The sequence below is a fragment of the Trematomus bernacchii genome, unplaced genomic scaffold (assembly GCF_902827165.1).
Source record: "Trematomus bernacchii unplaced genomic scaffold, fTreBer1.1, whole genome shotgun sequence".
Lineage (NCBI taxonomy): Eukaryota > Metazoa > Chordata > Actinopteri > Perciformes > Nototheniidae > Trematomus > Trematomus bernacchii.
Window position 1 is genome coordinate 9,866,423 of NW_022987973.1, and position 103,172 is coordinate 9,969,594.

The window sequence follows — 103,172 nt, forward strand, 5'->3', positions numbered from 1 at the left end:
ATTTTACAAACAAATGTTGTGTGTGTGTGTGTGTGTGTGTGTGTGTGTGTGTGTGTGTGTGTGTGTGTGTGTGTGTGTGTGTGTGTGTGTGTGTGTGTGTGTGTGTGTGTGTGTGTGTGTGTGTGTGTGTGTGTGTTGCTCCCTTATTCACTGCAGGTGGGCCTACTGTTATGGGAAAGCTTTCACTCACTGTTCCAGAAAAGTGACACATAAATAATTGTTCAATAGTGAGGAACACAGCCCCTCGTGCATTATCCCGGGCTCTACAGACTGTGTATGGTTCTTATAATAAAGCAAGTACTCTTGCTAAAACTTTGGATACAATCCCTGTAAAAATCAAAGGAGATCAGATCATTCTTTTGGCAAAAGCATGAACTGCACTCTAAACACGCCAATAGAAATATAAAACACACTATATTCCATCTTTATTTACAGCTGTTGCAGACTCCCAGTAAATGGAAATAAAACTTTGGGCACACAAAGCATTTCAGAGTCATGCTGTGCTCCCTTGTGCTTCCTGCTGAATATATTTTCACCATAAAAGGATTTATCTATTAATGACCTTTCAGTTTCGGTGCCTGGTGTTGAACAAAAAAATCACATCAGAAAGAGCCTGCAAACAAGCAGCATTATTGAAATGCATTGTCACTCAATACGAAAATCTGAGTTAAAGCTGTAGCATTATGACATTACACAATCATTACCTAGCATCAGCTCACTGCTAAGAATAGCCCAAACAGACTTGTAATGTTTCAGCAGGTTGAACATGCGGCGAAGTAATCATTAAGTCTGGTTCACTGCCATACATCATGCTGTTGACATGCAGAAAAAGACTTCATAGTAATTTGATATTTGTTTGGCTTTATTAGATGAAACATAAACTGTTGTAAAATCATTCTAACTTTTCCCCTTTGGGACAGTCAGTTTACAGCTGAGTGTAAGCCAAGTTTTCAGAGCATGAATTTGCTCAAGTACGAACACCTTTCAGCCTGACAGACTTTATTTGAAATCCAATCATATGAATGGAGCAGATTTCTCTTCCTCTCTCTCTTTTTCTTGATTCCCCTCACACATGGCTTGGGTGTGTTCATGTGTCCAGCATGTGTGCATGACTGTATATGTTTGTGTGTGTGTTGCTGTGTTTAAACTATAGTTTCTAGCTGTGAGTGTGTAAATGTCTCTACCGGATGCTAATAAGCATGTCAGTGAGCAACCTGAAGAGCAACAAACATTAACTGACCAGACACAAAAAACAGAAAAGAAACCTGCACACATGGAGCAGAAGATAAATGTGTGCTGTGTTATTTTGTTAATCCATTTGAAAATAACACATTTGTATCATGATTTGGAAAATGTTTCAAAGAGGTTTTATATTTATTATAATTATATTAGATCTCAATTCACTGTTAATAAATTGCTGTATGTGTGAGCATTACATCTTGGAGAATATTTGAGGAAATTAAGTGAGATACATTGATTTCACTCTTTCTTATGCATGTAAAAGCATTTCCCAAAACCAGTTAAATGTATGATTCCCAATCTGGCATGAAATTGAGTCATTCTTTTGTGATTGGACTAATTGAAGCATATGTAATATTATTTATCGAAAATATATGTGGACTAAAGGGAATTTACATTGTTGGGAAATCATCACTTCAAATGATATGGCCTGACATGATATGACAAATTAACATTCCTGTGTGTGCATAGTTCGTATTGTATCCTTAATATTAATCTCTGTCTTAAACTGTGTTCATTCATTTTACTGACACAACGTTTAAAAACCAACACAAACAAAAAGTTGCATTTATCAATATACATTTTTTTATTGAATTAAATAATATTGTATTGAAAATAATTGGATTTTTAAGTTGTTTCTCAAACACATGTTTAACAAAGGACATTATGTCTTGTTTAATCCTGCATTCAGAATTACACATACATCCTTGTGTTTTTTGAATATGAGACAATTGTATTCCAATATTGTCTTGTTAAAATTAGACAGCCAATACCTTGATAATTGTGTCAAGGTACGTCTAATTAATCTAATCATAAAATACTATATGCACATTTCTAGTAATCGAAGGTACTGTAACATTGGCGAAACTAGAAAGGCCTTTAAATAGATACTGCCATTATAATTATCGACAGGTTTGTTCTGTTAGTATATTAATTATGTTAATCTTTCGAAAACGGATTGTAACTTAATAGAAAACGGATAATAAAACAAATACTTAAAATACATCTGTGGAAAATAATAAGACTGCACTAAAATACACATAATGTAGCCTACTGTAAGAGTAACATTACTTTATACTATTTCAGTCCAATTTTATTGTGGTTTATCATTACAAATGGTATGTTCTATCACTGGAAATGTGAAACGAAGTCATTGAGTCTTTACAATTAAATGCTTTTGGATCAAAATGTTAATGTTGATGGAATCAATAATTAGGATGCAAATTACTGTATAATTCCTTTCAAGTGATACAAAAAATACATTAAAAAGCTTTAACAAACATAATCACCGTTTTATACAGAAGCCACAGAGCTTGAACACAACCGGCTGAGTGATTTGCCCTTGATGAACCATTGCAAATGAAGCGTAAAATCGTGCCCTCTCCGCCCTAGTGCCATCACTCATGGGCTATATTCATATCCAAATTACATTAATGTCATGGGTTAAGCCCCCCGCCCCTATTTTGCCAACTTTTTTTCTTTTTCTTCAGCTATTAAGCGACCTAACTCGTTCATGTCATCGGCACAATCACGAGAGGTCTTGAAGCCAGGATATCTGGGTCCCATCCTCTGAGGAAAGAGGGGTTTGTGTAACTCTGCTAAAATCTTAGGGGGAGTTTGGAGTGTTTGGTCAACGACAGTGGTTCCTGGAAAAGATCTGAATCGTTTTATAACCAAACCCAGCTGCGGTGTGTGCTGCAGTGTATGTGTGTGTGTGTGTGTGTGTGTGTATGTTCATCTGTATGAGGTAGAGGGAGAGGAGGGGGTGTCTGCGCTTCCCTTTCCAAGAGAGAGAGAGAGAGAGAGAGAGAGAGAGAGAGAGAGAGAGAGAGAGAGAGAGAGAGAGAGAGAGAGGGAGAGAGGGAGAGAGAGAGAGAGAGAGAGAGAGAGAGAGAGAGAGAAGTTTGGTATTTTTCTTCCCTTCAGTGTTTTTAAGCATGAACGCCGAGACCTGCGTTTCATACAGCGATATGACATCCATGGATTCATATTATATCCCCTCTGCAGTGCAAGGTAGGGATCTCCAGACGGATCACTTTAGGACATTCCCAGCCTCTGACACCAAATACAGCCCCACTGCCTTCCTGCCCAACAAAGGTCAGGCTTACGGAGAAAAGTCCCGGAGCCCCTTCCAGCAGGAGTGCCAGTCATTGGATGCCGCCGCAGCTGGGCAAGGCACTTTCAGCAAATACCACCTCTTCATGCAGAGGTCTTCTTGCAAGACACCCCCCGAGGAGGACAAACTGCACCAGGACAGCGGACACAACGGAGCGCTCATCTCCGGCTATGGTGAGTTCAAAAATACACAAGATGTGACTGAGTTACTTCCACTTCCCCTTGTCACTTATTATGTAGCAGAAAGTTGTTTTTATAACGTAGGATGCTTTCTCGAGGCAGTCTGGTGTCTGATAATACCTCTAACCTTTCATCAGCGTTATATGGCTCATCGTTGATCCACTTGTTTCCACTAGAATCCACAGATAGCCTGAAGTGGTTTGGACGTTTGGATTGAATTAATGGCAACCGACAGGACTGCGATGTGTCTGATAGGCTACCGTGTCCGATATTTACCTTCTGAGTGATATTATCACACAAACAAATATATTTAAAATGGCTTGGTGCTTCTAAAAATGCATCTTCTTCCTGTCTACTGTAAGATGCGTAAAATGCAGCTGCAAACCTTCCTCTCGAGCAGCAGTGCACCGGACAGCTAAGCTCGTAACGTCATGACCAGCAGTTATGTGCGTAACACAGTTAAGAAGAGGCATACTCTTCTCGACTATCAAATTGTCCCTTTGGCCATCAAAATTAAATTAGGGCGCATATAATGCGATAATCTACATTACAATCCTTAATATTGGAGCTCAGTCGCACAATTGAATTAACAGGTTTTCAGATGGCACAAATAGTGAGCCTTAAACTGATAATATTTTCATTTCATTGCTCTGCCTGATTGGCTCCAATTATAGTTAATTGCTCGGAGACGCTACTGTAATGGGTGAATGATGAGGGTGTAAATAAAACTTTGACCCTCGTTAGGCAAGCGGCCACTTTGAAGTAGCGTTTACCTACAATAATACAATTTCCCCCTAACTGGATTCACACATAAAACCATAATGAAAACTGTAGTGTTAAGCTTTGACATGCGTAAGGGAGCTTCATTTTGTTAAATTACATCGTGGAAAACTGAATTCAGCTGGTTTAACCTTAACTGATTACCTGCCTAACGCACTCTCTCTCTCTCTCTCTCGCTCACACACACACACACACACACACACACACACACACACACACACACACACACACACACACACACAACACACACACACACACACACACACACACACACACACACACACACACACACACACACACACACACACACACACACACACACACACACACACACACACACACACACACACACACACACACACACACACACACACACACACACACAATTATTGGTTTGATATGATTTAAGACAATAAGTCGACTCCACTCTATTGTAAATCCAATTAATGTGTTGAGTTTTGGCCCTCAAAAAATCAGGGGTATAATCACGAGAATAACAATCAAACAAACAGAAGCGGGTCTCCAAAAATGACTGAATATGTTGTGTGTAAGAGCTAAGAAAAAGGGGAACAAATCTCATCATCATGGCTATGGTTTATTTAGGTAAGAGATCTAAATTGACGGTTTATAAAAATCCTTCAAAGCGGATTTATGCATCGTGAACGAAAACCTTTTTTTTTACTTGTTTGAAAACAAATGCTCTAAACGTGTATAGTTGTGAGATTATGACAATACATGGTCTTGAATAAAGTCACAAAGGCTGAGATTTATTTTCCATCTATCTCTCAGTCTGTATAATGAGTATTAACACGTGTTCCGGTTCATCTAAAAATAATCCATACATATTGTTGTACCTATACGGGAAATAATTGATATCGTCAGAACTAAATACTGACATGATGAGGAATATTGTGCTGTCGGAACCCCTGTTTAATCCCTAGATAAAACTACTTAAAAACTAACTGATGGTAGGCCTGTACGTCAAAAAAACAGCGAGTAAAAATAATGTATTAAAAAATAAATAATTACATTTATTAATAATAATAATAATAATAATAATAATGATAATAATATTAGTAAAATATGTACATGTTTTACGCATGAACCCATTGCCCATTTTTTATTGATTTGAATCGAATCGCCTGTCCATCAGAGTTACACTGAAATGTTTATTGGAAGCACTTTAAGGATGTTTTGACAGTTTCTGGAAATCCGCCTGCAGAAAAAAGCCTTTCCAGCTGCAGAGATCAAACTTTTCTAAAGCTCCGGTCTTTAATTGGCTGTTTTTATTACCTATTGAACTTGACATAGATCCGGTAAATCAACACCAACTATAAATGTTATATTATGTTTTGAATAAACCACAGTTATTGGCCGAATGATAAACTGTTAGGCCTATTAGTCCACATAGACAGTTAACGAATTCTCTTTAAATATCCACCAATCTTCTCCAATATCTACTATTTTAGGATTTCTTTGAATAAAACATCGCTATTCGCGGAGAGAGTTGGTCGTGTTTGCATTTCAGCAGTGAACACGAAGGGGCGAGATTATAACATGTCATTTATATTGTGCGTTTTTTCCATCGGGCTTTTACATAAATATATCAATGCAGGTTGTCAGTTAAATGCAATTTACTTTCCTTTATCGATTCTTTTGGATCTTTTGTTCTTTTTTTCTAGTTGTCAGGTCTGCTTACAATATTGGCACTCTCCTTTAATCAACACGGAGAAGTAAATATAACGACCGGAATCATAGAAGGGAAGACAGGAAAAAACATCCCGGCGCTTAGAGAAGAAGAGCTCTGGCATTAACGTAACTCAGATGTCAAACTCCTCTGTTTGCCTTTATTTCCCTGCTCATAGTCACTTGGCACTCGTATATCTCCTTTAACTCTACATGCTTGCTACAGGAACGTTTTATATTTGTATAATTATTTTTACATCACCTATCTCATAATTGTTTAGGTGAAACGTATGCGCAGATAGAGTCTTTTAAAATGACCATATGCCCCTCGTGACAGTTTTCCTTATGATCATCCCAGACTGAAGGTTCTAGTTAACTCACCTTTTTATTGACTTCTGACTGGACATAAATTGAAGGCAGAAGTAAAATATGCTGAAAATACTAGCAGAGGAAAAGACTGGTAAATGATTCCTGACGTGTTCATCGAAAAATGTTGGCATATTTTACTTCCCGAGTCATTTCTTTAATCAAACCTGTAATTAACAGATATGGCAGGCTAGATTCAAGTTGTCAAAAAAACGGCTTTGTTTTATAATTTCTGTCTTGATCTGTTTACTCGAAGGTGAGGTGATGACTGCTCTCTGAAGCTGTAACTGCGTATTGGAAACAGTCATATTTGTCTGTCATATAAACATTTAGAGTCACTACCAAAACAGTCATATGGTTTCTTCATCTCTCCACATTTTTGATCATGTGTTGATACATGAATTCTACAAGGCAGTTTTTTGGACAGCATCAGATTGAAATACATTTTAAGTCTAAAGATTTAAATAGTGTTTAAAGTGTTCGCCATATAACTATTTGCTACAGTGATGGAAGAAGTGTTCAGGCTGTTTAATTTAGCAATACATCAATATAAAAAATATTTATCAAAAGTAAAAGTCTTGAATGTAACATTTTATGTAAGGGAAAGTACACAAATATACCAGCAAAATGTACTTGAAGCATCGGAAATCAATGTGGAGAGTTAAAGTGCAAACATGCCTATTGGCATTTGCAGCATTTTCATGTTAGACTATATCTTCGTAGTTAAGAGCACCACCATTAAAATAAAAAATATGTCTATAATAAATTGATCTGGAGGCTCACTTGTTACTTGTTGTAACAGCTATCAAATGAATGCAGAAAAGTGAAAAAAGTGCAATATATCTCTGTAATAATAAGTATTGAATGATGGACATTCTAAAGTAAATCTTTCAAAAGTATACTTAAGTGAAAGAAATGTTTCTGGGTGTCAAAAAAGTAATGTTGGCCACCAAACAATGAAATATTTACTTTATCAACATAAAGATAGTCAAACCGGACTTCTTGACTGTCGAATAAGGCCCTAAGGATGATTTACTCGGTCACTTCATAGTCTTTAAAGCAGCCACCTTAGTCTTTGTGATCCTCCAGAGACAACACGCTTCCTCTTTTGATGTTTCCGTGTCTTCCCTCAGTGTCTGCGGGTGCTGACCTTTAGCTCGGCTTTCCTGCCCTCATCTGTTTGGAGAGCAGGGCGAGTTTCCCTGCACGCACACAGCAGAGAAAATCCATTTGAAACCCCCTTTTTGAGACTCTCTGGTGTCAACGACAAGCACATTGAAACATTTGGAGTCCAGTTTTACATAGCAGACATTTAACTGCACCATTAAGAGAAAGGATGTTACTTTGTTGTTGCTCAAGTGTTGAATTGTAGGCCTAATTATGGGGGGATCATGCCTTTTAGCTTGTGACTTTGCACGATAATGACACACATAACACACTGCTGGTGTAATTCAAAGACATACAAGGCTGCAGTTTATTCTTGCTTTTACCATAATTTATTTCCTGGGCAAAGCGAGAATTTGATGCAATTGTACTGACCGAGAGCAACCATTTCAGCCCCTCGTAATGGCCGTCTGTGTAGATTGGTTGGAGCAGGGAGTAATGGGAACCAGCCATGCAGCCCAGACAACTGAGGCACACTTCAGCAAGTCAATGACATGAGTGAAGGTGACAAGGACTCAGGATCATTTTACCATTTAGCTTAAAGTTTGGCGGTGCAATTCACATTAGGCTCAGTTTGCATGGCCGAGTGAGAGCAGCAGGGCAGAAAGGCTCGTAGTCCAGGACTTCCTCTTTGTCACCACTTCATGTAAACTGAACGCTGAAACAGAACCAACCGTGGAGGACGGCACATCTGAGATTTTGTTTTAATCTGTTGCATGTCGGTTCAATAAGGTGACTTTTTTCGCCTCACTTCACATTTATTTACTATATATGGTCCATGTAAGGCCAAACACTTTTCGTAAATGTTCAGCAGTAAAGGACAACCTTTTAAAGTTAATACTTTTAAGGTTTTAAGGTATTTCTTCCTTGTGTGCAGTCATGGAGCTTCACCAATATCTTATCATGTCTAAGTTGTAAAGTATTTGAAACTCTGATGGCTTTTGAAAAGTAACTTGCTTGACCACAGGATTTTAAACATATATTTTAACTACAAACACACATAAATGAAGTAAAAAACGATTTATTTCAGGAGCAGCTATTGTGCTTTTTATTTTGTATAATAATTACTGACAATCCATGATATTTTTACAGTTTAAATGCTCAGGAATCTCTACAAAGTTTACTTCAATATGTTATGTTTTACAATTAATTGTTTGTTTTCCGTATTTTCATAGTTTAATACTGGACAGTTACACCTTCAATTGTTGAATGGCACATTGTTAGGATTGACATCTTTAGTTTTCTTTGGAAGTTGGATCTTTGGTATAGGAAAAAGTGATTGTGCATGTTGTTGAGTTGTTGGTTTCTTAGCAAAGTAACTTTCCTTTTATGCCCTTGCACGCAAAAAAACACTCAGAAGGAATGTTCTGTTTCGATCAGAGAACAAAAACTTATGATGAAGGAAATTCTGTTTTGCTCCAAACTCTGAGAGAAAGGTATAGGAGGGAGAGAGAGTCCGAGGGGGAGAGAGAGTCCGAGGGGGAGAGAGCGGGGGAGACAAAGTGTGCGTGAGAGGTGATTTATCAGTCTTTGGCTTTATGGATCTTTTTTTTCACAGTCTATGAATTTTTCACAGCCTGCTGAGAGGATCATTGCTCTGCTCGGTCAGTGGAATTGAATTTCAAAGTGAATGGCTACCTAAAGAAAATGTATTGTTGAAAAAAAAAAAACGAAAACGTAATGTTTGCCGAGGTTCTGTCTGTGAGTCACATTGACCGTTTCCAAATCACAGCAGTGGCGTGTGTGTGTGTGTGTGTGTGTGTGTGTGTGTGTGTGTGTGTGTGTGTGTGTGTGTGTGTGTGTGTGTGTGTGTGTGTGTTTATTTTACCAAAATGTGTTGATGAATGCACCTGACACCACACCAACAAGTATAGTGCCAAGCTATTCATAGTCGTGTTATTTGTACTTCTAAAAGTGACAAGGTTGGATTTCAATAACAAGCGGTCAGAAACTTTGACATCATCTTCAGTGGAGCTGGAAGAAGTTTTATCCTTCACTTAAATCGGCTGTAGCAGCTATTTTTATAATAACAATGTATGAATGTGTTAACACTGTGACAATGTGATCGTAGTGATGAACCTACAGCGAATTATCATCTTAATCTGCGGCTCCCCTGGGCTTTACAGAGCTTTATAGTGAGTTTTTAGCTCATTGTGTATCTGTCCAAAACGTTACTGCTTTGCTTCACTGTCTTCACTCTCATAGTGTTGCTTTCTATCAGATTAGCATAAAGTAGCAGAAAATCACAGTTGGCCAATATCTGCTGATAGTGGGGTATTTAGCAGCAGTTATTTCTCTCAGGAATTGGTGGAGACCAAAAACAGAGCCAAAAGGCAGGACTCTCATTCATCAGAAGGCCAAGATACAATTTCACATCAATGACAATGTTTGTCCTGTAACTGCCGGATGTGTAAATAAGCAACTGGTTGCAGGGGCATGTGACCATGAATTGGCATGGCCCACCCCTAAAATCTAGGGTAGAACTTCCTTTTTCAGTCTGGTGCCACTCTGTTGTGTTATAGTTTGAAGATCTGTTTATATGTTACATGTTTTAAAAGTGTCTGTATATACTTTATGCTACAACATAAATTGGTACCCACTCGAGCTAACACAATCAAAAATGTTTGTAACAAATATATCAACTATAAAAGGTATAATATGTGTGGTCCCAAGAGGCTAAAACAATCAGTCATTGCAGGTTAAAATAAAAATGAATTCTACAATATTTAACTCATGTTTATCAGTTTAATATATCAAAATTGACCAGTCTTGCAAGTTTAACTAGGAACGTAATGCATCTGTCTGGTGAATTTAGTTAAAACTAATATTTTCCTCTGAAATGCTTTGGATTTTAAACCCCCAAAGGGATTAATCAAATATCCTTTCTTCTTCATACTCTCCTTGTCTTGATTTCCCAGTCCACACACAACATTGAGTATCAGTGTCTCAGCCAGCCAAGTAAGACTTTAGAGTTATCCTCGTTGAAATCTTCATATTAAATCACAATCCATATTATAAATCAGTAAAACAAACCCCAGAAACGTGTACAAACAAGTACTATGCTCATGCATGTCCTTTCGTGTGTTTTCAACATTTAGCTAGACAAAATTTCCTTTTCCATTTATTTTCTCTGCGCTGTATCGGGCTTCCCTTTATTTCAGATATTTATTTTTGAGTGAGACCAACATGTTGTTAATCTCTCCCAGTCGCTGTGTGGAGTGTAATTTATTGTGTTTCCTCTTAACACCATGAGCTGACCCCAGCCATCCCCGTCAATAAAGATGCAGTGAAGGTGCCCTGTCGCTTTACAGCCAGTTAAATTACACTTTGATGTTGCCCCCTTATTTTCAACTGTGACTTAATAGCTGTCTGCTGTCTGACTCATACGAACGTCATTTTGGTGCTGATGTTCACATGGGAAGTTCCTCACCATGTTAAACAATGTTAAAATACACTTAATTTGACTTTTAAATATGTTTTTCTGAAGTGTTTCTGTGAATTTACTTTCTGCTGAACATGCTCTGTGCCCAGCAGACAAAGCTGCAGACTCTCCTCTCTTTCTACAATCAATCATCAAAGTTTATTTATATAGCCCAATATCACAACTTTTACATTTGTCTTACATTTTCTTCACTAAAACACAATCATTTTAACATATTGTTGTCCACTGCAGAGAAAAAAGGCCTTCTGCTGCAGCTCCAAAACGTATTGTTGGCATATTTATCTGAAAATAAATTTCATTTGGTTGGTTTGTCGTGTTATTTGGGACACATAAAGACAATACATGCAGAAGTGCAGGTGTAAACTTTTGTCCAATAAAGGAAAAAGCTATTTGTACTCATGGACAATGAGATTTTGCTTTTGACGCAGAGTATGTTTTTCATAGTCACTCTGTCCACAGAGATGATATCCTGACAATAAGACTCTCCTAGCTCTTCGTACATATGGTGTTCCCTACAGGAGGGCCCACTGCTGTTCACCTTAGGAACTGATGGTGATCCTCACAGCTACGGCAGATCGTATGGATAACAAGCTAGAGATTGTCACAATATCCCACTCCTGCCAAAAAAACATCAGTGACATGCGATGTAAACAATGGTCTTTGATCAGAGCGAGGCCTCATGATTCCAAACAGCCTGACAGCTCTTGCCTTGTGGGGACCGTGGGTGCCGGCCAGGGAAATATGATGAAATAACTAGAGAGTATTTATGCTGGGATAAAACACATTTGATCGCTTCAAGCCTAACAGGATGTGTTAGTCACGGACAGCGAGGCAATGTTGCGACCGTTAGACCCCCTGCAAGCAGTCTAACACAAAAACATCTTCAGCTCGAGTCCGTTTCTGTAACATCTGCAAACAACTCAGAAACAAGAGCCACGGTTCTCAGAGCTGAAATAGAATTCAGACTGTAACTCAGGTTTTGCTCTCTTTTTGCAAGAATAAGACAAAATCAAATCATTTGCTCAAATGTATTTAACGATAGGCTTTTGCATGCTCAGCTCTCCCACAACCACAAACAGGTCTACACAAGAAAGAAATGCAGAATGACGTGAATAGAAATAAAAAGCTATATTTGGTCTCCTTTTGTTACATGCACATACATGTATTTGTAGTTGTATCTTTATCAACATTATTTGGTACTATAACTCGTGAAATATCTTGTCAAAATGTATTGTGTTGACAAAAAGATGCACTTTAAATATAAACGTTTGCGCATGTGTCTGTGAGGAGAGTCTTTCACACGATATCTATTTACCTCACCTCGCAACACATGACCCAACATGGCTCTGAGTTGCAGATCACTGGGTGTGTGTTTTTGTGTGCGTGTGTATATTTGTGAGATCTTCTGTGCTGACTGAGTGCTGAGAAGTGCACTCAGAGCTCACATGACCGCACACACCTCCTGGTTCTAACCTGACAAATGTTTGGACGAGCAGATGAGCAGAGTCGCCTCGATCCTGAAAATAACTTCACCTCAGTTGGTATAAAAGGAACAGAAAACTGCAGGGCTGTGAGTTGCCACTAGACTGAGCCAGAGAGAGAGGGCTCGTAGGCCTCATTACAGCCTGAAAATAAAGACTTTCAAGCATCACATCCTCTTCAATTTGAATATGTATTAATCCAAAGATGTATAAACTGGTTAGTTCAGTAAAGGGCAGCAGCAGGGCGAAAGGAGCTGCCAGCTTCTACAAAAACACTGGCAGAGACACTGCTGTGGAAATTTATGATCAGAGAGCTGCCTGAGGTTTTACAGTTAATCCGCAGATGTGAAGAAAGCAAGTGTGTTTGTGTCAGAGAGAGACAGAGAGAGTACAAAGACAGAGCTGTCTCTTCTTTCGTGGTTAGAAAAGGCTCCCCGACAAATTAATTGCGACAGTCTTGCTGCCAGGTGACTTTGCAGCCACATAGTAGACCTTAACCAAATGCAGGACATAGTGAAAGTGTGCATGTGCGTGTGTGTGTGTGTGTGTGTGTGTGTGCGTGCGTGCGTGCGTGCGTGCGTGCGTGCGTGCGTGCGTGCGTGCGTGCGTGCGTGCGTGCGTGCGTGTGTGTGTGGTTAAAAAAAATGCAATTTTCTGTAATTCTCGCATTATGGGCGCGGGTGTCAGTTCCCCGTCACATCCCAGAATGATCTACGAACTACAACTGGAGACTGTAAGCAGCCAGTGATCCAGGCCATCCATTACACAGGCAGAACCAGAAAAACAAGTCGACACACACACTCAGCATCGCGAGCCAGATTTCACAACTGTCACCGAATTTCCTCACAAAGAGCGAGAGATTCCTTTGTCCCACCCCATCAGACTCCATGAATTATTATGCTGATCCTACAAATAAATCACAAGTATTGAATACACTGCCAGAGGCAAGAATATTACCAGGGAGTAGAATAAAGGGATCGATACAAATGTTTTAAATCTATCAAAAGCATTCAATATGGAAAGTAATTACAGAACGGTGAAAAAGGCCCACAGTGTAAATCCTCTTTCCCTGCTTATGTCACTCATGTTTTCACATTTGATGAATCAAAAGCATTTTTATTTTAAAAACTCTATTTCCCAGAAGGTTTTTAGTCACACATTTTGGCTTATGGACAGACAGTACTGAAAAAAGCCAGTTTCAATATTTTTTACACCAAAAGGAGGGAATTGTGGATCTTTGAGGTCGGAATATTAAAAGCTTTCCTTGCATACTTTTATTGTTTTATTAATTTGAAGAATCCCCACACCTGGCTTAAATCAGGTAACGCTGCATTGCAGACTACATCTTAAAGAATAGCAGCATAACATAAAGCATTGCATGCACATCTTTGTGTACATGTTTTGACTCATCATTTCAATCCTGATCAAATATCAACAAGAAACATATATTAACAGTGTTCCTTACCTTCCTGTCATTGCAGGTAAAGACAGTTCCGGCCTGACAGACTCTGACTTGGCTCCGGACTCAGACCCTCCTGGAATGGACACCAGCTACTTGTCTCCGAAGGATCAGGGCGGGAAGCCGGCCTCCGATCGGCCTCCAGGCACAGAGTTAAGCCCTATGGACAAAGGAGATGGGGCCGAAAGCAACAAGGGCAAGAAAAGGCGAAACCGCACAACCTTTACAAGCTACCAACTGGAAGAGCTGGAGAAGGTTTTCCAGAAGACGCACTATCCTGATGTTTACGCCCGGGAGCAGCTGGCACTGAGGACGGACCTGACTGAGGCCAGAGTGCAGGTAAAGCAGGACACTCAACAACATGACATGTATAAGCTATAAGCAACCTAAACATCAACTAACAAACAGAATTGTATAAAAGACTGAGGGTCATTTAAAAAACAAACAATTTGCAAAAACATGCTGTCATATCAATGAGTGAAGAGCTCTTTGTTACAGCAGAACAGGGGATGTTTTAAGAACACATCCTCATGGACCCTTCAACATCTGCAGCTCTGCCGAGATAACGTCACTCTCAGAACAACATGAGAGATATATCTGGTCATGTGGGAGTCGAGGGGAGAGAGAGTGGGGGAGTGGGAGCTAACAGAGGCCAGGGGGCCCATGGGGCTGAGGTTGGAGCTGCCTGGGCCTCATATGTGCAGTTTTAGGAGAGCTTTGCAGACTTTTATCAGCATACGATGAGACTGCTGTATGTGGATGCGAGCGTATCAATGGCCTTTTTATTTGTACCTGAGCTGTTTTGGTTTTCTGTATTTGTGACTTCAGTTTAGCCAGTCTTAGTCGAGCATCAGGCATACATCCTCTCAGTTTGAAAACCGTTGAGTGACCTTCTGGCCTGATTTACATACAATCTGGTCATGACTGCTGTAATGCCAGAGAACGAGACCTCCAGCATTTCTGAGTGGTGTATGTGTATGTCTATGTGTGCATGTGTACGTGTGCACCACAGACTACCAAAGCCCCTGGATTTGCTGTGTTTTTCTTTCATTAACATCCCGTTCAGACAAGAATGTGTCCCTGCTGTGGTGTCCCGGGTAGGTGTGAAACCCTTCCTGTGAGCTTTGAGTTAGCGACTGATATTTTGAGTCATATCAAATATTTTTAGGTAATTTTAAGGCACGATCGTTTTTGATTAAACTCATGCAAGGGATTTATATTTTCACTACATTTCTGTTGTATGCCAGTTCAATATTTAGGGGATGAGATAAGAGCACGATTAAAAGCAATCTTTTACATGACAAGCTGGAACAGTGACCAGAAAAGCTTTGCAGTGAAACACAGGAAGTCTGTGCAGCCGCAGGGTTATAACTCAACCCTGAGGCTCTGTAGGTATGCCGCTCTGCTCTGAGGCTCACACTATCACAGACCTGCCTGCTTCAGATGGATGCAGCTTTACAGCCCTTGGCTCTCCCAGCGGCCCTCTTAAACACTCAAGTTAAAAAAGATAAAAGACACAAGATGCCTAGTCAGTCAGAGAACAGGGCTCTGTACTCAAGGCATTCACATGCAAAAAGACTCACAGATCATGAATTCTGTGTCTGGAGTAAAGGAAACGTTAAACTTTTTTTTTTTTTTTACTGCTGCTCAAAAGTTAACCTTAACTTTTAAAATGTACAAGCATTTTTATTTAAATAATAAAAAAAATAGCTAAAGCACGTGAGGGCAATATTACACCTCATTGTCTGAAGGTTCTCACGCAAAAAAACAAGGGACGTTCACTGGAAGAACGTTAGGGTCTGGAGTTGTTTGCTTTTTCAGTCTTTGGGTTTCAAAGGGAGAAAAGTAAGATCAGATCAGAGTCATATTCACTACAGATACACGGGAAGGTCAGGGGTCAGGGGTCGGGGTTTCAACAACATCACATTTCTCAGACTCTCCATTCAGTTAGCCCAGAGATAGAGAGCTGAGATGGCATCTGACATGTGGAGTCCACCGGCAAACACAGGTGTCCAAATGAGATTCAAGACACAAAGAGTTAACAGTGGACAAAATGGCATTAAAACTAGAATTATCACGTCTGTCACTTTATATATACATCAAAACGTTTCTTAAACTATGAAGGGTAAGGAATCACGACATAAACTATCCATTATTTGTACAAGTCCGGCTGCCAAAACCATTTGTCAGATTAATGAGTTTGATTAATTGATCGTAAACATAATAGAAATGGAGTCATATTGTCATAATCAATTCATCACTTCAGTCATTTTACTAGAAAATAATCAGAATACACCCTTGTTTCAGTTTCTTAATTAATAGCTAAATATTTACATTATTAGACGTTAAACAATTACTCAAAGAATACTTATTCAAACTGTTAACACGTTTATTTTTCTCTTTTTTCCATCACTCCACTGGTGTCCTGCACTCACCTTTAACTGACATGGGAAATAAGAAATTATGTGGTAGTGTTCTGGGGGAAAAGAACAAACTTAGATTTAATGAACAGCAACACCGGTCAGAGGTGTTTCCATGATAGTATTAGTGCTTTGGGGGTGTTGGGAAAGCGAAGCCAGGCTCAGCCTTGGATTTCTTTTTACTTTGGTATGGAAGCTGACATGAGTGACAGCAGAGGCGGGTTATCAATCCTCTGAGCCGCTCTCTCACTTCAAAGTGTTTTCAGCCCCATACAGCTCTCCTGCTGGGGCCAGTTTGGCATTTCTCTGCTCTCTCTCTCTCTGGGGCTGAAACATAAATAAAGCCTCATTGAAAGTCTACCAGCTACTTAAGCTGTCATAGTCTTTACCAATTACTGTCACAACGCTGTGGGTGCAACACAAAAATATGTTCTCTCTGTTTAATAGCCAGCAGACTCGGCATTAAGCATACAGTGAGCAGAGGAGAGCTGTAGAGATACCTTACAAAAGCATCTTATTGTATAATTATCATAAATCAATATTTATTAGAGAAACACAGTGATCTTGTGTAGGGTCTTCGGTCCTGAGAGTAGAGGAAGATGTATGAAATCATCAAGGAGGGAAGGATTACGACCTCTAGTCTGTGTGCTTCTTTAATTTAGGAGCAGAAACATCTCAAAGCCAGGAGCTTTCGGCCTCAGGAAATTAAAATTGAAAATGCAAACAAACCCCAGTTACTATCGCATCTCACTTTTCAATTCCCATATTTCCTCATTAGATTTGTCAGCGACGAGAGGATAATATGAAGAAGAGAAATCCTATAAGGAACAGGTCACACAGGGAGAGTTATTTGTTGCAAAAACTCCGCAAGGTCAGGAAGGAAGAAAAAAGCAGAAAGAGTAAGAGTTGTATAACATACCTTTACATTTTGACATTTGAAGAAAAGCATGTCAGGTTAAAGCCCATCAGTATTTAGATCAGTCTGATGGTCATTTAAACACAATAATGCTTACAATAAACAAAAGCGTCAGCTTTAGATGTCAAATATGATGATAGGAAACATGAGTCATGAGAAAAAGCCCTGCTCTTGTCAGACAACAAATAAGCAAAGTTGATAGGCACTAGGTCTGTTTACATTTGTTTAGAGGTCCTCAGTAAAGTGAAGGTTGCAGCACAATGTTTATAAAGGTTATTTCCCCCCTTTCTTTTCTTTCACAGTTTTCAGCCTAAACAGACTAACATCTATATTTCCATCTCTAAATTTAGCAGCATAAGTTCACAGTTTGATGTGCTAAAATCCTGTCTGATTTTCAACCATTCAGTTTCCTGCAGTGCTGCATGGTATCGTGTTTAAGGGAAACGTCGATTTTTATCTATGGGAGAGTATTTCCTTAAGACTCAGGGGAAACTTCCTGTCGAAGCATATAGCTTTACGGTTACTACACTCCATCTTGCTTTCTTTGAATTCAAAACTCGCTTTACCCATTGCAAAGACTGAATCTTTTTCTAGAGCAAAGTAAAGACGCCTTGTTCTTCAAGATACTTTTTTTTGACAAACCTGCAAGTGAGGTGACATTCAGACGTTTTCTCTCTGCAGGTGTGGTTTCAGAACCGAAGGGCGAAGTGGAGGAAAAGAGAGCGTTTTGGTCAGATGCAGCAGGTCCGAACACATTTCTCAACAGCTTACGAGCTTCCTCTTCTGACGCGTCCTGAGAACTATGCACAGGTACAGAAAGAATAAACACTTCACTTTTTCTCTACCCACACATACTTTCACATTGGATTGTACTGCAGTTTTGAACATTTTACGTTGATTCCTGTTGTATTCAATAAAACATTTTTGAATTTTGAGCAGTAAACTTGTATAACACAAGACAAAGTGAATAGCCTGAACAACCAATATAGTGTGTTTAGTTATGTAATTTTTGAACAATGTTCATATCCATATTTCAGATTCAGAACCCCTCTTGGATCGGTGGCAGCAGCGCAGCATCTCCCGTGCCGGGCTGCGTTGTGCCCTGCGACTCTGTGAACGCCTGTATGACCCCCCACCCCCACTCTGCCAGCGGGATGTCTGATTTTCTGGGCATGCAGAGTCCCGGAGGTCATGTGGGACAGGGTCACATGGGCAGCCTGTTTGGAGGGCATCCTGGCATGGCTTCAGGCATCAACACGTACGATCTGAACATGGACCCTGACCGCAAGTCCTCCAGTATCGCCGCTCTGCGCATGAAGGCCAAAGAGCACAGTGCAGCCATATCCTGGGCCACATGATGTGTATACCTGCTGGATGGGGTGACCTAGTGGACCCTCAAGAGTCTATTCAATCCCAGCATGGGGTGAGGGGACACGATAATCAAAAACTCAAAAGGCAACAGTGACTACCTTCATAAATGTTGCAATAAAATAATTATTGAAGTACTTGGATGGGTGGAGATTACTCCTAGAGAGAACATCAAGAGATTTGGTAATATAAGTGGGGGGGGGGGGCATGGCTGTGCAGGTGAGCTTGGTGGAGATCCTGGTGGAGAGATGCTCTACTGTATAACAGGAGTGGCAATGTAGTTCAGATGATCAGATGCCGAACATGTTAGAAATAACAACTTCAAACAAATCCATGCACTTATTTGCTAAAATACAGGAGAGTGTGTACAGGGCTTTCAGTATCAGCGTAGTTCTCTGTTCAGGTGCTGTTTTATTCTTATCTTATTATTTAAATGTTGAGTGTTATTATTGATTTTTGTTTGCCTTCAGTTATTTTGTTACTGTTTTTTTTTTGACAAAAAGTTCAGCAAGCATCTCTGGAAGCTAAACTGAAAATATAAAATAGTTGTTTTATGTAATTACAAGGCTTTTTTATTATCAGCAAAAGCACATGCAGAAGTGTGTTACTTCAGTAACACTGAGGCTGTGGTAGTGCTCATATCAAGCATATCTGTCACAGCATACGGCTTTTCAGATTCAAAGAAAACATTTCAGTTGCTAAAAAAGCTACAAGGGGCTCCACCCTCCAGCATTTAAAAGTCAAACAGAGGAAATGTGGTTTGTTTTAGTGTGATCAGGGTGAGAGATCCACCTGCCGCACTGACTCATCCTGCTGATGGCGGAGAGAGGAAGGGATGGAGGAGGAAGTGGTGAGTGGGAGCAGGAGAGGGACACAGCAGGCCTGCTGCTCTCAGGGCTGAAGAGCCTGGGAGCGCCAGCCTCCAAACAGAGCCGCTCTGTTTCAGGAGGACAGACTCCAAGTGGACATGACTGTACCCCTTTGCATTTAGTCTCAGGAGTTTAGAGGAGAGAAGTGCCTACTAGTCAGTCATTCTGCCAGAAATAACAGCGAAACCAGCAGCAGCTACCTTTGAAACAGAGGAGACTGGTGGAGATACAGAGTGTGTTGACACTTTTAACATTGAAAGGATGTCAGTGTTTAACAGCCTTTTCTAGACTTTAACACGTCTGTGTTTGACTGTCATGGCACACTGGTAAATATTGATAAAGCAGCTCTGCCGTAAGCGTTAATGTATTTCTTTCCCTTTTTCTGTCATTATATCTGTCAAATCAAAACAAAGTCCTGCTTCTGACACCATGACATCCAAATTTTCCACAAAAAAGCATGTATTTGTTCAACATACTGCTAAATGATTTAAGATGACAGTATTACATTTTAGTGAGACAACAGTAAGACTCAAGGGGATCAGGTAGCATCCTGGTGTAGAATGCTACACCAGGAACCAGTGCAGTCAAACACTGGCTGACTGCATAAAGATATATCAAATTGACCTTCATTGATCCCTGTAGGGAAATTCATTGGGATGTGAGCACTCTTCTTAAAGGCAACATGGGCCGGACAGCTGGGGCTAATCAAAAACATATTTTAGAGTTCCCGAAGACACAAAAACAGTCATGAGATAGTGTGCAATATTTTGGCGCTTTATCTGAGCAGGATCTCTTTTAGTAAACCACTAACATGTCACCGTAAGGAGTCCTGGTCCCTGTCTCCACTCTGGTCACAGCCATTACTCCCCGTTTACTTCTATCTAGGCTTAGAACAATATGTCTGTGTTTGTTTGTGTTCTCCGTGGGGAGAAAAGAGGGGGCGAATCAGCGATGAGCTCTGAGCGCACATCATACCCATATCCTCAAATCATGCAAATATTCAAATAGTTGACCTTGCTTTCCCCCTGGTAACGGCCTCTTCTAGTGACAGAAATAGCTGATGATGTATGCCAATGAGGTTATGCTTGTTCTTCCTTTGTTAGCAGGGCCTGATTTAGGCGGAACAAAGGGTTATAAGCAAACCTGATACTGTGTAGTGCCCCTTCAGGCTGAGCAACCATCGCTAATTCTCTAAACTGAACCACATTCCCTGCCCTTCTGGGCATGTAAGAGAAGTGGGGTTCAGGCTCTAACCTGTCATCAGAGCAGATCACCCCAGAGTCCTCCAAATTACATCCAGTTCTACTCTCCGACCCAAATCCAAGGCATATGCATAATCCTGTCTTTAGCGTACATATCTCTGACTTAAACTGAGAGGGTCTCCTTGCAATTGTGGACATGGGGCCCCCTGTCTCTAGCTGTGGGGTTGGACGGAGGGCGAGCCGCGAGGGCGTCTGCTGTGTTCCGGTGTTCTGGGAAAAGGACAGTGCACACAGCTGCGCTCAGGGGGTAAATGCAAAACAAACATGCCTCACACATGCTTCCCCCTCAGCTGTCATGGCTCTGCTTTCAAAGACCCCCCCCCCCCTCCTCCTCCTCCTCCTCAATACACACTGCTCTGGCTCTCTCCCTTTGCTAACAGTCCACTGCCTCAAAGCTGCAGCCCCCGATTCGCAGGGTCCGAGGCACAGCCGCACGGCCAGCCCAGGAAGGCTTTTTAATTAACACTGAGCCATGTGGAGGCTGTGGACTGCAGGATTGTGTGTCAGGACAGACAGGCCCGTCTGTCTTCTGGTTTAATGCAGACTGTCGCTCTGCAAAGTGCACAGACATACTGGCATTCAGTAGCTCAGGTTTACACAATACATACTCACTCTCTTCTGTGTATTGAAATGCATTGTTTTTGGACTGAAACGTCTCCCATGATGTCATCCTCCACCATGAACCTCAGACACCCTCAACCTACTGGTCCTGCAAACACACAGGGACAGTTAATGCAAGAATACAAAACAGCCCTCTCCGTCATGAATGCTGCATAACTAAATCCCTGAGTGATGAAGTCATCGTTCACTTTTTGTCATTTTCTAATACTACTGAAGTCAGACAATCAGTATAGGAGTAAATATTTTTAAAATATGCGTGCTGTTGTGTGCATGTACATTTTCGTGCATGCAAAATGGATTGAAGTGTTGTAAGACTCGTGGAAAGGTTACTAATTAGTTATGTTTTATTTTGTGAGAGTTCAATGCCTATTTGAGTGTATCACTTTTTTTATTTGGTGGTAAAATTGTATTTCCAGAGTTGTGTTTAAACAGTCTTTCGATATGTATTTCTTCTGAGTTTAAAATGTGTTATTTTTTTCAAGTTCATGCGGCTTTAAGCTGTCTTTTGAAATATGTGTATGAATTTACTCCTGCTTGTGTTGTTTTGTGTGTGATTAAAGTACAATAAGTTATTGCACTCCTATTCAGAGTCAACCTTTGTGACGCAATGTAATCAAATGGAGAACATGCTTTTCATATAGAGGACAGAAGGTAATGGTGGTTTCCTCCAGCTGTTAACACACTAATACAACTCTTCTCCAGTGTTTAGAGATCGATCAAGTCTCTCTCGGTATAAAGAAAAGCCTTTCAAGTCATCAGTTAAAGATACTGGTAAGCCACAACTTGGGAATAAGTTGCCTGTTATTAAGAAAAACAACATATTCGCAGTATTGCATTGCAGCACCCTGCCAAAATATTGTGTCACCCTTTAGTCATTCTGAAATCCCCATGCATTTCAAACCCTTTGAAGAGACCCGAGTGCTGAAATGAGATCGCGCAACTCGTCAGAGTATCACACTAATTGAAGTTGACAAAAATACGAACTGCGCCCTTTTGAACTGCTGACATTGAACAGGGAGGATTAGGCTGCGTATATTAACAACAGGTGACGGGCTGAGGGAACAGAGGATCTTCCGTGTGACGGAGGATCGGCTCTGCACGGTCACAGATGGGAGTACAGACGCACATGAAAAGGAAGGAATACGTTTGACTTCATTGTCTTCCCAGAAATAGATGGAAAAATGTTAAGCAAAACCGAGAGACGTAGTAGTGTAGACTTTACTAATCATGTATTACAAAGTCATAGATGAACCATTTTGAACAATTTCACTGACCTTATGAAAATGATATTAATAAAAAAGGTAAATAAAACAATCACAAGGCAATGTTTTCAAGGTTAAAGCCTAAATACTACTACTGATGAAAAGGACACAAATATAAAAACACACAGAATATAATGGAAAAATAAAAACAAAGCATTGCCGGTAATACATTTTGAAAAGTGTGGATTTGGAAATGTTCAACTATTCACTATACATTACGTGTCTTCAAATGCAAACAACAAGTACACCTATACTTATGCAGCGTTCATATGCATAACTCATGAAGCCCATGAAATTACTTAGTGGCTCCTTCAATTAGCACCACTGCGTTTTTGTATATATATATATGTATGTATATATAAATAAAACGAAAGGCTTGCACAGGCAATAAAACAATACAATTCAAGATGTTCCAGTAGCTCTGCATCAGTGTTTTTAAATCAGCAGTTACTCACTCTAAATATTAGATTTATTGTACCAGCTTTGTCTATAGTTGTATATGGTGTGTTACATTCAATTAACTGTTAAAGAAACCCTACATTGATATGTCGTTGAATCATTTACTATATATCATGTTCATTTAAAATTGTTTCCTTTTAATACAGGACAGCAAAAAATAATAAGGTCCATGTTATCTTTTGAAAAGAAGAAGAAAATATCCAAGTTGGAGCATCATTAATTATAACTATGATACAGCTCTGGTGCAAAATAAACATATATACACTGTACACACTGATTCCAGAGCAGCTGGAGCCAAAAGTCCAAAACAGTAACAGTGAGGGGCCGAAAGCCTACAGTCGGACTGTCCATCAAACATCAGACTCAAGGTGACCCTCCATGTAACATTAGTCTATGCACTTGTATTACTAAATGTTTAAAAAATACTTTGAAGCCAAATAAACAAATCATTGTCATCCGCATCCCCGTATTACAGTGTCCTAACTTCATGTTCTGTTCAGTTCTGCCTTTAAAAATCAATTCAAAAATCAAAGTAAAAGTGTCTTTGACTGAGGGGTGACACTTTGATCTGAATATTGATGTTTGGATATAAAAGTTGGTGACACATGTTGAAGTGTTGACGTGCCGGTCAGAGGCTGCCGATGTTGGGGAAGCTCTTGAGCTTCTCGGGGAAGTCGTCTTTGTAGAGCACCGGGTCCGCTCGGTGTTCCACCACCTTCAGAGGCATGGTGCCAAAGACTGATGCAAACTTGTTGATGCACTCAGATCTACGGACGGAAACACAACTCATTTACTTTAAAAGAAGGCGAACATGTATTTAGTTAGCAGCTATGGATTAGTCAGGTTAGCAAATTATTAAAATGGATGGATGGAGTTAAATCTGTCTTTCCTTTAAAATTCCTTTCATTTTAAGGTGCCCATCTTCCTCAAATACTTTTAATCTTTTTTATTTATTTATTTATATATATATATACATATATATATATATATATATATATACATATATATATTTGTTTAAATATTGTCATTTATCTTAGGTGTTTATTTAAGCACAGCTCACAGAACTTGCCTATGTACAAAATGTGTTTGACTTCAAATAAATAATTGCATCTGTTTATTAATAATTGGAGAAAAGTTCAATAATGAAGCCGTTCCTGTATTTCATTGTTCAATTCTGCGGTTATTATTAATATAATTTTAAAGGAGCAGAAAAACATAATTCAGGTTGTTGTGTTTCCTGCTACAAAAAGACATGGCAGCGTCACGGTTCTGTCACATGACCAAAATGCAAGTTAAAGAAAGATGCATAATACATTTTAATACGAATTAAATGTGATTTAAAATATTTAGAAAGAAACAATGAAACGCTCATGCACACATTGGACGGTTAAAACACAATCAATAAACAAAGATTTTACTGAGCTTATTTAATCAACAATGACTTCCAAACAAAGTGCCATACCTCTCCACCATGTGCGTCTGATCCAGGGACAGTCCATCAATGGCAGTACACTCGGGGCACTTGAACTTCTTCCTGGGGGTCACCTAAACAGAAGCAGAACAAAGTCACATCAATAATGAACTTTAACGGTTTGTCAAAAATGAGCAGCCCAGACACGTATTAACAAAGTCTGTAACATCCTTCAAGAACTGTTGTTAAGCACAACAACTGAACTCTCATCAGTGGAGTTGGAGAGAGATGTGATGTATGGCTTTCCTCTGTCTGACCTCCATCACATCTACACCCCAGACACATGCCTGCACCAAACGCTCTGGACCTGTGAATGGATGTGTGTGTAGAAGAAAGCGAAAGACATCGAGACAGGAAGACAGAATGGGTTGGTAGGAGAGGGTGGGTGGAATCTGATGGAGATATGGTGGGAGGATGGAGCGTGGGTGCGGGCGAAGGGAAGTGAGCAGCTTGTGATTTGATGGCAGGGTGTGCGTGAGCCCCGGTGAGCTTAGAAAAACATACTCAGAGGGGGAGTGCCAGTGAGTGACACCCAGATAAGGGAGGTTAAGGCTGGGCTTTAGCTCGGGCCCCTGCACCTGGGCACAGTGAGTGTGATGGGGAGGGGGAGAGGCAGGGAAGTCAGAGGGTGAGAGCTGATCAAACCCAGATATGCTGGTGCGCTCTGTCAGGCTTCAGGCTTCAGCCCCCCTGAAAGCACCCGGGCCCAGACCCAGGAACCTACCTTGATGGGGGCTTTGCCCGTGATGTTAGCCACCAGGAAGTTCATGGCAATATCCTCACAGTTCATGTGAGCGTCCACCCAGTTCTTGATGTCTCCCGGCATCTTGTATGTGTACAAATAGTTGAAATACTGGAATGGAAACAGATTCACTATTACTAGGTGTCATAACGATATACAGCAGACTCATTATTTACAATAGTGCAGACACTGTTTGACACGGTGACCCAAGAGTTTGTAGGAGGAACCCATGCACTAGAATCTGCTTTGAACTTAAGTGAGCATTTGAGCTTTAAAGTAGAAATGAGATAACCTTGCTCTACCTATGACATGCTGCTCTTCCATCATTGTAATCTTCTTTTTCTAAAATCCTACACATACCCAAAACAGAAGTCCAGAGGGTATTCTCAAATCCTTTCAGTAAACTTAATTTACAATTCGATTTACACATACAATTGAACATTTCCTTTTCAAAACGTGCTCTGTGTGCATCATTACTAATCTAAATGGCTAACATCCATGAGAAGCTTCAAGGGAAATGTGTGTGTGAAGAGGCAGAGCTCAAGCAGCTAACACTTCTTCATGTCAGGCCTTTGCCAGGTCACCTTGTGGTAGAAGGCAGCTCCAGTTAGCACCATGGAGACCTCGTTGGTCCACTCCGACTCGTACTTCCACTTCCCCATTTCATGGTCCCATAGGTGCAGCCGGCCTGGGTAACCCACCAGCCTGTCTGGGAACTCCCTCCACACCTGGAGATGGACAGGAAACAGATTGTCAAACACAACATGAATGAGTAAGTTCTAAAGAGAGTTTAAGAAACAAAAATGCAGTTTAAAATGATCTCTGAAAACCTTTATCTGAACAAAATAAATCCCATATGGTGGTCAAATTAACACTTCCTTTTTGGATTGAAGTGGCTTTTTGATTGGCTGAACGTCTCAGGCTGCCAGTTGGATTATCTGGGCAGACAGACAGCTCCTCTATGCTGCCTGTAATTCTCTGTAATTATCCTTAAACTGAGCACAATTTTATTAAATGGCTTCTAAATGGATTCAGGTGAGTGTGCTGCACTAAGTGGGGCCCGGCAGGTATGTGGGCATGGAAAGCATCAGCTCTAGACCTGTCATCATTCTTCACACATCAAACACATCCAGCAGGCAGTCCAATCCCAAACCATTGGAGAACCAGACTGTAATCTCCTTGAATTACTTTAAACTCTGGGCTCAGCTTTAAATGGTTCCTTGCAATATGTTTTGGAGAAAAGATGGGAAAGTGTGGTCAAGGTTTTTTTTAAAAAGGGGTTATTTTTCTCACCTCATAGCCAAACTGCAGTTCATCAGATGTCAGCATGATGATGTCATCATCAATCGCCAGCACGGCTTCTGTCTCGATCTCGTCGTAGGGGAAGAAGCGATTACTCAGCTTGTTTTCTTTGGTTCGCACAACTTTGAGAGGAACGCCGATCTTTGGCCAAAGAGACTCTGCCAGGAGGAAAACAATAAGAACAACGGTACTCACTGTTTCATATACAGATGGAGATAAGACCGAGAAAAACATAAAACACTTCAATCAATACATTCGTTAATACATGTCAAATGTATTTGTTTGTTAAAAATAATAGTTGCAACAATATATATATATATATTAAACATTTATATAAACAGTATATGACACTTAAATACATTTTTAAGAGCTGAACAACATTTTTAAAACATGGCTACTGTCAGTGTCTGGAGATGGGTGAGGAGTTGTGATGTCATTAACCACTGACAGAGATATTTGAAATCCTGCCAGTGGAAAAAAGTGATCTGGGAATTTTACTTCACTCACTGACTCGTATCGCTACGCTAACCTCAAGCACGTGCAAATCCAACCACACTACAATTCTTCATGAGGCAGATTAAAAAAAAAAGTTCTTTCAGGGGAGCGTTTCAAAGATCTTGGGCAGCGTCCATGGCACGGACTACGGCCCAGACGGATCACAGAGAATGTGTCCCCTCATTAATGGGCTAACTGGGGCCTGGCAGACTATGAGAAGAGCTCCAGGTTCTCATAACCACGTCTGAGGTCTCCTGTCAGAAGCTATTGTCAGGAAAAGTGCTATGTTAAACACTCCGTTTATTCTTTCCCTCTGTCACCATTACTGTGATCCCTTCTTTAAGTTGGAAAGAGACAGACCAAGTGAAGGATTTATAGGCTATTATCTGAATTTCAAAACTTCAGCCCTGTGAATTAATTTTAAACATACTCATGTCTTATAATGGTCTTCTAGCACTGAAAAGTTATAGTTATGAGCATTCGTACATGTTTATAGTCTGACCCATCAATGGCCCCTCGTTAATTCCATCGGGTCACAAAGCTCCAGCCAGGCGCCGCTGATGCCTCTAATGAAAAGGCAACTCACAGCCACCAGGGAGCACTTCAAAGTCACCTCATTACTTCATTACATTATCCAACTCTACAGCAGCAGATTTAATTCCTGGTCTAGAGCAGTCTGAGCTACGCAGTCAGTGAACGAAAGCAGGATTAACTGTTTTATACTTAATAGCCTTATTAAAAAGGAAAAATAATTACAGCGCAAGGTGCAATAAATAACAACTAATAAGAGCCTGCTATGAAACATCTATGATGGATTATACCTCAAGGTGAACAGTAATGAAAGACATAAATAAAAAGTGTATACACACACTATATCTTTTGGAAAGCTTAATGAACTTTTGGGGTTTTTGATGAGCGTTGGTCGCACTCACCCTCAGGAGGACTCTTGTTCTGGTTATTCCACACAACCAGCAGTTTAGCCAAGCTGGGCACCTTGGAGATTTCTGTGATGACACGGAAAAGACTCTCCACACGATCGTAGGTCAGCACCACTGCTGTGAAGCCAGGGGCCCTCGGGGGGATAAGTGGCAAGAACAGAGGGCTGTTCACGCTGGACCACTTCTACACAAGACAGGAAACAAAGAACAACACGCCGTTAGGGCCACACAAACATATTTTTTATTCAAATGTTGTTATTTCCATGAAGAGCTACTGTAGAGGCAGCTTCGTGTCTTGAGTGTGAACCCTGTCTGTCATGTTTTCCATGATTTAATGCACTATAATGGGGCTTTACTGGAAGGTGAGGTCACCTGCAGTCATTTCCAGGTTATGTTTTTTATTCTGGAGCAAGAATCATCCAACAACGTCTCTTAGCACCTCACAGAGGCAGAGCCCAGGATGCCAAAGGGTTCAGTCACATTGCCAAGTAAACCAAACTGAAAAAATAGCAGTGCAGAGGTACAAGGAAAACTAGGAAGGAGTTTGCAAACAACACAGGTTGGCTCCACTGCTGTGTCAACTGCTCTTGTGAGATATTATGACGAGCCTTTGACGAGTAAGATTGCGTGGGATAGAGAGGAGGAAGGGGGGGGAAATGAGAACGGCAAGAGGTGGCCGTCTATCACCAATGTGGAACTTGGCTTTTCTTTCATTGCTCCCCTTTAAAACAGCTTGTAAACCCTGGAAGCCACACCGACTCCAGCTCAGATCAAGTGACACTGTCAAATGAACGAAGCAACGGGAACATTTTGTGTTCTTAATACTTTAAACAATTGCAGTAATTTGGATAACAGTCACACCAAATGAGGGACGACAAGTGTTTTGTGGGAAAACAATAACTTGTGTGAGTGGTATACAAAGGTTGTTTTCTTAAGTTAAATAAAAAGACAATTTTTTATTTACAACCATGTGCTTACACCAAATGAAGGAGCACCATGGTTCACTCTTGATCAAATTCATCAAAGGCACAGAAAATGTTCCACCCTGGTTACAGTGACACCCAGTCTGAAGAGGGCACATAGAGCTTATCTTAGACAGTACATCTGTGGGTCTCTTGAAGTACTTATATAACATTTTTTTTTTTTTTTTGAATAGTCTGCAATTGAAATGGAAACTGAGCAATCTGGTGCCACTAAATGTTTTTAAAGCTCGGTTGGATGCTACTCAATCGGATGCTGTTGGTACCTGTTCATGTGGATAGTTATGTAAATTGTAATCCCTGTAATGATGCTGTATGATGTCCTTTTTGTTGTTCTGTTTATGTTTTTACTTTTTATGTTTCATGTGGAACCTACTGAGCAGGTCTCCCTTGAAAAAGAGATCAGGTCTGGGCTCAGGTGGCCACACAGTGATTCTGTGGCTCCTTCTACAGCACCAACAACAGTCTGTCAGCAGAACTACAGCCACTGCTATTACACAACATCAGTCACTCCTCCACCAATAATAAAAATCACTTTACTGGCAAGTGGAAACTTCCTTGTGGTCATTCTCACATTGTCAAACAAGCAGAGGGGGAAATAATTAAAGTAACACATCTAGGCAGCACAGAAGCATTTAAACCGTATTAAAGAGGTTAGAGACCACTTAAGTCATTTGTCAAACTGGATAAATTAGATGAAAAGAAAGCCGCAGCTCCTTATGTCACCAACAGATCTCAAGGGGTGATGTGTTAAAAACGTGACATTTACATAAATAAAAAAAAGAAAGAAAAAGAAGAATTGTATCTGGCTATTGTAACTGCCTAATTGGTTCTACATTAATCTAAGGGTTACATGGATTTAAAGTGAAAATGAAGAACAACCAATATTCAAATAATTTGTATGTTTTTCCTATCTGTTTATCTGTAGAAACATTCCCAATAAAACATATAGATATCTTGTTGTTACATGATAAAACAAGTATTACTGATGTCTACAGATGCAGAGAAATGTAATCATTTAAATGTATGGCTGAAAGAAGCAATCAATAAAGTTGCAACACCAGATACAGTATTAGTAATTAGTATTAAGACTTGTTCTAAATCATTAGAGTTGAAAACTGCTGACTTTCAATGTAAAGGGTTATTTTAATTACTTACAGTAGTGGGGGAACAAAGTATGACTTTTCACCCCTGGGGGATAATATGTCTAGTACATATTAGAGAACATGGTTAATCAGTATCAGAATCAGAGTGTAAACACCCTCAAAATAAAGTTGAAAGTCAACACTTCATAGCCATTACTGAATTTCAAATCTAAATGTGAAGGAGAACAGAGTCCAAACAAAACTGTCCAAATATTTGCAGACTGTTCTCTGATCTTTAAACAAGACATTGATGGAATAAGGCTTTTCATAGCCCAGTGCCAATAACCTTTTTTAAAGACTCTGAGATGCCTCAATTCTTGAGCAAGTATGCACACTACTATACCTACAACTGCCAAACAAAAAGAAGCTTGTCCCTTATCCTGCACCCCCGCTCCCTCCAAAGGCACCAGCAATCCTGGGAAATGTGCTTTCAATTACCGGCCTAAAGACTACAGGAGGAGAGGCGGAAAAATGTCTGCCTGATTTATTTAGTGCTCTGTGGAAGTTCTTCTCACCATCCATTCACTGAATCCATCGAGAAAACACTTCATCTCCCATCTCAGGCAGGAACGGCTGAAGGTCTGTACCCTGACACAATTAACCTCCTCTGGGTCTGAACAAACCTCAAGACCTGAGTGATACTGATGGATCGGACTGGGGGTTGGACGCCCTGACAAAACATTTTGACATAAGTGGGCAATGTCAAGTGTAACTGCTGATTAACAAGCTACCTGCTCGGAGAGAAAACAGGCAGCCACGGTCAGCTCACGTAAGCCTTTGGCCTCAATGTCAGTGCAAAGAAAATAAATGACAAACATCGTAAACACCCATGGTATGTATGCTGCTTGTTTACCCCAACTTCTTTAATCTTAGCATTTGACTTCTTCTGGGATACTTGTAGAGACTTGACAGATGCAAAGACACTATTGTGCATCCACACGCTTGTTCTCGTGCACACGCCTGCACCCCACAGGCGGAGGAGGATGGAGGAGACTCTGGATCAGACCGGGCTGATTAACAACTCCTGAGAGATGCTCGCCCAGCCAAGCTGTCTGCAGCAAAAACTCCCACAACCACAGGGATGCTGAACACACACCATTCTTCACATCCAGCAGATTTTTTACAAACACATGAGTCAAACATGAAGGAACTTAGTTTTCACCACATCGGAGGCATCCTCCTAGCGCAGAACTGCTGACATAAACTGGCTGCCTCAGAGCGAGCTGGGTTTACACCAAAGTGTGACGCGCAGCATGTGTGGAGCTTCAGAAACACTGAAGGCACAGACTGTCACTCCGCTGCCACAGAGGCTTCGATTTACAAGGCACAGGAGAGAGGGGAAGCGTATGCGGCACAGTGAGCGTCTGTATGGGCTCAGCGACGTTGTGGAGTGGTTTCTTTCAAATGTGTGCAATAAAAAGACTTATAGGAATACAGCTGAGCGGCGCAGCACAGCAGAGCAAACACACTGTATTGATTACTAAGCTGTATGTCTGAGGACAACAGTCTTTAGGGTGTAGATATAGTTAAATATCACTCACTTCTAAAAGACAACTATGGAAAGGATAGGGGGGAGAAAAAAAGACTTGCTAGATGTCCTACAATTAGGAATTCTTGCAAAAAGCACAACATAAAGTTAAGTTACGTACCACCACAGGTGGATTGTTCCACTCCTCGTAGGTCCGTGCAGCATACGGGTAGATGCGGTCGTTGATGATCTGGAGCGTTGTCAGTCCGATCGACTTCATGGAGCTGAAGTAGGCCTGCCAGAACCAGTGTGCCTGTGAGCAAAAATAATGTTTTGATTAAATATAATAATGTATCCTTCTTCTATTAAGAGACATTCACTGTAAAGATGTAGACAATGAAACATAGGATATTGAATTGACCATTGAAAAAACATGTAATAAAAAATGACTGCATACAGGTGTAAGAAAACCATCTTATAAAAACAACCTCACTCCCTTCACCTCTGTCTAATGTGTAACGCATGCGATGCCGTTTGTTCTGTTTTTATGTTGTACTATGTTATTATTTTATGTGCTGCAGAACAGAATCCTGTTGTAAACCATCTTCAACTGAATAAATTCATAGTAATTAATATTTGTCTTTATAATTAATAGGTTCAATAAAACCCAGTTTGTTTCTAGATGAAGTCACTTCAATGGAATTATCAAAATACATTTTCTACTAAAAACCTTAACTTGAATAAGATAGTACTTCATAAAACAGTGGGAATGTTGATATTGCTTAAAGAAATGTTTATGTATTTTTATTCTCACTCTATGTGGAGTATAGTCACTACATGACAGAAGATAAAAACCAGTGTGAAGTCATAGCAGTAAAATCCAGATTTCTCCCCCTGGACGAGTCTTTAAAGAACATTTTGAAGCCTCTTGACCTTTACCAACTCTTCCTCTGAAGCTTTTTGACGGAGCCTGTTTTGCTTCAACAGATCTCTGATGTGAAAAGCAGACTTTAATGATAACTGAACTCTTAACCCATATCTTAATGTTATCGCATTGGCTGCTGGAATACCAAACTCCAGCTGCTCTAATTCACCTCTCACTTCATATGTATGTTTTTTTCAGACTTTCAAGATGATAAAGAATACCTGTACATTAATTATGTTCTATGGACATTTTGTTGGAGCTCTGGCTGTGTTTTATACCATCATATACTGACTTGATGTATCTCGAGAAGTACTACTGACCATGACATACGTGTCTACTCTCCTGCAGGCTCATATTCTAGTTAGAAACTTCAAGGGACAGTTCAGAGGTGAGAGAAGCCTATAAGAGTTAATGAAGCTTTAAACAGCACCGTCTCCTGCCAGGAGGCACCGTGCTACACTGACCCGACTCCACCCCACTGGCTCCTCAATGACCCACAGATCTGGAGTAGAGGGTGTTCATATTTGAGTTTTTGTGTGTAAACCACTGAGCTACACTTGTTTATCAACCAATTGTCATTCACCAACTTGTATTGTGGGCTAATGCGTGCCCCAGACGTAGTCCCTCGTGGCACGTGAACTTTTGACAATTGCCTAAATCATCCATGTATGAGTATAAGCACTGGAGTTGTATCATAACACAAAAACAGCCTTTATTTTTATAGAGGGGGTGAGGAGAATCAAAAAGGACTTTCTAATCTCAGGGGGGAATCCCAACGGCTCATAAATCAGCCGGTGATGAAAGTTTCCTTTCCGACCGGGGGGAGGCAGAACGCAAACTGTGCAGGCCCAAGGGCCCATACCACTACCCCCCACCCCCTTCCAGCGACTGCAGGAATTTTTATGAGCATGGAAGAAGAGACAGCGTTGCCAAAGTAGAAAAATAAAATCCTTTACACCATCTTTTATTTGCTGCACCTAGTCTACTCCTTGTTCCTGACGAATAAAGATATGTAGCAGTAAATATAGCAACTCGGATCAATTCAATTCATGAGCTCAGCAAAATGAATTTTAAAGATATGATGTATAATGTACACTGTAAATAAACCGCCAGCATATATTGAGAAATAAATAATGCAAACAATCCCAAGAGAGAGTCATATTCCTCTGTAGGTCAAGCCAAAAAAAGTCTGACGTAGCGTTTTGTTAAGAGCAAATCATATTCTAATTTCCTTCTAGTTTGCAGAGTTCCTTAGCAGCTCATTTAAATCAATAATAAAGAGGTCAACAAGATGATAAAACCGTTTATATTTCAGTAGCCTGCATCACTTTGTTGAATCTAGAGGAAGTTGTCAAGTGCCTGACAGATGATCCAACCTATGGAGCCGGTGTGGACACAACCAGGCGATCATTAGTGTTTTTTGATATAACCTAAAACAGCAGTGAAACAAAGTCTGCTTCAATGCTTACTGGGAATATTGTTTTTCTAAAGATTTATTAGCACTTTTAACTGTGATCAAAACATTTACACATACTTGCCCACACACACAACTTGTTAATAATAACAAAACTGGTCTTCCAGGTGTAAATCAGTCCAAGTTAGAAGGACTCAAAATATAATCTAACAGGACTTTGGGTCTAGACAACCACGACTGAAGACTACTGAAGCCCCATGGGTAACCTCGATTAAAGCCAACCCCCCTGACAATAGTTCAGTGGTTCAATGTAACAGACTAAACAAACTCTGAAGTACTGTAATTGAGTATAATTTTGAGGTACCTGTACTCTAATTTATATTTCTACTCCAGTATATTTCAGAGGCAATTGTTGTACCTTTTACCTTTTATACACATACTTATTGTTACTTAGATTAAGATGTAGGTAAGATTCAACAGCAAAGACGAATACATTAGTATGTATATTATTTTGAAAGATAAGGTAACCTTTACCAGCTGCAACTGTATAACTTACTGCTGCTTAATTAAAAGATCAGAATACTTCTTCCACCACTGCACTTATTTTTTTTTACTTTAAACAGTTGGCAGTGCAGAACAGAAGCATGTATACTGTATACAGATTATATTTTCAGAAGGCAGTTCTGAACTTATAACTTCTGCATTTGTGAAGGTAAAGAAAGGGAATATGAATTTAGTGCGAGGCGTCAGTAGACAGTCAAAGGACATCACATTTACATTTTTGATTAAGAAGTTTAAGGGGCTTTTATTACATTTTTACCGACCAAAAAGCCACTGACACCTGTCATCATCCTGTCTGACTTCTCAGTTACGTTTGAGATGAAAGATGTAAAAAGAAGAAAAGCAGACACCACATAAGGGACAGGGGGAAAGACCAACTTGACTTGTTCTATAAATCAGCTGCAGCCGGTGAAATGTTCAGCATGATGGAGGACTGGGAGTCTACTAAAAAGTTTGACCACGTCAAACACACCCAAAGAAAACCTGGTTCAAGCATAATACCAAGGCTGGATGAGGAGTAGGTTGAACTCCATCTTGAGCATTAACCCCTTCCTCCCGTCGTAACTGTATATTTTGATTTAATAAAAAAAGATTTACAAAGGTCTGTGTATGTGCCTTATTTTATGGGTATGACCGCAACAAGCCTCAGAAGTACACAAATGTGGGCTTTGCAGTCTAACTTGAGCTCTGGTAACACCTCACAGCTATTTGGTATTGCAGTGAGGTTTTAGGCTTTGTTGAGTAAGTTAAAGCAAAGAAAGCCTGGCTCTGTCAAACTTGCTAAGTGTATCCCCCTGTAAGAAGACATGACCTTAAGTGAACAATTGCACTTTCGGTTGAGGTGAGTATGCATTGTATATTCCTATTTTTATATTTGTAAGCACAAAAGTCCGACCACATGGGAACAAATAGACTGACAGAGGGTGAAAGAAAAGGCTGCTGAGCCCTCTGCTGGCAGCACTAATGAAATACATCAGCTCCAACACATTTGAAGATAATTAAAAAGCTGAACCTTTTGGAATTTCTCCTTAGGGATATTAGCACGCATCAAATATTTAGTTTTCGTCAAAGAATAGCATTTCAATTACCTAGTCTTTTATAGCAGGGAAGATGGAGAGTTTCTAGAGATAAAAGTACAACAGACCCTGATGGTCCCTTAAAACATGATATACTGTTTATATACAGTGCCTGTTAAGATGGACTGTACTAATGTGCCAAATCCATTTCGATACATTTCCTTTCAGTATTACATTCCGTTCCTGCCGTGGGCTTTGGGATTATTAAGGATGAGATTAAATGAAATAGATGGTAATAAATTAGAATGCGGCAACCACATTTTTTACTAGTTTTCTTTCTATAAAACACTGTTTCGAGAGAAAATGTTACACCACTATGTAAAGAGAATCTTTAACTTTTGTTGATATTTTGTAAAATTATACAAAGAAAATGTCTAAATTGAGAATCAACCTGCAACAGAGGAGTACTGTGACCAATGGATAACCATTTTAGATCAATGCTACCAAGTGAGCTGTGTGCTATACACAGCAGAACATCCCCCAGCAGACATCAAGTCATGTTTTTGAGTCTGTCCGCTGTAATCTAACCCCCAAGCCCGTCTATGAGCCCTTCAGTCTGAAACGTCTGTTTGGCCAGTATAATTAGTAAATGGACTAGAGTTGATACAAGGGAATGAGGAGCAGCTGAACTGCTGCACTTCTCTCAAAGCTGCTTTCACTTTTGTTTATTGTGGCTCAATGTAGATATCAAAAAGAAAAAGAGAGTGAGCCGTCTTCTGTTCATTTCACTCGAGCTAAAATCAACACACGTTAGACTTCTGAAAGCTTTCTAAAGTCTAGACTGAGCAAAAGAGGAAATTCTAACTTAGAAAAGGTAAGAGTGGTATCCAAACTTCTGTCTTTCGCTCATCACATTAAGTTTGTTTCGACTTCCCACACATGACATGCTAGAGCTTTAACTCTGCTGATAGCACCTCTGACTTCCACGTCAATCTGAGTTTTCAAACTAAATATAAGCCACTTTAAATCATTTTAGCTGAGAAATGTTTTCTTTTGAGTGCGTTATGAATGTTACCTGTCTTTGCATCTCTTCCACTTGTCTGTGAGGAATGCTCTTTAGGATGGTGTACATCTCTGATAGCTTCTCCTCTGGAATAACCACAGACGCCCTGAGGATAGACAGAATAATTAGATGGAAAATGGCAGACTGTAAAACCATTTACTTGTTTTTCAACTGTTACATCAACTTATGCTGACCTTTTCCAGTCAAGAACTTCAGAGAATGGCAGAATGTAGGAGTCAGCGAGAATGACAGGAACACAGCCAGCCTGCAACACATCACTGAGGGCAGCCTGACCCAAACGGGCCCCCCGCAAAACCACACAGAATGAGGACTCCTGTAGAGACACATTGGGATCTGTTAATGGGACATGTTGAATTGCACAAAAAGGGCAAAATAAAATCAAACCCTAGTGAACAATTTCACCTCTAGATCATTCTTTTCAATTCAAACAACATTTAGGAACTTTAACTGCATTTTGAACAGTTACCTTGTTCCAGTTTGAGTTCCTAGAGGTTAACTCCCAAAAAGTTCCTGTTACCAAGGTAAGTGTGTATTGGTTACAGGAATGAACAGGCTCCAGGAACTGCTGCACTTATTGTTGCCGAGTGGTAAAACACAAGTTGCTCAAACATCTATTCAACATCCATTTAGCCTTTCACTATCACTTGGTGGTGGTGGTATTAATATGAGTTATTGGGATGGGTATTTCTTGTAAAGAAATGTTTAAAAAAATCATGCCGCCAACTCCGCTTGTATTGGTGTTGTTCTTTGGGAAAGTATTGCATTTAACAAAGGTGGTCTTAAAACTACATCTTCAATATCAAATTGTATTCAATGCTGTTCCCCCTACCTGAAGGATCTGTGGGTAGTCGTACACTTGCCCCTTGTAACATCGTTTTCGTGCAGAGGCGGCCCCCTGGGAGAGGTTGCTACACTTGTCCAGGAGGAGCAGTGATTCTCCATTTTCTTCCTTCAAGCGCTCTAGTTCAGCGCGGTACTCTCGGTGGATGGCGGTTTGAGAGGAGAGAATAAAGTAGCGCCGTGGCCTGGGGGATGGAGACAGGAGATATAAAGAGGCAAATGGTTATAATACTCTATACCGTTGACTATATATTACTTCTCAATCAAGCCTAGACTAATGAGTGTTGCTAAACCGCAATTACTTTAATATACTCAGAAGACATCATTATTCCCTTGGAGCACTTTCCGTATAGAAGATGTTGAAGGATAACGTATTTGAGGTGACAGTAATCTGGTCATGATGTGCTACTCAAACAAGACAATGAGTGGTAATGTGTGCTCACCCTGGCTGTCTTTCAGGCAGCTCAACATCTGCAGAGAGGGGGCTGTAAACGGGGATGCTGACATCATAACCTTGTCTGTAGGTCCATGTAGAGAAACCTCCTCCAGCCAGCAACGCTCTGAAACCAAAGAGCCTGGATTGTAAGAATGCTTCAACACTCATGTTTCAACAGGTACCAACTCAAAAACAAAAACTCCTTAATTTGCTTCTGTTGCCATCACCAATGCAGATATAATATATAAAGTGATACCAAACAAGGCTCTGTGCCCTGGTTAATAGATCCCATGTAGTCCACTAGGTGATGAAAAGTATTTTGGAGTCTGTCCTTTTCTCATGCAAGGTGAATATAAAGTGGAAACACACCGTCAGTCACACACACCTGGTTCTAATGAGGCACCATGCCAAATGGACTCCAGCTGGATGAGCCCAGGAAATTCCTTACAGCTAAAAGGTAGTGTTCATTGTCTCAAGGCTGCATGTTCATAAACCCATCCTCAACCATCACTCTGGACTGTCTATTGGACATCTTGAGAAACAAAGGCTCTTCGCTGGTAAATACAACCAGATTTTAAACGTCTCCTCAAGGCCTCTTAAATATATCCTATCTCCAACTTGCTTGTATCATCTCCTTCTTCTTTATGAAATCATCATTCAGTGTGATTGACTGCTGTTACAATAGTAAATGCTACCTTTAATAATAATCAATTTTAGAAGAAACATTGATTTCATTCAACAGAATATACACAAACAAGATATTATTTATCTACAAATCTTGATATCTACAAGTGGTACGTTTCTGATCTTAAAAGCATGAATCTTGACAACATGCTATCCTCCTCCTTGGTGTTGTGAAAACGATGCATTATATTTGAATTTTAAGCTTTTTTCACGTCTGAATTGACTGTGATGGTATATCAGCTGATGACACTTTTTTTGTTTAAATGAATGCACCAAGCCTATCCTTTGATGGATGAGTGTTTTGTTCCACATATTTCCCTTTATATTATAATGAAGATATTATTTAATATTAAGATTGTGTCTCAGATGTATAGTAGTGGGTACCTGTCTCTGGGCACATCCAAGGCAGTATTGTAGTCTGGAGGGCCCCCGGGTAACATGTTGAAAAGTAGGTGATTCATCCCTTTGTCCCATCTACAAAAATAAAACAATACACAAGATTAGTGTTGGATTGATACATTAATTAACATAATATTTGATTTTTTAAAAAGGTTTTGTAATGGCAGTGGTTTCAGATAATCAAAGTTTTAAACAGTTATCAAATTGTGACATTTTTAAATTGTAAGACATGACTTAATACAACTGTTTGAAATGTTCTGAGGAAGGATTTTTAAATGTTTGCAAGAAAACAAAAAAGTTGATAAACATAATTCGGCTTTTGTGACATTTCAGCTTTAAAACCCATGACAAGAACACAGATATAGGACGATGAAGTTATTTTCAAACATTTACCTGGGTAGCATTGCCAGAGCCTGGGCAGTCTCTCTTATACGCAGAGAGTTCTGGTTCAGCACATCAACAGATGGGATGAAAAGACAAGCCCTGGTGACGTCGTCAGTGTAAAAGTCACTGTCTGAGATGGCACTGAGCAGGTCATTGTACTCTCGAGACAGTCCAGTGCTGCTGATGGGAACCCCCAATTCATCTACAAACTTCTGCAGAGGGTAGATGTACACCTACAAAAGCAGCCATTTAAACAATGAGTTATAATCTTAACACGGAGCAATGCAAAATATTGAAACGATACACCTATTTTGTCTGAGCTCAGTGATTTAAGGGTTGTTTTGAGAGTCAGTTACCTTGATTCTGTTTTTAGGATTGTAGCCACATCTGTACACATCAAAACAGGTGTGCATGCGACAGCTGAGGTCCCCCCTCTCAGGAATGGGATTGGAGAAAGGCAGGCGGATCAGAGGAGCGTCGTGGACACTGCGTTTATCCATGGTCCAGTCAGTTGCTGACTCAATGGAGTGGGGCCAGAACTGAAACATCCCGGTGGCAATGAGTCCGAGCAGCACCACAGAGAAGAGGGTGATGTAGTATATGCGGTGCTTGGTTTTCATCCGTGGGATGAGAGCAGGGCCCCGCGTGGTGTATTTCCCAGAGGCATACATGGCTGAACCTCCAACCAGCCACTGTTAAGACAAGAAATGGTAAATGACAGCTTCCGTATATACACAATGAAGAACAATCTACCCTGGTACAAAAAAAAAAAAGGTTAAACAATCGAACTCGAGTGAAAGACTAAACGGACGTTGTCCAAGTATTATTTAATAACACAGCATAGTTCAGGCAGACCTCTTTCATAATTTGGGGGGCGGCTCTTTATTACATTCATATTGGGAGGAGATTGGCTAAAAAGTAAGGAACGTTTTTGGAATACAAGTTGAATACTCCTTTTCGCATTGGCAGAAATCCCGGACAATGTCATGACCCAGGATGCATGTCTAATAGAGAAGGATGCGTGCAATAAATCCATCCCTCGGAAGTGGCTGCAGGCAAACCGGCCTTCAAAAGAATGAATGGATCGCAATTGTTAATGAGATACACCCTTCCGAAAAAAATACTTTTACGTAAGTTTAAGATGTGGTCAATAATGTACAGGAAAAATAAACGACATACTTTAACCTAAACCAAATGACTGGTAAAAACGTGTTTAAAAGAATGCAGTGCATATTTAACCCGTTATTAATCACGTGAATCAGATGTTTATATGATACTAATTTCAATGACTTAGCTGTCAACGACAAGACTAGTGAATCATAGCGTATATGTGTAAAATATAGGCAACCGCGGATGACATCAAGCCAAAATATTAACCATAACGCTGAGGAAACACACAAATTGTTCAGTTAGCATATGGTATATGTTTAAGGAACAGCAATGTTTGAATAACTGGAAAGCTTACACGGCTAACGTAGGTTAGCAGCAAGCTAAGATAAACCAGCTGTATACATATTTGGCCAAATTGTCTCACTAACGTCAGCTGGCATGATTCAACGTTAATAAAACGATCCGAAAAGAGTACAGTATGTTCCACTCACCGAAAAATGTAACAGAACGGGGTGTGACAGGTTGGTTCTTAATTCATGGCAACGATTATAAAACAGGCTACACTAGTAAATACTGTTAGTGCTAACCTACCATAGAGCTAACGCTACAGTAAATTGCTCAACGGTTTCCGGAAATCTGTCTTCTTCGCTGATATGTATGTTAGTGGCTCAGGAGGTAGACACTCTGCTTCTCTCTGGTGGGGGGTAGTGGTACAATCATTTACCCATGCACAATGATCAGCTGGACAATCTGCTTTCAAATTAAACATGTTTTACATGTTTAAACCCCCTCTACCATGACAAAAAACAATGTTAAATACCCAGGTTATTCTAAATTCAAAATAATTACTCTATAACAGGTCTATGGTGTGTCATTGGTGATATCAAACAGAAACCTCCAATCCACTGTCCCCAGTTCCAGTGCACACTCATAATACACTGCACCTACACTCAGGCTTAGATATAGCCCAAAATAACCATTACTCAAAATCTGTACTCAGTCAGCAGTCCTAATACTGAGGACATACTCTTTACATCAAACAAAGGATGGGTAGGCAAGTCTAGGTATTTTCCTCCATGTATCGATTGTATTGGATATAAAACATTGTTTTAAGTAATTTTTTGCCTAAATGTGCCTTCAACAGAAACTCAACAGAACATTGATTTATTTATTTATCTATTCATATTTTCAAGGTAAACTGTATCCGCTCAATTCGTAGCAGTGATGAAAAGGAGCGGACCCAAATAGCATGAGGCATCACATTCAATGTGTTTCTCATTTTAAATATGACAGTTATCACAATGCTGACTACATTTTACAAGTAAATACTGAAAGAGATATGACAGAACATCCTTGTTATTTTCATGGTTTGTAGTTTATTCCATTACAGGCAGGGCAGTGAGGGGGAGGGATTAAATACATTCTCATTGTGGGGCAGGAAAGGAGGGGAAGCAAACCAGGTAAACATGGACAAGACATAGTTGAATTATTCTTCTTTCAATATAGACCAATTTGTAAATCTGCCGATAGTTTGAATAAATAACTTTCAGATGAACATTTTTTTCTCTACACGTCAATACTGATATCTTTTAATATACTCATTATCTCCTTATTGTTATATAGTTGTTTTCTACATGACTCTATTGGAATTCATATTTTTTTTAAACATCTGCATACATAATTACACATAGAACATGGTGCTGTACACATCATGGTGGAAAGTATTATAGTGCTTTCTTTCAGCAGTGTTTTAGTGTATGACCGGCTGCAAGCAAAGTTTACTGACTGTAGGAAATTGCTGGTCCAACCTTGGTAAGAGTCTACTGGGACTGGCAGAATGATGCGAGTAGTGTCAGACTGTAAACTGTCTGAAACTGTGGGTAATCACTGCAAATCTTAATCCAAATAGAGAGATTGTGCAGATCATTATGGTGACTCCAGGCGTGATGGTGTTGCTGCGGAGGTGACTGTAAGTAGGCCGTCCCCCTGCAGCGTGTATCACTACTATGAAACATTTGTAAAAAGAGAATATTGTCACCATGCCATGGCAGGCTGTCAAATACTTTTCCACTCGGACAGAAAAAAAGCGATAATATATAACTCCTTACGTTTGGGGAAGTCTAAAAAGTTACCCACACTGTCCCAAAAAACTAAGATAAAAACCACTGACATCAAACCAATCTGTTGCAAGAGCAATAAGGATAATAATACCATCAAATATAGCAATAAAAGTGATAAAAACATTAACGGTAATAAATAATGCAAATTGTTAGCCACCTGTTACATCCAGAGTGATATGGAGGATCGAATGCCAAGTACAGTATTTAGCATTGGCAAACTGAATGTTGGAGGCCATTCATTTAGTCCAGCCTCAGGAGTGATGCAGATGAACCACATTAAAGAAAAACACCTTGACGTCGAGGATGACTGAGAGCACCTTGAGAACAAGAGAGATGATATCCTGTGATTGAAAAACACAGTTTGGTCCTGTATGGTAAACCACGCCTTTCATAAGCTTTTTTTTAATGTTTGAGTTGACATTTGTTTTCATTTCTGGTCATGTTTAGAGCTTATCTACTGTGATTTAATGATAAGATTTGTTCTATTTCAGGCATGCTACTCTGAAGTGCATAAAGCATGCAGACCCTGACCTGGGCACTTTGCTAAGAGCTCTGCAAAGAGTAAGGTACAGTAGTTATAAGACGACTAATATAAAGTTCATTATTGTTTCAAACCCAGGTTCACAGGCTATGTTTTCCAAATGAAAGCCATGGCAGTGTTAAGGTCAGGATGGCATATATTCTGTGGTGTTGCTTTGTAACAGTCTACATGGGAACCAACAGAATGGGAAGGAGATAATGAATTACTCTTAAGTTTAAATAAAGCAATATCCATATACATATACAAAACTACATCTCATAAATACATTTGGCAATATAATGTATTAACTTTTTGGCAAAGGGGGGTACAATTGAGCTGTTTGAAGTGTGCAAGAGTATCCAAATGTCAATCTAAGTGGCTTATTGACAATTTCTCTTTAAAAATAAATAAAATAAAAAGAACTTCATGCACAATAAAAATAACCAAAAGACTCAAAAACATCCATAAGCGTCTGTAATAACTTTGTCACAATCACAACATTTCTTAAGACACATGAATTCTCACCAATGTAACACACTTACTCTCTTTCTCAAAGTCAATGCTTTAAAAGACCTGAGGAACATTTTATAATGTCTTCTCACTTCTATTGATTTACGAATATGTCCATCTTCACATTCCTGATATGAAAAAAATAAAATGAAATAAAAGCTGATAAAGTTTCCGGAGCGGCTGAGGGTGCAGAAGGTTGCACAGTACATCAACCCAGGTGATGTGCCTATGATAACCTCTTCTACAGTGTTAGATTTTGAATCCCTGCTCAGTTAAGTATTCTCCCTTTGATTTGGTTATTTCGGGGAATGATGTAATGCTGACGCGTCCCTATGTGGGTGAGACAACATGTTTTGGAATGGCATTGTGAAGCTACAGTTATTTATATTCACCCAATAGCAGTACAGCCCCCTGGCATGCAGAGAGGTATCTTTTTTTCTTAGTCATTGCAATTGTGAGAAAATGCTATAAACACCTGAAAAATGGGAATAGTCTCTCAATTGTTTGAATTAGTCAGTCAAGTTCTGTCATAGGATCTCTAATGAGTGACTGCATTCCATCGCATGCTTGTACTGTGATATGTTTTACATTTTGGATGACTGCACCTCTCCATTTAGAGCAAAGGACATAGCACACTACACCATGGATGCTAGTGTGTTCTCTTCAGGAAGGTGGCAAGGGCTAGATGTTCGTAGGGAGTGCATGGCTGGCAGGACGCCCTCGCCTGGGGAAAGGTCGTTGAGCTCCTCAGACGACGAAAGAGGGAAGGAAGGGGACAGAGAGATGCCTGAGGAGGGGTCAGCAGATCCAGCAAAAGTGCGTGGGGGCTTGGGGACTAAGTTAGGCTCCATTGTTGCTCTGGCAAGAAGTTGTTTGTCATCCAACAGCTGTCCATCTACGAGACACTCCCCGTGCCCAAAGGAGCCCCGGCCAGACTCTGACTCCCCATCTGATAGCTCCAGAGGCGGGGAGCAGCTGCCGTCCAGTCTGAAAAGAGAGTCTAAGTACTGGGCGAACTCCAGCACCGCCTGGCTGGGGTTTCCATTGGACAGTTGGGGGGGAGGACTAGAAGCTGCCGGTCTGGATTCCGCACTAAACTGTTTATCTGCCGTCTCCCAATCTTCATTTTCTCTAGAGTCAATGTTTGGGCTGAGGGGAGCGTTAGGAGTGCTCCCTGGAGCGTAGACACCAGGCATCTGTTGGTGGTCCCCATCAGGAAGCATTTTTCGGTTGGTGTTAGGCTCCGTCTGAAAAGGCTGAGCCGCGACGCTCTGGTTTAGCAGAGCTGGGGAATCATGTCCACTGCTGCGGGGAGTAGCGGGGGACAGACGCATGGGGTACTCTGGGGTGGATCTGGAGTCCATTGGGGTAAAGAAAGGCCCGACCTGGCCCATGTGCTCTGGTGTGTCCGGACAGAGGCAGTCGGCAGCCAGGAGTTCAGTGCGGGAGCTGAGAGATGGGTTCTCCTCGGGGATCGGGGCATCCAAAGAGAACGGGAGGCCACACAGCATCGGTGAACCCCTAAGGGCAGCAGAGGAGCGTCGGGAATCCAGACTGTAGAGGGATTCGGCGTCTGAGAGACTCTCCATGAGAGCCAAAGGTGCTTTGCGGTCCCTCAGCTCCACTGTCAGGCGCTCCCGTGCTCCACGCAGCACTACAGGAACTGGGGGAGGAGGGCACTCAGCGAAACCATCCAGCGATATTTCAGACTGGGCACACGAACTAGAGGAGAGGAGAAAAGGGGTTGCAGAATAGTGACAGGAGAGGAGGGGAGAGGGGATCCAAAACACAAGACAGACATGGAAAAAGGGTCAAGACAACTTAAAGGCGGGAAAAAACGGGAAGTGTTAGTAACCACACGTATCTAGATTCTACAGATTAGGTGAACACTACCAAAACACTACATAAATGAAAGGAAGAACAGACAAAGGAGAGACTGGGAGTGTATTCTAGTGCTCTTATATTAGCATCTAATACAGAGTAGGTGCAATCATATTCAACCATCACAACCAGGAGTTAACAGTGACGTTGGACAGGGGTTATAGCAGAGAGGGCGAGGTGGGAACTGAATACTACCATACTGTAAGTTGCAACTGCTCTGTGGTCAGACAGCGTGCATGCGTGCATGAGAGAAGGGAGCACATTATGCAAAATTAATAGCATGCTTTGCTTACCGTAGCAATGTTTTTTGTCTGTTTTTTTTTTAACCAAACAAAACAGACAGAAGCGATGATTTTGAGAAAACAATAAAGTAGCAGTTAGTAGCAGTAGTAGTGTAAAGTATTGCCTAGAAAGTTAAAATAAAATTAGACATGTCCCCATGATTATTCCTGCAGTTTAATAAGAGTCTTTCTCCAGTATATCTTAACTTAAGAGGGGAAAATGATTATACAGATAGGAAAAAAAAGTACACCCACAGTGGTGCCTGCTGTACTAACCGAACACTACTGTTCCTCCGGTGGTGGGTTGTAAGCGTCGGCTGCTGAGTTTTTGATGTATCCACGAACATGCTCTCTGGGTTCAAGTCCACTTCTGTGGGGCTCACCATGATCTTTGCTGCTGAGAGCAAAGCAGTTTTCCCTTTGTTGTAGTTCTCCAGAACCTGTCACAAGAACAAAGGGTACACAGATACGTGACTTGAGAGATAAAGGTATGATGAGAGCAAGAGAGCAGGGAAGATACGCACTGACAATCAACATGAACAGAACAAAATTTGCTTACGAAAGGCCCAGTTCTAACTGAAAAGAACATATATCCCAAAAAAAAAGTGGATGCAGAGGAATCTGTTGAACTGACAACCGATAGAAATAAGTTACATTTTTTTATTTCTACTATATTTAAAAAATATATACATATTATCCACGGACCATTAACACTTTTGGTATCAACACACTCCCAAAAGCTGGTTGCAAAGTTAGTTATTCGGACCACACTCTGTAAGATTATCATGGTTTTCTATTGTCACAAGAAACACCTTTATCTATATTTAACTGCTGATATGATGCCATCTATTATTATGGTGTTAAAAAAGAAAAGTGTGGTTCTGATAAATGTGCAATCTAATGGTGAGCTTACACCTACTCCGACTGACATTAAACACCCACGATGGAGTCATAATGCCCGAGCAAAAACTACACAAGACTTTGTAACGATAAGGCGTAGTGAACCATAAGAGAAAAGTATAGGCAACTTCAAAACATTCTAAATAATATTTTCCACAAAATCTGACTCTGGTGTGTTAATTGTTAAAGTGTGAGGAAAACAAACACACAACGGCAAATCACATCAACACACAATTGCATGTATTTGGTTAACTTTAATGAGTTAAAACACTTGGCGTAAAAAACATGTGGAACACATGAGAACACAAAAACATACAAGTGATGGAACAATGGAACATAAAATGGCAAAACAAACTGAAAATGGATGTAAACAAAGACAACAAATCACAGGGAAGCATGCTCGTTAAGTTAAAAATGGCAACATAATGTTTGGGTTGTGTAGATGGTTATGGACCACAAATGAAAACATGACGATGTTACATGAGTGAGTGTGAGCAATGACACATAACAACATTGCTGTAAGTGATAAACTACAGCAAATATTTGGCACACACACATTCAAACACTTCACCTGCACTATAGGCACTATGACAACAAAACTAAAAGAAATCAAAGCATGAGACTGCAGAGCAGGAGAGAAGTTTATACTCGGAGTTTTAAATTATGTAATGTACTGCAACCCGTTCAGTCTTATATTCACATCACATATATAATTTATAAAAGCACATTTATACATAGTAATATGAAATGGATGGTTGAGAATACGATTCCTGTTGCCATTTTTTTATGTAAGGCCCCAAAAAGAGAAGTGAGAAGAAGAGCTGCAGCCCCTGAAAAACCCAGCCAATAAGGAAGAAAGAGCAGTTAATGTGGAAGAAATGAGGTTACCATGGAAACTTTGTGAATACAAAGGAAACTTGTTAACTGGAGGAAAAGGGTTGGCAAGTTCATGCACACAGCACTTGACCAAATGTACTGTAGCTGTGCAAGGAATGGAAATAATTGAAGGGTTGATGTGAGGAAACCTGGATTATGAATCTCATTAAATAGAAAAATATTGTACACATAGTTGTAAAAGACACATTTTAACTGTACGTTTTTAAGGTGTTACATATTATTGTATGGTAATATACTCCTTTGACCTGTGATGTATACCAGGGACTACTTATTGACAATATCACCCCAACACCTTGCTGTTGTGAACGCACATTTCTGGTTCCAACTTGCCAGTTGTTAACATTCTTTGAGGTTCTTCTCCACATTTCTACTTTCCTGGAACACCCTTTAACACAATACAGGGAACTTGCCTGGACTTGCAGCCTAACCCAGGAACCAGTTGTTATATTGTGGAAAGAGCAAAAGGAAGTCTATGTAGCAAGAGGAAACATGTTGCCAACTTTCCATCTTTTCTCAACTGTTAAAGCAGTTGAGCTGCTTTGCATCTGAGACTTTATTGCCTTCTCTTAGTGGAATAACTGGCAGGCTCTATACACCTCTTCTATGGTCACTTTTAAATGTAAGAGCCAGTCTTATAAGAAGGCTTTTCACCAAGGACTGTCACAATATTCTGAGCTTTAACATCAGGCAAACTCTTTCTCTTAATAAACCTCAAGAGCACATTAGTCTGGCCATTTAGTCACAGTATTAATAGCAAGACTGGCAGTTTCTAAGTCTTTTACGATGAATAATAAAACAGACACGACTACTTTGATAAATGTGTTGTGTATAGCGGCTAATGGAGGCCACGACTAATACTGAGTGTCTATACAACAGTATCAGAGGGAGTGTTTGGCATGTGTAAACTGCGGACTTCTGGTTTCTGCGAAGAGCCATGTGATATAACCATTTTAAGAGAAGGATCTTCTATCTGAGAACTGTTTGTCTCGTGAGGTGGCATTTCAGAAACGGGAGCAGCAATCATATCTGCATAAGGGTTAAAGTCGGATAGGATCGATTGGGTTTGAGGAGGAATGCTGGAATGCTCTTCTATAGAGAGCGCTCCTGAGTGAGAGTTGGAGGGACTGTTAGAGATTTGGGGGACAGACACCGAAACAGACTCCGAGGCAGAAGTACAGTCTGATAGAGAAAGAGGAGGAGGAGGAAGAAAAGACTCAGCATCGACAGTCACAGGGACAGCTTCAGTTTCTTTGAGGGACTCAGCGCAAGACGGGTCTTTGTGGTTAGAAGAGGACGAATTAGAGGGAACAGGACTTAAGTTTAGCGAGGTTTGCGAGGTTTTGAACGCAGTGGAAATGCAGCTGGGTTGATGCACTTCAGGCTCCTCTGGTTCACAGTTTTCCTGCTCAGACTGGGCACAAAATGGTTCCAGTACCTGCAGAAACACCAGAGGTATCATACTACAGACTACGCACGGCAGCAGACACAATATCATCCATTTAGAGATATACTGACAAAAGCCTGAGCCACAAAGTCCAATGAAAAACCAAGTAAGAAGAGAATCAGAAAGGAACAGACGTACAACTTCAGCAACAATAATAACAGTGAGACAGTCACATGCAAACATACACATTGATACCCTGTAATCAAAGCAGATGTTCAATGCCCTTGTATCTCACATTAAGAAAGACCACCATAGAGAACACCATAACACCAGGAGGGAGAAGTTCCCATGCTTTGAAACTAGAAGAAAACAAATGGTAAGTTAATGAAGGGCCACATGCACACATTTGACCATAGAGTCGGGTTCAATCTTCCAAAACCCTGATGAAGATTGGTATTCTGTCTTTGCAAAAGTGTGGTTTTTGAGTGAAAAGAATCACTACAACGTATTCAACAATTGTTTTTTTGATTGCAGCAATGTTCAATCATGAGATGGGTTGGTTTAAAGGCCAGGGAAGAATAACTGTATGTCCAAGCTTTCTGAAAGCATTCTAGTGAAGGTTTTACCAAACCTACAAAAAGGATCTATGTTGCATTTCTAAAATCAAAGTCCATTTTGGACTACCTACTCAATGAATCCAAATACTGTGATTGTTAAATGTCTGTTTCTCACACTGCTCTAGTCAAACTACAGCTTCAGCATGCACTTATCTTTGCTGTTGGTACACCATAAAGTGAACCCCATCAGCAAATATAATTGTAAAATTAGTTTATATATATATATATATATATATATATATATATATATATATATATATATATATATATATATATATATATATATATATATATATATATATATGGGATTTAAGAAAGAAGTTATATTTCTGTTGCTTGCCTGTAGTTTAAGGGAGAAAATGTAATTTTTAAAAGGGGTATCCCCTTAATTAACATGTGTTAGCATATACATGATTACATTTTTCACATGTATTTATCATCCAGCAACCCAGTGTGGAAAATCAGAACCAACATTATTTGTGTTAGTACACCACAATTTCAACTCCCCTGCCGAATCCATCTGCATGCACCCAGATAAAACAGACCTTGTTGAGCCCCTCCATCACCATGTGCGGCATGTGCTCATTGAGCATGGCTGGTGATATGATGACCTCATTGAAGGCCTTGTTGTCTCCCCACAGAGCTGAGTATGTTGGCTCCTCCTGGCCACAGCTAAAGAGCGGAAAGAGAGAGTCTGTCAATCATGATGAAGTGAACACACATGCAGATTTTGCAACAGTCTGCCTCACCATATGGGAGAAGCATAATCGAGGCTATGACACCAGTGAGTAGAACATTATGTGACAGACTTCAGAAAGTGAGCTCATCTTAGAAACAAGAACAGACTCCAAAGATGGGGCTAAAAGCTCACTTGCTGTATATGGCCAACTAATAATTATTTCCCAAAACAGTAAAGAGGGGACAAATAATTGTTCAGTATCTTCATTGCAGTGTTCTTTTAAAAACCATCAGACATAAAAAAAGGACACGAGGACGGCATCTCGCTGGCATCGTGAGATTAACCTGATCGAACCAATTCTGCCTCATGGTTTTGCGCCATCTTGTAAATGATGGTTAAAGATTTGAAGGCTATTTGCTTTTGTGTCTTCATCAGATACATACAGCATCATTGCATTAGCAGTAAACTACTACAGGCCAGAGATCAGATTGTGGCATCTCGATGGACTCTATTTGAGGTAATTGGCTTTCAGTGTTGGTCAGCAATGCAACCATAAGTTACCTTTGATTGTGTTATAGTAGCCACCATCACTGAGTGTTATCAAACATGACAACTGCAATGATCTCTTTTAAAAAGTTATTACCATCCCTTACACTTTTTAAGATGGAGAATCCATCTGTTAATATCCATCAGCTCATGAGATCCCTCTAAAGTATTCTGGCCCTGGATAAGAGACCGGCTGATGCAGCATGTTTGATACCTGTGTCTTACAGAATCAACATCAAAATGTCTTCATCTAAAGAGTTATATTTCCCACATAGTACAGAACTAATAACACCACGTACAAATAAAAAATGTAGTGATAGGAAGATTAAATAAAACATCACAGCCCAGCAGAGAGAGCAGATAGAAAGCCAGGGGAGTGCTGCGTGACACATTTTAAGCCCACACTGTCCCCAGTATGCAATGTACACCTTTTCCCACTGAGCTGCCAGCTCTTTTATTTCACAGGTCTGAAAAATATATTTAATTTGCTTTAAGGAGAGTGTGTCCACACCTCAGATATAAAACCATTTGTGTGGTGTGGCTAACAAATTAGATTTTGGACAAAGACAATTTAAATGTCAATACCGCGCAACTGAATCTCATACAGGTAGAAACAGTAGCAACATTTGTATGTACATATCATTAGTTTAAGCTACAGACAGCTTTCCAATCAGTTTCCTCACCATGCCTCTGGAGGATGGTTGTGCACCACATGGATGATCCTGCCGGGAGGGTAGAGGGGGGTGGAGGCTGAAAGGGCAATGCTGAGGTCACTGGGGTGGAGCCACAGGCGACTGCTGGGAGGCGCTGCTGGCTGAGACTGAGGATCTTCATCCTCCACTGGAAGCTCTGATTTCGGGATGCATTTGGTGCCTCCCGCAATGATCCTCCACTGAAGCAAAGAAAAACGGGTTATGCAACATAACATCTGAATCTAAATATATCTTCTGTACATTGGATGTGTTTCTGCAGCAGCCAGGGGTTAACTCAATGATGCTTTAATTACAGCAGAGATACTGAGACTGCAGTGTTGTGAGAGGCTGTGTGAAAGCCTGCAGTATATTTCAATCAGCCATGCAGAACTTGGAAACAACGTTATTATTCATTAGTATTTGAACTGTCGAGTTGTTTTCATTCAAATGTCCATAAAGCTGTCCCCAAATCTACTATTACTAAGTAGGGGTTACAAGTTAATACTACAACAGGTCTTTATATCCATGTTTCATCCTCTCTACAGGGTCAGAAGAAGTCACCTTAGGCTTGTTACTTTTCTGCAGGACTTCCAGAAGGTGGCGTCGGAAACCCTCCAGTTGTGACAGGCCCAGCCTATGAGAGAGCAGCAGCAGAATTGTTGTAAGCATGCAGCAAAGTGAAATTAAACACAGAATGTTGCACATAGTAGAAGAGATACCTTGGTACCAGGTCTTTTCCTAATACCACAGATGTGACGAACTCTTTTGAGTACTCCATGGCATCCTCACTGTGTAAATAAGAGAAAGAAACACTTTAATTATGTAAACAGGACATGTGGAGAGAGTAAAGCTGCCTTTACATGTACGATCACTTTCTATTTGCTCAGCACTATGTAGGGCGTAAAACTGAGGTTAAGGCAGCCAGGCGGTTTTGTCTCCATGGCAGCGTGTCCTATTTGCCTTTGTGGCTTCTGGCTGTCACACACAGCTGTTATCTCATTGGTGAGGCTTTGAAAGGTCAGCGGCAACTGAGGTCAGAGTTGAAATAATGTGACCCAAGGACAACGCTTCCACCTAGCAGGGCGGTGCCTCTCTCCCCGTAGGTAAACATTGGCACAGCCAGCGCATCATGTGAAGGCAGCTCTCTGTACACATTTTCAACTCGCACTAAAGAACATTTCTTTATAATAGTTTCTTCATAATATTATTTTCTGACAATATCCACACAAAGGCTCACTCCTGCAAGTGCATTTTAGTCTGGTTGATACAATACTGATAATGATGGACAGAAAATAAGCAAGAGAACATTATTATAACAAAATCACAACCGAAACCACAGATAAAAAAGAAACCCTGCGCGCAGAATAATGTGTCACACCATTAACAGGTGCATTTCTAAAATAAGGCATCGAAGTGTGATCTCACAGACTGAAAAGGACACGATTGATTGGGCCTGAAAAACAGGTTTACGTGGTACTGCTTTTAAAATAGGACAATTGAGAAAAAGTGTATAATTGATAAAACACAAGAAGACCATAAAAATGATTGCTAGGAAATATATGGCTCTTGATCGATGCACATGAAAGACATAGCTGACAACAAAACATGTTCACAGCCAGAAAGCACAATGTAACTGTGGTGAACAATAGCAGATGTTTGCCTTCATGGTTTAATAACTTCAAAAAGGTTTCCTGGTCTGATTATTTAAAGCTGTACCACTATAACTACACCTTCAGTACGTGGTCACAAAGCATGCGAGTCATTTCCGTACTGTAATGTTGTGACCCCTTGTGTCCTGTATGAAAGCTGCTAGATTTGTTGGGTTATATTCAATCTTTACTTTTATTGTGTCGGATGACTTTTCTTGTTTTGCTTCTTTTTATTGAGCAAATGGGAACATAACTGCACAACCCTGTTGTACAATGTCAATGCATTATCCTTACATTCTTGTATTCTGTGGTTTGACAGTAATGTATATTTGGACAGCTTTGGACCTAGGTTTCAGTAAACAAGTGGAGAGTGAATAACCTGTGATAGCAGACTGGTATGAAACATTATAAACATGGAATGTATGCATTCATTTGGCAAACAGGCTTTAAAAGACTTATTTCACAATGTAATCGAACAGAATGACCTGATTTTGTTTTGTATAGTCACTTGCACTTCCTACAAACACTCCGGGATGGGCTTACCTAAAAAGGCCACCAGGTGGAGAGTAAGAGTAGCAGTGCAGTGTGGGATACTGAGGTCTCAGCAGGAAGGAGAGGATAGCAGCAGTGCCTGCACCAAGAGAGTGCCCGACTATCACCAGCCCATAGTGCATGGTGCCCTTGTTCTGAGAGAGAAAGCCAGAGTCATTACACTCATAAAGCACTACAGTAGTGTTAACACATCCAGAGAACAGAGGCACAAAAGGTTAATTATTGAGCCGGCCATTCTTTATAGGGTATATTGGAGTCGTGTACCAAGTCTCTTCCAAAGGCTTGGGATAAGATCATTTCCTGCTCCAGTTTCTTCTTAATGTATTCTGCTGAGAAAACCATCCCCTGAGAGGGAAAAGAAAGAGATAGGGATTAAGTGGAGGAGAGGATGGAAAAAGACACAATTGTGGACAAAAAGTCTCCTTCAAAATGTATTATTAAAAGAGCCATAACAAGCAGTTATTTTGATTAACAACTCAAATGACCTTTGGATTCTGGGATGATGTTACGTGTTGGAAGTGCACAGATTGAGAACAGAGATACTTAAAGAGGAAACATCTCATGGTTTAAAGTAATGTATTGTAATACAGTAATCTCTGACCTTGTGGCCAAGCCAGGTCCCGTGCTGCTCCTCTACGGGCAAACGCTCAGAATCCCCCGTCAGATCCGTCAAGGCGTCCTGATACACACAATAGAAATTAATTCTACAAAAGACGGCATGAAGCAGAGAACACAGGTGGAGGTACTAAAAAAAAAATGGGGAATATCGACAGAGAAAGCAAAAATCTTACAAAAGTGCACACATTACACAAAAGACTTACAAACACCATTCACAAGATTCAAACTGGATTACTTTTGGTTATACTTTAATAAGTGTACCTGAGCAGCTGTAGCAAGAGTTATAAGACCATGAAGCATGAGTTTATGCCTTTATGTCAGCCTTACTTTAATCATTTTTGTCAAGTTCTTTTTTTGGCAACTGTGTTACTGTGTTAGAGGTGTGATGTTTGCCTTGAGCTCTACAGATTAAGTTTTATATATTCAAAAGCACATTTCAAATGCTTCTCTAATCTTTGTATTCTACTGTATTTGTGTTTTCTACGCGTACAGCCGCTACCCGCTTTGAATGGTTGAGAGCAGATCATCAGAAATCAACAGAAATAGTAGTAATTTTCCTCTTGAAAATATGTTTTGCCTTTTTTACAAGGCGGGCGTGAGTAATCTCTTTCCTGTAGGTTCAGTTCAGGTCTTACAGCACTACAGGAATGCTCAAACACTTGTAGAACAAAATGTCCTATACTTTTTACCACAAGTGGACAGTCACGTTTCTGCTTTTTTCGTAAAAGGTGTAGGAGTTTGAGAACGCTGCATTTAACTATGAGAATTCCACCTGCTCTGGAGGTGTTGCTGTGGTAAAGGGAACAAGTGCACTATTTCTTTTTAGATAGTTGAAGAGACATTATTGTAAAATCAAGAAAAGAAAGCTTAAACTAACCTTTGGAGACAGGGTTCCTCTGATACTGATTACAACTTTCTTTTTCGCATGGTCCACTGCCACAAAAAACGGTGTTTCGTAAACCTGTAAGGAAGATGCAGAGCGGACAGTAAACTGTGGTGACAAAGTGAGAGGAACAGACCAATTCTAGCTGGTTCCACTTTCATCCCAGCAAACAGAGCCCTTCCTAAGTCTCTCTCGTTAAACCTTTCCTAACTTGCCACGGCACCATACAGTCATATAAGTCACTTCATATGTCATTTCACAATGACATTTATAGATGGAAACTTAACAAGAGTTCACTGAGAAAGGTTCTGCTTTAGAAATCATCATCATGAGCATGACGTGCTAATGTGAATGCTGTGGAAATTCCACATAAAACTAAATTGAATAATTGAATATCCGATGAAATTAGGAAACTATTTTAACAACAATTTCTTTCTACTTCTGTAGGAATACGAGTGCCCATTTGGATTTGAAAGTGATGGGTCTTGACAAAAAAAGGTGAGGGAACCACTGTCTTTTCATATTAAGTAAACACATTTGGTTTGTGTTTACTTCGACCATCGTCTTATATAACGGAGGTAAAAATGCTTTCAAATGTTATTGTTAATAATTGCCAACAAACTTTTTTTGTATTTGCAACCGGCAAGCCAGCTATAATTAATTGGGTCTAGATACTTTAGAGGGGCCATTTTTAGATGGCTAAAAAACATTTTGCTGCTGCCCCCGTCCACTGCAGTAAAGTGCTTTGCTCTCTAGCTGGTACTCCCATTTGCTTCTCCAAACCAGGGGCCTAATATAACCCCACTTGATCAAAACTAAACTATCCCTTTAGAATGGGGATGCAGCAGCTTTACTAGATACAAATGTACCCAAAGGTGGTCAAGGAAACAACCATGGATGACATACCCATCACATATGTCCCCAATTTATATATTAGTCGGTGTGGTATCATTCTTTAGGATATGCGCAGGCATCTGTTATTACCAATACTGCATGTCACCGATATTGGTGGGTATTACCTACTGTAACCCATTTACCAGGATTTCAGATAGAAAAGGTATATGAAAAATGTTTGGTCCCTCTTCAACAAGGAAGGGATCATTTCAACATGGATCATAATTTGACAAATGAAATGTAACTCAGTATAACGTTATCTTGGCTTTGGACAATGCTGGTAAAAGACTGATATAAATGTTGAGGGCAGAAATGCAATCCTTAGGCCACCAAAGATGGCAGTCACCCCTCTTTGGCTGCACCTGAAGAATCTGTCCCTGACAATCACAAACAGCCTCTGCAGAGTCCAACCCTGTCCGAGAACACACTTGACTTACTGCCGGGGGGGTGGACACAGGCTCCACATATCTCAGCAACTCAACTGGAGAGTAAAGTGTTTCCAAAACATGTTCAAATGATAGCCAAAACTACAGATTAAAGCTGTTTTATGCAGAGCTTTGGCTTCGTGTGCGGGAGAGCTTAACCATGGTGTATCATAACGTACCAAAACAGTATATTTTGCAAAAAAAGTTGTATGCTTTAACATCAAAACAAAAACAAAAACAAATTGGACAAATACAAAATTAAATACAAATCCTGACACTGTTCCGCAGACATTCCTGCACACAACACATCCTTTGGCTAATTTAGGAAGTGAAACCCAACATCTCTGACTACTCTTTAGCCAACTGCCAGATTACTCACAGCATCGTGGCAGGATGTGTAGACAATCTGAACCTGCTTGAGGTCTCTGTCCAGGAAGTGTCTCCGTATGGCCAGGACATTACAACCGCAACAGTTGTCCTCCTCAACTGTCACAGCCTGAGTCATCCGCGAGCTGGACACTGACATACAGCTGGCATGAGAAGCAAAGATACGAAGAAAACAGGAGAACACATAAATACAAAAAGACAGATAACATTTTTTTTGTAAAGCAGTATTTGTGACAAGAAAATTGTAGTAAACTGATGAGGTTACAGAGTCATGATCTAGTATCATAGTGCAGGCCATATGGATAAGAGAATGTGATTCATTAGACACCGCTCGTGTCAGTGAGCGAGTCCAACTAGAGTGGCATTGTCTCTGTGGATTACTACTTGGCAAGTGTTGACGCATGTGAGATTGGATCCGTTTTGAAGAGGCTCAAGGGACACAGAAGCCAAATAGATCAAAACTGTGCGGGTGAATGTTTGAGAGCTTACGGGCAGGAGCTGGCAAGGCGGCACAGCCCACAGGCAGGCTTCCTCATTAAGTACATGGGCCAACCATATGCAGCCAGGGCGAAGAGCATGTAGTAACACACATCCTTGTACATGTTCATCTCGACCTGCAAGAGGGAGAGAGACAGGCGGGCAGACGGACACACACATGAGAACGACAGAGGGATGGCAGTAATATCATGGACATACTGAGATATTCAGACATAAATGCACAATAATTGCATAGAAATATACAGTACTGCAGGAAAGCTAAGGTTTTTAAAGACAGTTAACTATCAAAACAACTTGTGCCATTAGTTGAGGAGTACAACTATCTTGTTTGTTTAGTGTGAAATGAACACAAATTAAGCTAATAGCTAAGACACATATCTAGTTTTCTTGTGAAAATCAGGGTCCTTTCTTGTGAGTTCTTGTGAAAACTTTGTTAGCTAGGGAGCCCTCTCTTTGTGCATTGTTTTGCAATCTTTTACATGTCTTTAAGCAGGTAAATTCCTTTTTAAAAAAACACAGAAGAGCCTTTAAAAATGTGTTTAAATGCATTGTGTATTTGTATGAGGCAGTGTTTATTTGAAAACCTGAAGTTTAACAAGACTTCACACAAGTCAACCTTCACTGTCTCATTGTATTATTCAGATAGAAACTCACCGAGTTCTTAAGGTCCAGGTATCGAGTATTACGAGTGACAGGCATTCCAGATAAGAAGGCTAAAATGTCATTGTTGCCCTTGCGAGGTAAAAAAAAGGGTATGAAAGTTATTATTTTTACAAGCACAAAAATACAGACATTAATATAGTTGTATTGACAGCGATACCTGGTCCAGGATAGATGATCTCTTAGACCTCTGCCTCTGGCGGAGAAGAACCAGGCCAGCAATGATATCACTAGGCACAATGTCCAGGTCTCTGAAGAACTCTGCAAAAAGGCTGGCCACTTCTGAATACGCATCCTGGACATGAGAGCAGCAAACATCAGGAAAAGTTGGAAAAGCATAACAAAAAAAGAGAATTAAATTAAGTAGTTTCATTAAATCATGCAACCTTTAAATCAGTAATACTCAGGTTACAACTGTATGGCCTGCAGAGCATTTTCGAATCCACAATCAAAATAAACAGTGTTTCGCAATGGGATTGTTTTTATTAAACTTTTAACATAACAGGGTGCATTAAAAAAATGACCATGAAAAAAGACTGATGGAGCATGTTTAACAAAATAAGTTGCCCACGCATTTATGTCATTTCACAATAGGGGCCCCTGGGTAGACTGAGTTAATTATCATAGTTCATGGGCTTTGGACTTGATACGATACTTGTTGATAACTTTAGATACATACTTGGACATATATATTTATGCATGTAATGTAAGGCAGTATGGCTTGTATAGCTGAGGGATATTTTTGAATGCTTCACAGCGCACTAACCTGAGGGTTTGTCTGGTCCGGTGGGTTTGTACCAGCTCACTGAGGTCAGCATGTCTTTAGACATTGAACTGCTGGCTAAAAGCTCATGGCATTCTTTCAGAGTTTTTTACTTTCATGACTTTAAATCTGCAGTTCAGTCTAGACGCAGGGGTGTCAAACTCAAATACACAGTGGGCCAAAATTTAAAAAATCGGTACTCGTCGAGGGCCGGACTGGTTCAATGTTTATTGCAAAACGTATTGAAATGAACTTATTGCACATATTAAACCTGGAACTAACAACGCTTAAATTATTGCCTATAAAAACAACATTAAATAATCAGTTGCATTCATTTCTTATGGCTCTATCTGCAGCTTTTCCGGAGTCATTTCTTATGATTACATTTCTCCACAGGCCAACAACAGCTTCAAAAAAACAATTTCCCTCAAAGAAAAAACTCAACATGCCCTGTTGTCGCAAGAAAAAAAGTGCAGAAGGAAACATCCATTGAAACTCAGTTTGCTGCTCTGTGATGCTAGTTCAAGCCAGATACTTGGCATCTCATCTTGGGTGCAAGTTCATCAATGTTTGGGGTCAGGCTCTGAGCTGAGGAAATCCTCAGGATTGAGTGAAGGTGTGCGTGCAATATACCGGCGGGCCAGATCTAATAGTAATTCAAAATTATCCTGCGGGCCGAAATTAAATCCACCAAGGGCCTGATTTGGCCCCCGGGCCTTGAGTTTGACACGTGTGGTCTAGAGGATGGCAGTTAGTGGGCTTTATATGACTGCAGTGGTGCACACTTACTTATTTTTAGTCAGCTAGTAAATTGATTTAGCCTGAAATTAAATATATGACATTCATATTTTATAAGAAAAGCTTAATGTTGCCAGTGAGTAGCTGAGCAGTGATCGCCTTTATGCCACAATGTTGAATCATCCTGTCAGTGCTTATTTTAATGACTGGCTCACTGGACTTTATGCCTAACATATTTCTGGTTTTATTCCCATCTGATTTACTTTACCGGCGGAGAGGAAGCGGGTAAGTGTTGTGACTCACTGATTGTGTATCCTGTGCTCTGGTGCAGCACATGAAGAACTTCAGTCTCCTGCTCCAGCTGCTGGCTTGGCCTTCCTCTAGCCTGTGTCTAATGAAGAGAAAAGGGCAAGGAGGGCTGTCAAGACTTAGTGTGAGAAACAGGTAAGATGTGCACGCCTGGATGGATGCTGTGCTTTGGTTGAGTTTTGTGTAAAGGCAAAATATGAGACAAAAAGAGAAACAGAGGAGTAAGCGCCTGTTAATACCTGAGTGTGTACGTGGTGAGGTTGCGCTGACGCCGACGGGTGGCTTTAAGTTTGACAAAAGTCCGACCCGTGGGATCAAAGGTGCACATGAGGGTAATGCAGACACTGAATATCACGAGCCAGTTGCATGCAACGATTCCTGCAAAAGAACACAAAACATCATTCACATTCAAGCATAACAAACCCCTTTTAACTTACTTTACAAAGAAGCTCATTTATTTCTTCATGCACTCACCCAGAGCCAAGTTTTTGGCAGTGACGTCAGAGCAAGGTTGGTAATACTGGACAAGCCAAGCAATTCCCACCACAGCATATACGAGCTCCACCAACAGAATAGCTGGAGAGAAAGAGGGAGAGGGAATAATGATCAATATCTGCCAAATCAATATAAACAGTGTTTGGATCTTAATTTAGAACCACTAGTAATCTTCACAAGCAGTGTGTCTTACCTAGCCGTATATAGATGACGTACTGCACAGCTTCCCTGGGCTGTGTGTACAGAATGCTGCCTCTCATACTCAGCCACATGATGGCGCTCTCACAGATAAGGCAGCTGACCAGGATGCCCAGGTACCCTCGGCCATGGTCCACCAGCGTCAAAGAACACGACTGCTCTGAGCCGTACGGGAGGCCGAACAGAACCACGGACAAAACCACCAACCTGAGTATGAAATCAAAGGGTAAGCAAATAGATTTCCTCATGCAGAAATCCACTGATTGTCAAAATACATGTGCACATAACTATATATATACACAATCAATACAGTGACTCACCAGATGCAGTGCAATAGAAAGAGGAAGAGGGCGGGCAGCACCAGGTCATCACTGCCGACTGACCAGCGCCGCCGAAACATCACCATGCCAGGCATCACTTCCCTGTGGGGGGGCAGAGGGAAGAGGGACCACTTCAGGAACAATGGACATCATTTGCAACCTTGCTTCTTTGTCTAAAAAGTCATTATGCCTCAAGTCTCTTTTTTCAGTTCACCACAGGTATTTTTGAAAAGGTTTAACCTAATGTCCTACATACTGCACATCGTTATCTTATGATGAGATTAAAAATAACTGAAAAGGGAAAAAGAGACAATCCAATAAAGAATAAACCTCCCATTTAAACGGGGACGTCTCAACATGTTAGATCTTTCTCCAACCTCAACATCACGAATAGAGCAGGGACTGAGGAAAGGGGCTGCAGCTGGGATTAGAACGCAAATGGATTCATACAGAGGATAAGAGTAAAAGATAATGGGACACGGAAAAGATGAGACTAAGTGGGTGAAGGGATGCAGAGGAAATGCACCACTTAATGAACAAAAGAGATGAAAACTAGCTTGGATGTATGATGGTACCACACTGATGGTGCGCATGGGAAAAAGCTTTTTTTACGTCACTCGGTCCACTCTTTTGAGTTGGAAAAGCATTGTGAGTTCCCTCAAGTGGCATCTGGCCTAAACTGAAATGAACTGAAAGAGGTGGGGCGGAAATAGTAGTGAGAGAAGCAAACACAGAGAGGCTGATGCAGGCCCTCTGCTGCAGTGATTGGCTGATGCAGCTTTTATGGTGCCCCGCTCCTGGCTGCAGGTCTGCTCAAAGCTAAAGGACAGGGTTTCAGTTCTGCCCAAAAAGTATGCCATCCATTATGCCAAAGCACAACTTTGTTTTAAGATGTCTTGCTGGTCCCTATCCAGCACTCCTCTGCTTTTTAGTATTGTTACAGAACATTTTTTCACATTTGTAGTTATTGAGAAACTGGCAGCCCCCTTCTTGTTTCACCCTTAAATACCACAGTCATCACAGTTGTTAAAGTCGCACTGCTCACATTGTGCTTTCATGGAATAGCACACATGAGACCGTTACATCACTCCTAAAGGTAAATGTAGCATTAAATAAAACATTCTGTTTGAAATTGCTAAAACCCCACAGCAAAGAACCAGCACAGCAGTGAACAGCATTTCCACAATGGGTGTAACTGCAGAGGCAATTTGGTGGGATCATAAAATCAGCAAAAAGCAGGAGTTGCCAAATGTGGTTTGCTTTAGATCGGTCACAAAGAAACAGTGTTGTGCAATTGTGGAATTAGATGAACTCAGATAAGACTTACAAAGAGAAGTACGGGCACAACAACTTGGTTTGTGTTGCATCTAATTTCTTAATTTGGCATCTATTTGTGTGATACTTTTTTCCAAGTTTGTTCGCACTACTGTTTTCTGACATTATGAATCTTGTTCCTGCTGCAAGTATTGCACCACATTATTGAAAATGAACTGGAATGTATATAGTAAGGTTTTACTGTTTGCATGCCAGGTGGTGACAAGACGACATGCTTTTCATTCCTTTCCTGAGACCGAGTATGGCCAGTGAGTGACATGCTCTTTTAGAGGATGAGTAAAAATCCTGCTTAACAACAGTCGAATAAAAGCTGTCTGTCAGCAGAACAATAACCCAAGTGGTCCTTGTGCTTTCCGTTTCACAGTGTTTTATTATCCATGCCCTTATAATGATGATAAATGCACATATAATAGTCGCTTTCTGAAAGGACTTGCTTTTAAGAGAGATAACAAGTGGACTCATTGTCCTGCACCAACAGGATTAATGATTTTGAATGAGAAAGCATCTGCACTACCAATCACCATCACACCAAACTATTCCAACGCTCTATACCAAACCATGTTTTTCATGAATTCACTATACCTGCCGAGCACAAAGTCATGACCTAAAGGGAGCTTTGTAGTTTTACAGTTCTTTTAAAATGACAAGGAAGGGCATCTTCCAACATTTACTATACTTGCTTTATACTTTGCAATATCCTCTGAAGGACAAAATGAGGCAAAAATAAATAACATTCATAGAAACATGTGTGCTACCACCTACATAACTCTCAGTATACAGTAGGGATGCCGGCGATTATTCGATTTTTCGAATATTCGTTACAGTCTCCATACTCGAAAATTATTTTTAAAATTCGATTTTATTTATATATATTTTTATTATTTTTTATGTTTTTCTTTTTTTTCCTGGCATAGTTTCAACCAAAATATAGACTAATGCTAATAATAGTAATAGTATTAATAATTGTAAATGGCCATTGGTCACACCACCAGTTTGTTTTACTGTAAACTTGGAGGAAGCCAGCAGCGCAGACTGCTGCTGCCTGCTGCAGCCAAGCCCCCAGGAAGTGCGCCGGACTCAGATGAAAATATTCGTGCTGGCCAAACGGCGGTACTACACTTCCTTGTGGTTGCCAGGCCCGGAAACACTTTTTCCCATTGACTTACATGGGGAAAGAGTGGTCTGTAAACAAGCCCCCAGGAAGTGCGCCGGACTCTGATGAAAATATTCGTGCTGGCCAAACGGCGGTACTACACTTCCTTTTGGTTGCCAGGCCCGGAAACACTTTTTCCCATTGACTTACATGGGGAAAGAGTGGTCTGTAAACAAGCCCCCAGGAAGTGCGCCGGACTCTGATGAAAATATTCGTGCTGGCCAAACGGCGGTACTACACTTCCTTTTGGTTGCCAGGCCCGGAAACACTTTTTCCCATTGACTTACATGGGGAAAGAGTGGTCTGTAAATCGTTGGATAATTTTTTTTAAACTAAATAAACTACCCAGTATGAACACTTGTATAGCCCTTATTAAAAACATTCGTTCCTCAAGTTGTAAAAATGTGCTAATAACGTTATTCTGAGAGTTATTTCCCTCTGCATTATGAACGCGCATCTAACCCACGGGACCGTGCCGCCCGGCACGTTCATGTTACGTGTTCAGCACTAGTACATGCGTTTATCTTTACCCATGGATGTACAATAAGAACGGACCCATATCACCTTACTGCCAGCCCACGGAGCTGTAATAATGGATATATTGCACATGTTTGCTGTAATTCATCATTTGTAAAATATTATACTACATCTGTAACTAAATGTATATTCACTAAGAGCTTTGCATTGGCAAAATAACAGTTCTACCATATCTTATCATATCCTATCATATCTTGTTTAAACCCCAATGTTAAGTGTGTGTGTGTCCGTTCCCCATTTTATTTCTCCAGTGGCTGCTTATTGAGCCTAAACGCCTGCAATGATTTGCATTTGGCGGATGCAAAGGTTCCCCTATTGTTGGGGAATAACATGAAATGTGAGCTACCATGCTTTATCCTTTAATGTGCAAACATTTTGTTACTTTTGTACAATTATGATATTGAGGTGTTAAAGTCTGGTACTGCAGACCACACATGTAAGGCACATGTAACCAACTAAAAGACAAAAGACTAAATGCATATACAATGATAATGTTTCCTCCAAGGCATTATCAAAAACATGAAATCATATTGAAAATGTGTGCTGTCTTTTACCTCATCACAAATTAAAGGTAGCTTTCTGAGTTTTGATCACTTGTTGTAGCCTTGTGGAGCAATGTTGTGTTTTTCGTCCAATAGTTTTGCATTGTTAATCTTTGCATGTAAACAATGCAGTTACACACTTCTTAAAAACAACTAGCTTTGAAAATCATTTATGAGCTGGACATTTTCCTTGGTCTTTATTACACGCACATGTATCATGATGGGTTTCAGGATAGGTGTTATCTACAAAGTGTTTCAGCCTTTATCTAAAAGTGAATCACTTGTAATAGGATGACAGGACAAAAATAACTTCTTCTCTTTTGTATTGAGAAAAGGAAATGACTGGTGGAACTAGCTTAGCTTTATGAATGACCTTGAATCAAGCAGACACTCACTTTTCATCTGGATGTGAAATTGTTTGGGTGCTTGAAATTGTATTTTAAGCAGCACGTCGTCTCCTTTTCTACAGGAAGTTGAACTGCTCACCTCCCAACAGTGGTCACAATTAGACCCCCACCAACACTTGCTGAGAAACACTTGAAGCTATGTTTGGTACACAACAAAATGAACTAACAAATTAAGATGAATCTAGAAGAAAATTACACAAATACAACATTGTGAGCTTTGTGAAAGTAGGAATTGCTGAGGGCTACTAGATTTCTGGAAACTGCTTTCATGAAGTGGGCACACATATTACAGGAGTAGTGATGCCCAGTAACAACTGAATGTTTTCAATGTGTTAGTGAAACAACAATTGTTTTTACAACAGCTCAGCCTGAACTGTATGGCATGTGATTAGAACAGCAAAAGCAGGAGGGTCAGACCCCGAGCAGTGGAGTGACAGTATGGAGGGTTTTCTTTCCAATCAAAGCACAACAGCAGGTGGTTTCAGTGATTGGCAGACCTTCACACAAAGAGGACTGACGACACAGTGAACTCAGCTAGAAGACGAACTGTGACTCTCAGCCCTCCACAGATAAGGATTGGACACCTTGATATAACGCTTGGGTACGTGCTGTGATTTATTGTAAAAAGCCAAAGCAGAGGGGGGGGGGGGGAACTCGGCATGTCTCTTGACCTGCAGATTGCCGTTCTTAATTTCAGCCTGACATGTGGCTTCTCAGCCTTTAGATCAGGGGTGTCCAAACTACGGCAAATTCAAAAAGTATAATGGAATATGGCCCACAAATGAAACTTGTGCTTGTCTTATATTGTACTTCTTAAATAAAAATGTAAACATATATTACACAGTAGTATTCATGTGTTAATAAGACCACTTTTCAAATAAATTCAGTCAATTAAAGTTGGAAACATTTTCTAACATATCTTAGTTGATAAGAAAAAAGCCCAATGACTTATTTACATAAGCTTTAAATACACCCTTCCTATTTCTCCTTATTATGATCAATCTGAGGTTTCTGTTTTAAGGGATGAGCTGCCAACACTCACAAGCATCATTTACCTACATTTGATTGATTTTGCTAACTTATAACTGAACTTATGAGGCAATATACCTCTAGTGAGTGGCCCAGCCCTTCGTATATTTTTCTGTATGTGGCCCTCGGTGAAAAAGGTTTCACCCCTGCTCTAGATAATGAATAAGAGAGTGAAGGAAACAAAGGCATGTGAATGGGTTCATGTGACTGAAGTCAACTAACAGCTACTTGTAAATCCATCTGGGTTGGACGAGGAGCATTAAAGAGGACAGTGGGAGGAGTGAGGGAGGAGTGAAAAAGGGGGAACAAATAAGTGAACATCTAAACACCCCCTCAAATATAAATTAGGTCAAAAATAATCAGGACGGTGAGAACAAGCAGAAAGCAGAGGCAGCAGGCTCAGACCTCCAGAGATGCTGTTATCAGCACTCTGCTCCAGGCCTGTTGTTAAGACATGGCTTAAACTCCCAGCAGACCTCAACAGTAGAAACACATTTGACATAGTTATATATTAAATGGGATAAGAGTTACAGTGTGACCTTGTTGTAGTATACATTGTGTATCTATTAAGTAAAGTTACTCTTATGGAAGTATTTTCAGCTTTTTTCCATCTTATCCTGTCATTATCTCTAGCCTATCCCAGCATGCATTGGGTTATTTATGGTTTCCATGTGAAGATTTTTGTCACCTGCAAACTACATTGGACTGACTGTTTCCTTAATCCATAGTTGGAAACATTGTGCCCTAAATAACTTAGAATGTTGACTGTTGTTATACTTTTTTTTTTTTTCTTTTGACTGTTTCTTTATGTTGCCCTTATATACATTAATGTAATGCAGGAAATCATAACTTTAAGGAGCTGAAGCCAAACAAATGTTTTGCTTGATAGTGACACATTTCTGTAAATTGATCATTTCGATTAATCATTTCAGTTATTAGTAACCCGTGAAGCACTTTGTAAATCTATTTTAGCCAAGCATCATTATTATTCACCATCATCATTACGCAGCGTCCACACGGCGGCGTGCGTTGAAGCTTGCCGGTGGGCGTGTCTGAAACTCGACCAACAACCAATCACATGAATCTCCCGCCCCGGACACACAAACACGCGATTTGATTGGCTGACGCTTCCGTCGAAGCTTCAAAAGTAGAACATTGCTCTACTTTTGAAGCGTGCAACAGCGAAGCGACAGAACCACAATGCAGTTCGGCAAAGCGTGACGTCACCCCATTCAAAGTGAATGGGCAGAAGCGTTGAAGCTTCAACGCACGCCGCCGTGTGGATGGGCCGTTAGAGTAGCAGCCAGTCACAAGTATCATAAATCATTTGTGACACAACCATGATCAGGCTGTACTATTATATTTCGTCAATCTTTATTTAGGTTTATTCTCCCTCTTCAGACCTCTGTAAGGCAGCAACTGCTGCCAAAGATTCTGGGGTCAATCAATGTTACATTGATCACTCCCGAGGTTCTGAGGAAATCAATGTGAAAAGAACACCTGATGTTCCTTTAAAGATCAGCGTTTCCAGTTGCAAGGAAACTTGGACAAGTACAGCTGTGAGTCCTGGAGATCAGACTTAAAACCTCACTCGAGTCAACATTGCTTTTTTTGAACAGTCAGAAGCATACAGTACAAAGTACAGTAGCCCAATAATCTAGGCAAAGGTAATCAATCAAGATGTAAAGTGACAGATAGGAGTTCCAGCCTATTACTCTTGTAATCAGTTCTGTGTACAACTAATCGGCCCTGACCTCTGGCGAGATCCCTTCATTTCATGGAGGAGGACTCTGGTCATCAGTTCATGTCTCACCCCCACATCCTCACCCGTTTCCTCCCATCCATCTCCCAGATGATGTTAGCCTATAAGTGGGGCTGTTAAGCTTCCACTGTTAGCAGAAGCACTCAGACTGTTTTCACCACAGATTACACTTTACAGTAAACTTGAGCCAACCAAGCTATCACTTTAAATAGTGGGCCATTGATAGAGTTGCATGGTTATGTTATGTGTGCTTTTTGTGGATATTTATATTTCATTCAAGATATTTAGTATTCAGAAAACTGCATATCTTCAGAAAATACAGACTTCAGTGTGATATGATCAAATTGTTTATTTTTAAGTGTGAAATACAGAATTCATAGTTAAATGATAACCTCGTAAAATTGACTTCTAAACATAAACGCTGCTATTCCTATCCCAATAAATGATACAGCATATCTTTTCTTTGCAATAATGAAATATCTTTCAAAAAACATACTTAAAAATTAAACAATGTTTAGGCATCACCTCAAAAGCCATAGTTTTTTTGAATGGGCATGGCATACTACTTTGTATAATGGATTCCTTTCCTGTTCTACATTCATAACACTGGAGCTCTGACACAACTTGGATATATATACACAATAAATTCTGCACCTAGTGTAAAACCAATTATTTAAGCAGGTGTGTTGGACCCTTTATACAGTGGAGGAAATAAGTATTTGATGCCTTGATTTTGTAAGTTTGCCCAATAACAAAGAAATGAACAGTCTATATTTGTAATGGTAGGTTTATTTTAACAGTGAGAGTAAGAAGATCAAAGAGAAAATCCAGGAATTGACATTATATAAAAGATAAAAATTGAGGGAAATAAGTATTAATCCAAAATAGGCTGTACTATAGAAGTATAGAAACGTCCTGATGTTGTTGCAAAGGTAACATTTCAAACAAGATTGTGTATTTTAACCTCCTGCAATAAATACTTAAAACACCCCACACACACCCTGCTGTGTTTATAACCTGAGATAAAAGAGCATCTAAATGTCCAAAACCTGACCTTTAGAGAAACTCAGCTACACAGAAAGCTCCAGGCTGAGCTGCAGTGCCTGACTCTGCTATCATAGTGCTTTCTACATTGGCATGACTCATGCAAACTCTTGACTCTCTTCCTGAGCTAGTGACTCCATCTGAATCAAAATGACATGTGTTTTGTGAAAAGACTGTGACATATTCCTGCATGTGAGCAATGCTTTTGTGCTCCACACAGCGTGCTACTGTGTGCCAGGCCCAGAGACGTGCTCACGTGATGCAAAAACAATGATGTAACAACAATGACAGGGCTCCCCGTCCGTCATTATCGCTTTGTCTTTGACATGGACATAAAACAAACAGGCACAGGCACAGCATCACAAATGTTTGACTGAGGATGATTGATGTTAAAAGTGTCTGTTGCATCTCCTGCACATTCTGTAGCAAAGTCAAATTTGCAATAATCGTATTTATTTCGCAAAGCTTTGCTTTGAATACTACAGGGGATAAAAAAGCAATGTAGCTGTTCTGTTATGTCTTCATTCTGTCACTACACAAACATATCCACCTCCTAATGAAAGGTAAACACCTGGTTTCACTGTTTAAAGGATAACACAGCATCATGTCCATATATTAATACATCATTGCAAAGGTAGATACTGGACAAGAAAATAAAATCTGTGCAAACTGCAAACTCAAGTTCCATCTGCATAATATTAGTTGTATATGAAGTGTTTAACAGACAGCAGGTGGATCTGGTATGACTAGCAGCAGGTGTTTTAGTATCTTACTCCTCACTCACAAGCTGTGGCACCCAGCCTGCTGGTTACAGACTGAGTATTGTTCTGAGAGACCGGCACTACATCACCAACATAACCAAGTTTAAAGGGAACATTTACTTGTGTCTGTCAAACATCTCCACACACACACACAGCCACCCACAAAAACCCACATGCACACACACAGATAGCAGTTATAACAAACTGGTTTGAAAACAAACACGTGATAAATTATAATCAAATATCACAATACAAATACAAGTCCCATGTCTTACGGGTGTTTAATGCCACTGCAAACATCATCATTTAAACATAAACCTATCTCTTAATACCTTTCAGAGTGATGGAACAATAATCTGCAGTATATTTGGAGTGTCAAACACCCCCCCGCTGTAGGCTTAGGCTAAGGTCAAAGTGTGTCGTTTGTTCATTGTCAACCTGACTGCTGTTATAATGGATTTAGAAACTGTCCAGTTTTTCATATTGGAAGTAAGTCAACATCAATTGTGCAAATAAAGCTATCAAAACCATCCAAGACACAATTTCTCCAAAATCTAGCCCATAAAGCTCTGAAGTTGCAATCAATTCAACCATAATAATACATGATACTTGTATAGCGCTTTTCTAGACACTCAAAGACACTTAACCATATCATCGTAAAACCATTATTATTATTATTGTGAAACATGTCACAAGCAGAATACATTTAACTGAAAAGCACATACCAAGCCGACTTGATACTCAAGAAATAGAGATTTTGGTGAGCATCATTTAAAGCATCAACAGTTTGAAGATTTCAGTGTAAAGCCAAGTGTAACGCAGGATGCCTGTTTGTCTTGTGTGTTGAGTTGTATATTCAGCACCATTAAGATTAAAGCAAAAATAATGGTCCACTTTTGGTGATACTTCTGGATGCCATATTAAAACTGTGTCTTAAAGTTGGGATGCTCTGCTGACACCCTATCTCCCACTAAACGTGGCCTGAGAGGCAGCATTGCTCGTCGATCAGAGCGAGCGGAGCGCATTTTCTCATCCGCCTCACGGAGCGTGGAAAGTGAAGGGCAGGGCTGCCTCTCTTCCGTCGGCGTGGAGAGGAGGTTTACCTGTGCACCTATGCTGTGCTGCTGTGTGGAGGTTTTTTCCCCGGGAAGTCGCGGAGAGACGGAGCGGCTGCACGTTGTTGCTCGGGCTGGGGCCTCCTTTTCCACCTGTCCAGTTTGTGCTGTGGCGGGGACCTGCTTCCACTTGTCGTGTGCTGCTGTCCTGGCGAGATTTTGCCCCGGGGACGGGGACGTAACGGAGAGACCGGAGCGGCTTCGCGTTCGGGCTGCGGCCTTTACAACTGCTGTAGCGGAGGCCTGTATCCACCTGCTCCACCTGTCGTGCTCTACGGTGCCGAGGAGGTTTTACCACGGGGATATCGCGGAGAGACCGGAGCGCCTCTACGTTTCGGGCTGGACCTGCTTCACCTATCCTGTACTGCTGTGCTGAGGAGGATTTTCACCGGGGACATCGCGGAGAGACCGGAGCGCCTCTACGCCTCGAGCTGGGCCTGCTTCGCCTATCCTGCTGTGCTGAGGAGGTTTTGCACCGGGGATATCGCGGAGAGACCGGAGCGCCTCCACGTTTCGGGCCTGCTTGCGCGCCTATCCGGATGCTGTGCTGGTCTGGGAAAATGGCCCCTATCGTGATTCTGCTATGCCTGTTAGCTATTTTGGACAATGAGAAGTTCTCTCGTCATCCTGAGAAGTCGACTGGGTTCAGGTCTGTTCTACTGCCCGCAGTGGACATCCCCTGTAAAGGTTCGGATGTGTTACACAAACAATTACTGGTTGCCTTGTCACAGACATTCAGTTCGACAAATGTTTGTCTTTCTCACTTGCCTGCTATGATGGTTCTTCAGGACTGCTTCTTGAGCTCTAATCTCACTTTCGCGGAGTTTGCTGGTGACTTGATGTGTGTCGGTTAAGAGGAAAAGGTGCTTGTTTTTTTTTGCTATTATTACTATCAGGGAATGCACAACTAAACCCTGGACCGCCCAGTAGCAGTAGTAGTCAGATAGCTACTCCTGCTGATTTTAATCCTAGATCTGGGTTGGGATTCATTCACTTAAGTTAAATGTGCGCAGTCTGTTACCTAAGTTAGATTTTGTCCGCATTTGGGCAAGCTCGACTGATGCTGATGTCATTGTCTTATCAGAAACGTGGCTAGATAAATCTATTTTGGCCTCTGACATCTACTTAAATGGTTATAGTGTATATCATACCGACCGTCCTAAAAAAGGTGGTGGCGTTGCCATTTATGTGAAAAATAAGTTTTGTGTAACCAAGATGGTTTCCAAATCTATTAGTAAACAACTAGAATTTTTAGCCTTAAATATCGAAGTAGCAAAGGGTCAACAGGTCATGGTGGTGGGCTGCTACAGACCCCCCTCAGCTGTCAAGGACTCTTTATCTTCATTGGCAAAACTTTTATCTCAACTTGACTACAAGGAAATAGTGCTGCTTGGTGATTTTAATTGGGACTGGTTAACTTCTGTGTCAGAGGATTTTAAAAACCTTTGTATCTCTCTGAATGTTACTCAGATTATAGACAGTCCTACTCGCCCTAACATTAAGTCCCCAAATAAATCCTCCTTAATTTTAACTAATGTTCCCCATAAATACTCATCTGTGGGAGTATTTGCAAATGATCTGAGTGATCACTGTGTTGTAGCCACAATTAGGGACACAAAAATCCAAAAGGTTAAACCTCGCATTATCAGTAAGAGAGACAAAAAACATTTTGTGGAACAGGGTTTTGTACATGATCTGTTTGATTTTGATTGGGGTAAAATCGATCTGTGTGCTGATGTAGAAACTGCATGGTCTTATTTTTATCTTGGTTTTATGGAAATTATAGATAGACATGCGCCCCTGCGTAAATTTAGAGTGAAGGGACGAGACAATCCTTGGTTTTCTGCTGAATTATCTAGTCTCCTACATGAGAGAAACAAGGCCTGGGCAAAGGCTAGGAAATCAGGCTCAGAGGTAGAATGGCTACGCTTTAGGCAGCTAAGAAATAGCTTCACATCACAAATAAAAAGTGCTAAGTCTAAGTATTATCTGTCAGTTACCACAAAGAACCTGAATAATCCTGGAAAATGTTGGAAAGCCATAAAATCGATATCCACCAGTGATATCCGTAATGAGCTACCTCCGTGCATTACCACAGCATCTGGCACTATATCGGACAGGGCCACTATGTTAAATTGTTTTAATGAACATTTTGTGTCCTGTGGCTCTCTGTTTGATTCTGTCACTAACTCTGCTTCTGTGAACACCACAGTCTGTGACTCTGAAAAACGTGTTTTGGAAAACCCTTTTAGTTTGACTCCTTTTACTGTTGATGTTGTTCGTGAAGCTTTAACCAAGTTAGATCCTAAGAAACCGGCTGGCCCGGACAACGTAGAACCTTTCTTTTTATAGATAGCTGCAGATTTTATTGCTCCACCTCTCACTACTCTTTTTAACCTCTCCCTCAGCACAAACACAATTCCAAAATTGTGGAAGTCAGCGTATGTCCTGCCTCTACTAAAAGGTGGGGAGGCCACTTTATTAAATAATTATAGGCCCATCTCTAAATTATCAGTTCTGGCTAAGGTTCTTGAACGCCTAGTGAGTGAACAGGTAAAGGTGTTTTTATGTACAAATTACATCCTGTCTAAACATCAGTCAGGCTTCAGAAAGCAACATAGCACCATCACTGCCACAATGAAAGTGGTGAATGATGTGGCGAGTATTTTAGATAATAAGCAGAGTTGTGCAGCTCTATTTATTGACCTTTCCAAAGCGTTTGATACCGTCGATCATCGCATCTTAAAGCAGAGGCTACTCAGTATTGGCATATCCAGCCATGCAGTAGGGTGGTTTGTGAACTACCTCTTTGAAAGGTCCCAATGTGTTCATTTTGATGGGCTGTCTTCTGAGTGGTTAAACATTACTAATGGTGTTCCTCAAGGTTCTGTTTTAGGTCCACTTTTATTCTCCATCTACATCAATAGTTTAGGTGAAAATGTCGATGGAGCAACCTTACATTTTTATGCGGACGATACCGTTATGTACTGTGCAGGTCCCTCCATTAAGGAAGCTGTTGTTGAATTGCAAGCTGTTTTTAACATTATTCAGACTCAGCTCTCTGAACTAAAGCTTCTTTTAAATGTTGATAAAACCAAGGTAATGCTCTTTTCAAAAGCTAAAAAGACACCAGAGCCTGTTTTAGATATTGTAACTACGCAAGGAATACAACTTGAAGTGGTTACCTGTTACAAATACCTTGGTATCTGGCTTGATGACTGTCTCACTTTTAAACGTCATGTCAATAACCTGCTTAAAAAAACTGAGGGTTAGGCTAGGTTTCTTCTACAGGAACAAGTCCTGTTTCTCGCTTGAGGCCAGGAAAAGGCTAGTCTCTGTGACCTTTTTACCTGTGCTGGACTATGGTGATTTGATTTATATGAATGCACCTGCCAATTGCCTGGTCAAGTTAGATGCTGCATATCACAGTGCACTGAGATTTGTGACAAACTGTAAAGCATTAACCCATCACTGTACCCTGTATGCAAGGGCTGGTTTGCCTTCGCTAACTGTACGGAGGCTCAGTCACTGGTACATTTTTATATACAATGTTAGGGAAACTTCCATCCTACATCTGCTCCCTGATCTCACGGCGAATTGTAAGTGGCTACTGCCTGAGATCGCATGCTGTGGTTTTATTAAATGTGCCAACTGCTAGGACTGTCTTAGGGAAGATAGCATTTAGATGCGCAGCTCCACTGTCCTGGAATAGTCTGCAATTGAAATGGAAACTGAGCAATCTGGTGCCACTAAATGTTTTTAAAGCTCGGTTGGATGCTACTCAATCGGAAGCTGTTGGTACCTGTTCATGTGGATAGTTATGTAAATTGTAATCCCTGTAATGATGCTGTATGATGTCCTTTTTGTTGTTCCGTTTATGTTTTTATGTTTCATGTGGAACCTACTTGAGGAGGTCTCCCTTGAAAAAGAGATCAATGATCTCAATGGGATACACCTGGATAAATAAAGGTTTGAAATGAAATGACAACATTTATTTTCAAATAGATGGTACATGGTTCAATAGACAGAAAAACATTCTACAAAACTGCATTTCTGAACAGTATCTATCTTTAGCCAACAGATTAAAAAAAACACATTATTCAAATACCCAGTAGGGGGGTGATCCTTTAACTGTTCCTAGTGATACATCCACCAATATTTACACAATGCCACTCTAAATGTCAATAAAAACCGTAGCTTTCACTCAAACATGCTGGAGGGGAGAGAAACTGTAAAAACTAAGGTGTGTGTCCAAGCAGACCGGGTGCTATACATAATGTGTCCCCTAACTTTCCATACTCGTGAGTCTTCTTCGAGCAGAAGCTGCCAATTGAGAGAAATGTAGTTCCATACCGTCAATCTTAAGCAACGGTAGGTATTTATGACATGCTGCACAGTTGTGTGACATATGTGGATCTACAGCATTTACTCGTCGCGCCACATCATAAGAGACTTCCTAGTAAGATACTGAACTCCTAAGTTTATTTGCTCTTAGCTCCACAAGTAGCCTCCTCACTCCTTATATTGTTTATGTGCATTAAAGGGGAGGAGAGAGGACATAAGGAAGCATAAGTGAGTGGAATGGAAATCAGTCAAACAGACTCCAGCTCGCACTTCAGCATCTGATACATCCTGGATGTATCTATTATTTATGGCAGCGCATTTCATTTCTGAAGTTGGTATTATTAGCATGTCTACTATGAGATGTAAACCCTCACTTATTTTGGTAAAAGAAAAAGGTATAGATTTGAAAACAGCTTGGAGTATATACAATATGTGTCTAAACTAGCATTCATCCTGTCTGTACTCCCTGCATGTAAGGCTTCTGAAAAGTTGACAAAGTTATGTAGGTCTGTGTGTTTTCAGACCGGATTAATTTATATCAACATCATGTGATATTGCGGGTGGTATGTGTGTTGAAAGGGTTACACAGCTACTGCAAAGTGGACTTATTATTAAAGAGGAGCTGTGTAAGCAGAGACTCCCCTGTTGTTAAGCTGTCAGAATTGATAGAAATCAACAAGAAAGGAACGATATTTGCTTGGGGAGGAGTCCTGGAAAGACAGCTACTGAGAACGTCTACAGAAATGCTGTGGTTATGCCCGGTTGGCATGATGGCATGACTGCGGCACAGTCCCAAATCTGTGTGTCTCCTCTGCTCTCTGTCATACATCCATCTGCTCCAGCCTCTCTCTCTCTTTCTGCTCGGGTCAGTGTTACGCTCTGCTCTGATCCAGATTCTCTCCAGCACTCGTCGTCACATCCCCATGCTCTGCTCCTGCTGTCTCTAATGATCATGTATCTTCCTAGTATGTCACACTACAGCACTATTCAGTCCATCCTGAAGAATCTAACCAGTCTCCATCTCACCCTCTGTCTTTCTCATCTTCTGCCCATGCTCTCTCCTTCTTCTCCTCCTTCCCACACACTCATTCAGTATTCATATTGTAGAGGACATTTATGAGCATGAAACTGAGCGTGAGCATCTGCACCATTTTCGGTGCAGAGGAAACCTACATTTTCTCCTCCAGCCTTCCCATGTCCCCCTCCTCTTCCTTATCTAGCTAATCCAGATTCTGGTTTTGGTTTCGTGCTGCTCATCTTTTTTTAGACTGAAAGCCATGTGCCACTCACTCCTACTCTCCCTCTGCCTCTTTCTCCATCTTTTTCTCCCACTGCCACCCACCCAATCCCTTTCACCTCTCCCACTCCATTTTCTCTTCTTTCAGTTGATGTGGTAGTATGTGCTCTGCCGATTGCATGTGTGTGTTTGTGTGTACATAAATGTTGTTTTTTTGTGTTGGGGTGGCAACATATGTGATCTGCCAACCTGTCTGTGGACTGCTGCCAAAATCCATGTAAAGATACGCGTGTCATTGTATCTGTTCAGATACTGAAAATAACTGCCGCAGTTTTGTCCGTGCAACACACTACTGCAGCTCTACACTTTCAGCAATGAGCTGGACGTATTGTGGGGCTTTTAATTGGCATTTTTCACACATTTGTATTTTTCAAACAACTGTCTATTAATGGCTTTTCTGCAGAATCACATGATTTCTGGTCCTCGTCTTTTAGATTTTGTGATAAATGCAAGTGTGTCCTAAAGGGGGCACAAATAAACACACATACACCTCCAAAGTACCTAACAGATCAACAATACTGAGAGTGATGGCCTTTTAGATATGGCTTTTTTGGATAATATGTCCCATGATGCACTTGAAAATGCTAACTGCCTTGTTGTCACTAATGCACAAGATTCATGTCAGACAAATAAAAACACAGAGGTCACTGACACTATTATCTCCCATTATACAAATATTCAGAATAAACACTTTCTAATTTCAAGTAGACTTCAAATAAAAACACAAGATTAACTTAATTTTGTCTGGTTTAATTATCTCAGAAAAAATTATTAGAGTTACGCCCAAAGTAAATATTTGCAGTTTAACTTAAAGTGGACCTATTATGCTATATTGGAAACATATATTGTAGGGCCATACCTATACAAAACATGTCTGTGAAGTTTTTTTGCTTAAAATACCAAACAGTTCACCCATTGTAGCCATGCCTCATACTGCTCATACCCCTCTTTTGCAGCCCTGTAAGAGAAATGCGGATTTTGGGTACTTAGCTTTAAAAAAAAAAAAAAGAGGAGGCGGAGCTAATGCCTGATCAGAATTCTACCGGAGATAAAGTTCAATTCTGCTGGGATAAAACGCCATCCTGTTCTAAACCACATCAAAGATTATTTCTGAAACAGTATGGAGCTCAAATGCTTTTTCTCTTGCGGGTTTATCACAAGGTGAATTCCTTTTTTTATTTCCTGCTTTTTAAACACATGTGCTCTACAGTACAGGTTAGATCTGAGTGTTAGCGAGGCTTGCTAATGTAAACAAAGACGAGATTACGTCCAAAACACGCCAGGCATTGTTTCTGATAGCAATTTTCTGTGGGTCCGCTGCAGATTTTACGTCAGATCTGCAGCAAATAAATAAATATGAGCACACATTGGGTGTTTCTCAATCGCGAGTACGCTTGCTTGGTAGCACATGTCTGCCGAGCATCTTGCTTCAGAAGCGAGTCAAGAATACTTCCTGGCATTCAGAAAACGAAGTGTGGAACACGCTAGCAAGTGTGCAGGTGTGCGTCATATGAGAGGCCCCGCCTTACATCATCCACCACAGATTTGGGGAAATTGGTCCGTGCGCAAAGCATTGTGGGGATTTTAAGACCGCGGAGTCTACTCATGTGCAGCCTCGATATTTCTCCAAACGGAGTACGCCGGGCTCGGTAGATTTCCAAGTATGCTGGAGATTGGAACAGTACTTCCGCGGCACTCGATGACGTAGTATGCTTGAAATAGTGGCTCTGAAGCAGCTTTACTCGCGATTGAGAAACACCCATTGTCTCACAACCAAAAAACACTCCTTAAAATAGCAGTCAAGTGTACAGTCCACTGTCCATACAAAGACCCAGATGCCTCAACAGGCAATATCCAAATCTGTATTTCAAAGATTTCGAGCAAGGAACACCAACATGTTTGCATTGTCGGGCAAATGCATCTTTGATTGTAAACTGTCGGGAAGGTGGGGGCTCTCCATCTCCAGCTGCCGTGTTTGCTCCCAGCTGGGAAAACGGAATGGGGTGGTTGTGTTTCAGATGCAGTTTAAGGTTGGTCGTATTGCTAGCTTTTGTTGCTACCTTTTTAAAACAAATGCGACATACCGGCTCATTCTAGTCCGTAGGTTCGCCTCGTTGATTTGGCTTGAATCCAAAAGATTCCCACACCGGAGATGTGGTATTAGGTTTTGCAATTAAAATTCCCCTCGAAGTAAGTCACACGTTGTCTCCTGTTTGTCTCTATATTATTAATTTGGCTGCTACACTGTTGCACGCGGAGTTTCCTGACTTGGCTGTGTGTGAGCCCCACCCCTCACAGTGCGCCGGGCTAAAATTCTGGTCACATCCTTATGTAAACAAACACGCATGTAAACGTTAATTTATCGAGCTCAGAAAACTTATCGAGTCCATTTTTATTTATCGTACGATAAGTCAATTTATTGATTATCGCGACAGGCCTAGCTTAAAGGCTTTCTCTCTTGCCGGTTATACCACAAGGTGAGTTCCTTTTTACTTCCTGCTTCTTCACACACATGCTCTCTCCAGTACAGGTTAGCTCTGAGTGTTAGCGATGCTAATGTAAACACCGACCATATTACGTCCAAAACAGTCGGGCATTGTTTCTGATAGCAACTTTCTAATAGTGCTGTGGGTCCGCCGCCGATTTGACGTCATATCGGACGCAAATCTGAATCAGCTCCGTTGTACCCCCGTTTTTAGAGATTTGGGTACGGAGGAAAAGAGAGAGGGTTTTATTTTCTGACGCTGTGTGAGTTCCCTGACACACCGGGGACACATATTTATGTATAAAAGACATCACAAAGTGCATTTTGCATGATAGGTCCCCTTTAAAGTTTTACTCCAAACACTGATCGATATAGCTGAAATGAATAATTCATATATATATATAAATGGAAAATAATTCCCTCTTAAATGAGTACATGTGCCTTGGTGTATCTTCTGTTAAAAAATAAGAATTTCCTTCCTTCCACAAGCACTCACGTCATAAGCATCAAACACGGCAGTAATGAGAGCTTTTGAGCTTGAAATACAGGCCTACATCATTTGGTACACCACTTTACAAGACAAATGCTTATTATTCCTTCAACATGGTGTTGGTCACAGAATGGAAGTAAATAAAGTGTGTGTTAATATGAGTTTATGACTGCTTTGGATTCATATAAATTAAAAACAACATATACATACATGTCCGAGGGTGTGTGTTATTTCTATAGACTGCTCCATATAATCACACAGCTTTGGAATGTCCTTTTTTTCTAAATAGATATGAAAAGGCCTTGAAAAAATGCACTAGTGTGGACATTCAAAAGGAGTGCATACAAATCCTAAAGCCTTATCATGTATTTTAACATAAAGCTTTTGGGAAAGCACAAACTTTATAAGGAAGGAGAAGCTGTGGACAAAGGAATTAAGATTAAATGTGAGCAGACTTAAAAAGGCACCAAACTTTAAAAGAGGAACTGACAGAAAATATAAAAAAAACATAAAAAACACATCAAAACAACCACGAGGCAGTTATATCTAACAGGACTTCCTTCCGTTTAAAGAAGTGACTGAAGACAGGGTTGTAAGAGTATGAGTTATTATGGTACAATAATCATCTCAGAAATCATCAAGGTTTCATGTCCAACTGGATTTCACTGTCATTATTGTATGTATAATTACTAATATATCAGTTACACTGACCCTTAAAGAACTGAAAACAGTATTAATAATATGATAAAACATTAGCAAAAAACTATTACATGTTATATTACTGTAACATGTTGGTTTACCAACAAGCATAACTACGGCATGTTAAATTAAGTTCTAAAAAATAAATAAATAATATCACCTGTACTCTTTCTGAGAGCGCCATACAGCTCTTGTACTTAATATCCTTGATCAAAACTCTAATATCCAGGACTAACACTTTTTTAAGTGTTGTCGGCATTTAAAAAAGGCATAATGCTCTACTTCACTTCTTAACCATCCTAAAGCAGTGTGTCCTTCACCAGCGGGTATCATCAAAACTTCCAAGCATTAGGACCTGTTCAATCAAACAATCTCTAATAATTTATCAATATTAGGGCAGAGAAGTTTGCTGGCACAAATAGGGGTCACATATTGTGTGTGCTTTGGATAACAAAGAGACAACATAGTGTATCTGCCAGGAATCCCTGAAGGGACTTGGTTTCCATTCGGGTGGAAGTCTACAGGGAGGCCAAGGAACCAACAGTAAACACTGGTGCAGCCCTACATGGCAGGGATGTCATGTGGATTTTTCATTCAAATTTGATTGAGTATATTTTGTATAGGTTCATCTATACTTGATATGCTTGAGGTAAAAGGCAAGAAGCAGATCAGACATCAGTATACAATAATAAAGATGTAAATAGTAAAAGCTGGGTGAAGTATTGGATGATTCCAGTACTCATCTTCGTGCCATAAACCTAGAGCTGTTTAGTATCATCATTGGGACATAAAGCCATTTGCCCTTGCATGGACACAATGGCAATAAAGAAAAACGATAACCTATCTTGAGCTTGTGAGAAAATGAGGGGTGAAATATTCTGAGTGAGTGATAAACAGGTGTGACATTCCCCTTACTGTCGTTGTTCCAGGTCGTTTTCTTAAAAAGGAAACATGTCATGTACTGCTGCTCAACCAAAAGCATAATCTTGGTCATGTATAGTTTAACGTCTGGTTAGTGAAGTCTTCTAGTGATGAAAATACCACTGCACTAACCATGGCTTCGAGATAAAACATATAAATTAACAAGACCAATACTGGTAGTGGTAAAAGTGGCATTTTAACAACTGCAGTTTAGACTAACTAGTCACATACCGTTGGACTTTTGTAGTGATTGGTACAATATATAGTAATTTGACTGTACAATAAAGGACAAATACACACTGAATGACCCATGGCCCTAAGGTGAGCTGCAGCACTTGGTGTTAACATGTGCAACACCATCTCACGGTGTCATCCCAACAAATCGATCAGCAGCCGGGGCGGCATAGTCTAATCTCATTTAATCCGGACAGCTGCTAAAAGTGGCATCCTGCGGGCCTAGCTAATGGAGACGTGGCCTGTGAATTGTGTCTCAAGAAAGCACTAAACGTGGATTCAAAAGCCGGGTCACACTGTCAATTTGCGGTCGACAGGCTGCCCTGCATGTGCATATCACCAAAGGCAGTTTATCAGTCAGTCCTGCTGCTCACCTGTATTTTGACGAAGCCGTGCCACGACCCGCTGCATCGGTTCCGCTCGCTCTCCCATATCCCTCCGACCGGCGACCCGCCTCAGCCTCGCTTTCTCCGACACCGGCTCAGGGCTGGGGGGGTGAATTCACAAATGTCTCCGCGTATATTTTTACAATAACCGTGTAGACGTCATTACAGCAGCAGGGTGAATGAATCCAAATACATCAAAGAGCTTTCCCTGTAATGTGCCCAGGAAAACCTGCTATAGTCCATTTAAAAAGAGCGTTATTAATCAAACGGTCGTTTTCATACCGTTTCTCCGCTTTATTGCAACACGTCGTCGGTTGTGGCAGTTCACTGAGTGAGGGTCGTTTTTTATGTCCCTCCGTCGTTGGAGCTCGGCATGATGGTTTCTATCCACAGAAGGTAAAAGTGCCTCGGGGTTTGACGAAAAAGGCGATCCTCACGTTGTATTCAGCGGCTGGTGTGTGCCATCAGCCGGACAACTCCCGGACCCCGGAGCGGATAGCAGCTAAACGGAGGCAGCATTTCCACAGGATCTGGTCCATCCCCTCGGACATTTCTCCCACGAAAAAAAAAATACGTACAACTCGGCTATTCCCCTTCCGTGTTTGGCTGCGCAAATCCCGCACGGAAACGTTATGTTTACGCACACCTGACTCGTTTTTGTAAATGGCAGACCGCAGACACTTTGGAGATCCTGCGGAGAAAGGGCGCCACTGGTGGTTTCTGAATATTAAGGAATCTGCAGCTGAATCAAAGAGGGCAGTGTTTCCGAGAGGCTGCTGCCCCCCCCCCTTTGCAGAGTCACACAGAAAGACCCTGGGGGACACTGTTTTGGTTAGTCAGTCGATTGTTAATTTGAGGGTGCGGTCTGTTTTGAAGGGTAGTGGTTAAAAGTTAAAATCCGTAAACTACATTCAAGGAGAAAATGTCAAAATGCGTGTTTGAATGGGCCCAGTTTTGCCACAACGCATGCGTAATTTAGAATTGACCCAAATCAATGTCCAAGGGACGTAAGAGCGATACAGGCAAAGCACTTGTGCAGTAAATAAACGTGAATTATCAGAAACATTTTTGTCAATATTAACCTTAATATTTCGTTCACTAATATGGACTGTAGTCTATACGTGTAAGACTACCCGAAGAAATAAGGTTCTTTCATAGTTTTAACTTTTGTTTCTAATTATGTAATCTATTAAATTTGATGTAAAATATTATGCCCAATTTAAACATCACATCGTAATCATGTCATTACATCTAGGGGTATTTTGATTTTATTTTCGATTATATTATAAATAATTGATTGTCATAAAGGCGTTTGTTTGTATTGGTAGTTGAAACCAATTTTAGATCACTATTTGACTCGTTTTGACCATACAGTCTATGGTTTTGACAGTATCTTTCATATCAACCGGTAAACCAACGCATCTGACCAACAGCTCCGTACGTTACCGATTACTGTCTTGACCTATTCAAATCTTTTCATGGAGCTACGTACACTGGGCGTGGATCAGCGTCACGTAATAAACTCTGGTGGTGTACCCTACTATCATCTGTCAGAAATGCAGGCGAACTAGCGAAAGCAATGCCAACAATGTTTTAAATAAGAGATCAGATGGATGAGGAAAGCCTCAATTAACACCTTGTCTCTCCGTCTCTCTCACTTTCACACCTGCTGACCTCAGGGCTCCAGGCCATGTGGCAGAGGATCTCCAGCCTGAAAATAGAACCAAAGCTGTCATTGGTGTGTAATTTGAAACATCATTTACTCTGCATAGCTGTAATGCATGCCATTATAAACGTGTACAAACAGGGGCAAACGTGATGCAGGGAGGATTCCCCTGTAGAGAAGAAAACGTGACTCATAAAATACTGATAAGGTGTGGCCAATACTCTTATGGGGACGGACAGAGGAGGATTTCCAGTGGTGTCACTAGGGAATGTGCTAGTGGGGCAAAATGCAGAAATAGTGTCAGTAGACTAGACCAGTTTAATTCCGCCCAACAACGATCTGTCCTTGTAGCCTACAGCATTTGTGACCCCTATTATAAGCACTGTATGTGTAAATGACCTCTGATCTGACAGTGGTAAGGTCCCTGTTTGTTCTGTTAGGTTTAAGCATGGTGGGTGGGGCCGAGCCAGGGTCTCAACTCTGCAGGAGGAGAAGCAGGTAAATAGATTTATTATATTCTACAGTCCACTTTCCTTAATATTCATCTAACTCTATGATTTTTGGTTTGAAGAATGACTTCAAAGCCTTGTCAGAAAATGTAGTTACAAAATGTATTTGTGATTCATTAAAAAAAAAAAACAGTGGATTCTGACAAGGTTTTCACAGGAATTTGCTCTGGTATTTTGTTTCATGATGGTCACAAAAAACATAGAGAATAGAGACAAGTAGCCTACTGCAAGGAAACAATCATAACATATAAATAATAATACATAGCAGAAATATGAAAAAATCTTTATTTATTTTTTATAGAAAATAGTTGAACTAAGAAAGAGGATTAAGACACTGACCTCAATATTAGTTTAATTTGAAATTAAATTAGCTTGTGTAAGCAAAAACAATGTAACTGTAATTTTCCAAATACTTTCTCCCGCTACATTGTACCTCAAAAAATGCCCAAAACTTGTATTGGCGTTATTATTAGGCCTAAGTCTTTAATACTTAAGATTAAGAATATTCTTAAAATGCTCCAAAACCCAGGATGGAGTCAAAGAAAATAGACTCCCCCTATTCTTGAGGACGAGATGGTACATCCCAGTCTCTCCTCCTCTCCCTCTCTTTCTCCTCCCTCCTGCTTACAGTGTCCTCCATCGCTCCGCTTTCTCTCATTTTCTTATATTAAGGACATTCTCACTTCCAGAGACTGCTGCAGTTCCTTCGTCATATGTTATTTTTGTAATCTCTACAGAGCTCTTGGAGAGGTATGTATTGTCCATATTTCTTCTAATCAATGCATGATGTAATCGGAAGTTTATTTGTAAAGCCTATATTATGTAATGTGCAAGCTGCTATGATGCGTTTATTCAATAACAGCATTTTTTTTTCACCTTAATTCCCCCCCCCCCCCTCATTTGCATTTCACTGATTTCCTCGCAGTGATGATGGTCCTTATTTCTTTCCTCCATCTTGCCCTCCATTTATAGCACACATGACTCATGCAGTTTAACAGAGTGAGAACAGAGAGTGGGATAAGATCAAATCTACATGTGTTTGTGTCTGGATTAGGCTCTTTCTCAGAGAAATATAGATTCAGTCCTTGACTCAGAATAAACTCAGCTGTTAGAGTATACTTCCTCCATTACAAAACTGATAGATTTTCCCATGAAAAAGCTATACACAGGAAGCTGCCATAAAAAAATGTCACTGTCATATTGTGTCACAGCTGCTGAGACCAAAATAAACTATTCCCTGTCCTCTGAGCATCAGCGTGTTCCTATCAATGTCATCTTTTTCCAAGGTCACTTTAAGGCCCACCACCACACCGCTGCTCAGCTGTACAGTGAACACATGGATTCAAAGGCTTTCATATTCCAGTGTCTCTACGCTCAGCAGAGCAGATAACGTGATGGATAATAGAGGGATAATCTTTGTCTGTTTGCTGTGTTTCCTCAGTGAAGCAGCACAGAGCTGACCTTATAAAGAATCCTCCTGACCAGACCACACCTCTGTCCCTGAGTCCATGGAAGCCAAGGCCAAGTCCGGGGCTACAGCACCCAAGGCGGCACCTAAAGTGGAGAAGAAGGAGCCAGCAGCCCCACGCAAGGCTGATCCTGCCCCTGCAGCCCCTGAAGCCCCTGAAGTCCCTGCAGCCCCTGAGCCCGAGCTTCCTCCTGCCCAGGATGGGGCAGCAGAAGCAGAAGCAGAGGCGGCAGGTGACGAGGCTGCGGCCTCCGGCACAGACTCTCTGGAACACCTGAAACCTTTTCTCATTGGTGGAGTAGTTATTGCTGCAGGAGCCATCTTGCTGGGAGTGTTGCTACTGGCACGGAGAAATTAAACCAACTCATTATCTCAAATTAAAGTATGAATTGGATGATGAGTTAGAGCATTGTTATAGACTATTATGGTACAGATGGGGGAATGGGAGCCACTGTGCGTCTTATGTTTGTTTGTGTTTTGGCCTGCTTTCACTTGTAGTGAATCAAACCATTCAATTTTTGACATGGAGCATAATTACACATAATATATGCATGATGTTGCTTCATTACTGCATCTGTACTGTAATCAATTCCTTTAAAAAAAAAAAACACTGTAGTTCTGAGCTACAAAGCCTCAACTCTTTAAAAGTAGTTTATTCAACTGCTTTATCTTGTCTAATCCAGTTTACATATATATTGACATCCTAGCAATATTTGTGAATTCTTACTCTAAATTATTCTAAATCTGCTGGTTCACTAAATAATAATGAAAAACTATCCACAATCTTGAAACATTATAATTTTAATACTGGCTATCAGAGTTGTTGTAGGTCTTATTTTACTTATTTTTTGTTTTTAAACTATCTAAAGGGAATACCTGAAATTAGATGAAACTATGCATTGTGATGTATTGCACTTATTTTGGCTAAACAAATGCCTAAATGATGGGATTCAGTTAAGAGACACTGCATACCCAAAACATGTCAAAGGGTACAGTGCAATAAAAAAGAAAATATAAGCATGCAGTGGTTTAAGAAATGGGATGTAGAGGATTGTAAGAGATAAAACATGTACAGTATGTTTTAGACAATAATAGTGAAGTTACCTCTTGCTAATAAGAAAAAGTAATTTTTCTGTCAAATGATGTCACAAATCAATTAACCTTTCATGTCTCACACACCATCCACAGTGGTGTGGGTTCATTCTGTTTTACATCTTACAGTAGATACTTTGCTGTAACAGGGTGGACAGCCATTAGTCTTGCATTATCAGGTTTAAAGCCTGCTTCATTGTTTATGTCTTCATTGTGTTCCACTAATGTAGTTTTAGGAAAAAATCTATACTTAATTCATACGTGCAACTGTTATTTAATGAGAGCAGCGTATGTTTCTACTACATTGAAAGTAGGGTGTAGTGCACTTTAGGGGAGGAAAAAAAGTGAAGCATTCACAATTCTTGAGCAGCAACACTCACCTGTTCAGCTGTACACAATAGTGCCCACTTACATGTACTGTCAAAGCCATAGTGAGGCCCTCTGCTCCATAAGTAGATAACAGAAAGACAGTTCTGATTCGCACCATTATTTTATATAAGTTGTAACAGTACTTGTGAATTTCACAACACATTACTGGCAAAAAATAGTGTACAAACATACCTCAGTGAACACCAAAACACAACCAATAGATGGTAGGCCAACACCAAAACAAACTTCACCCGACATTGTACAATACAGTGTACTTAAAAAAAAAATCCTATTTTCATTATTTCAACAGCGTATACATGCAATAATTCTGATAGGACTCCTTATTTAGCACTTGTGCTGTAGCAAGTTAAACTACATATATAATGATGTAATAATATTGTTGGTAGTGATTATGATGTATATTAAAGATGGCAACAAGTGATGTATGCTGATGGCAATGATGGCGTTTTTCATGGTGACTAACGATAATGACAGTTATGATATATTTTTTATATATTTCTAACATTTGTTCCTTATGCACACACCCTTCTGCCCTCAAACTTCTAAATGTAAAAAGGAAATAAACATAATCCAACCTTTAATAAAGACAGTGAACCAGCCCAAGTGTGTATTTCAATTATTCAGAATTAAGGATCATATTGCAGCTCAATTAATTAATTAACAATTATTCTTTTGAGTTGAAGATTCAACTTTATTGTCATTGCATAGTACAGGTACTAGTAACAAAACGGTTTCTCTGCATTTGACCCATCCTAATGTTAGGAGCAGTGGGCTGCCATTATGTACGGCACCCGGGGAGCAGTGTGTAGGGAACAGTGCCTTGCTCAGGGACACCTTGGTAGCACTCTGTCTTTCCGGGACTTGAACTGGTTGCCAAGCCAAGTCCCTATGGACCTTGCCACCACCGCAAACTTAATTTGGCCCTAATAAATCTTCATGCAGATGTCTGATTTTTTAAAAATATTTTAAATTCTTCTTGTTCCTATGTACATTTCCAATTTGGAAACAGAGCGAAGTCATTTTGGTGGATGAATAACCTTTAGATTTGGTGATTTCCTTGAATAGCTTCTAGGTCCATATTTTGGTAACTTCAACAACAAAGTTCTTGGTTCAACTGTTCATCAGCAGTCAGAACACACTTCATCACCAATCTCTAGACTGTTTTACGAAATAAAGAAAGATATACTTTGAAACGTGTAACAGGGGCACGCTTATCAGAATAAAGTGAGGGAGATGTCAGCAAAGCATGTTCCTAGGTCTGCTCAGCCAAAATCAGTGAAAAAACACCACTGCACAAAATGGTAGAATGGTGGCGTGTTTAGGGGCACCTGCAGTTTGTCAGTATACACACATTACAGTGGCAGTCACAAATGTACATTCTTACTGGAGTCAACCCCAATGCAGTGTGACACAACAGCCCTGTAAGAGTTGTGTAGCTTCATGGAGGTTGTTAATGTATTATCAGTTTTTTTTATCAACTTTTTAATGCATTTAGTCAACGTCATGAGCCATTTTGGAGATCTAAGTCTGTAGCAGATTAAAGCTTTTATGTTATACAGGCCATTCTTGTAATACCATTGAGGGGGTATTTAATAAATTGTACAAGCTAAGAATAAGTAAGCCTTTGTGAGAGTTGCGCTTTTATTTTGAAGGAAACGGGCAGGAAGTGTGCATCGAGATAACGAGGGATTCTAAGCTACGCAGCTACCATCACTTTCTTGCTGCTCGTTTCTCTCATAATAACATACAATTCAACGTTTTTTGTAAACTATATTGCTTACGGTGAGTACATTAAAAGTTTTAAGACTTGGTTTTGACTGGTGAATGACTAAGGTTATGTAAACTCATGGCAACGTGTTATTGGCGGCCAACGTAAGCTAACAGTGGACTGTTGTGCTAAACGCGTGGCTACCATGGGCTCACTTTTCGTTACACTCTTGACTTGGGAAGCTCCATTCGGGTTTACGCTTCTATATACAGTAGCCCATGAAGCTCACAAGTACTTTCGCGTTAATGTTTTTAAACGAAAACAGGTTTAGTTAAGCGTTGTAGCTAGAATGTTAGCAAAACATTAGCTATCCGGTAACAGCAATAACGTTCAGACAATCTTAGCAAAACATGTCAACATAGTGCTTTTATCAAAATGTACATGTCGTTTTATTAATACAAGCGACACATATGATATGACTTGTATACTTTATTGCTATTTGCATGGCATGCTCACCCACTCAGGTAGCATAGTTACCATATGTGTTTCCCTCTGCCCAGGTGTCCTACAATGATCATCCCTGTCCGGTGCTTTACGTGTGGGAAGATCGTGGGAAACAAATGGGAGGCATACCTCGGCCTACTTCAAGCCGAGTACACTGAGGGGTGAGATATTGCTTGTTTCTGTCATTGCACTACATCTCTACACATACTGCCATTAGGAGCTCATAGGTACCCTTAAGTACCTTGCATTGGAGCATCTGCGCCAAAGTAATTTTCTAGAAGCAGTCTGGAAGTACAACACATCAGATTTGATCCTATTCATCTGCCACAAGGTATGGTCATGTACTCCAAGGTTTTAAGTAGTCCACATTTAGACTTGTGATGCAATGAATAATAGCCATTACCTGAGGCCATTTACGCTGTTACCCTGACTATTATCTGCACTAATGCTTTACTTATTCATTCAGCCTGTATGCCATGCATTAGGACTAACGTTGCTTTCTTCTTCCCTCTTAAGTGATGCTCTCGATGCCCTGGGCCTGAAGAGATACTGTTGTCGGCGGATGCTCCTGTCTCATGTGGATCTTATTGAGAAGTTGTTGAATTATGCCCCTCTGGAGAAGTGATCATATCTGGCCACCTTCAAGAACAGCATGGACTTTGTAGGGTTGTTGCATGGATAGATTGAATGTCCATGCAACAGCTTTGTTAGTATATTGAAGTGACCACAGACTACAGTGAAGACGAATGAAACATACTTTTTTTTTTTGGTTTAATGCATTTTTTTTTTAAATAAAGCTGTTAAATGACACTGTAACCTGTATTACTGGCTCATGTATTTACCGTACTCTTTTGACTGGTACTATAGAGGGAAGATGGTTTCTCACACTTCTTCTCATGTTTGTATCAGTGCACTATGAAACTATAAGCATAGTGTTATATTGTAGAAAATGGCTGCTAGTAATTTTATTTGATTTCTGTATAAAATAGGCCTGATCAAGACTTCAGAAAGTTGGAAAGCAAAACTACTATGTTCATTATTGAGGTAAAGATGACAACTTGCTTTGAATGAAGTGCAATCAACAATGACGGAACAACCTAAAAAAAGCAAGAATCCTGCAAGTTCATTAGCTAATAAGCCAAGCCATTGTAAGTGCTACTGCATTGGCTTCAAATAAACCAAAACTGACGCCAAAAAAAGTGGTATGTAAAGTACAGAGATTTATTTCATTGGCCGAGGTGCAGGAGAAACAGGCGGAAGATGTGTAGACTTCGCACTTTCCTGTTATCAATGGGAAATTGTTTCACCAATACTGAGCCAGGATGGCAAACGGGTATTCTTGTTGAAGGGTACATGTGTCCCACTTGCTGTGGCAAGACGATTGGCTGTAAATATTTATATAAATAAAATGTATGCTCAGTAAGGGTGGCATTTAATGCAAACCAAATATTTGAGTAGAATGAAAATAGCAGAATCACATTTTCAGGGAATGTTTTTAATCTTAAATTGAATACAAAAGAAAGTGATGAAAACATTACATTGTGTTCACAAGTTATTGAGTGTTCCTGCGCATGCAATCAAGAAATTGTCCCAGCAACAATCTATAATCAAATTTTTTCTTAAAACAAGTTAAAGTTGCAGTATTTACAGATGACTGGTGAACCAAAAAGTACACTTTAGAATTCTTCATCTTCAGTCTCACCTTGGATATCTCCAGATTTGAAGCACTTTGTGCAGAAACAAATAGTCCTGTCTGCTCTTCACCACACTTCAACACTCCATCTGTCTGGGGGGAAAAGAACATATTTTAAATCCATACTTACACAATCCAGTAGTCCAGTAAAACCCTGAAATAAACCTAGAAATCTGCACTCCTTATACAAAGATAGTGAGAAATATATTATAGTTATGGTTATGATTTTAACTCACTACCAGGTTAACTTATTGATGTAAATGGAGGCCAGTTTTGAATTGTGCTTCTGCATAGTAAAAAGCATAATAAACAAAAGGACATCTTTTGAAAGGTCCAAAAATATAAGTTTAAATCAATGAATGACTTTATCGCCCATGGAAAATCATTCATCCTATTTCGTGCAAAGTACTCAGTGTCATAAGTTAGTCTGTCCTGGGAATTGGTCTAATAAAAGTCATCTTGAATTTGAAAAAAATATTTGATATACTGAGGCAGCCTAAGTAAAAGACATTCATAAACAAAAACCAATGTCTTTTGACATTAAGAAATACGATTAAATAAGTAAAGTCCAGAGAGTTGAACATGGTAACCTTAGCTTGTGTAAAACATTTGGGCGAACTACTTAAATTCAGTAAATACAATGATAATAATTTTTACATTATTGGGGTCACTAAAAGGAGGATGTGGAAATAATTTGTAAAAAAAGAAGGAAACATCTGATTGATGAAAAAGTATAAGTTTTACAATTAGAAAGAAACTTACCATGTTAGCGGTAACGGCCTCTCTGATCCCTCTGCTCTCTCTGATCTCTCTGATCCCTCTGGTCTCGCTGGTCTCGCTGATCTCGCTGGTCTCGCTGATCTCGCTGGTCTCGCTGGTCTCGCTGATCTCTGTGCTCTCTCTGATCTCGCTGATCTCTGTGATCTCTGTGCCTTTCCCTTTCCCGGGAGCGTTCTTTGTCTTTCTCTTCGCTTCGGGAATGTTGCCGGTGTCTTCGGGACATTCCTGCAACGTCCCAATCAGAAGAGTCTTCTCTGTCGCGCTCTCGATCCCGCTCGCGCTCTCTGTCACGACCCCTGTCCCGGTCTCTTTCTTCTTCCCCAGAACGACTGCTTTTCCTGCGGAGAAATGTGTATTTGTCTCAACCTGTTTCTTTATGGACAACAAGATGTCTGAGGGTCCTGAAGAATAATTAAACAAACCTGTAGCTGCAGTTTCCCTGGATAGAGACTAGACAGTCTTTGAGCGAGGTGACCAGGGCCTGGCAGCGTTCATCTGTATACACTCTGGACTGCTTAATGATGGCAATGGCAGTTAATAGAGTCTCCATGGCCACCCGCAAGTCTCCTGCATTAGGAGGAGAATATATATATAAGAGACAGTAATGTAGTTAAGCCCTTCAATTATGGTTGATAGTATGCCAACTAGGATTATTACAAAACCCTTGAAAAATTGATAACATTTACCCCCCACATACAGTTTATTTAGGCAAAAATTAAAACATAGTTTCCTAAACAGTTACTTATCCTACAATGTCTGTCAAAGCTACAACCATTTTTGGTTAGTTTACAAGAGTGATTGTCAGTATTTTGATTTGGGTTAGTATTAACAGTTTAAGCAGTTGAATTAATTTCTGCTTTGTCATTACAAAAGGTACTTTGTTAATTTAGTAACTTTCCAATTATATACTGTATAACATAACAGATTACCATTTACTTTCCATTCATATTGTAAGAGGGGTGGGAAACAAATGTTGGTTAAAAGAAATGCTCACAAGTCTATCAGTCCTTTCTCCACATTAAGTTTTGTGTTGTTGTACTCCGCAGAATATGATCAGCTTTACTTACCGGTTGTTGCTCCAGACACAGCCTTGCTGATGGCACTGCTGGCAATAGCTCTATTTCTGTTCATCAGCTGCTCAAAATCTGCATCTTGACTTTGAGATGTGCGCCTGAAAAATGTACAGATTGTCATAATTATTTAACCATTTCCACAAGTCATCGCTAAAAATAATAAATGTTATCTCAATAGGGAAGCAAAACATATTACACTGCTGTTTATTTGCTATAGCTTCAAATGTATAAAGGTATTATTCTCACTGTTGTTGACTGTAAGCGTTGCTGCTGGGCCCGTCTGGTGCTGGCGTGAAGAAGGCTGGATTGACATGTAGACTGGGAGGTTGGCTGGGAATATGGACTGGATGAGGAGGGAAATAAGGGGGCGGCATGGCGGGTGGAGGCATGGGTGGAAGCATGGGCGGAGGCATGTGTGGAGGCATGTGTGGAGGCATGTGTGGGGGCATGTGTGGAGGCATGTGTGGGGGCATGTGTGGAGGCATGTGTGGGAAGGGAGGTGGAGGATGACCATGGTAAGGGTTGGGTAATGATGGAAACCTGTTTGCAATTGGATGTGATGGGTAGTGTGGAGGTAAAGGGGAAGGATTGGGCTCCTGTGGTAATAATGAGGGAATCTTGTTCGAAGAATCTGAGACCTTAGGATCTAAGTAACTAATGCGCATGGGTATACCTATGGAGAAAACATTGATTTTGTTAAAGAGGACAGTCATACTTACATCTTGTTATATAATGTTACCTCAATAGCATTCTTAGACCATGTTGTTCTTACGTCTATTTGCCATGTCTTCAAACACACCAAGGTTCTGGCTGGTGGCAAGGCGGCAGTCTATCCTCTCCCCATTGAGCTCACATTTGGGTATTTTTTTAAACAATATTTTCAATGACTCGTTTGAGGTGACCTCTACTTCGGCGAACCTGTGTAACATAGAAGAAAAAACAATTAATGTATGGCTTTAAGTCACTGATATTCATATCTTTAATAAATCAAAACACACATTTCCTTACTTATAAGCAAATACATTTAGAGAAAATACTTTTATTCATAAAAAAGAAATACTAGATCTGCAACCACTCACCCTCTCGACTGGCCATTAATTTTATTCTCAGCAAATTTGATCTCTTTGATGTCCTGCACACCCAACGTTTGAGCCAGGCTCACGATGTCCTTGTCAGTTGTCCACTGGAAGTAGTAGCAGGTTTGCGAAATAGAGGAGGAAAAAATGACAGGGGGGTAGATATTTACTTGTGATCTTGAATGTGATATGGGTACATAGTTCTGTTTCATCTAATCACTGTTCTGCAAGCCTATGTGGATAAAACAACAGAAACGATATTGGACAACACAATTGAAATGTGATTGAAATAAACAGAGAGGGTGTTACTCACCCAGGGGAAATTTCCAATATATATAGCCAGTCTCCTCTGTGGGTGTCCTTTGTCTGGGCATTTCTCTGTTGTTGAGTTAGCCTCCTCTTGAGTAGGGGTCTTGTTAGGACTCGCTGCATTTGTACTGCCTTTCTTGTCCCGATCGACTGAGCCGGTCAAAACAGCATCATAAAGTTCATTTGCTTCAGCAATTGTGTCAAAGTCCTGTGTGGGATGGGAACAAAACAACAAGATACTTATATATGATGGCATGCTGGGTAAGTCAATGTGCAGAGCATTAACGAACAATACACTGCCAGAAGAAATACAAAACTAAGGGTGTGTCAGCTGCTGCAGGAGTGTGGAGTGCATGTGCTTATTTCCATATTTTATAGAATTGCCCATTACTACTACAGGCTTGAATAAAATGATGTGGCATCTAGTTTTTAAACGTGACTCCAAAAATCAAATAGTTCTCTCCACACAACAAATAAAAAGACTGAACAAGGTTCACACAGTTATGAAATGAAAATCAAACCGCTGTTTAGTATTCTATATATAATTGCATATCGGAAACCATTTTTAATACTATATTTTGAAAGCAAGGATGCTTCCTCATAAATACCTAATAAACACAATCTGCTCTTTCTGTGATGAATAATCTGAAACAATTGAACACCTTTTTTGTACTGTTCTCACACAAAGGAAATCGGTCAAGATCTTTGTATAATCTATAACCTTTGAGAAATGTGGTGTTTGGTTTCTTTAATAACCTAAGAAAATACCTGTGTTTTTTCAATAGAAAGGTTTATAATGATGTTGGCAAAATCTAACTTCGTATTAATAACTGTAAATTGAACCAATCGTAATTGGTAGTTGCATGCATGTATGTTGATGTATTGTCTTTCTGTTTAATTAAAAGCGATCAGATAACAAGTTGCATTTAAACTACATCAAAGCAAGGTACGCACAACTTTACATGTACACACTTGCTGCTATCATGTATGCATGTGCAGCGATAAATGTGTGTAAAGGTGAGACTCACTTCGTCGTTTTCATTCAAATCCCCGTACAGATCCATGAGCTCCTTCTGGGCGGCACTTGGTCTGGCTGCAGCAGCCATCCCGTGGGCCGAAGATGATCCAGTTGATGGTACTGGAGCTAACGTTTTGTTTCTTTGTTTTAAGTGTCCTTTGCAAATGCACACTTTAAAAAAATTACCAGTGCATACCGTCAACATATGCAATGTAAAAAAAAAAAAAGGATTTTCGATAACGTTACGCCGCGTTAATAACGTTAGCTTACTTGAACCAACCGCACGATTTTGCACAAAATGACAAGTTAGCTCAACAAAAGACGATGATAAACCGAGAATACAACAAGCGAGGCTCGTCAATAGGTAATGTTTTAATAACCACTTTCAAATAACATGAACGGGCTTTCATGTAAGGGTTACAATACAAATAGTGTTGGACTATTATTGGTTCGCTCTATGATCAGCTAATGCTAGTGCTAATTTCAGTACGTGAATACGAGTGCGTCGGTAACATGTACCCGTTAGCAACAACACACAACATTTGGTTCCTACAGCCACGCTTTTTTTTTCATGTATGATGGCATTGATTATAAAAGATAACTACAAATAAACGAATTAAGTGACAACTTAACTAAATCAGATTGGGGCTGGTTATGTTTTTCTGTGACTTTTGAGGAATAATTGCTGTTACTTTAACAATGCGGTGTTTCCGGTCCTACCTCGATCGTGGTCCGTGTGCTGCTGTGACGCAAAACCTGCTTGTGTAATTTTACTGATTTGAGTCTGACATTCAGAGTTCAGCAGCGTTTTCACGGCGGAGAAGCATTTCACCTTGAAGTCTCTAAACGTTTCAAGAAAAAGGTCAAAATGCTGTCTTCTGTGGTTGCAAGAAAAGTGAGTTATCTTATTATCGTTACAATTAGCTGTATGTTTGTTAAAGTTTGAATGCTAGTTAATGTCGTTGCAATCATATAAATAGACTCTAAAGTGGACGGCTGTTTAAAGATCTCACGCTGATTTACACTATTTAACACGAGTTTAAAGTCATTGTAATGTCGCAACATTATATTAGATGTTGTGGTTGAATAACTAGCGTGCATTGTTGTGTTCAGTCTCGTTACGTAGCATTGACGTAACGCGTGTTGTGCAGCAGGACAGTTAGGACTGCATGGTTTAACACAATTGTTTTTGTAAATGTAGTCTCAAAATGTTTTCATCCTGCTGTGTAGAAATACAGATCTTGAAACCAAATGATTATATCGTATTATATGAAAATTAGTTGAATTTACTTGCAAAATAGGTAGGGGGACAATCAAACCAACACATGTATTGGTGGATAAATGAATATATAGATACATATAATTAAATAAAAGATTGAAGATGAATTCATATATTAAGATTGGTCTCAGTTTGATAGAGTACTGTAAATTCATAAAATGATCCCACTTTACTGTAATTATTTTCTTTACGTTTATGGTAACATAACTTACTATTCTAGTCTTAATATCACATTACTGTTTTAAAAAAAAAAATACAAATATAAATGTGTACATTTTGTGTGAAAGCAGCACTAATTAACCATAGACTGTATATATAAAGTAATTAGCCTACAATATTGTATGATATTTAGATATATATTATTGTCAAAAATGATGTGATATTTCCTGCAACACACTGTACTAATATTTGTCAACGTGTGTGTTTTCCCCCGCCAGCTGGTGTCAGGGGTGTGCCAGGCAGCAATGAGACCTGCGTTCACAGGGCTGGTATCATCTCGTGGTTACCGTGGAGATACGGCAGACGACACCAGGGGAGACCTGATTGAGATCCCTCTGCCTCCCTGGGATGCGCGCCCCGGCGAGGCCATTGACATCAAGAAGCGCCGCCTGCTGTACGAGAGTCGCAAAAGGGGCATGTTGGAGAACTGCATTCTGCTCAGGTTGTTACACTGAAGAGTTTTTCTATAATCTGTCATGTTGATGTGTTGTTTTTTCTTAAAGCAAATCACACATTAGAGCAGTGGTGCAGTACAGCTGTGTCTCAAGTTTAAATTGTACCTTTTTTAAAATTAATTCTTAAAGTGTTTCCTCTTTCTAGTTGAAAATCACAGCATATAAGATGGCTGGGCCAGGCAACAATGGGCACTAAAATAATCGTAAATAGTAATCAGTAGTCATCAGCACATTTTTTATTGTAGGAAAACATCCTACAGGTAATTAAAAGCAGTGTAAGGGGGCAGGAGGGGGAATTTAACTAGGAAAAGCCTAATTTGAGATAAAAAAATCTCCATTTCAGGACTGTCTTGGCCAGGTCTAGTAGCAGCTGTTTCATCCAACATAAAACACGCACATCACAGCACATACCGGAGACAATAGCTTCTAGAATTTCTCAGATGGATACATTTACATAAGTATGAATATGCCTTATAAATACAACATTTCAGTTACATCATTTACAGATGGACAAAAAGGGCCAGATGTGAGTGAGGACCTTAATATTTGTAAACCTCCAAAATCACAGATTTACATGGGAAGTATACAGTAGAACAACTAGAAACTTTGAAGAAGACATCCTCTTAAATCTAGGACAAAGGGATGTAGACAAGGACCAACACCAGAAGCAGGCATTAATGCAACATGAAGAAACCCAAAGAAGAAGAAGAAGCTGTTTCCTGTGTGCTGTCCATTCACCGGTCAATTTAGAGAAAAGCCTGAACCTAATTCCCCATCTCTCTTGCAGCCTTTTTGCAAAGCGATACCTGAACACAATGACAGCGAGCCAGCTGTATCAGTACGACAGACTGATTAATGAACCAAGCAACGACTGGGACATCTACTACTGGGCAACAGGTGAGAGAACATCTCATAGTTTCTCCTCAGACATGTGATATTGCCTCTCAAACAGTACAGTAGACCAGTGGTTCCCAAACTTTTTGTGCCCAAGGCACACCAAAGGACAAGTAAAAATCTCAAGGCACACCTATTGTGCGAAATAGCCCTTATAACACGTGTTATCACTCATATCATGTAAAATATCTGTAAATGTGCATAATTATTTACTAATGCCAAATAAAATGTGACAAAGACAACTATATTACTCATGAAATATTTATTAACGAAATATTTCAGAAATTAATTTGAAACTTTATCAAATTAGGCTTCATCAAAGCACAGGGATGAAATGTATACCAATATAATCTGTGGACTCAGGGCTCGACATTATAAATGGCCCGCTGGCCCGGAAGCATTATTTAGACACCGCGGCCAGCATAACGTACTTTCAACTCGCCCAACAGCTGTTTGCTGCGGAGCGCAGCGCGAGCAGTCTCCCGTGAGCGGGAGCGCACTCCTTCACTACAGACTGTCTCTATCTCTCTCTCTCTCTCTCTCTCTCTCTCTCTCCTCTTGATCGCCCTCTCTCTCTCCTCTCTCTCTCTCTCTCTCTCTCTCTCTCTCTCTCTCTCTCTCTCCTCTCTCTCTCTCTCTCTCTCTCTCTCTCTCTCTCTCTCTATCTATAACTATATATCAATATATCTATCCATCTATCTCTCTCTCTCTCAATCTATCTCTCAATCTATAAGGAACCGCAGTAGACAAAAGGCGTTGCTATAGCAACACGTCATGTTTATATGAAAAGGGGTGGGGTCAATATGACCCGCTGGGCGGAAATAGGTATAAATGGCAATTTTTTTGGGCGATTTCTTCAATCTGACTTCATATTGACAATTTTTAACAACATAGGGTGCTACATAACACACTTTCAGGAAAAGTCACGGACTGGAAGACTTTAATATTTTATTGAAAAAAAGTTACACAGTTCTAGTGTTGTCCTTCAGCCTTCGATGTGTCACGGTCTTATAATTCCCACCTGCAACTGCGTTAACAGCGAAATATGGGGTTCTGTGAGGATTTTTTTTTTAAAGAATTGTTTTTAGGTATAGAGTTTGCCTCTGTATTATGAAATGAGTGCATACAAAGTACTGATATAGTAAATAAAAAAATAATTATTTTTGTGTAGTTGTATATTGCAATAATAACGTATGGTTGACACAAAATCCCACGGCACACCCGGACTTGCCTCACGGCACACCAGTGTGCCGCGGCACACCGTTTGGGAACCACTGCAGTAGACATATGACATTATCATCATTAGTTAGAGGGCTGGCAACACTCCAGTCAGAGGCATTTTAGACATTTAAGGGAATGTTGAAATGCTTTAGATTTTCAGTGCAAAACATTTAAATATTTAATGACACAAATACATTTCAGCTTTGCAATATTAATGTTTACTCAAGTTGCAAATAACACTATTTGCTCTAACAGCAACAGTGATATCAGACTTGCTTCTTTTAAATTCAGTCTGTAACACAACAAAATGTGGAAAAACTGCAGTGGGTATTATACAAAAAGCCAAGGCAATTATTCATGGCTGAGGATGCCTAGATAATTAAATCAGTGTTCTGCCTACAAATAATCTCCACTCCTGTTGCTGTTTTTTCTTCAACGTTCCATTTGGCTCAGACTTCATCCTCATTGCTCATTCCCTGTCCCAGTATAATTTACCCGCTTTATTCATCTCATTTTCCCTAATTTGATTCAGTTATGCGGAACAGCTGAAAAACTCAATCAGTGTGAGTTTAGCACCAACACGCGTCCAAGTGGCTCGACAAAACAAAAGCTGTTGCTTTCTTTACTCAAATCAAGTCTGCATAAATAGTTTTAGTCTCAAATTATTAATGAGATGGTTTCAAATAAACAGAATAATAAGCTGAGCATTTCCAAAGTCTGACCACTGATAGGCTTTGAATTATGCTGTACTGGCCATTAGCAATATGGAGAGACCTGATAGCACAGCGTCTGATTTCTTGTCTTTTAATTTTTATTGTACAATGCCATGTTTTTTTATGCTGCTGCAACACAAACAAATCCCAAATTGGGATCAATAAAGTTCCATCTTATCTCTTATCTTATCTAATGTCTGACAGCAGAGATGTTGTTTGGCTGCTGTTGCCTGTGTGAAGGATCATAACTTTGTTTTTTTCCATTACTCAATAATGAAAACCACAAACATCCAGGTAATTATTTTCCCTAGCAGCAGGAGCAAAAGATCATGTTGAATAAGTAAACGTCAGCCTTTTAGTTTTATGTTGTCAGCTTTTCCTAAAATAGACCAAAGTGATGTCAGGAGGACTCCCCTCTGTGTGCTTGTTGTTCTTTAGACATTGGTCGCAATTAAAACTGTTCTCTTTGTGCTTACAGAGGCTCAGCCCACCCCTGAGGTTTACCAAGGAGAGATCATGGATATGCTGCAGGAATTCACAAAGAACCGTGACCAAGAGCAGAGGTTAGACGCACCCAATCTGGAGTACCTGGAGAAGGAGAGCCAGTAAGACCCAAGGCTCTGTAGACCTGCTCAGAGACACATTAAAGGAGGGGCATGGGGAAATATCAGCGGTATAACCAAGAAACAGCCTCCAGAGGTTAGCTGTGATTCTCCACTTGGATGGAAAATGTTGAGAACACGTCTATCTTGTAATATCCTCTCCATGAAATAATTAGCCATGAAAGCCCCCACCCTATATTTATTTTCATTATATAAAGAAGAACATTTGTGGAAGCTGAGGGAAGTTTGTGGATGGGTTAACGCAGCATAATGTTAGGAAGGGGTTCTTAATATTCTACATGAATTGTACATTTCTGATAAAAACTGTATATTAAAAGTTCTCAATGTGTGAGATGCTTACTGAATAAGCCAGCTTTGATAAATGGTTACAAGCAGATAGTCAGTTATACAAGACGGTTATAAAGAAACACATTGAATCACACATTAGCGTAGCTTGTTGAATTGGCTTGGTTCTGTTCAAAGATTTTACTGTGCCTATTACAGACATGCTGGTTATTTAATAAATGTTGATGTCTACATCTTTTGTCATTTCTATTTCCTCCCACTGAAGGGTTAAATAACACACTAAAGGTTACCATGGATGACCGTATGAACATAATTTGTTGCATAATAAAGGTTGTGTGGCTTGCAGTGTGAGTGTATGGACACCAGAGGGAAGCAGATCACCTGATATCCACTGACGGTCAATCTAAAGCACCTGCTGATTCTGGCATCTCATTGTGAAATCAATAATGCACCTACAACCCATAATATAGCTTACATAGCTTATTTTTCATGCACAAAACAATGTGAGATATCAGTTCACAGCTTCAATATTCATATGGATGTTGAACATCTTTTAAGATGATGAAAGCCAGTTAATAGATCAATAAAATCAACAAGTAGTATGACATTAAAGGATAAAAACAATGCTAACCATGGGAAAGTCTTTGTGTTTTTCATTACAGCTTTTATGAGAAAGTATCAGTGAAATTCTCTGCCGTGCCGAGTCCCCAATTAAAGCAAATATATTTATGCTTTAAGCAATGTAAACAAGGTTATACTTATCTCCTCTGCCGCTGCATCAGTGTGTGTTGGCTGTGGGGAGATTTTCTTGCCTGGCTGTGTGTCATGTTGGTTCAGTGAAACCTTGTACTCAGAGCAGAAGGGAAATGCCCTCTGGCCAGGAGATGTGCACAGAATTTCAAACAGATGTACGCCTGTAGAATCATAATGTGCACATGATCCGCTGTCTAGGTGTTACACAACCATGAAATCAACAGACATGAAACCAACGTTGATGTGCAGTTTATTTTTACATTACATGTTACTTGTTAGACGCTTTTATCCAAAGCGACTTACATACTCAATACTGTGGGTAATCCCCACAGGAGCAATTTGGGGTGAAGTGTCTTGCCCTGGGACACAATGACATGTGTCCTTATCTTATCACTCTGAAGGAAGAATATGTTGAGTCAGAATCAAAGCTTATGGGTGTATGTTCCCAGCTTGTCCTAAAATAGACGCAGGTGATGTCAGAAGGGTTCCCCTCTGCGTGCTCTGTGCCTCCGCCATCTGTGCCACCATACGCCCTCATCAGCGGTGGACAGTGCATATAGCCTACTCAAGCACAGAGCTGTTATTTTTAGGTATATCCATTTTCCATTTTCCAATGCTTGTATTGCATTCCACTTCAAGGGAACATGCTGTATGTTTTACTCTACAGGTGTTTTACTTGACATTTTTTGACAGCCATACTTTTTCGTTTCTTTTAGGATTAGAAAAAAGATCCTCATAGTAAATACAATACACTGTTCAAAATTGAAATACTTATTTCTTAAACAGGTAAAAGTAGCCAATATTTCACAAAAAGACCAGAAATTATGATGGAAACGTCCAAAAGATGAATAAAAACGTTTAACAGATCTTATTTGTTTCCTTTTTTCTCTTAATAATCATCTAACAACCACTCAGAATTATCTAGTGACCCTTTGGAAGTGATTTTTTGTTTTGGAAACGTTGGAGTAAAATACCCTAATTGAATAAAGAGCTGTTAAAAGAACCTCCACCTCAACCAGCTAAGAGTAAAGATGCCGCATCCATTTTAACTATTGAATATTATGTAATATATAAGAGCAGTTGCAGTAGACTTTTTTTAGGCTACTTTTATATATCATTATTTAAGTACACTTTGCGGACAATAATTGAATACTTTTATTTAAGTATGTATTTGGATGCATACATCTGTATTGATTATGAATTGCTGTATCAGCTCTTTACCTTTTATGTGAATTATACAAAACCATGTCCAACCCCTGTTCATAATGCACTGTTCACATGAGGAATTTAAAAGTTTAAATCAATTTCAACTTGTTAACTTGTTGTGCCTGTGTTGTTGTCCTGCTCTACACACAATAATCCTCTGTTGTATCTGAAGCTTGCTGGGTGTCACATTTCCCTGCTTTCAAAGAAAAAAGCTGCCACCTGTGGATCCCACACGCAGGGGGAGCACAAATCCCGTCTTTATGCTCCGAGGCTTGTTTGGAGTGTATTTGTTGCCCACGCACACCCACTGTGCCTATCTGTAGCCCTGCGCTCCTGTCATCCTCCACTGCGGCTTCCTGTGTCGTGACAACTCTCCGTTTCATCCTCAGCCCTCCAGTCCCCCCCTGCCCCCCTGGATGTTCACTTCTTCTCATGCTGTCTTGTTTCCACCTCCACCTCCAGCATCCCCACCCTTCATCTCGTCTTCCCGTGTCTACTGCAGAGGAGCGCAAAGAGAAACTGCTCTCACTGCTAAAACGTAGTGTTACTGACAGGTTTAACTTTGAGGATGGAGGTGTCAGATAAGCTGGTGAATTAAACAAACATTCCTTCTCCACATCACACACAAACAAAGTTTTTCTGTTAGATCTTATCTCGAAGTTGCAGTCAAACGTAGCGTGTAGGAGGCAGAGCAGGCAATTTCCCTAATTCTAGAGATCAGCACCAATTTCCATGTTAATTACCCTTAAAATCCAGGCCCATGCTTGCAGAGTGTGAAATGGAGAGCAGATGTGTATT

The 103,172-nt window shown here is 40.3% G+C and overlaps 6 protein-coding genes and 1 long non-coding RNA gene across 8 annotated transcripts; 4 read left to right on the forward strand and 3 right to left on the reverse strand.

Moving 5' to 3' along the window:
• Positions 1-3,176: 3,176 nt before the first annotated feature.
• On the forward strand, positions 3,177-18,725 carry alx4a (ALX homeobox 4a). Its single transcript, XM_034117058.1, is given in 4 exon segments — positions 3,177-3,528; positions 17,930-17,952; positions 17,954-18,058; positions 18,286-18,725. Coding segments are annotated over 4 exon segments (801 nt in total). The 3' UTR covers positions 18,607-18,725.
• Positions 18,726-22,568: 3,843 nt separating this feature from the next.
• ext2 (exostosin glycosyltransferase 2) lies at positions 22,569-41,122 on the reverse strand. Its single transcript, XM_034116637.1, has 15 exons — positions 40,975-41,122; positions 39,730-40,065; positions 39,383-39,606; positions 38,975-39,064; positions 37,914-38,030; positions 37,460-37,655; positions 36,804-36,943; positions 36,622-36,715; positions 31,812-31,943; positions 28,032-28,221; positions 26,596-26,762; positions 25,887-26,030; positions 25,285-25,413; positions 24,552-24,634; positions 22,569-23,856 (listed from the first exon to the last, which is right to left on the reverse strand). The coding sequence occupies exons 2-15, from the start codon at positions 40,042-40,044 to the stop codon at positions 23,718-23,720; spliced, it is 2,160 nt and encodes a 719-aa protein (XP_033972528.1). The 5' UTR covers positions 40,045-40,065; positions 40,975-41,122; the 3' UTR covers positions 22,569-23,717.
• Positions 41,123-41,839: 717 nt separating this feature from the next.
• On the reverse strand, positions 41,840-82,141 carry dagla (diacylglycerol lipase, alpha). Of its 2 annotated transcripts, XM_034116318.1 has the most exons (22): positions 81,723-82,141; positions 81,429-81,541; positions 60,900-61,001; positions 60,575-60,786; positions 60,361-60,462; positions 60,126-60,264; positions 59,881-59,968; positions 58,237-58,371; positions 58,071-58,148; positions 57,408-57,532; positions 56,911-57,061; positions 55,207-55,290; positions 54,313-54,390; positions 53,976-54,056; positions 53,703-53,845; positions 52,230-52,298; positions 52,072-52,144; positions 51,502-51,710; positions 50,139-50,265; positions 46,072-46,235; positions 45,808-45,825; positions 41,840-45,355 (listed from the first exon to the last, which is right to left on the reverse strand). In XM_034116318.1, the coding sequence occupies exons 3-22, from the start codon at positions 60,992-60,994 to the stop codon at positions 44,269-44,271; spliced, it is 3,258 nt and encodes a 1,085-aa protein (XP_033972209.1). In that variant the 5' UTR covers positions 60,995-61,001; positions 81,429-81,541; positions 81,723-82,141; the 3' UTR covers positions 41,840-44,268. The 2 variants fall into 2 exon arrangements, with proteins under 2 accessions (XP_033972209.1, XP_033972210.1); XM_034116319.1 differs by lacking the exon at positions 45,808-45,825 and having other exon boundaries at positions 81,429-82,141.
• Positions 82,142-84,221: 2,080 nt separating this feature from the next.
• On the forward strand, positions 84,222-87,168 carry LOC117471258. The gene is made up of 2 exons (XR_004554781.1): positions 84,222-84,365; positions 85,057-87,168. It is a non-coding gene; the product is annotated as an uncharacterized LOC117471258 (long non-coding RNA).
• A 1,013-nt stretch (positions 87,169-88,181) lies between these two features.
• Positions 88,182-89,652, forward strand: polr2l (polymerase (RNA) II (DNA directed) polypeptide L). The gene is made up of 3 exons (XM_034116957.1): positions 88,182-88,347; positions 88,834-88,938; positions 89,294-89,652. The coding sequence occupies exons 2-3, from the start codon at positions 88,844-88,846 to the stop codon at positions 89,400-89,402; spliced, it is 204 nt and encodes a 67-aa protein (XP_033972848.1). The 5' UTR covers positions 88,182-88,347; positions 88,834-88,843; the 3' UTR covers positions 89,403-89,652.
• A 599-nt stretch (positions 89,653-90,251) lies between these two features.
• On the reverse strand, positions 90,252-95,221 carry LOC117471746 (cleavage and polyadenylation specificity factor subunit 7-like). The gene is made up of 9 exons (XM_034116956.1): positions 94,737-95,221; positions 93,713-93,916; positions 93,403-93,506; positions 93,096-93,241; positions 92,570-92,996; positions 92,318-92,421; positions 91,673-91,817; positions 91,233-91,588; positions 90,252-90,563 (listed from the first exon to the last, which is right to left on the reverse strand). Exons 1-8 carry the CDS (start codon positions 94,929-94,931, stop codon positions 91,237-91,239), a joined length of 1,677 nt encoding a protein of 558 aa, XP_033972847.1. The 5' UTR covers positions 94,932-95,221; the 3' UTR covers positions 90,252-90,563; positions 91,233-91,236.
• Positions 95,222-95,469: 248 nt separating this feature from the next.
• sdhaf2 (succinate dehydrogenase complex assembly factor 2) lies at positions 95,470-100,646 on the forward strand. Its single transcript, XM_034117137.1, has 4 exons — positions 95,470-95,621; positions 96,443-96,666; positions 97,467-97,576; positions 99,986-100,646. The coding sequence occupies exons 1-4, from the start codon at positions 95,595-95,597 to the stop codon at positions 100,114-100,116; spliced, it is 492 nt and encodes a 163-aa protein (XP_033973028.1). The 5' UTR covers positions 95,470-95,594; the 3' UTR covers positions 100,117-100,646.
• The last annotated feature ends 2,526 nt before the right edge of the window (positions 100,647-103,172 follow it).

What these genes read in the sequence shown, in the direction of transcription:
- ext2 (XM_034116637.1), bottom strand. Translation starts at nt 40,044, where the DNA reads ATGTATGCCTCTGGGAAATACACCACGCGGGGCCCTGCTCTCATCCCA. An exon ending in TTGGATGTGCCCAGAGACAG is followed by an intron (nt 38,031 to 38,974) that starts GTACCCACTACT and finishes CTTTGGTTTCAG; the next exon opens with AGCGTTGCTGGCTGGAGGAG. An exon ending in CTGCCTGAAAGACAGCCAGG is followed by an intron (nt 37,656 to 37,913) that starts GTGAGCACACAT and finishes TCCATCCCCCAG; the next exon opens with GCCACGGCGCTACTTTATTC.
- dagla (XM_034116318.1), bottom strand. Translation starts at nt 60,994, where the DNA reads ATGCCTGGCATGGTGATGTTTCGGCGGCGCTGGTCAGTCGGCAGTGAT. An exon ending in ACACATCCTGCCACGATGCT is followed by an intron (nt 55,291 to 56,910) that starts GTGAGTAATCTG and finishes TCTTCCTTACAG; the next exon opens with GTTTACGAAACACCGTTTTT. An exon ending in AACCATCCTCCAGAGGCATG is followed by an intron (nt 50,266 to 51,501) that starts GTGAGGAAACTG and finishes TCCGCTCTTTAG; the next exon opens with CTGTGGCCAGGAGGAGCCAA.
- polr2l (XM_034116957.1), top strand. Translation starts at nt 88,844, where the DNA reads ATGATCATCCCTGTCCGGTGCTTTACGTGTGGGAAGATCGTGGGAAAC. An exon ending in CAAGCCGAGTACACTGAGGG is followed by an intron (nt 88,939 to 89,293) that starts GTGAGATATTGC and finishes TTCCCTCTTAAG; the next exon opens with TGATGCTCTCGATGCCCTGG.
- LOC117471746 (XM_034116956.1), bottom strand. Translation starts at nt 94,931, where the DNA reads ATGTTGACGGTATGCACTGGTAATTTTTTTAAAGTGTGCATTTGCAAA. An exon ending in TGAAGACATGGCAAATAGAC is followed by an intron (nt 92,997 to 93,095) that starts GTAAGAACAACA and finishes TTTTCTCCATAG; the next exon opens with GTATACCCATGCGCATTAGT. An exon ending in CAGGGAAACTGCAGCTACAG is followed by an intron (nt 91,589 to 91,672) that starts GTTTGTTTAATT and finishes ATTTCTCCGCAG; the next exon opens with GAAAAGCAGTCGTTCTGGGG.
- sdhaf2 (XM_034117137.1), top strand. Translation starts at nt 95,595, where the DNA reads ATGCTGTCTTCTGTGGTTGCAAGAAAA. An exon ending in GAGAACTGCATTCTGCTCAG is followed by an intron (nt 96,667 to 97,466) that starts GTTGTTACACTG and finishes TCTCTCTTGCAG; the next exon opens with CCTTTTTGCAAAGCGATACC. An exon ending in CATCTACTACTGGGCAACAG is followed by an intron (nt 97,577 to 99,985) that starts GTGAGAGAACAT and finishes TTGTGCTTACAG; the next exon opens with AGGCTCAGCCCACCCCTGAG.